General features: G+C 39.4%; 1 protein-coding gene across 3 annotated transcripts; it reads right to left on the reverse strand.

The window, feature by feature from the left end:
- Nucleotides 1-6,421: 6,421 nt before the first annotated feature.
- Nucleotides 6,422-90,796, reverse strand: SLC39A8 (solute carrier family 39 member 8). Of its 3 annotated transcripts, none has more exons than XM_020901950.2 (9): nt 90,709-90,796; nt 89,465-89,938; nt 57,766-57,928; nt 50,938-51,107; nt 48,603-48,725; nt 47,955-48,122; nt 11,327-11,534; nt 10,144-10,328; nt 6,422-7,860 (listed from the first exon to the last, which is right to left on the reverse strand). In XM_020901950.2, the coding sequence occupies exons 2-9, from the start codon at nt 89,681-89,683 to the stop codon at nt 7,711-7,713; spliced, it is 1,386 nt and encodes a 461-aa protein (XP_020757609.1). In that variant the 5' UTR covers nt 89,684-89,938; nt 90,709-90,796; the 3' UTR covers nt 6,422-7,710. The 3 variants fall into 3 exon arrangements, with proteins under 3 accessions (XP_020757609.1, XP_020757608.1, XP_070308294.1); XM_020901949.2 differs by lacking the exon at nt 90,709-90,796 and adding an exon at nt 90,375-90,499; XM_070452193.1 differs by lacking the exon at nt 90,709-90,796 and adding an exon at nt 90,368-90,499.
- Nucleotides 90,797-144,179: the final 53,383 nt, after the last annotated feature.

The following is a 144,179-nucleotide window of genomic DNA, read 5'->3' on the forward strand; positions in this document are numbered from 1 at the left end:
GAGCTGTGGGGGTTTAGAAGCGAAATGCTTCAGAGAATACAACCACTACCTTGACTGATAGACAAGGGAAGAAACATCACAAGATCTCAAGCATCTCAGTAACTATGCTCTCCTGAATTTTTCTGTACTCTAAACTGTGAGCTTTTCTCCTTTTTTTCTAATCACATTTATTAGTTTTTTTTTTTTAGAATAAATGTTCACTGAAGAAAACTGAGAATGTATTAAAAAAACAAGCCTTGAATAATTCATATCCCACAAGCTGAGATTTCTTCTTCTAAAACACTAGTATATATGTGCATGTTTATCAAAGAAAATTGAGAAAATGTTAATATTTTACCAAGAACCAATTTACAACAGCTCATAATCCCACAGAGTTACCCGCTACTAATACATCGGAAAATATATTTCCCATCTGTATATACTATGTGTTCAGTCACTCGGTCGTGTCCGATTCTTTGCAGACTGTAGCCCACCAGGCTCCTCTGTCCATGGAATTTTCCAGGCAAGAATACTGGAGTGGATGCTTTGTCCCTACTCCAAGGGATTTTCTTTACCCAGGGATCAAAGTTTCATCTCTTGCATCTCCTACATTGGCAAGCAAGCTCTTTACCACCAGTGCCAACTGGGAAGCCTGTATATATATATAGTACATGTGTATATATACTATATGTGTGTATGCTGTTCACACATTCATAAAGAAAAATTGGGACTACAGAGGGAATACTGCTGAGTAGCCTGATTTTTCAGTTGGTATTAATTTACTTGTTTGCAGGTCTTTCTCTATATTAGTGACTATCGTGTAATCTAAAATCCTTCCACCTCCAATATACTCATACTATACAGGGGTGTACTGCATGCCTTCTCAGTTGCTAAGTCGTGTCTGACACTTTGCAACCCCATGGGCCCTGCCAGGGTCCCCTCTCCAAGGGATTTCCCAGGCAAGAACACTGGAGTGAGTGGCCATTTCCTTCTCCAGGGGATTGTCTGACCCAGGGATCGAACCGGCATCTCTCACATTTGTGCTCAATTTCTATTTGCCTGCATGTTTGTCTATCTGTGTGTGTCCTCTATGATAACACCTACAAGTGTGGTATCATTGGTTTTTATGTGACTATTCTCTTATGATCCTTCTGACAGCAGACATGAGTTGATTCATCTTTGTAACCTCTGGGCTTCGCATGTATGTTGTACTAAACAAATAAATGAATTCATTCATTCACAGAAGAACAAGCTCAGAATTTTTCTCATTCCCTGCAGTGGTCTGCCTTATTTTTTTTAAAAGAGTTATAGTTTGAACGCTTAATTTTTAAAGTTTTATTTGGAAAAAAAAGTGAAATATAATTATTCCAGCACTAACCTGGATATTATGCTTAAGTATTAGTGATGCATGTGCCTAAAAAAGCTAGGTGTCTATAAAAATCAAGTAATAACTTGACAACCAGGTAATGGTTGCTAAGAAACTGTATTGTTCTGTGAACACATGGTGTATGAAGTATGGCCTAGATTCATATCCTACATAAAACATCTTCCTTGGAGTTATCTAAAAAGTCTGATTTTGCATGGCTTGTCAAGGCATATAAGTTACTCTTTCTACTCTCTGCTCCTGCTATTAAAAATCATGGTTCTATACATAGAATATTATTTCAGCACCAAGATCTGTTCTGGACCCCAGGTTGTTAAGTTACAGACTGAGGCCCTCTTCAGCTCCAAAGCATTTCAGTGGCATCAGATGTGACCTTCAAGTCACCGTTGAGGACCAACCATCATTTCTGATGTACTATAAATGCTAAACACAAAAATTTTAATATCTACAATGTTTCTGTATTCCAAAGTGAAACAATGAATTGGAGTTTATCTGCAAGTTTTACTTTTGTTCACCACTAGTGGAGCATAGGGAGATTTTGCTATACTCTACCCCAAATAGGAGTGCTTTCCAGGCGATGCAGTGGTACAGAATCCACCTGCCAATGCAGAAGATGCAAGAGTCGCGGGTTTGACCTGAGACTTAACAGGAAATGACACCCCATTCCATTATTCTTGCCTGGAAAATTCCATAGATAGAGGAGCCTGGTGGGCTACAGTCCATGGGATCGCAGAATTGGACACGACTGAGCACATCCCAAATAGGAAGTTGTCTCCAAATCTTGACAAGGGAAGTGGCAGAGGTGGGAGGGTTGTCCAAAAAGTACTTATCAACTATGCTAAATTTTAAGAGGTAGAAATCATGCTTAAAATAAATATATCAATGTTTAACTTCTGTATTAGAACGTTTGTATAGCACAAGGATCTACATTCAATATCCTATAATAAACCACAATGGAAAAGACTATGAAAAAAGAATACATAGGTTTGGTCAGGTGGCCTAGTATAATTAAGGAATTAATCTGAAAGAAGTCTACCCAATATTCATTCTTTGCTTCTTCTTAGAAACAGAACCTGTGTTGGTATACCCAGCTAAAAGCACCCTTTCCCAGCTGCCCTGGCAAGTTGGCGCAGCCTGTAACTAAATCTGGTACATGAATATAAGTGGAATGATTGTATATTACTTCTGAAAAAGCACCTTTAAGGAAGATAAAGAGCTGGGTGTGAATAGTTTGCCTTCTACCCTTTCCTCCTTTCTGCTATGTGGAATTTAGACTTTAAAGTGGGATCTCTCTTGCAAACACTTTAAAACATGACGTAATCTTAAAGTCAGAAGCCAAAGATTACAAATCAAAGGAGCCCAGGTTCCCAAAGGCCATGGACCAGCCATACCAGCCCTGCACCACCTCTTCCACACTTTTTATAGGAAAAAAAGAAGTCAAGCTAACATGTGAACACACCCTTTATTCTACACCATCAAATCTTAAACACAACAGTGGTGGCATTTTCTTGGCCTTACCCCAGAGTCCAGCTGATGATTTTCCTCTTTTTTTCCCTTGTTTTATTATTATTTTTTTAATCCATTGGGGTGGTTGCTTTACACTGTTGTTAGTCTCTGCTGTACTAGGAAGTGATTCAGCCATATGCGTACATATATCCCCCCCCTTAGGTCTCCCTCCCCCCACCCATCCCACCCACCTAGATCACCACAGGGCACTGAGCTGAGTTCCCAGTGTTATAGCAGATTCCCATGTTTCCTTTTCACACAACTGTAAGTTCCTCAACAATGCACCTGGTGGCTAGTGATTTCAGCACATCCTTCAGAAATGCTCAGAGGAGGTGGGGGCGGGGGGGGGGTGAGGGGAGGAAGCCATGCCTGTCTTAGAATTAATGAAATAGGTATTAGGAATTTTCACTTTATCCAACTGCCTTACGTGCTTCGTTGCTTCTGTCGTGTCTGACTCTTTGCAACCCCATGGATGGTAGCCTGCCAGGCTTCTCTGTCCATGGGATTCTCCAGGCAAGAATGCTGGAGTGGGTTACCACTTCCTCCTCCAGGGGATCTTCCTGACGCAGGGATCAAACCCGTGTCTTATGTCTCCTGTGTTGACAGGTGGGTTCTTCACCTCTAACACCACCTGGGAAGCCTGAGATTTTACTAGTAAGGATGCTGATTATGAGCCATACGGAATTTGGGAGCCTTTGGTACACAGAGTGACCATGAGAGAAGGCTTTGTGCACACTCGGCACAGAAAGCACGCTAAGGGCGCCGCACTCGTACATGAGTGTGGCAGCCCACAGCTGGGGGAAGGCAGAGGGTCAGTGAGACAGCAGCTGTAGCAACACCGATATTAAGGGATTTATCACAGTCAGAACCTCTTGTACTGGGCACGGTGGTGGTGGTTCAGTCTGACTCTTGTGACCCCATGGGCTGTAGTCCACCAGGCCTCCTCTGGGTGATGGACCTTAAATAAATACAAAGGCATCTAGAAATCATGGTAAAAACCAACCTATTGCTAAAAACCAACATGAGCCCCAAAGGAAGATGATGCCAATCAGAGCCTGGAGGACAGATTTGCAGTTAACGTTCCCCTGGCACAGATCATCAATAATTAGTTCTGCTAATACACCTACACTAATTTTCTGGTAAACTCATAGAGCTGTTTTGATTCTTCCCAATTTATTCATTTTTTAAAACTTTAAGCTCTTCGGTAAAGAAACCCCTTTAGATGTTGGGTTTGTAGGCCGGAAACGCTAACCATCTATAGGGCTTTATGAAATGCTGCCGAGAGACTGGAGTCTCCTGTTGGCTCTGCTGAGCAATGCTGTAGCTATGAGCCTGGCAGGGTTAGGTTCATTTCTACCTTCTATGAGAATGTTATTTTCCTTCCCTTACCAGGGTAAGTAACCAAGGTCTCTTATGATCTGAATGTTTATGTTCCCCCAAAACTCATATGTTGCAATTCTAATCCCCAATGATGATGATATGGAAAGTAAGGGTTTGGGAAAATACTTAGATCATAAGGTCTGGGGAGCCCTCATGGATGGGAATAGCACACTCATAAAGGAGCCTCCAGAAAGATACTTTGGCCCTCCACCATCTGTGGACACAGCAAGCAGGTGCCATCTATAAGGCAGACACCAAATGTGCCTGTGCATTGATCTTGGACTTCCAGCCTCCAGAACTGTAAGAAATAGATTTTGGTTGGTTATAACCTATTCAGTCTGTGGTATTTGCTATAGCAGTCTAAACAGACTAAGACAGGGGCTGATGCAGGACTCAAAAAATGCCAAATTAGTAATCAATTTTTATAAAGTTCAATAATATAAAAATAAAAGTATACACCCCCATACAATGTGTTGAAACCATTTTTGGTTTGTCATAGTAGCATCTTTAAAGCCCCAAATTATAGAATATTCAACTTGCATAAATGAATGTCTCTAAGGTATGTTGACTGACAGGTTTACATTTTGTTATCTAGGATAATTTAAATTTAATCACGGCTTCACCTATCCTACCTTCTGCCTGGAACCATAGCCTCTAATAAGTAGTAATTTTCTATTTTGGGGATCATCATACCCTATCATCTCTGCTCTCCTCGTATTTGAGAAAAATGGCCAAAAGACCAATACATAGAGAGAGTAACACAGAGCACCCAGACAGTCCACATGCATTTTGATCAACACCAGATGAGTTTGTTAAACTATCCTGTTTTAATATCATGTGGCAGCTTTTTAAAAATTTTTTAAAATTGGAGTATAATTGCTTTACATTGTTGTTAGTTTCTGCTCTACAACAACGTGAATCAGCCATAAGTACATATAAGACCCCTCCCTGCAAAGCCTCCCTCCCCCACCACCATCCCACCCATCCACATTATCACAGAGCGCTGAGATGAGCTCCCTGTGCTGCATATATATATATAGTACCTTCCCACTAGCTAGCTATTTTGCACACGGTAGTGTATATATGGGCTTCCCAGGTAGTGCTGGTCATAAAGAACCCACCTGCCAGAGATGCAAGAACAGAGGTTCCATTCCTGGGTCAGGAAGATCCCCTGGAACAGGATATGGCAACCCACTCTCTTGCCTGGAGAGTCCCATGGACAGAAGAGCCTGACGGGCTACAGTCCATGCGGTCACAAAGGGCTGGACACAACTAAAGCAGCTGAGCGTGCAGGCATGCAGTGTATGTATACCATTTTGTTATTGTCATTGTTTAGTTGCTAAGTCATGTCCAATTCTTTGCGACCCCATGGACTGCAGCCTACCAGGCTCCTCTGTCCATAGAATTTCCAAAGGAAGAATACGGGGGCGGGTTGCCATTTCCTTCTCCAGATCTTCCTGACCCATGTCCCCTGCTTGGCAGGTGGATCCTTTACCACTGAGACACCTGGGGAGCCAATGACCCAGCAATCCCACTCGGGGGCATATACCCTGAGAAAACCATGATTCAAAAAGACACATGTACCCCCAGGTTCATTGCAGCATTATTTACAATAGCCAAGACATGGAAGTGACCTAGATGTCCACTGACAGATGAATGGATAAAGATGTGGTACCTACATACAATGGAATATTACTCAGCCATAAAAAGGAATGAAATTGGGTCATTTTGGTGATGTGGATGAACTTAGAGTCTGTCATACAGAGTGAAGTAAGTCAGAAAGAGAAAAAAAAATATTGCATATTAATAGATATATATGGAAATCTAGAAAAACTGTACTGATAAACCTATTTTCAGGGCAGGAATAGAGACAAAGACATAGAGGATACATATATACCACCATGTTGTAGCTTCTTAAATAGCTTCTCAACCCAGACATACAATCTGTGCTTTGAAGAGGTAAAGATTATTTCCTAAGATTGAATGTAAACAGGTGAAATGATAAAAATAGATTCTATGTATACTGATTTCAATGAACAATGATTAATCTTTACAGTATTTATTTGCTGAATAGCTTTGAAATAAATATACCTATTTCTCTTCCTCGTAATACCAGGTACATGAAAGTCACTCAAAAACTATCCATTAAAATGAATAATGAATGACACAATACAAGGTTTCAAAGGTGTTTACTATTTGGTCAAACAATATTTTTAAATTGTCAGAGGGAAATGTACATCAACATATATGCTAAACATTCATCACTTCTGCATTATTGCTATGTGACACAATTTTACAGCCTGTGGGACAGTATGATTCCTGAGGTCATTGTTGGCTTCTGTGAAATATTTTTCTCAGTTAAATCGTCTTCCCTTAAGTGATTTGGGAGTGAGATTGGGGCTAGGATGTTCAATTATAGACCAACTTTCTGTATCTACTAAATGAATAAACAGGCTTTATCTTTTATAAAAGGTAGAAAAATAATCATGCTGTGTGGGATTTTTTTTTGCAAAATATACCATATAGGAAAAACATAGGCTGAATACAAAAAAAAATTTTCTGTCTCTTGGGCACCCATAGAAAACATATATCTTAGTATTTGACATACAGCCATTCAGCTTTCATTTTGCATTTACTTAAAATATCCTCTGCTAAATAGTTGTATTCATCTTTAAAAGTAAATTGCTTAAAATTGCATTCAATTTCTTTCTATAAACCAACATTTTCTTCACCTTGACAAAGGAAACACACTGGATACTGCCGATGAGCTGTCATCAGCTTTACATTACACTTAGGGGGTAAAAAAAATCTGAGTCTGAAATTAGTAGAGCTAACAAAATTTCACTGATTTCATATTATTTCAAGATGGTTTTTCAAAGCCATCCGACAAGTCCCTATCTGTAATATAAAAACAAAACCAAAGCTATAAGCAATCTTTCTCTCCTGGATTCATTAAGGCCTTAGAATCATTTATATCTGTGTTTTGTACATTTTGATTCTCTTCCACATTTTTATGTACTTGCTTGTGAAAGCACTAGAACAAATTAATTGAAAGAAACCACTCTGAAACCACTTGAACATTTGATCCAACCATAGAGATTTAAAGGCTTATATGGCCTAGTTTATATTTTCCTCTGGGTTTTGGTGTCAAAATGATTATAGACTGCATGTTTCTTGCTTTGTGATGGTTTTTTAATATGCATGAAACATTTAAAAAAAGTCAGCATTTACCAAAGATCTCATGTATCAGGCTTTTCAGACTGGAACCAAAAGCTTTTTAAAGCATTTTTAACAACAAATGATTGTCTATTTCACAGATCCTGAAACCAATAATCAGTTTTCTTGACATACAGCTAAAAACAAAATTATCTTTTAACTAAATAGGATCAGCTTAAAAATCCCTTTGGAGCTGTTTTTATTTATTAAATGCCTTTATTAACACCACCATCTTTCACTTCTTATTACTCCAATTCGATTTCTCCTGCATACAAAGTAATGAGCAGGATGGCTGTGAATCCAGTTAACATCCCAGCATTCTGAATCATGAAGAAGGTGAAATCGGTTTTTCTTCCAGTTACCTTTTCTCTCAGCATATCGTTCATCTCTGGAAACTAGAGGAAAGATACATTGTTAGATAACTGTTGCCATCTTGTGGTCAAACATAAAACAGTTATTACAGATTCCTGTCTGGGTGGGAAGGGGTGAGTGTTTCTGTCCCTGGTTTAAATGTTTTAGTACAGACAGCATAACGGCAAAAGCCAGCGTAATCAGACATCAACAAGAAGAGTAGGAAAACTGTGTTCCCCAGGTCAGTCAATCAGTGACTTGACATTAACCTCATTTTATGCCTCCTCTCCCTCTCTTCCTTGCTCTCTCTGCTCCATCCGCATCATTCGGACCTCAAATGTATCCAGCCTCTTTCCATCCTCAAAATCTTCACACCCACCAAAACCTCTTTTTCCTCAAGTCTTTCAATGAGCTAAATCTTTGAGGTTTCTACTTTCTTACTTTCATAGGAAGGTTTCTCTTAGGCCTTCCTAACTTAGACACTCCTATGATCCTCTTTCATCACATATACTGTTTTTCCATTCATTTCAGTTTTTATTTGTATTTACGTAATCACGTGTGTGGTTTTGTTTGTTGAATTTAGGTTCCTCTCTCTGTGGACCAAAAACCGTGCCTTCCTGCTCCCTCCACCGTCTGCAATGCCTTACCAATTTTCAAGTCTGATACAAAAATATCAATCGATAATAGCTGATTAAATATGCTTTTAGAAATCACTATACAGTTAGTTCTTGTTCTCTTCAATTTGTTTCCTTTTGCTTGTTCTATCCCTCACAAAATCATAAGGTTTTTTAAAATAAACGGTGCTGTTTTTGAATTGAAGACTATAACAATCTCATGGTGGTGAAAGCAATTAAAACCCCAAGTTCTGTACTTAAAATCCACCCTTTCTCAGCACAAAACTTCTACTGAAAAGGCTTATGAAGAGATCTGTAAATGTCATCTTTTCAAAACAGATTTCCAAGTGATTTGCTATGTACACAGTGGTGCAATGCGCCAAAGCATCCAGGAGACCTCCAGAGTCTGTAGTCCCTCCATTTGCCTGATTTGAGAAAACTTTTACAAGGATACAGTGGATGAAATTTGTGAAGCCTTTCTGAAAAAAGCAAAGCTGCTGTAAGTATATATAGCATCATTTATTTGTGTTATTTCTTTAAACTGAATAACTCTAATAGATTCTGTTCTTATATTTTAAAAAAAAAGAAGTGATGACCTAACATAAATACATTATGAGGCACTAAATTCTGTGAAGGAAAACATAAATGCAGTGATGGTTCTAAGAGATGAAATCCTTGTGCTTACAAAGGTCTGCACAAAAAAATGAACAGAGTTAAGAATGCAGGTGGAGGAAATTAAATTAGTAATTATATATGTAAAAACACATTCAGTTCCAAATACAAAGGAAACATTCCTTGATTTATATCCACTTAGCACATTTTCAGAGAAGGCAATGGCAACCCACTCCAGTACTTTTGCCTGGAAAATCCCATGGACGGAGGAGCCTAGTAGTTGGCAGTCCACGGGGTAGCAAAGAGTCGGACAAGACAGCGACTTCACTTTCACTTTTCACTTTCATGCATTGGAGAAGGAAATGGCAACCCACTCCAGTGTTCTTGCCTGGAGAATCCCAGGGATGGGGGAGCCTGGTGGGCTGCCGTCTATGGAGTCGCACAGAGTCGGACACGACTGAAGCGACTTAGCAGCAGCAGCAGCAGTACATTTTCATTTTCTAGAAAGCTATCCATGATTTATTTGAAAATGCAAGGAACCACTGGTATTCTCTCCCTTACACACACACACACAGACATAGACAAAAACAGCATAAACATAAACATAGATATAAATATATACTGACCCAAGTAAATATCATTCAACTTTAATTTATCAAATTTACTTTAACTCAAAAGGCTCTCACTGTTTAGAACTTTGAAGTAACAAAATGCTATTTAGTTTATTCAACAAGTCATTTCCTTCCAAATATGAAATCTTGAAACAAGGGTGAAAAGTCCTATGGAGCCATACCATAGCAGGATACAAGCTTTACTCACAAGGAAAAAACACCCGGGAAAATATCTCTACTTCAGCAAAAATAAGTCATTTCGTCCTCTAGCAATGAGATCCTACCTAGATCAAAGAATTGATGAGAATCACTTTCAAATCACTATTAGAACAAACCACTCAAAAGGAGTTATCTGTTGGACCTGGAATATTTTAAATGACAACAGAAAGGCCATCCACACTGAGAAAAACAAAAGGTCACCCTTAGTCAATTCATAACCCAGATGTTTATTTCCAAATTTAAAACACAACAAAATCTTAAAATGTCTTACCATGTCCGCCAGAGAAATATAAAGGAACATGCCTCCAGCAAGGGCAAAGATAATATTTGGAGCAAAATTATTGCCCACCAGGATGCCAAAAGCTAGCCCAACATAGCAGGAACACGCAGAAAGGAAATTGAATAACAAGGCTTGTCGAGTGCTCATTCCTGCATTGAGTAGGATCACAAAGTCCCCTAGAAGAAGAACACATTAAGTCAACAGTTTGTTTTTTTTTTAATTCCTTTTTACTGGCGTATAGTTGCTTTACAACATTGTGTGAGTTTCTACTGCACAGTAAAGTGAATCAGCTTTATGTATACAGGTATTCTCTCTTAGATTTCCTTCCCAGCTTGGTCGCCACAGAGCACCAAGAAGAGTTCCCTGAGCTATACGGCAGGTTCTCACTAGTTACCGACTTTATACATAGTATCAATAGTCGTGAAAGCAAAAGGTGAAGAGGGTGGCAGAAGATGACATGCTTGGATGGCACCACCAGAGCTGACTCATTGGAAAAGACCCTGATGCTGGGAAAGATTGAGGGCAGGAGAAGAAGGGGATGCCAGGGGATGAGATGGTTGGATGGCATCACCGACTCAATGGAGGTGAGTTTGGGTAAACTCCGAGAGTTGGTGATGGATAGGGAGGCCTAGTGGGCTGCAGTCCATGGGGTTGCAAAGAGTCAGACATGACTGAGCAACTGAACTGAACTCAACAGACATGAACTTGGGCAAACTTTAGGAGACAGTTTGCCCAAGGGAAGGACAGGGAAGCCTGGCGTGCTGCAGTCTGTGGGGTTGCAAAGAGTCAGTCATGACTTAGCAACTGAACAACAACAATCAATAGAATATATATATACATATATATATATGTCAATATACATATATATATATATGTCAATATACATATATATATATTTGTCGATCCCAATCTCCCAATTCATTCCACCCCACCTCTTTCCCCGTCACTCGTGTTCATACATTTGTTCTCTACTTAAATAGTTTGAGTAGATTTGTTCTCTACTTAAATATTTTTTTCTCTTTTTGGATGAAATAAAAGATAATAACCAATGTCTAAAAAGGCTCCTTCTTTTCGAGACATCAGCAGGAGTTTTCAGAGCATGTCATCTGAAACGTCTGCATCCCCTTAAACCAAGAAGTTGACAGACTTGGACGACATGGGCAGAACTCCTCACCTAACTCATGAGGGAACTCCTCGCACAGGATGGCGATGGAGGTGCTGAGTCCCTGCAGAAGAGACAGGGTGCAGGAGGCCCCGATGGCCAGGCCATCGATGAAGTTGTGGAGGGCATCACTGAGCGTGATCATCCAGGCGATCGTCCCTATTTCTGAGAGCTTCGGCCCCTTCAAACAAGTACACGAGCTTGACTCTTTTCTTCCATCCTGTAAAATAACAGAAAATCAATCCACAGGATAACCGACATTCTTGAAAGTCCAAGCGATACAGAGTTGTAGATGTATTATGTGTTGAGAGAGACAAATGTTTCCAACAGAAAGTCTTTCATAGTGGATAGGAACCACTAATCATAAAAAATGGAGGGAAAAAAAACTTGGAGAAAGGAAAGGAAGAGACTGACAGGCCTTGAACAAACCACTTAAAAGACATTTTACCCTGGTTTCCCTTCAAACAATCCTTTTGACTTGTATGAACAAATTCTTACTACTCCCTTTCTAAAATATAATATTAATAGATATTAACCTAAGAATTTGATTTATTCATACACTTTAAAGTAAAAGAAGTTTTTCAAAGACTGAATTTAAGCTCTTTTCCATGTTATAATTTGAATGTGAAATCTACATTTAAAGCATGATAACATCAAGGAGTATGTATTCTAACCTATCCTGTGCCAATCCTGTAACTGTGGACAAGTAATCTGAGCCTTAGTGTCTTTGATCGTGAAGTGAAGAGAATGTACTAAATGATTCATTTATTTTTCAATGACTTAGTAAGTTTCCACTGTGTTCCAGGTAGAGTTCTGGGTGTTTAGGCTATAATAACGTGGTCCCTACAAGCTCTAAATTTCAATGATTCTCTTAACAAATTACATGAAGTATGATTGAAACAGGCTTGCCTTTACACAGCACTTCTTTCCACCTTGAAACAACAGAAAATCCTAAAGCAGACTCTTTGTAAGAATTTTAATTTTCATAAGAAATTTTTTCAAAAAGAATTTAAATTTCCATAAAATTTACAAAATTGTATAAAATCAAATGACAGATGCCAACTGAAGCGTATTCCAGGAACTGTAGGAAAAGATAATAAAATGCAAATTCATTTTTAAGTAGGGAAGCAATTTGCAATTAACTGGAGAACATTTTATTCCTAATTCTCCTCCCCTGAACTCTACCCTCAGCAGCTAATCAACATACTTATTGAACATCTGCAATGTATACAACAGTCTGTTGAATGCTATGGGAAGTGCACAGAAGTGGAAAACACAGGTTCTATCTTCAAGAAGCCTATCTATCCTGGAGAAACAAGATGTAAAGTATACAACTGACTCTAAAAATTGTGCAACATATATCAGCTGAAAAGGGCTTCCTTCAGAGCAATCATCGGAGAGGTGGTGCTTTTTCTCCAATGTCACTTAACTGCTCGAAACACTCTGGGGACCATTCTTTCCAAGCTGACTTCCCATCTTGCCACACATCCTTTCTCTGTTTCATTAGTGGCAAATCTGCATCTTTGAGGGATGTTTTGTTTGTGCATGCGTGCATGCACAGTCACTTCAGTCATGTCTGACTCTATGTGACCTCATGGACTGTAGCCCGCCAGGTTCCTCTGTCCACAGGATTCTCCAGGCAAGAATACTGGAATGGGTTGCCATGCCCTCCTCCAGGGGATCCTCCAAGCCCCGGGGTCTAACCCATATCTCCTGCAGCTCCTGCATTCCAGATAGATTCTTTACCACTGAGCTACCAGCAATTCGCAAGGGGAACATCCCCTTCTCTCAAAAACACATGAAGCAACATTAACCTACTTTTACTTTAAAAGGCAATTCTTATCAGCATAAAAAGAATTCCTTCTGGTTTAAAAATGTGGTCTTTTCACTGTACAGTGTTAAAACATAAACTGAGGCAAATTAAAAGAGTTTATTCAAGCAAGAATGGATTCCAAGCTGGCAGTGTCAAACCAGGAGTAGTTAGGAGCATTCCAGGGATGGGAAGCTCAGGGAGACACATTTACAAAGAAAAGATGGAAGCAAAGCAAGGAAATCATTGACTGACTACAGCTCAGTGCCTATTGGATGTTAGGAACTGACTGTCCTTAGGTTTTGATTTTGTAAACTTGAGGCATTTATAGGCTTATATTTTGGATTGCTTACATATGACATTTGAGTCACCTCAGCCTCTTGCCTTATTTAATTAATTCAATAGTTGATATATCCTAAATGCACAATATAATAAACAACAATGACTTCAGTTCAGTTCAGTCCAGCCGCTCAGTCATGTCTGACTCTTTGCAGCCCCCACAGATTGCAGCACGCCAGGCCTCCCTGTCCATCACTAACTCCAGGAGTTTATTCAAACTCATGTCCATTGAGTCGGTGATGCCATCCAGCCATCTCATCCTCTGTCGTCCCCTTCTCCTCCCACCTTCAATCTTTCCCAGCATCAGAGTCTTCTCAAATGAGTCAGTTCTTCACATCAGGTGGCCCAAGTACTGGAGTTTCAGCTTCAACATCAGTCCTTCCAATGAATATTCAGGACTGATCTCCTTTAGGATGGACTGGTTGGATCTCCTTGCAGTCCAAGGGACTCTCAAGAGTCTTCTCCAACACCACAGTTCAAAAGCATCAATTCTTTGGTGCTCAGCTTCCTTTAGAGTCCAACTCTCACATCCATACATAACTACTGGAAAAACCATAGTCTTGAAGAGATGGACCTTTGTTGACAAAGTAATGTCTCTGCTTTTTAATATGCTGTCTAGATTTGTCATAACTTTTCTTCCAAGGAGTAAACGTCTTTTAATTTCACGGCTGTAGTCACCATCTGCAGTGATTTTGGAACCCCCCAAAATAAAGTCTGTCATTGTTTCCACTGTTTCCCCATCTATTTGCCATGAAATGATGGGACTGGATGCCATGATCTTAGTTTTCTGAATGTTGAGCTGTAAGCCAACTTTTTCACTCTCCTCTTTCACTTTCATCAAGAGGCTCTTTAGTTCTTCTTTGCTTTCTTCCATAAGGGTGGTGTTATCTGCATATCTGAGGTTATTGATATTTCTCCCAGCAATCTTGATTCCAGCTTGTGCTTCATCCAGTCCAGAGTTTCTCATGACATAAGTTAAATAAGCAGGGTGACAATATACAGCCTTGACGTACTCCTTTCCCGATTTGGAACCAGTCTGTTGTTCCATGTCCAGTTCTAACTGTTGCTTCCTGACCTGCATACAGATTTCTCAAGAGGCAGGTCAGGTGGTCTGGTATTCCCATCTCTTTCAGAATTTCCCACAGTTTGTTGTGATCCACACAGTCAAAGGCTTTGGCATAGTCAACAAAGCAGAAATAGATGTTTTTCTGGAACTCTCTTGCTTTTTTGATGATCCAACAGATGTTACCAATTTGATCTTTGGTTCCTCTGCCTTTTCTAAAAACAGCTGGAACATCTGGAAGTTCTTGGTTCACATACTGTTGAAGCCTGGCTTGGAGAATTTTGAGCATCACTTTGCTGGTGTGTGAGATGAGCATTCTTTGGGACTGGCAGCTGCATGGCACTGGAGCACCCAAGGAGATACCCCACATCCACAAGCAAAGGAGAAGCTCCAGTAGGATGGTAGCAGGGGTGAATTTATGTTGAGAATCAAACCCCATTCCAACTAGAGATGCTCAGAGGGCTCAAACAAACCTTGTGCGCACCAGGGCCCAGGGACCCCACAGAGACTGAGACAGAATCGTGTGTGAGTGTCTCCTGCAGAGGTACGGGTCAGCAGTGGACTGCTGCAGGGGCAGGGGCTCTGGGTGCAGCAGACCTGGCTATGGCATAAGCCCTCTTGAGGAGGTCGCCATTAACCACAGAGCTGCCAGAACTTTCACAGACTGGGAAATAGAATCTTGGAGGGCACAAACAGAATCTTGTGCACACCAGGACCCAGGAGAAAGGAGCAATGACCCCAGAAGAGACTGACCCAGACTTGCCCGGGAGTGGCCAGGAGTCTCCAGTGGAGGCGTGGGATGGTGGTGGCCTGCTGCGAGGTTGGGGCACTGAGTATAGCAGTACAGGCATGGGATCTTTTGAAGGAGGTCGCCATCATCTTCATCACCTTCAACATAGTTTGGCCCAGGTAAATAGCAGGGAGGGAACACAGCTCTACCCATCAACAGAAAATTGGATTAAAGATTTACTGAGCATGGCCCCATTCTATTGTATTGTACTGAATACAATAGAGAAAGGAAAGTGTCCAGGCTGTATATTGTCACCCTGCTTATTTAACTTATAGCATGAGAAACGCTGGGCTGGATGAAACACAAGCTGTAATCAAGATAGCTGGGAGAAATATCAATAACCTCAGATATGCAGATATCTGGAAGAACTAAAGAGCCTCTTGATGAAAGTGAAAGAGGAGAGTGAAAAAGTAGGCTTAAAACTCAACATTCAGAAAACTAAGATCACGGCATCCAGTCCCATCATTTCATGGCAAATAGATGGGGAAACAGTGGAAACAATGACAGACTTTATTTTGGGGGGTTCCAAAATCACTGCAGATGGTGACTACAGCTGTGAAATTAAAAGACGTTTACTCCTTGGAAGAAAAGTTATGACCATTCTGAAGTGAAGTCACTCAGTCGTGTCCAACTCTTTGTGACCCCATGGACTGTAGCCCAACAGGCTCCTCCGTCCATGGGATTTTCCAGGCAAGAATACTGGAGTGGGTTGCCATTTCCTTTTCCAGAGGATCTTCCCAACTCAGGGATCAAACCTGGGTCTCCAGCATTGTAGGCAGACGCTTTACCATCTGAGCCACAGGGAAGTCCTTGTGACCATTCTAGACAGCATATTAAAAAGCAGAGACATTACTTTGTCAACAAAGGTCCATCTCTTCAAGACTATGGTTTTTCCAGTAGTCATGTGTGGATGTGAGAGTTGGACTCTAAAGGAAGCTGAGCGCCAAAGAATTGATGCTTTTGAACTGTGGTGTTGGAGAAGACTCTTGAGAGTCCCTTGGACTGCAAGGAGATCCAACCAGTCCATCCTAAAGGAATCCTGAATATTCATTGGAAGGACTGATGTTGAAGCTGAAATTCCAGTACTTTGGACACCTGATGTGAAGAACTGACTCATTTGAAAAGACCCTGATGCTGGCAAAGATTGAAGGCAGGAGGAGAAGGGGACGACAGAGGATGAGACGGTTGGATGGCATCACCGACTCAATGGACATGAGTTTGAGTAAACTCTGGGTGTTGATGATGTACAGGGAGGCCTGGTGTACTGCAATCCATGTGGTCGCAAAGAGTCGGACATGACTGAGTGACTGGACTGAACTGAACTGAGCATAGCCCCGCCCATCAGAACAAGACCCAGTTTCCCCCTCAGTCTCTCCCATCAGGAAGCTTCCCATAAGCCTCTTATCCTTATCCATCAGAGGGCAGACAGAATGAAAACCACAATCAGAGAAAACTATCCAATCTGATCACGTGGACCACACCCTTGTCTAACTCAATGAAGCTATGAGCCATGCCATGTAGGGCCAGCTAAGATGGACAGGTCATGGTGTAGAATTCTGACAATGACTTAAATTGAAGTGAAGTCACTCAGTCATGTCTGACTCTTTGCAACCCCATGGACTGTAGCATACCAGGCCCTCTGTCCATGGGATTTTCCAGGCAATAATACTGGAGTGGATTGCCATTTCCTCCTCTATGACTTAGCACATGTTAAATGGGTGGTTTGAGTAAAAAGTCTCAGATTAGGAAACAATTACTGTCAAAGAGAAACAAAGGCAGTCATGAGAAAAGCTATAGAGAAAGTGATCTTGGCTTTCTAAAAACTTACTGCCAAGATACATTCAAAAGACCAGTGTTTTCCTTTCCCAGCCTGGTTTACCTAATCACATATTTATAATTTCCTTACTTACTTGTGATGATTTAGGGAAAAGATTGCTAGACCAAGTCTTGACTACCTGATTTTTTGTACAGAGCCTGTATACAAACTCCTTTAATTTTGAAAAACAAATTAATATATCAGGCATGGTTCTTTTACCTCTGAGTACAGATATCACTATGTTTATTATACTTCCTTTTAATCTTATAATCTTAGGTCTCAAATAACACTGTTGGTTAGATTAACTGTTATAGATTTTAAAAGTCTTAGACAAATGAAAGTAGGTAAACATTCACGAACAGTTCTTTTTTAATTCACCTGGAACAACGTCACTAAGCATAGAGAACACAAGAGTCAAGTCTTTGTTAAGTTAGGGAGTTTTCTCTTTTCCATTATTTATTTTTTATCTTTCTTTGGTCTTGTTGCTTGTTTGCTTTCTTCCTTGTTTGACTTGTACACTAAATATGAGAATATTTCCAACTTCAGTCATGATAAGGTAATGCAATCTAGTGAAAAGACCATTGGTCTGAAATCCAGTAGAACCAAGGTCTTGCTTGGCTCTGACACCAATTACAGTGTAATCATCAGCAAGGTACATAAAACTGCTCACCTAAATTATTAATGAAAATGAAGTCAAAGCAAAGTGAAGACTAATCAGAATAGGGGGAGAAATAATAGCACGAACAAAGTTATGAGAGGGGAAGGGAGACTGAGTAGAATCCCAACTTGAGTATGGAGGGGAAGAAGAAAAAGTAAAATAAAAAAGCACTAAGAAATCATAATGAAGAAAGCAAGTGGGCTTATTGCAGAACAGCTTAAGGTTAAATAAGGCAGTTAAAGAAAGTTAAAGAAGAGCAAAAAAAGAGACAAAGAGGAGGGTGTGAGGGAGGAGGAAGAGGAAGACAGGAAGGAGGAGGAGTGGCCTGTGCTGGGAGGGGCAGGAAGAGCTATCAAAAGAGGAAGGTGGGTAGGAGAGGAAAAGGAGAAGAAAAAGGAGAGGGTGGCGAGGAACAAGCAGGGCCAAGAGGAGGAGGAAGATTAGGGGAAAAAAGAAAGCACTTGGCTATCCTGCATAGGACATGGATCATATAAATATGGCTTGTACCTGCAATGAAATACTCTGCAGAGTAGCAGAGATGGTGACTATCTGTATTTTTCCAAAACATAGCATTGAGGTAAAATATATTTATATTTATACGTAACAACATGCCTAGTGGGCACCTTTTGTGAAAATTATTATTATAATCCCACAATGGTCTGAGTGCAACTTGAAAAGATACATATAAAAATGCTAAACCTGGTTCTCCCTTGGAGACAGTACTATGGGTAATCCTTGGGTTTTTTCTTTTATCTTTTATGGGTGTTCTGGATTTTTTGCATTATGTTATTACAATACTCAGAAAACAAATCATTAAAGCCATGGGATGAGAACCAGCAAGAGGCAAAAGTGAACCTGTAATGACTCAGGAGTCACCAGCAGCAAACAAGGTAAAGCTGGGGAAGCAGGCTACCTGCCAGGTTCAGTCTGCATTTAAGAGGGTGTGTGGTCCCACTCCAGTGTTCCTGCCTGGAGAATCCCAGGGACGGGGGAGCCTCGTGGGCTGCCGTCCATGGGGTCGCACAGAGTCAGACACGACTGAAGCGACTTAGCAGCAGCAGCAGCATGGTCCCACTAAGTGAAATCCTTTTTTGTTAAATTAATGGCTGCAAAGATCAGCATGAACACTATGAGAATTCACTCTGCAATGGGGGAGGCAATGTGAGCCATGATTAATAAAAATGTTTTTTATGGTTTATTATCTTCTATTTTACTGATAAGAAGGTAAAAGCAAGCAACCACTGCACTTAAAAGTTAAATTTCAAATTCCATATACCATGCTGAAAGAATTTTGTAGAGCAAGAATTCTGGTTATAAAAAAAAAAAAAAGCACCAAGTCAAAAAGGAAAGCAGAAACCCTCCAAAAAACATAATTAAGATGGCAAAAGGAAGTACAAATAAACAAAAGCTGAAAATCATATGCAAAGCTAAACATAAAATCTGTGCCTATAGAAACTAACGTAACATAAAAACTATAAAATATTACTTTAAGAGGCCACAAATAAAGAGAGATGAGAGTTAAAGAAAGAGACATTGAATGCAAGCTAGCTTAATGCTTCAAGGGTATGGGCTTTGGCACCAAATGGGTGTGAGTTTAAGTAATAGCTCTGCTACTTAATATTAATAGCTCTATGTCCTTTGGAAAGTTACTTGGGTCTTAGCTAATGCAGTAAGACAAGAAAAGGAAATAAAAGGTATATACATAATGGGAATAAATAAATAAAACTGTCTTTGTTCACAAATGGACATGACTGTCTATATAGAAAATGCTAAAGGATCAACAAAAAAGCTTCTAAAATATAATAAGTAAGTCTGGCAAGGTTACAAGATGCAGGTTAACATATAGAAGTCAGTTGCTTTCCAATATGCCAGCAGTGAACAAGTAGAATTTGAAATTAAAATCATAATAGCATATATATTAGTATCCCCTAAAATTAACTACTCAGGTATAAATCTAACACAATATGTGGAAGACCTGTATGAGGAAAAGCACAAAACTATGATGAAAGAAATCAAAGAAGAACTATTCCATTCAAGCATTAGAAGACAATGAATAGTTGTCAAAATGTTAGTCCTTCCCAAGTTGATCAACAGACTCAGTGCAATCCCAATCAAAATCCCAGAATGTTATATTGTCGATATTTTTTTATTCTAAATCTATATGAAAACAAAAAATTCCTAGAATAGCTAACACAACATTGAAGGAAAGAAAGAAGTTGGATAACTGACACTATCTGACTTCAAGACTTACTATGAAGCTACAGTAATCAAGATGGTGCAGTACTGATGAAAGAATAGATAAATAGATCAATGGAACAGAATAGAGAACCTAGAAATAGACACATATAAACATGGTCTACTTATCTTTGACAAAGAAGCAAAAGCAACACAATGGAGAAACTCTTGCATTCTGTGGCTTGTCTTCTCATTCTGTTGGCATTGTCTTTTGCAAGAAGGTTTAAATGGTGCTGAAATAAGTGGACATCCATATAAAAACAAAAACAAGAGTCTAGACACAGACTTGACACCCTTCACAAAAAAATGAACTCAAAATGGATCACAGACCTAACTATAAATGCAACACTCTAAAATTCCTAGATGATAAGATAGGAGAAAACCTAGATGACCCTGAGTACAGCCATGGTTTTTTTAGATACAACACCAAAGCATAATGAAAGAACTGATAGCCCAGACTTGATTAACATTTAAACCTTCTCCTTGCAAAAGACAATGCCAATAGAATGAAAAGACAAGCCACAGAATGTGAGAAAATATTTGCAAAAGACAAATATCTGATATCTGATAAAGACTTAAGCAAAATATACAATAAGAAAACAATCAATTAAAAAATGAGCCACTTAACAGACACTTCATCAAAGAAGACTTACAGATGGCAAATAAGGATATGAAAAGATGTTCCATATCATACGTCATCAGGGAAAAGCAACTTGAAACAAGATAACACTACACACCTATTAGAATGGCCAAACTCAGTAACACTGACACCACCAAATACAGGCAAGGATTTGGAACAGCAGGAACACTCATTCATTGCCAGTGGGAATGTAAAATGGTACAGACACTTTGGAAGACAGTTTGGCAATTTCTTACAAAACTAAACATATTCTTCCCATACAATTCAGCACTGGTGCTCCTTGATATTTACCCAGAGAAGCTGGAAACTTATGTCCACATAAAGACCTGTACACAGATGTTTACAGTATTTTTTTCCTAACTGCCAAAACTTGGAAGCAACTAAGATATCCTTCATTAGGTGAATGGATAAATAAACTATGAGACATCCAGACAACAGAATCTCGTTACAGCCCCCCAGCACCCAAATGAGCTATCAAGCCATGAAAAGACATGGATGACTCTTAAATGCACAGTACTAAATACAAGAAGCCAAATTTGAAAAGGTACATAGTGTATGATTGAACTATACGACATTCTGAAAAAGGCAAAATCATATATGGAAACAATAAAAAGATTAGTGGTTGTCAGGAGTTGGGGGAAAAGAGAGATGGATATGTGAAACACGGAGAATTTTAGGACAGTGAACATACTCTATCTGATACTACAATGATGGATACATTACACATTGTGTTAGAACCCATGGAATGTACAATACCAAGAGTGAAATGGAAACGATGGATTTTTGGTGATTGTGATGTGTCAATAAATGTTCACCGGTTGTAACAAATGTACTGATCTGGTGGGGGATATTGATAATGGGGGAGGCTACACAAGTGTGGAGACAGGGAATATATGGGAAATCTCTGTACTTTCCTCTCAATTTTGCTATGAACCTAAAACTGCTCTTTAAAAAAAAAAATTACTTGGAATCTGATTTTAGATTCCTTATCTGTAGAATAGAGAAAATAATACTACCCACTCCACAGGATTATTGTGATGATTAAATGACATGTCTGTAAACTAAGTATGCCACAAATGGTTATTATTGTCACAGAGATCATTTTATGTAACAAAGTACAGAGGAATAAAGCATTACTAAAAGGAAGAAAAACAAAAACTGCCTAAGAGAAAAGTGTGCATGACAAAAAACCGCTCACATATGATCCTTAAATAAATTCTCCTGCATACTGATCAAGATGATTGGAGAAAATGGGAGAAAAACCAAATCTATGCCAAAAAAAAGGAACTTTGGAAGAGTGAGAGGGGCAGTGACATATTAAAAAGAAACAAGGAGGGACTCCCCTAGTGGTCCTAGTGGTTAAGAGTCTACCTTGCAATGCAGGGGACTCAGGTTCAATCTCTGGCCTCACACGCCTCTGAGCTACTGAGCCTGTGCACAAAGGATCCTGCTTATGGCAACTAAGACCCAACACAGACAAACAAATAAATACTAAAAGAAAAAAGAAAAACTGTTAACAAGGAAGTCTGAGGTTGGACATAAGTATATTGAACTTTCAACGACTAGAGTTCAAGGTGTATTAAAGAGTCAGGAGGTTAATTAGCTAGAAGGTAAAATCCACTGTGAAAAGTATGCAGTCTGAGTTAATAAGTTTGTCTGAATCAGACAAGTGACTGCCAATAGGAAGAAAGTGCCGGGAGCCAACACGAGACCCTACCCCTAAAAAGGCCACAGGGGAGAAAACCTGACGGGCAAGGCGAATCAGGTTTTCAGGGGTTTTGAAAAGGCCAGCTCACGAGATCCCACCCATGACAAGGTCACGAGGAGAAAGCCTGACAGGCAAGGCAGATCAGGTTTTCAGGGATTTCGAAAAGCTGCCCCCGGCTCTCACCTTAAAGATGATATCTGTCTTTCTGATGCCTGCCTCAATGGACTACTCCCTAATTTCTCTGACACAGGCAGGAAGGCCTTCTCCTATCTCTTCCCAAATAAGAATCAATTTAGAACTTTAATCAATAAGTTTCCCAGGTGGTGGTATTTTATGAGATTATTCAGGGTGAAAGGAGTGTTTTAATTTAAACTCCTTTGCTGGCAGTTTGTTGGCCAAATGCATTTATGCCCTTGGTACTAACATGCATGATTGCTTATAATATCCTAATCATAAAATAGCATAAAGAACCTGATTATATAAAAGCCCTAATAGATACAGAACCCTTTCAAGGGGTAAAGGAGTCCTATTAGAAAACATAAGAAAAATTATTCTATAGGTGGTTATTGGGTTGTGATTTGCTTGCTGTGTTTATGCTTGCTGTATTTTTGCCTTTAATGTGCTAAGGTTGTGTTATAGAAACCACTGTTAATATAGTTAAAGATCTAGAGAAATAAGAACTTAGCCCTAGTGTGGTAACAATGAGATGGTTGTTAATTGTCAGCCAGGAGTGCTAGGCAAAAGCTGCCTCACCAAAGTCACAGAGTCTGTACGGGGTAAACTTCTTAGATAAACGCAACTGACAACTTTTGCAGAAAGATTAATTTTTGTATTAACAAGAATATAATTCTACTCTGTACTATTTCCCCATGACCCTATTACCTTTCAGTTAAGGTCACCATAGAAACAGAAAATAGGTTTACATTCACCTGACCTGCAAAAATGTTAATAGGCCCTAAGGCCAGAAGATAACGTACAAGACCCTCATAAACAAAGAAGTATGCAGAAAACATCCTGGTTTTGTGAAGGACAAGCTGATGTAATGTTAAACTATCTTCCCCTTAGAAATGTACTAACTTAGGGTATAAAAGCTATGGTAAAAAATAAAGCATTGCCAGACTCTGCCAGACTCTGCACCCCCGTCTGGTCACTCTCTCTCTCTCTCTCTCTCTCTCTCTCTCCCTCGCAGACTTGGCCCTATCAAGGCTGGTCTCACGTGTCTTCTCTCTCTCTCTCTCTCTCTCTCTCTCTCTCTCTCTCTCGCCGACGCAGTTCATCCTGAGGATACCCCCTGGATCCTGCCGAGGCTGGACCCCGGCAAGAAAGGAATCTCTAAGATGTAAAGTAGTATCTTGCATATTCAGCATTTCAGTTTATAAAGCGCTTTCATATATTAGTGTCTTTGTTTTCTTTTGACCTTTACAACATCCTCATGAGTAAAACAGAATGAATATAGTATCCTAATTTTAGAGACAAGGAGAATGACAATCCAAGAATATAAATTACTTGCTCAACATCACACAGAAGGTGTTGGGACTAAGCTCCTTAATTATTTACCGAACACCTATTTTACAGCAGGCAGGAACTCTGCAAAGAACCGAGGACTGAAACATAAATAAAAGAATCTGCATGTTGTTGGAATTCATAGTCCCCAAAGGAACATCCAAGATTCAAACTTCAGGGCCGTGATAAATAATTCCCATCAGCCTTTTCGGAATGACGTCCCACCCTCTCACCCTGCTCTCTGTCCTGAAGCTGCTTTTCCTGAATGGCCATTGCTGCAGGCTTCCTGTCCTCTGGTTTCCATTTAAGATGGACAACTAGGAAGCACTAGAGGGAATTCAGGGGGAGAAAGAAAGGAGAAATCAAGATCTTTATTCCTCTGATACCCCCTTGTACAGTTGACTCAAGCCGTCAATGACCCTCAGATGGAGAACACAGCTCTTCTCAAGACAACTCTATTTCCAGATTCTCAGAACTGCACCTTCCTCTCCATCCTTTGGGTCCAAGGGCGGTAATAATTTTGCCATTACTGGTCTCTGGCTCAGGCACTACTCTTCTACCCAATTCTCACCTTATAAATCAATCTTCCTGAAATTATTCTACTTTGAGTGGTCTGTTTCCTATTGGATCCTGAAAGAATCACTGGTGCTGGAAATGGCCATAAAAAACAGACCTCAAAATGGAATATAATTGGGTTTTTCATATATTCAAAGTATGGGGAAATGGAACAGTGGTTACCCATAGGGTGGGCTGCATTTTTTCAGCAAAACCCAGAACATGAAAGGGTTCTGCAAGATCTAGGCTGTGCTATAAGTTTTCCTGCCATTTGGTTCTTACAACCCAGCAGACTAAGTGTTATTAGAAAAGTCTGTGACAGATAAGGATGCTGAAAGGAGCCTTCTGGCAAGCCCTGGTCAGAGAATTCACAGCACAGACCCCTAAGATGTTAGGGTAAACCATGCCCTCTTTTGCCATTAACTATTCTTTATCTCAGGGCTTCCCAAGTGGCGCTAGAGGTAAAGAACCCACCCGTCAGTGCAGGAGACATAAGAGACGCAGGTTCTATTCTTGGGTTGGGAAGATCCCCTGGAGGAGGGCATGGCAGCCCACTCCAGTATTCTTGCCTGGAGAATCCTCATGGACAGAGGAGCCTGGTGGGCTACAGTTCACAGGGTCACAAAGACTAGACAAAACAAGCAACTGGGCATGCACGCACACCATTTTTATCTCTAAAGCTGTGACTTCCTTGCTCCTAAGTCCTTGGAGAGACTTATCTTGTGCTCATGGGACATCAAGTGGGTGAGAGATCATGCCCAACATGAACTGGAAGTTATCTGATCCAACAAGCCGTAAATTCAGTTGCCCACACCAGCATTCCATTATCAAATTTCTAAACAAAAACAAGCCTATACCAGCCTTGAAGATACAAGCAAATTACAATGGCAGTTGATTCAGACCCTCAGAACCTAAGCCTAATACTGCACCTCTTTTTCCTCAACAACAGTAAGGCTACATGGAGTGTTTCCTATGGCCAGTTAACTGTGAATAGTGTTCCAGCACCAACCAGCTATACAATCTTACTCACAATGAACTTAAAATATAGTGATAAGGATAAACCCTCCAAGTGGGCAGAACTTTTAAGTGTGATGCTGAACTTTATGTAGAAGTAATGGCCTGAGATATAGGTCTACACTAACTCATGAGTGAGAGCTCAAAGAGCCGGCCAGGTGAGCAGAGACTTTTAAAAAACAAAGTTGGAAACTGGTGGCAGAGATCTGGGGGAAAATATATAGATGGACCACTTGTAAAAAGCACAGAATATGAAGACCATTCTATTCTGTTGAATCTCATAAGAGGCTATCCCCTAGGATGGTCTCAATAATAAGTGCACAAGAAGACTGTAAATATCATTTGGCATCTTTCATTAGCCATCCCAGTGTTTGCTTAATGGCCTGTACACAAAGAAGTCAGATTAGTGGGGATGAAGACCATTCATGGGGGATTCCAAAGTGCTCTAACATAAACTTGGAGAGAAAGAGGAGAGGGGGACCGGGGTATTTATTCCCTGGGCTCCCTCTTTGGTGGGGAGGGGGTGGGTAACTTAGGCTGGCTATGACCCTAATTAAAGATCACTGCTCCACTGAACACTGGCTTTCTGTACAAAACTAATTCCCTCCAAGTTCTAGTAAACTTCTTCCTCCCCCTTCCCTTTGGACATAAGATTGCTAACAGTTTCACCATTTCAAGTTCCAGGTTTACTGCACTTTCTTCTGTGGCTAACCCATACCTTGCCCCAAGTTTTGTAAATTGCCCATTTTCTATTTTGCATCTTTACTTGAAACTGCCATCTCTTCTGGAAAGGATGATTGATTCAAACTCATCTGCTCGTTCCCCATACAGCAATCTCAGACTCGGCACATACTTTTTGTTTTTTTAAGTCGCTCAGTCGTGTCCAACTCTTTGTGACCCCATAGACTGTAGCCCTACCAGGCTCCTCCATCCATGGGATTTTCCAGGCAAGAATACTGGAGTGGGTTGCCATTTCCTTCTCCAGTGTACATACTATTAAATATATTTCAACAGAAAAACTTGCAAAAAGGATAAAATAGACACAAAGATATAAAGAGTTAAAGGCACTATTCTGCTGCTGCTTAGTCACCTCAGTCATGTCAGACTCCCTGCGACCCCATGAACTGTAGCCCACCAGGCTCCTCTGTTCATGGGATTCTCCAGGCAAGAATACTGGAGAGGGTTGCCATGCCCTCCTCCAGGGTGTCTTCCCAACCCAGGGATTGAACCTGGGTCCCCTGCATTGCAGGCAGATTCCTTACCACTGAGCCACCAGGGAAGCCCTAAAACCAATATACAATATAAAATTTCAATGGATTTGTTTTTATAACTATATTTTCAAGGGATTTCAATGGACTTTATAGCTGATGATTCCTTTGTCCTTCCTCTAGCCCTAAAAAGTCAGTCTCAGCTCACTAAAACCAAAATCAAACTTCACATGAGAAAGGAGAAATTATTTTTATTCTTTAATGCCTATAACCAAATATAATTCAAATGTACTTAGTCTCTAGTCATTTGGTTTCAGGAAAAAACTTCATAACCATTTTCAAAACTCTCCTTGCCAATGAAAATAACCATTAACAAGAAAATAACAATTTCCAGAAACCTTGAAAATGGTTTCCTTTCCCTCGGCCTCTTCTGTGAAATGAGACTGAAGTTGTTTAGCTCCTTAGGAGTTGAAATAATAGTCTCTCATTTTCAGTTGGGGACCATATCACTTTACTCTCCTAAAAAAATAATTTAAGAGAAATCTGAGGGGTTTTCAAGAAATTATGCTCCTATTTTGCCAATGAAACTTAAAGTATATAGTAATTAAGTATTTACAGTTGTCTTAATGGACCACTTACACCACTCTGAAAGGAAACCTACTGTTTCTACAGACCAGGAGGGCATTAATGCTCTGATACATTCGGGAAGCAGAATACCATTTCTTATAAAAAGCCTGCATAATGTACTCCCCAACCCACGCAACCCTCATTATTACTGAGAAGTCTTAAAGGGACTCAGAAGGCACTAGGAAATTGGTTAAGTTTTCATGTAAGTTGGAGAAATTTGTTGCTGCACTCCTGAAAAATGAGGTTCCCCAAAGGCAGGGATACCTACATTGCTCATTATTAAGTCCTACAGAATAGTTCAGATGAGGAGACATGAGGAGGGTGGGATGTGGTAGAGGAACCGCCCCATGCAGCAGCTGCCTGTGGTGTAATTACCATCTGACATGAATTATGTGAAATGAACTGAAATACAGAGATCCCACCCAGTGTACTACAAGTGATTGACTACCCAGGCCTGCAAAAGATGAAGGTGGGCTGTCTCATTTGCAGAGAACTAGAAGCACAAGTTTCTCAGGGCAAGAAGCTCAGGAAAGTGATAAGAGACCAGGGATGACAGATGACAAGAAGGACAAGAGCAAGTGCCAGCTGTAGTCACTGCAACAGAAGAAGCGATGATGGCCATAGTGGCGGTGTTAGGAAACAGGCAGTCTGCCAGGAGTGAACAAAGTGAGCAACAAAGGGTTAACCCTGCTCTCTGAGATGGCAGCCAGTCCCTGGTCTCTATATATCTCAATAATTCAATAAAACAGAGCATCTTTGCTTAGTATGTGGAGTGAGGGGTGAGAATTACACAGGTCATAGGGTAAAAGGACCTCCTTTCCTCTTAAAGAGATAAACATGATTCTCTGCAGATTTGCTCACCAGTTAAAGAAAAGAAGAATTTTATTGAGGTTCAGCTGATTTACAATGTTGTGTTAATTTCCGCTGTATGGGAAAGTGACTCTGTCACACATACATATATATTCTTTTTTTAAAATAAAGATGTAATTTTATTGGCTTTGTTTCCACGTTTGCTTTTTGTTGTTGGGTTTCATTGTTTTTATTTTTTATTTTTTGGCTGTGCCACTTGGCATGTGGGATCAAACCCACACCCACTCCATTAAAAGCTCAGAATCTTAACCACTGGACCACATATACAGTATTTCTTTATATTCAAGAAAAGAAATTTTATACTGAGGAATTGAGCATGAAAGACATAGGACATACCCAGGGAGCACAGAAGAGTAAGAATGAAAATAGTAGTAGAGAAAGTGAAAGTCACTTAGTCATGTCCAACTCTTTGCGACCCCATTGACTACACAGTCTATGGATACTGGAGTGGGTAGCCTTTTCTTTCTCCAGGGGAATCTTCTCAACCCAGGGATTGAACCCAGGCCTCCTGCACTGTAGGTGGATTCTTTACCAGCTGAGCCACCAGGAAAGCCCAAGAATACTGGAGTGGGTAGCCTATCCCTCTCCTGCGGATCTTCCTGACCGGGTATCAAACCGGGGTCTCCTGCATTGCAGGCAGATTCTTTACCAACTGAACTATCAGGGAAGCCCAGTAGCAGGTGTACAAGTCATTTAATCATCACAATAACCTTAAGAGGTTATTAGTCCCATTTTATAGATGAGGAAACTGAAGTATAAAGAGATTAAGTAATGCCCAGAGTCATACCTCTAAAAAAGAGTAGAGACATTATTTAAACTTCTATGCCAAACAAGCTATGCCTATGATCTCCAGGAAAGGTGGGGTTTTATTTCCTCTTATTCATTCCTGTTCATCCAGTATGTAGCACTACAAGCATCCTGAACATTTGGTGTCTGAATAGATGAAGGTGAAGTATTAGTAAAAGTACATTTTTTTCTCATGACAAATTCACAAACCATTGTCATATGCAGCATCTATTCCAATCTCTCCAAAGAGCAAACATAATGGGCATTTATACAATGTGGGAAGGTTTTGCATAGAAAAATGTCCCTTAATCAATTCCAAACTGGTTCATCTACATTAAAAAAAAAAAAAAAACCTCTGAAAGTGCAGAAGTATTTTTGTTGTTCTTTGTTTTCTTACCAATTCTTTAATGCCGTGGAGCCAGATCAAAAGCTCCTAGCAGACAAAGATTTTGTCTTCATTTCAGCCCCAAATTTATCACAGCTGAGACTTCCCTGGTGGTCCAATGGTTAGAACTCTGCACTTCCACTGCAGGGGGCTCAGATTCCAACCCTGGTCAAGGAACTAAGATAAGATCCCACATGCCTGTTGCACTGTGCATCCAAAAATTAATTGAATATATATACGGAGGAGTTCAATAAATTTTTAAAAATAAATCAGGGGGAGAGGAGACTTGCTTTGCTCAACTGAATGGACTGATGGAATGCCAAAATCACATTTTAGTTAGCAGATGCCAGCACCTTTACAGCCATCCCAGTGACCACCAAAGGCTTTAATCAGCAGCCATTTGGCATCTAATTCAAGGATAGTTACACGGTTTTAAGAAAATTGTTGGAGGAAAGGATGAAAATCATAGTAGCAACAAGGCAACTAACACCACTGAGTGCTTACCATTTGAAAGGAGCTCTTCTAAAGGCCTTGAGCTGAGTCCCTCTAACATCCAATCACAGATGAAGTGATGTGAGAGGTAGAGGTGAGGCCAGGACCAAAATCCACCTCGCTGGAGATGGAAAAGCCACTGGACCACGATGATTTGACTCTTAAGCCCACGCAATAGAAGGCAAAAAAGGCTGCTCAGGACCGAGTTTTTCCAGATAAGAAATTTTGAGTTCAGTAATTTATTGCTACAATAATGGGTTATTTTATTACTATTGCCAGTTTCCATCCCGAAAGGTGCCAGATTCGAGTACCTCTGGTTCTGAGTAGAATACACTAAGCTGATGCGCTGAGGTTTACTAACACTTCAGACACACTTAAAATAATACCTCCAATCATTGAGGGGATAAAACACCATCCTCCAGCTTTCAAATCTACTTCATAGAATCTGTTGCTTACAGACCAAAGTACAGACAGGTAAAAAGATACAGTTTTCTGACTGTCCCTTCCTGAATTTGTTACATTTAGTAAAATGTAATTTTAGAACCAGGTGCTTATTTGGGATGATCAATACTTATTTAAGTAGAACACAGTAACACTTACTTTGAAGAAAAAGTTCGATCTAAAATTTTCCTCAATGTCATTTCATACCAGCATCTATTGTGCCTTAGCTACTCTGACCTTCTTTCAATTCCTAAAAACCAGTCAAACTCTTTCCCACCCTGGAGATATTGCACTTTCTGTTTCCACAGCCCTGACCTTCTTCTCCCTGATCTTTGCATGCATAGCTGTTTCCTATAGCCTGTATTTTAGCTTAAATATGTCCCTGACCACCCAAACTGGATATGCAGACATCATCACATCACCACATTTCAACCTGCTGCACAGCATCTGTAACCCTATCATGTTAGGCCGTGTGCCTACAGAGTGCCAGAGATCAGACACATTTTCTGTTTAATTTGCCACAACATCTCCAGGGTACAGAACGAAGACTGGTGCTGGGCATGTGATCACAGGATACATGAGTGAATGACAGAATGGAAAACTGAATACCATCCTCCTGCCCATTAACACAGCCTCACTGATGTGGCCGATAGACCAGGATATCATTCAGGACATGAACCATTACCCCAAAAGAAGGCTAATTTTAAAACTGCCTTTGTTATTTTAATATATAAGTTAAGTGACCGAAATTTTGGTCAAAATCACAAAAACTACAAAGAATCCAGAGAAATTTTCTGCAAAAATGATACCCTCCCAGTAAAGAATTTTTGCAATTTTACTTTCCAAATGTAAAACTATCTCTAGATTTGCTCGTTTTACAACCTAGAAAACTGTTGATGATCCCTCACTTCAGTTTTTCTGATATGTATTTTATAACCTAATAATAAAAGCAGATGAACTAGAAAGCATCAAGCCAGATGCATGGTTTACTAACACTTCAAAAGTAATCTTTACTGGCGTCTTCTGAGCTATTGAATTTTTTTTTCTTTAATCTGCCTTCACTGAGTTGGCTATAAAAGTTTAATAAAGTCATGCTTGTTAAGCAATTTGATAATCTTAAGTAGAAGAAGATTCAATAAAGTTTGTTCTTTTTTTTTTTTTTACTTTTAATGCTCTGATACTTGATGTCAGAAATAAAAAGCAAACAGAATAATTTTAAAAAGAAATGGGGTCATGTACACTCTGCTATAGTAAAATGGAGAACCAAGGACCTACTGTATAGCACGTGAAAATCTAGTCAGTGTTGTGTGGCAGGCTGGATGGGAGTGAGGTTTGGGGAAGAAGGGATACATGTATATGTATGGCTGAGTCTCTTCACTGTTCACCTGACCACAACATTGTTAATCAGCGATACCCCAATACAAAATAGAAAGTTTAAGGTTTGAAAAAAATACCAACTGAATAATCAAGTTTTAATATTAAAAAAGAAAGAAATGGAGGCTTACACATTAAGGTCTCTCCTTTTGATTGATAAAAACTCAAACTTAAAACAGATCTGGATATATTGGGCCACTGATCAACATAGTGAGCAAAATTAAAGACAGAAGAAAGTCACAACTTAACTAATGAGTTATTAACCTAATTGCACTGAAATCCTCAAAAAGGGACTAAAATTACCTACCTAAAAAGCAAGTACACAGCAAAATCAAATTTCACCTCCCATCAATGATCTGACTGTAACCTGATGGTACATTTATTAACAGCAAATACTTAATTTGGTCTTAAACACCTTCAATTATTTTTATTCACTAAGATAATCAGTGAAGTATTGATAGTTATAAAAGTGCTATGTGTGATCAGGACATTTGCCTCAGACATAAAACTGAATAGGAAAAGATAAGCAGATAAATACCTAAAGGGATGTGTGTGTGTGTGTGTGCGTGTGTGTGCATGCACGTGCACGCGTGCTAACAATCTGCTGATGTTCTGCTACAGACTGCAGCAGTGTCAAACTCAAAAAACATCTTGGCAAGACCACAGTTCATTTGCAAGATACTTCAGCCCTGTGATCTTTCTAATTTAGGATTCTTATTTTTGAAATATACAGAATAAATATAACACGGAATAATAGAATATAGAATAAATTTCACCTCCCCAAGAGCTTCTACTCAGGACATGACTTTTACTTATTACACTAAAACATCTCATGCTTTGGCAAATTTTCCATCATGCAATCCACTGAGTAAAACTTACTCACCAGGTCTTGATCCAGTATTCCCAAACTGCAAGATGTAGCATGTAAAGAATATAACACCACATAAATATTTTTAAATGAGCAAACAGCAGATATAAAGAGGCCTATTTTGGCAAGTTCAGTGTTTATGATATGGACATCTTTTATAACTCAACCTTAAAATATTTGAAAAAGCTGATGTTAAAGACACACCAGCAATAGAATATATATTTACATTTTTTCCATTGCATATGCTGCCTTGCATAATAAAATTAAGCAAGGACACAGTAAAACTAAGCAACTCTTTCTGATGCCCAGAATAATTTACTTGAACCTCTTCTTTTTTTCTCATTTTTCAAAAGAAAAATATATTGGCATTCATTCTCAATTTTTTTATCAATCAGTGTGCACAACAAAGCAACAGAGCAATTCTTCATTATGCTAATGGAGGAAAAATTAACTTGACATCAAGCCTAATTGAGTAAAACCTCACTAATTCTCCTAAATAAGGATAAGTCCTGCTTGATTAGTGAAAGCAATTTGGTATAGAACATGTTTAGATAAGTACACTTCTGTTGCTTCCAAGAATTCACACAAACAAACAAAATCCACAGCCAGCATGAGGTGAGACCGAAGGCCTTCATAAAACCCACCATGTTGTATGCATAAGACTAATGTGGCTTCTCAATTCCATAGTAACAACTTGGTGTTTCTTTAGAGAACTTGAAAACTTTAGGTGCATCTTCCTAACATATTATTTCAAAAGCAATTTTTATAGAAGATACCCAAAGTACTCTATGGAGAAGGGAATGGCTACCCACTCCAGTATTCTGGCCTGGAGAATTCCATGGACTGTATAGTCAGTCCATGGGGTCGCAAAGAGTCGGACACAATTGAGCAACTTTCACTTTCACCTTCAAGTACTCTACAACCCAGTCTAAAAGGAAAATACAACAAATCATAAGTTATTAGTTAGGATAAGTAGAATCAAAATTAATGAGGTTTCACTCTATCAGCAATCCTCAAGTTGTACTGCAGAAATTCACTTGTAAGTTCGTTGTTAGAAATCAGAACTGATTACAGCAATGTTCCCATTGGGAAGGTCATGTCATGTATGTATACAGAAGGATCAGGAGGTTACAAATCAAGACCCCAAGAGGGGATCTCATCATAACTTTGCCATTTATTATCTGTGTGAGTTATTTAACTAACTCTTAATTAAATCTGTAAACAGATTTAATACCTATTTCACAGGACTGTTGTAGGGATTAAACACAATACCTGTAAGGTTCCTACTACAGCACTGTCTACTCTCAGCCCTGGGCATGTATTTTCTTTACCAAGTATTCTCAATCATTCCTCTGTGCTAGGGCAATGTAAAAAGACATTATCAAGGAGAGTACGATATACTGAAGACCTATGAGATGTCTTCTATTTATACCTGGAAACCTAGCACGGCTCCATCTCACCCCAGCCCCTGGCTGTTTCCTTCTATATTCCTCTCCAGTGTCCCTGAGGACAGAATTGCCTACTACGTGGGACTTTGTGCACCAAAGTCTCTCCTAATGTACCTGGACACTGAGAAGTTTGGTCTAAAGGGAAAACAAATAACCTTGGAGTTCAACTGCCTTCATATCCTTCATCCAAACTTGCTATTTAGTTTTGTTTTCTGCAAACATCCGTGAAAACCTTGTTCTCAACTATTCTGGAAACCTTCATAAACATAACTCTTGACTGTAAATTGTTCCTATACTAAAGCAATCCATCAATTCTGAACCTTCAAAATGTACCCCACCATAACTTCACAGAAAATCCACTGCATAAAATGCTTTCCTCCTTCCAGTTGATTTGTGCTTATAAACCTGACACCAGAGCCCACAACTTTATACCAACTCTCCTACTCAATCAAGAGTTACCCGATCATTATTCTGCAATTGAAATAGAGAACATTGTGGCTTTGAGGCCACACACAAAGCTGGCTGCTGTCGCTCTCACTTCATCCCCACACCTTCTCAGCAAGATGGTGATATTTGGTAGTATGGTAGTGGTACTAATAAAATTTAATAGTTACTTCACAGCTACGCTTATTCATTAGTTTTTAAATAATTTGATTTAATTCTCCTAATAATCCTTATTGGGAGAGACTCTGACCAATTCAAAGATGAAAAGAAAATTAGTTTTAGGAAAAGTATAGTAACCCGACTAGTTGTGAGTCAAAATTTCAACTCAGATCTATCTGGCTCAAGTTTTCTTTTTTTTAAAAAAGTTTTATGGAAATACAGTTGATTTACAGTGATGTGTTCATTTTAGGTATATAACAAAGTGATTCAGATATATATATTTTATATATATATATATATATATATATATATATATTCTTTTTCAGAATCTCTTCCACTATAGGTTATTATAAGATATTGAATACGGTCCTCCATGCTATACAGTAGGTCCTTGCTGTTTATCTATTTTATATATAGTAGTGTATACCTGTCAACCCCAAACTCCCAATTTATCCCTCCCCTTTGGCAATCATAAATTTGTTTTCTACGTCTCTGAGTCTATTTCTGTTTTGTAAATAAGTTCATTGACATCATTTTTTTAGATTTCACATATAAGTGATATCGAACACTATTTGTCTTTCTCTCTCTCTGACTTACTTCACTTAGTATGATAATTTCTAGGTTCATCCATGCTACTGCAAATGGCATTATTTTGGCTCAAGTTCTTTTGACAAAGCAAAGTTGCTCTAATTTTCATGTTACTAATCAATAATACCTAGTGAATAATACTGTAGAGTTCAGAAATGACACAATTTTTGCCAGAAAATATTATCTATTCATTTAGCCTTTCATGCCACTTTAAGACTCCTCAATTTTAGAAGAAAAAAATTAACTAAGTATAGATTATCCATACTTGTTTATAGAACAGAGAAAGAAAAAAAATCCAATAAAATTCAACATTGAGAAAAATACTTAGTAAATTTTGAATATGAGAGAACTTTCTCGATCTAATTAATGGTATCTATTAAAAGAAAAAAAACAGAGCCAGCCACCTTCCAAATGTAAAAGTGTGCCCATCAAAGTCAGAAACAAGACAAAACACCAGCTATCACTACTTCTACTCAATAGTATCCTGTGAGTCCTTGCCAATGTAACCAGAAAAAGAGTTATAACAATTATAAAGAAAAAAACTTGCTTATTTACTCATTGACATCTACATAGGAAATCCAAAAGAGCAAACAAATAAAACACAAAGAATTATAGAAGACTTCAGCAATAGTGCAGGATTAAAATCAATATACTGAATTCAATTTACTTCTACACAATAAATAATTAGAAAATAGAGTAGGAAACAATACCATTTATAATGCTTACAGAGCTACAAAGTAATTAGGAATAAATCTAACAGAACACTTTAAAGACATTTCTACATAAAATTACAAAACAAAGAAAATCTGAAATCTCACAGAAATGTTAGCTCTCCCTCAACTGATCTCTAAGTCCAATGCAATGCCAATAAAAATCCCCAAAATGATATTGACATGAAAGAACAAAATTAATTTTCAATGAAAACAACAAGTTAAAGAGCCTTGTCTTAGGACATTCAATGTTCACTATAAATTATAATAATTAATGCATTGAGATAATAAGGTTGAAATTTGTTAACAAATTAAAGACAATTCAAAGTCTAGATATAAGCACAGTGATATACAGAAACGTGACATACAGCAGCAATAAGATGAGCTATTCAATAACAGAAGCTAGATTAACTGCTTATCTATACAGAGAGAAAAAAACTGGGTCCTTTACTTATACATAAAAATAAATTCCACATGGAATATTAAACTTTAACCTTTTTGAAAAAAAAAACAGAAAAATATCTTCTTTACTTTGGCAAAGGGAAGCTATTTTAAACAAAATACAGAAAGTGAAAATCTTGAATGAAAGTATTGATATATTTTACTACATTAAAATTAAAACTTGAAAAAATTCAATTTAAATGACATGAAAAGAGAAGTCACAGACTTTGAGAATATATTTGTAATTCATTTAATCAATGAAGATTAGCATCCAGAATATATACAAAAGTCCAAATGACAAAGACTATCCTTGACTAAACTTTAGCCAGGATCCTCCGAGCCCAGTTCTCAACTAGACCTCACTCTCGGGCTTCTTTGCGCCTGTGTACGGAGTCCAGTTGTAGCAGGGATCATGCTAAGTCAGTTTAGTAAGAATCCCTGTATTCCTGATATCTGATCATCTTGGTCTGCCTTTAGCAAGATTCTGTCAAGTTGGTTTAACAAGGATCCTTCCTGGAACTCTCCAGTGGTCCAGTGGTTAAAAACCCTGTGCTTCCACTATAGGGCACATGGGTTCCATCCCTGGTCGGGGAAGTTCTTCCTGCAGCTCAGTGCAGCCAAAAAAAAAGGGCGGGGGGGAATCCCTCCTACTCTTAATGTCTCCACTTAGTAATTCTCTATCCACGGACTGCCTCACTCTGCTCGTTAGACATAAATCCTCAGCTGTCTCTGTTATATTCCAAGTTGAGCCCCACGTCTCTACTCTATAGCAATAGAGTTGACCCCTACTTCTATAATTAAGTATTCCTTGCCATTTTAACAAGCCTGAGAATAATCTTTCTATAATACAAATCAGTAAGAAAAGATGATAAGCAACTCAACTAAAAATGTGTGAGACAGATGAACAAGAAACACAAAAGGAAACTTATGACCAATAAGCATATAAGGAGATGCTCAACTTAGCTAGTAATCAGAAATAAACAAAGGCTAATCACAGAAAGACACCACCACAAATTCATTAAATAAGCAATAGGTATTTTTTTTAAGTCTGAAATTTCCAACAATCACTAAAGAAAGCAATTCTCCAGGTGTGGAGAAAATGTGAATTCTCCTCTGCTGCTGCTGAGAGTGTAAATAAGTATAACAATTTGGACAGTGATTTGTTGTTATTCAGTAAAATTACCTATGGACATACCCGATGACCCATTTCTTACAAGTCTAGCTATGTACCCCAACCTTTCTCACAGAAGTTCTATAAGACAAGCCCTAGTACCTTAAGGCATCCATAGTATATAGTAAATTATTTTATTTGCTGTACACTTTTCCATATATATATATATATATATATATATATGTTTTGCTGCAATAAAAATGTTTTCATTTAGAGAAAATTGAATCATCTTTCCTCCTCCCCTCCTTCCTCCAACGTTCTTTCTGACTGTTTCATTTCTGTTAATCACACTATAATTTTTTCCTGAAGCACAGGCTTATGCACTCACTTTTGATCTTTCAACCCCAAGAGACCAACTCTTGCCAAGATAGACCAACGCTAACCAGAACTCTTATCAAACGTCTTCCCTTCTTTCCCACCAACATCAAACAGATCTTCTGTTTTTTCTTTTGCTCTGCACTTTATAAATCGAACTGGAAACCAAGCAATTTTTGGCATCTTATTCTGATAACTCACAAAAGGTTTCTGTCCACTATGAGGAGTACTCACTCGTTTCAGTGAATTTTTAAAGATTCTTTGACAAAAAGTATATGGGATAGGAATCAGTCAGTATTTCTCTGGAAATTTCTAGGGAAGTTGAGAAGTCTTCTCTGGGAATGTCTTATTTTTTAATGTCTTTTCTTTCTTTTCTTTTTTTAGATTAAAATTTTTAAATTATTTTATAATATTAATCATTCAACAGAAATTAAATTGTGTGTGTCTATTTACAGAGGCAAAAGAAAGCCTAAAAGTCTATAAGCTATACCCAGAAATCAGAATATTTTAATTATGTTTGCATGGACCTGAAAGTACATAAAATGGATTAAAATTTAAAACTCTACAAAAATATTAATCATTAATATTTAAATGTTTATCAGATGGTTAACTGAAACATTCCATTTTCATTTGGCTATAACAGCAGTTCCTGACTGAGACCCTTAAGCAACTGCTTGTCCTTCAAATAGATTAAACTATGGATTTGGGTACATTGGGGCTTCCATGGTGGCTCAGATAGTAAAGAATCTGCCTGCAACATGGGAGACCCAGGTTCTATCCCTGGGTCAGGAAGATATTCTATGGAGAAGGAAATAGCACCCACTCCAGTATTCCTGCCTGGAGAATCCCATGGACAGAGCAGCCTGGCAGGCTATAAATTCATGGGGTCGCAAAGAGTCAGATACAACTGAGCGACTAATACTTTCACTCTGGGTACATTTCAAGACACTTTCACATACATTATTATTTGATTCTCCCAGCTGGTAGTACCAACTCCTTCTTTATGAATTTTCTGTGTCAATGGTGATGCTATCAGTCACCCTGTGTAAGAACAGGGATGTCTTAGCTGGCCAAATGACTGGCTAATTTAAGGAACAACAGATAACCCTAAGGCCCTCCCCACACTTGATATCAACTAAAATGCTTCTGCCAAATTTGTGTATCCGACACATTATTTTATCAGAAGAGCAAGAATGATCCTTCATGGATAGTTTGCCTTTCTGGAAAGTCGCTTCAGTTGACATTTCAAACCTCTCTATTTCAGTTCTGATTTAGCTTAGATTCTATGTACTACCTCTAGTCTTGTGACTTTATTCACTGGCACTCTATCTCACCTTTTGAATGACTATTTTTACCTTTTATATCACTAAATTTTTCATCTTTAGAATTTATCTGTATAAAATGTCTATATCAATTTTAAAAAGTTAACAGCACTTAACTTCAACTCAATTCAATCTTTAAATATTTTATGCACCCCAATTATTTCAATAACATGACAACCAAGTGTCTTTCCTACATAATTAAGGTGTCATTTTAATGTCCTTTCAAATGAACTGAATGTGTCAGAGTATGACAGATGCAACTGGACAAATGAGTGGGTAGCTGAACAACTCTGAAAGAATATGCAGTGCAAAAACTGATAATATGATTCAAGTGGCATGTTATGTTGGACTTTAAAGTTTTATTCCAGTGAAAGTAAATGTTTCAAGTTCTCTTAAGTCTATCAGACAGAAGTCAACAGCATATATTCAAAAAGCTGTCTTTCTTACCAAAAAGCCTTCAAGTTTTAAAAGTCAAACTTTAATTTCCAGGAAAGTCACTCAAATTTTTAAAACAGTAAATAATCAAGATGAGAAAGCATGGAGTTCTATGTTTTTACCTTCTCTATCTCGCTAAAAAAAACTACACACAGATTCAAAAGCCTTCATAGCTTAGTATAAGAAGCCCTCTTCTAAGTGATGATCTGTAAATATTAATAATTATGCACACAGATTCAAAAGTTAATCCCAGAGGAATGCAAGTTGAAGTGAAAAGATTTAATAAGATCATTATGATTAAAAAGTAAGGAAAGAGAAGAAAAAAACTCGGTGAATGAAAGAGAGAGGGAAATATATACTGATGTGTGTGTGTAACATCAGACACATTGTTACAGAATTGGCCCATAATAAATAACTTTCACAAAAACTTATGAAGAATCTTGTTCCTCATTTCACATACGGGTTAACACAGAATCAGAGATGCTGACTAACTTTCCCCAAATCACACAAGACTGGCTTTGTCCAACTCCAGAGCCCTTGCTTCCTCTCCCAGTTGTCCTGCAGAGAAAAGGAGATTCTGAGAAAACATCAAGAAAGTAGTAGCTAAAATGGGACAAGAAAAAGTGTTATGTCACAGAAACCATTTAATGAGTAATTCCAAGAGGAAGGAAATATTAATAAGTTCCTATGAAAAATCTGCCTTTATAGTCCTAACATTTAGCCAATAAAGGGTACTCAAATGCATGCTGGATTATAGGAATGCTTCAGAAAGGATATGAATGAATGTGAAGAATATAGTCTGCTGCCTAGAAAAATCACTTATATCATTCCAGAGAGAAATTTCAGAGATTATGGAGTAAATTTCTTTTTTTTTTTTTTTTTTCGGAGTAAAATTTTAAATTATACACAAATACTTGAGGGGGCTTCCCAGGTGGCTCAGCGGTAAAGAATCCACCGGCCAAGCAGGAGATGCAGGTTCGATCCCTGGATAGGGAAGATTCCCTGGAGAAGGGAATGGCTACCCACTGTGGTATTCTTCCCTGGAGAATTCACAGACAGAGGAGCCTGGTGGGCTACAGTCCATAGGGCTGCAAAGAGTTGGACACAACTGACTGAGCACACGCAAATATCTGAGGAGATGATGAATAAGAGGAGGGAGCAGGTTAAGGCTGGTCAACATATGGAAACAGACAAAGTATTTAGGATAATGGTTAACCCTACCAGGAACCAGGAAGTCTGGGCTTTAGTCCTAATTTGGTATCCATGTGACCTTGTCTAAGTTACTCAACGTCTCTGAACATCAGTTTCACATCTTTAAGATGGAGACAATTACTGTATTCACTTCACACAGTTGTTACTCTGAGGAATAAATGAGTTAATACATGTGAAGCACTTGAGATAGTGTCTGACACATGCTTATTTCAGTACCAGCTGATGTTTCAAGAAGTTGCACAGTGTAGAGAAGGAGAAGATTTGAGAAATCATGGGAAGCAAAACGGTCTGGAGAAAAAAAATTGTCTAAGGAAGAGAACGGGCTTCCCAGGTGGCGCTATTGGGAAAGAACCCTCCTGCCATTGCAGGTAGACATAAGAGATGCAGGTGGGTTCAATCCCTGGATCGGGAAGATCCCCTGGCGGAGGGCGTGGCAACCCACTCCAGTATTCTTGCCTGGAGAATCCCATGGACAGAGGAGCCTGGTGGGCTACAGTCCATGGGGTCGCAGAGTCAGACATGACTGAGCAACTTAGCACGCAGACAGCCTTAACAAAGAGAAAGGATACAAGTTCTGACACAAAAAGGAAGGTGGAGAGGGTATGAGGATATGGATGAGGACCACAGAGCCAGGAAGTAACAGATGAAGTGAGACAGCAAAGTTCACGGAGTTTCCAAATAATCTTCACAGTCTGATCATTAAAGAAAGAAAAGGTTATGCTGAGAATTCTGTGAAGTAATGGAAACTTTTTTGCAACAGTTACTCCTGAAAATGTGAGAAAGCGTTCCCTAAAGATGAACGAAAGCAAGTTAGTATTAGTCAAGCATGGGCTACACTGAGAGTGGATTCAGGTACAAATTTTCATGACTTTGAAAAGACACTGTCTAGCGCCTGATAAAAGTCTGTAAGGAGCAAGGAAGCATGGAGATGGATCCAATGAGGAAACTAACGCCATGAACAACCAAGGTGCGCTCAGAATTCCTCCTCACGGTTGTGTAACGACATCCTTTGCCTCTAATTCAGCCAACTCTTTTGTAAGAATCTGTCAATCAAGACCAACGAGAACCACTTCTTGTATGATTTAATACATGTATCATTTTCAATTTTAACTAATTGCTAGTATAACCCCATAAAATAAAATAACTGATTTCTGTTTTTAAATCTTATGATGCTCAAAAATTACATGATTTAATAGAGTAAACAGGTCTTTGGTGCAGTATGGCAAACTAGACATACATATTTTTCTCTCGTCCCTCTCAAAACTTCCTAGAATTAAAGACTAAAAAAAGACATAAAGTCACAAGGACTGAAAGGATGGAAGATGAGAGCACAGAGATATTTATTTTGGAGGATGAAAAGAGGAGGACGAGTTCTGACTGTACAGAGGAAAAGAGTCAAAAGAAACAAAATGAGGCGGGGCCTAAAACCTCAGAAGTATTGGGGAGCGGGGGCATCAGGCAAGCACCTCTGAAGGTGGCAGAGGAAGAATGGAGCTAAAAATAAGGGGGAAAGGTGGGATGGATTGGGAGATTGGGACTGACATATATATATACTATTGCTACTATGATGACTAATAAGAACCGACTTTATAGCACAAGGAACTCTACTCAAGGCTCTGTGATGACCTAAACAGGAAGGAAATCCCAAAAAAGGAGGGTATATAAGTAAACGTACAGATTCACTTTGCTGCAGGGCTGAAACACAACATTGTAAAGCAACTATACGCCAATAAAAATTAATTTTAAAAAAAGGAATTCATTGTTAGTTTATTTAGGGAGCAATTAAAACACGAGATGACTGCTCCCAAGTCAATTCAGCAAGGAAACCACGTCACATGAAGACTAGAGATTTACCCTCTGGGAAAACTGAACCTAAAAAAGCCCTCAACTCTAGGACATGAAGCAAACTGGAGTGAAGTATGAGACTGAATCAAGGGCATCAGGTCAGATATTCACAGTGTCCCAGTCCCCTTTCCTGGTCAGCCAGGGATAGATACCACCCTTCCACCTCCAGGTAAGAACAGAGAAACACCCACCACACTAGAGGAAAAAGAGCAGTAAGCAAGCCCCACACATACATACAGAGCTTCTGATTTTTGTACTTAAAAAAGGATGCTTTCCACTTTTGTGTAAAATATTTCTGTATACTACAGAATACTTCAGTTATGTTATGTTCTGTCCCACTGATGTATCTCAGTACTCAGAATAAGGCCAAGTATATATTAATAAATACTTGAATGAATGAACTATATTTAAAATCTGTTGGATTTTCATGGAGACCCAAGCACCTCAAAAATGTTGCATTTGTAGAGTATCATGTCCTACCCATCACTGACAAAGTCCCTAACGTCACCACACTTTGCAGCTAAATTCTACTTCACTACACTTCAATTTTCAACATAAAATTCACAATAGTCAACTTTTTTAAATGGCTGATATTAATTTTTCTTCTGTGGGAAGAATAAATGGCTTCTAGCATTTACTGTTTAATAGTTTAATAGCATCTCTTCTTAAAGGAAAGCACAGGAGGTTTCCTTTAGAAAAGACAGTGATTACAGACCACTGTAGGAATGAACTAGGTGGGCCCCCTAGTGGCTTGAAGAGCTAACACTCCCCAAAGTACCTGACACGCTTGAGGAATCTGGTGAACACAGTCCTTCCAAAGCTGTAGATTCAGGGGGAAGAGACCCACCTGGCTGCAAAGATAAAGAGTAAGGAAAGAGAAGAAAAAAACGAGAGGGAAATATATACTGATGTGTGTGTGTAACATCAGACATTGCTGCAAAGATACAGCAGTGAACTTCTCCCCACGTGTGTGCAGTGGTCAGAGAGGAATAGGGCAAGTGTCAGAGTGAGACGGGAAATGGCACTTAGGGGCAGTAACTGAGCAGCGAGAAATGCATCCTCTGCTCCTCTTCCCTCCTAACTGCCTCCTTATTACCTCTCTATAGTTCCCCCAGAACACAAAAGCTCCTACATACCCACAGCAGCACACACACAGCCCACACAGGCTCCAGTGCTAACATTTACTGAGACTGAAGCAAGGGTACTAAGGAAGTTTCACACCATGTGTCCAAATATTTAAAAGTTATTATCAAGCTAACAAACTGTTAAATATCTTCTTCTCTCCAACTGTGATAAATAGTCTCCATGGCAACAAAATTTTTAAAAATACGTGTAAAGCTATAGTTTTCATATGAGTGAAGATAGAAAAAATACCAAAGGCAACCAACCTTAAACATGACAGTGTTTCTGAGTATTCTGTGATGAATCAAAATTGTCCAGATGAGTATTGATAAAGATATCCCTAAGTCATGCATTTTAATTATTCTATAACATTTCATTTGCTCTTCCTATATTCCATAAAAAACATGAATCATATCATTATAATCCAGATTGTTATGTAATTTGTGTTCTTTGGATAGTAATGTCAAATTAAACTACTTTTCTTAACTCATGCTTATTATCTTCAATTTGGAAAAACTTCACTCCATCAAAACAGTAAAAACAGGAATCATCAACAAAATTCTTGGGGCAATACTTGGACATCGAAATGAAAAATGAATTTTACACGCCATGTTCAATCATTGAGGTCACCTACGTTTAATATATTCTTATCATACAAAATATTAGAAAATAGCCTAACTTTATTATTAAAACAAGTATGACTCATATTTCTTTACCTGTCTCTTAAAGCAATATCTGGACCCTGATAGTATTTTTAAATTTCACTTCTTTCCATTTTTTTAATGCAATGTGAAGAGAAAACTGAAAATAACAGTATGCAGCTCAATTTGTCTTCACTAGAGTTTATACCTACAACCAAAATGGCCAGAAAATAGTCCCCAGAGGAAATGAGCATCTGGACTTTTTATGTGGCTCACGTCAAGGCCTGGTTCACGGCAGTCATCCTGGCATGTACTTTCTCTGCTTGACGTTCACTTTTCATTTCTAGAAGTAGATTCCCAGGCACCCAGATTTATTCTGCTCTCTCACGAGACTGGTAGCTTATCCAGGTTAACAAGTCCACAGTTGTTTCTGTTCAGAATATTAAAAGAACTGTGCCACTGGTCTCCAGAATTGATGTTGGGAAACTCAGTGCCATTCAGCTTCCAGCTCCCTTGTATGGGACCAACTGGGTTCCTATCAAAGCTTTTGGAACATTCTTTTCCCAGATATTTGCATGGCTGTTTCTTCTTTCTCATTATCCACTTCTCTGCTGACCTCTTAAGGGACTGTTCCTGATCAGAGAAGCCTCCACGTGCCACTCCCACATCACCCACGATTTTCATCAAATCTATGAAAATTTGATGAAAGCTATTTTATTTTCATCAAAATAGTTAATGCTACCTGATGTTTTCTTTTATTTACTCATGGCGGTGCTGGATCTTTGTTGCTGTGCGTGGGCTTTCTCTAGTTGCAGCAAGCGGGGGCTACTCTCAGTCGCTGCGCTGGGGCTTTTCATTGAGGCGGCGTCTCTTGTTGCAGAGCACTGGCTCTTGGTGTGCGAGCTTCAGGAGTTGAGGCTCATGGGCTTTCAGAGCTTGGGCTCAGTAGCTGTGGCTCCGGGGCTTAGCTGCTCCCCGGCAAGTGGGATCTTCTCTACCAGGGATCGAACGCATGTCTCCTGCACTGGCAGGCGGATTCTTAACCACTGCACCACCAGGGAAGTCCCCCTGATATTTTCTTGTTTATTCTTTTCTATATTATCTATTTCTGCTGAATATAAGTTTCACAAGAATTTGTCTGCTTCTAAATCCCCAGTGCCTAGGATAGTGAGCAGGTACTCAATCAGTATTTATTGAATAAATGAATGCAAGCCTATATATTAGCACTAGCACCAGAAGTAGAGAAAGTGTGGACTTTTGATTGGCATTTCTAAGTTATGTAAAACAGGATCATGTCTAGGCCCACAACTGTCACAATGCTTGTACTGACTGCAAACATGTCTTCTGATCATTCTGAATTATAATTAGGAGCCCTAGGACTTTAAAGTAAAACTTTCTTGAGCGGTTCAATTTTATTTGCCCTCAGAAAGCAGTGATCTTGGACCAAATTACCTTCTTCCCCCTACAAAAATTAATATTTGTTAAGAGTTGATGTTATCATCTTGATCCTAGTAAAGCAGTGAAGATGAAGGTAATCCAGCAAGGCATATAAGAGTGCAAGCTTCAGCATCAGATGGCCTCAGTTCTGATAGAAGCTTCATCATGAGGAGCTGTGTGTCCTTGGGTTTATTTAACCTCTCTAAGCCACAGTCTCCTAATTATAAGAGTGCTTGTCTCCTGGGCTGTTATGAGGACCAAATAAGATCATTTATCTAAAGTTCTAGGCATAGTCCTTGAACATTTAATAAATGTTAGCTGAAATTATTATAGGAAATTATCTATTTGAACATTTACATATTCTTCGCAAAGTCTTGCCTGAAAGCATCATTCATTAAGTTGCAAGAAATAATTTCCTCTCTTAGCTTAGTGTTCACACAAAACTGCCTCTTGAAACACACTTGAGATTTTCCTTAATCAGGTGGGAAGAAGTATAAGACCAATCATGCTTTCTTTCCAGAAGGAAATTCAGGTCATCTGCACTAATAAAACCTCTTCCAAATCTCTTTTTTCTGGCTTATTTTTCTTAGCTGGCTTCCTTTTGATTTTATTTTTAATTTTTTTTTTAATATTGTATTTAACTTTGTAGCTTGTGGATCTGTCAGTTAGGAACTGAGAGACCCTAGAGAGGTTATTTAGCATCTAATGCTCTACTTTCTTAATTTGTCAAATGAAAACTGTACGGACACCGATGACTCTAACATCCCACTCTCCTTTTAAAATAACCTCTCGTCTGCTGCATCCATATTCCCTTGGGGTCCTACAAAGGGCCCAATCCTCTAGGCACTGAGATGACTCTAAAAGTGAACATTAATTCAGGATGGACCAAGGAGACACCTGCCAGAAATTTCACATTTAGGACTGAAAGAGGCAGGTCAATTCCATCTAGTAGCTGAAATTATAAAATATAAATCTCAGGAGTTGCTAGTGGCTATGTTTCCCATTTATGAAGGAGCTGGTCCGCCATGAAAGAGAAGAATGGCTCTCAGATGAGACAGAAGGAGAGGAAGTCCTAATGATTCTAATGGTTCCAGGGCTGTAGCTTGGTTGTCCCTTTAGACAGCCACGATCTTCCCAATAAATTCTCCTCTTTGCACACATCATTTGGGTATAAGGTCCAAATAGTTCTAACACAAAGAAAATAAACTCTCCTTTTAGTTCTAATTCTAACAGTTCTAACGTGTAGTCCTAATACATAGAAAATAATTCTACTTTTAATAGTTATTCAGGAAAATGAATGAGATAAATAAGTGCCTGGTCTATTGTGTATGTGTTTGTCCTCAGTAGAGCGCAACTCTTTGAGACCCTATGAACTGTAGCCTACCAAGATCCTCTATCCATGTGATTTTCCAGGCAAGAATACTGGAAAGGGTTGCCATTTCCTACTCCAGGGGATCTTCCCAACCCAGGGATCAAACCTACAACTCTTGTGTCTCCTGCATTGGCAGGACAAATCTTTACTACTAGCTCCATCTGGCCTATTACCCAGCATATAATTCTTGCTCAAGAAATGAAACTTATTAACATTATTTATAAAATTGAAATATAAATTCTAAATCAATTAATTAATAAACACAATCAAAAAAAAATTTTTTTTTTTTTTTGGCCGCACCTTGTGGCATATGGGATCTGAGATCTCTAACCAGGGATTGAACCTGTGCCCCCTGCATTGGAAGGGCAGAGTCTTAACCACTGGACCACAAAAGAAGTCCCTAAACACAATTTTCTTAGCTTACAAGTCTTCTTTCAGTTTCAAAATCACTCAAAAGGATTCTTTGGTTTGGGATCCTGAAAGAATTGCAAAATAACAGAAATGCTCTGAATCAATTTTGTCACACATTATTGTGTAAATCTAAGTAGTTCTTACATAGTTAAACAGTCTTAGAGAATAGTAAAGTCTCTGACCCAGAAACTCACAATTTCATGCTTAATTCATGTTTGTAGTAAATACATGGAGGGAAAGTGGGAAAAGTAAGAGACTTACATTCTGCTTTTCCCACACATACAGGAATAAGCCTGACACATTTAAATGGGCAAAATACTAATGTAGCTGCATGCACAGCGGGCTTCACAGAGTGTAAATGATGCAGCAGAGAGAATGACAATACCTGTAGAGATACCACACTGACGTTATCGAAATGGATGTGTCCATTAGGCTCTGTGACAGCTGGATTTGCATAACATGTCACACCATTGATGGCAGGTAATGTTTTAGGTTGATGAGTTTTTTCTTGAGGAGGGCCAAAGTCATTATTTCCAAAGTGGGTATGATCATTCTACATGGAAAACCAAGAGAGGAAAATGTTATAAGAAGAAACAAAGATTGCTCATGCAGGCAAGAGAATTTAATGGTCTTTATCTATAAGAGAAAAATGTAGTATAATCTTTTTAGATTAAAAAAATTTCTCCCTTTAAACATATCCTCATTTATTAGATTCTGTTGAGGGTTGTGTTGTTTTTTTTTTCATGTTTTAGAGTACACATACCTTCTCATGTCAATGAATATGAGAGTAAACAAATTATGTGCATCTGTTATTGCACATTAAATTGTTAGTATTTACTCCAAATTCTACAATAAGAATCAAGACTTCCTCTTATATTTGTCAATATATTGATTCTTTTCTTTCTACTCATATTCACAAGTCTATACCTGAACTGTTCACATAATTGTAAGAATAAAATTCCTGCCTTTACATGCCTATATAAAGTAACTTGAGTGGGTAAAATATCAAACATTTTAAATAAAGTCCATTTACCTGACCATACGTCTTCAATAACATCTTTAGTGTTCTTTCAAAAAAGAAAAGTATGTAAAATCCACCAAACACAGCAACTGCCTTCTCAATATAGTTGTTAACTTTAGGATTGAATCCAAATGCCTAAGGGAGAAAAAAAGGCTTATGGTTAAGATCAAATAATTTAATTCAGTATACAATTTTCACCACAGTTCTAAGTCTATCCTTTACATCCAAGTAATACTGGAAAATTTACCTGCCAAAAATCTGAAATTTGAATAATCAAACTATAAGAGATGGCATCAAAGTCTTATAACCAGAGGAATCTCTATTAAATAAAGCCCCCAGAGTACCTTACAGTTTCCTAGCTATAAAATCTTCAGCAATATTTGCCTAAAAAAGTAAATTTTTAATAGTAAAAAAGCAGTACTGACTCCTGTATTTATAAGATAGCATTAGATATAGGTCATAAAGACAAATGAGATATTGATTACCCACTTTTCCTAAAAGTAATATATTCTTCCCTCATATCCAGAGTCAAATTTTTAAAACAAATATGGCAGCTCACTTGGATTACTGTTTTCACAAGAGATCTTCTTGAATGTAGAGGATTCTAGTAAGTCCTTCAGAGATAAATTAAGAACTGAACTCCAGAATAAAGAAGAAAAAATTTAAGATACCAGGCACACAGACACACAGACATACACACACACACACACACACACACGATGATAATGAAATGATGCATCATTTAGAGAGCACAGGGCAAGAGCTAGAGTTTGAAATTATAGAGTCAAGAAGTCCTAAGAGATAACAATTACAAACTTAGAATAGAAGACACTTGGGTTCTTGTTCTACATTTGTCTCTGTGGGGGAGACCTCATGCCACATCTTCATTTCAGTGGCTTCTCTGGACCTATTTATACAGTGCAAAAAGGACATAAAATACCTGCTCCATATACCTAACACAGAGGGTATGAAACTAAAACAACAAAGGGGAAGCAATTTTGCCACAAAAGGAATAATTATGTAAATTGGGGTTATTATTAAAAAGATAGATTCTTTAGTGTTTACATAATTCTCTGAGCACATCCATCCATAATTCCCTAATTACCACAGAAAGGCAAAAAAATACCTTTAAGTGCTACTGAAGAAGTGTCTTATTTTCCTAGCAAACATTTTTATGTTTTATTACATTTTCAATAAAATAGAAAACTTCAAAATCATAAAGGTACAATCCTCAGTTCACATACAATATCAGTTTAATTTAATTTGACCCACAAATCAGATGAGTTAATATATATGTTATGTTAAATGTGGTCCATGTATAATATTACATGTAATGTTTATATTCAGAAAGCCTGTACTATAATCCTGGCTATGTTACTGATTATAAGTGATTTAATCTCCTTGGATTTTAATTTTTGCAATTTTGAATTTTAATTTTTGCAATTGAGGGTTTGAAGTACATGTTCTCCTAGGTCCCTTCTAGATATAATAATAATACTATGACTTTTAAGAAGTTACATCCCCACTTTCATATGGTTATAATTTTCTAAGACTTCTGTGCCGAAGGTGGTACTATTTTCTCTCTGTTTGGAGCTCCACCTTTGTGGGTACATGGGCTGGAGTGATACCATCCACATGTGTATGGATTTCTCTGGTCCCCCTTTGTGGCTCCTTCCTAGTTATGTCTTTTGCTCCTTCCCATCTCTTTTCCTCTATTCATTCTCCTCCCTCTGCCTCTCTTCCCTATATGACCACATTATAGATTTGAAGTAAAACGTATATATCACATGCTGATCAACTCTGGGCAATGGCATCTGTAACACACTTCATTAAAGGAAAAAATAAGTTGCTATTTATTTATCAGCCCTCAATTGATTTTTTTTCCACAGTCAAAAAAAAAAACAGAAATGAAAAGGTTTGTCAACCTTTTTCTAATATGTCCTCTGATCTCCTACGGCTGTTGTAAATATACAAAGGAATTTTATTGTATATGTTTAGTAAATTAGATGCTGTGTGCTCTTCAGAAGTAAATAAATAATAAGTACAGAAAATCAAATTTGCTGAATGTGTGACAGAATAGACTTGTTAAGGCGCTCCAAGGTCCCAGGGCTGTCTGAGCACGGCCTGGTGGCTAGCCACCCAGAAGATCAATTTTCTTCCTGACACTGACTTCCCCAGAGCTTGGAACAAGCTTTTTCATTTGCTGTGATTCAGCTTTTTCTTATCCAAAACACTATAAACCAGACCATAAACTGCTGCGAGAATTATGGAGGCTTAAAATGTACAAAGTGCCGAAACATTTAAAAACAACAATTATTCACAGAAACAAACAGCCCAACCTCCTTACCTCCGGTATAAGTTGGAAAATTGCATTTGAAAATAGAGTCCCGATGGCCAGCCCCACAAAATAGGTCAGAATCTTAGGGAAATAAGATTTCTTTATCAACGGAGTCAAAACCAATCCGAGAAGAGATGCCAGATTAATAATTGTCACTGACAGGAATCCATATCCCCAAACTGTGGGTGAGAGGGAAAAGAGTAGAAATTAATTAGAGCAAAGGAGCAAACGACATCTTACTGTACATTAAGCCTGAAACATGTTTCTCCTCTAAAGGCTTGAAAAGGTATCTTCTTAAAACAACAAAATCTTTTCAAGGAAAATTATATAGAAAACTGAGAATATAAATACTAACTAACACTGGAGACGCTTTCCTCTGTCCTCAGTCATCATTAGGGGATTGCAGACTTTCACAGCTTATGTGGAATTTGGGGAATATCTAGCACAGTGATCATCCAAGACCCACAGGTTCCAAACTACCTGGTTTTATCTGTGGTTCAAAGCCCAGTTTACAACTCAGCCTTTCAGAGAAATGATGCAGGCAGTGTGTTTCAAGGAGAAGATATGGGGGGATGCATGCGAGGTAGGGGTGGAGCTGGGTGGGAGTGGTTAGCTTCAAGATGACCATAATTGCTGACACTGAGCTGGTCATAATCACTCGTCTGCAGGCGCCTGCGGACAGCACCTCCTCGGGGGAGGGGGCACCTCAGCCCCCCGCCTGGGCCTCCAGGGAGCCCCAGTGTAGTGAGCACTCAGGAAAGGAGCATATGGCAAGTGGCAGTGGGGGAGAGTGGATACCTTGTACAACTCACCCTACTGGGCTCAGACAAAGGCGAAAATACGCTCTACATGTAGATGGGGGTGCATTCTTCGTATCTCTATCCCCAGGGCAAGGCACCCTAGTGATGCTTAATAAATATTAGAATGAAATGATTGGATGGCGTCCTAAGGTCTTTAGCCAATGGTATGCATGATCTTTGGGCCTCAATATCTCCTCGGTTATCCTAGAGGAGATGGAAGACAAAATGGGAAAGTGAGGAACAGCCTGTGTGAACTGCGCAAGTGCCAGGGTAGTACGAGCTGAGATACAAGTTAGCCCCTGGAACTGTGTGACACTGGCTTTGCCCGTGGCCCCACTCACGGCGTGCAAAGGACAGTGTGAAAGGTTAGAAAGCTGCCTCTGAATTGTCACTTCTTTAAAATGCCCAGAAAATATTTTTAAATGTTGGGGTGCTTTCTTTGTTGACACTATCATTGGGGTATGTGTTGGCGAGTGCTTGTCATGTGCCATGTACTGTGCGGACTAACCTGTATTAAATCATTTTATCCTCGCAAATCCCTATGAGGTTAGTACTATTATCACCTCCTTCATGCAGTTGAAAAAACCAAGGCACGTGGAGTTCATTTGAATTTATTTAAGTTGCCCGAGTCATGTGAATAGAATGAGAGATTTCAAAGCCAATCCAGTTCTAGGACCCACTTTCCTTAGCAATATGCTTTATTACTCCTTAGAGGTGATCTAATTTTTAAAAAGCCCAAGAGACTCAACAAAACAGTGAACATTTTATACTGTGCTTCTTGAATACAGGATTGCTCACCATTATTCTAATGACTCTAACTACAAATAAACAGTCCTAGCAAATGGAGCCTAGAATGTAGACCAAACCGTGGTTTCTGCCAACAAGGGGCTTGAACCACTGGCTTCGGGAGGCTAGCAGGAACAGGTATACACAAAGCAGAACAAGGTAGCTTGGACTGAGCACCACATGAAAAGGACAGATAATAAATGTTACAATGTGACAACAAGGATCATCACAGCACCCACCATGCCTTTATCTTCTGCAGATACTTTCCTATCAGTCCTAGACTCCTGACCATCCCTACAAAGTTATCTCACCAGACTCTGAAGATCCACCTTGTTCCTATTTGTTACCTTATCGCCTAATGCAGTACTACCCACACCCCTCAGCACTTCCACTTAGAGAAAGTTCTCAACCCCACCTCTTCCTCCAGAGTATAATCTGTGTGTGTAGCCCTTAACACAAACATCCTATCCCATCACTCACCTACATGTGTTCATTCTTTCAATAAATATTTACAATCTAACCAGGTAGACAAGATATATACACATTGAAACTAAAATCAAAAAATCAAAATGCAAAGAATTTTTTGAATATCAAATAGAGGCAAAGCCACTACACGTATTAACCTAATCAGCTTCCCCCTGAGATATCCTATTCCACCCTTGTCCACTGTTTCTATAAACAGCAGAAGCATCAGGATCAATTTCAATTTCTCACTCCCCACAGTCAATTCCAAACACAATTAGCAACCAAACTCGATCAATTCTGCTTGAGATATTTCACTCATTTCTCCATCCCATCGTCTGTGCCTTGAGTTCAGGCTCAGTCATCTCCCGGTCTTCATCGGCTGCATGATGACAGCCTTCTGTCTGGTCTTCCTCTCTCTACTTGACACAGCCACCGAACTCATTATCTGAAAACACGCTTCTGATCACCTTGTGTTCCTGTTTGCAACTGCCCTTCACATAAACTGCCACACAACCTCGCCAGTATTGTTTATTCACCCCCTTATCAACATGACTTACATGCAGACACAAGGTTTTCCTTATACAGAATATCTCTGCACTGCGGTTCTTTACCTAGAAACACCTTTCTGTCTTCGTCGCCTGACAAACTCACACACAGCTCTCCAAAACCAATGACAAGACCTCCTCCAGGAGCCTTTCTGGCTCCTCCAGGCAGCAGTCTCTTGTGCATCAAGTTTCCCATAGTTCTTTGAAGGTATCTGGGTCATTTGCCACTTCTTATGTGCCACTATCCTTTTATCACTTATGTATTTGTCTGCTTCCCAGGTGGCGCTAGTGGTAAAGAACCCACCTGCCAATGCAGGAGACCTAAGAGACACAGGATTGATCCCTGGGTCAGGAAGATCCCCTGGAGGAGAGCATGGCAACCCACTCCAGTATCCTTGCCTGGAGAATCCCATGGACAGAGGAGCGTGGCAGGCTACAGTCCATGGGGTCACAAAGCGTCGGACATGACTGAAGCAACTCAGCACGCGTGTATGCATATTTGTCTACCAATTATAAGATTTTCAAGGACAGGGGCTATGTTTCATTCATTCTCAGAGCCTAGAATATTGCCCAGCAAATAGCACATATACCTTGATGAATTAATGAATGCCATACCTTCAAGGCGCTTTCAAGGCACAGTCAAAAAATACCAGTTCATTTGCTGGTCCATTGTTTCTAACCTTCTTTACTATCAATGTGCACATTTATTGGAACCACCTGGGGAATGGTGGGAGTGTGAACCATCACACTCCAGGTACACAGACTTTACTTGGGGGAAAAAAAGATCCATTCATCCACTCAACTTGAGCACCAAAGAACAAATTAATATAAAAATATTCCTTGAACCTCTCCATCTACACATGGGACTCCCTTTAATGATCTGTTTCAGAGAAAATCTTTTCTCTCTGCTTCTCAGTGACCTCTGAAGGATTATTAATAAGTTTTCAAGGAATATTAGTAACAACAGCTAACACTTACTGAATGCCCACAATGTGTTAAGACTATTCTAAGAACCTCACCTTTTCAAACTCATTTAATTCTCTTATTTCATAGAGTTTTTAAAAGGATAAAATTAAACCAGTTAACCCAGTCCCCAATGTCTTAAATAAATGTAGTTGTTTTTTAAAAATTTGGTAAGTAGACATGATATAAATTTTAGTTCATCTGGCTCACTTTATACAACAAAACAGGAGTCAGGAGACCTGGGCTCTCATCCCACCTTAGGTATTGTACCTGAAGGAAGCCACTGAACCCCATTGAAGCACAGACTCATGTCATCAGTTGCATTACAGAATTGGACAATGTGATTTTCAGGGATACTATTATGGGTAAGATACTATTATTCTTATCTGTTATTTGAATTGAATGGCATTCTGTAACTAAAACAAAAAAAAAATGAGGCAACTTTGGACCATTAATTTACTGCTAAAATATAATTAATCCCCTAGAGAATTTAATTTACCATCAGTTTATTGCACCGATCAATATGAGTTTATAAAGCACATGAAAGGCAATTTCAAAATCACAAAATGTGAGGTCTCAGATTATGTGAAACTCTTTTTATCTGCTCACTGAACTATCAGAGTAAATGTGCTCATAAAATCCTGGTATCATGACACTTTCAGTTCAGTTCAGTTCAGTCACTCAGCAGTATCCAACTCTTTGAGAACCCATGGACTGAAGCACATCGGGCTTCCCTGTCCATCACCAACTCCCAGAGTTTACTCAAACTCATGTCCATAGAGTCAGTGATGCCATCCAACCATCTCATCCTCTGTCGTCCCCTTCTCCTCCCACCTTCAATCTTTCCCAGCATCAGGATCTTTACAAGTAAGTCATGACTCTTTGGCTCACTTTTATTTTGGTTTTTCATCCCTTGAATGAGCTCAAAATTGTCCCTGTATTAAGTAAACTGCTATATAAAGAATCCAGGGCATTTCATTATTTAAAAAATCATTTCTTTCTTAGAAAAGAATAGTCTTACATGGGGGCCAAGGAATGAAGTCAACCTCTGAGCACACGTATAAGAAAAGCGAAGGCACATTCTTCCTACTTTCTGCCAGGCACTGTTCTAGGCACTTGCATATGTGAACTCATTTCCAACAATTCTATAAGGAAAGTACTATTACTATCTCCATTTTACAGCAGAGTCAGGCTGTGTAATCTTGAGCAAATGATTTTGAACTGTCTGTGTCTCAATTTCCTAGGCTGTAGAATGGGAATAGCTGTTCCTTCATCATTTAGTTGTCCAAAGATGAACTGAGTTAACATATAAAAGAATTTGGAAAAGTAGCTGTTACAGTAAGCACTACCTAAAAGTTGACTATGATCATTATTTTTGCCTGCATTGTTATCCCTGTTACTCATATATACACAAAGGAATCCAAAAGTTAGTAAAAATAGGCACGTCCTTTGTTGAGGCTTCCCTTTTCTTCTCCATTTTTACTCTATGTTCTCTATCTCTTTATGTTCTCTGTCTATATCCACATTAGATGCGCTCGCTCAGACCAGTGGCTCCAAAGAACACTAGGATGACAAATCTCCAGCTTCAACCTAGCCTCTGGATGTGTGTATCCACTGTCTACTGGACATCACCCCTTGTGGGTCTACATCAACAGCTCACACTAATCACATCAAAAATCCACTCTTGGTCCTCACCACTCGCTTCCTCCACAACAAAGTGCTCCTCCCCAGTCTTGTCCACCCCAGGATACAGGTGCAACCATTTATACAGTTTCTCTGGCTCAAATTTCATTCATCTTTCCCTCTCACACATCCAGTGCAGAGGGCAAACCACATTAGCACCATCTCCAAAGTCTATCCTGAGTGCCCATATGCTTTGACGATCAGTCATTCGACTCTTTGTGACCTCATGGACTGGGATGTCTTCCTGGTGACAATACTGGAGTGGGCTGCCATTTCCTCCTCCAGGGGAGCTTGCCAACCTAGGGATTGAACCCACATCTCCTGCATCCCTGCACTGCAGGCCAATCTTTACTGCCAAGCCATCAAGCCACTGGGGAAGCCTCACTGAAATCCATCCTGAATCTGACCACATCTCCACACTTCTCCTCTCCCACTTTAGACCAAGTCCCCATTTCCCTGATCCATTTCCTTGCTTCTACTCTTGCCCCCGTAACAACTTATTCCTCAAACTGCAAGTAGAATAATCTTTTACAAATCCAAATAAAATCATATCACTCTCTTGTTTAGAACCCAACAGTGTCTTCATACCACATTCAGAACTAACTTCAATCAGTTTATCACACCCTACAAGCCCTCCGGCTCTGCCCCTGGCTCCCATCTCCTTCTACTCTGCTTACTGTGCTCCAGACATGCATGCTTCCTCACTGATGTATGAGCACATGCCAAGATCATCCCCAAGCTTATGTTGGTATCCCCTGGACCAAGAATTTGTCCCCCAGAGAAGACCTGGCCATGGCCCTCTCCCTCCCCTCAGTAATCCTTCATAAACAGAAAATGAAGGAAGAAAACAAAAGAAAATTAAAATACTCATGTGGGGCAGGTAACAATCCAAGAATACCATGAAATTGTAGAGTTAGTGAACAGCCCCGCAACAGTTGGTTTATCTCACTGATGAAAGAATTCTTCCACACATTTAATTAAGTATGTGAACTATATAATAGTAAGAATACACTTGCTTAAATTTTAAAATTTCTTTACAAGTGTTTTTTAATGCAATAATCTATGGCAACACTACCATAGACACATAAAATAGTCAGTGGCACTTTCTTTCATTTTTGAAAATCAAAGCAGTAATAACTCACTACCTTAAGATTTAATTTAGAATCATACTAGTTCCCTTTTCCCTTTACTGACAGTGACAGATAAATGGACAGGTTTTAAAATAATATGATAAGCACAAGGTAATGGAAAAGGATCCGTTATGACCCAAATAGTGAATGCAAATAGCATAATGTGCCATCCAATGTACACAGCATAAAAAGTATATTGTTTAAAACTAGACCAAATTTTATAAAATTTTCAATTGGTACCAAGTAAAACTTTGACTCCATAAACAGAAGAGCATAACCTTTGAGGCATAAATGAGTTCTAGTTATGCTTACTCTGAAAGATTTCCAGAATATAAGTTGTTTTTTGTTTTTTTAACCAAGGGATTCTGTGCAGATTGATTCAGAGCAATAAAGTAAAAGTATTTTGATTTCATTTCAGACTAGCCCACAGATTTTTCCAAGTGAGAAAAAAACCCTCCAACATACCCTCTGAAAGACTTGGTTTTGTTTTGTATTTGAGCCTCTCCTTGCAAGGGTGAAAGTTCAGTTGCTGTAACACTGCTGGACAGATGACAGAGAAGTTTGAGCTGGTGATCTGTGTAATATTTGAAAAGCCATGAAGGGAAAAGATCTCTTCAGCTGATAAACACTGAAACAGAAGAAACAAAGTAAACATATATGTGTCAACATAGTAAAAGTCTGCAGGCAAAGATGCCATAAAGAGAAGCAAAGGGTTTTCTCTAGACACTCAACATTACTTTTTATACTCAAGCCTAAGGGAAAAATGTATCAGTTCAGTTCAGTCGCTCAGTTGTGCCCACCTCTTTGCAACCCCATGAATCCCAGCACGCCAGGCCTCCCTGTCCATCACCAACTCACAGAGTTTACTCAAACTCATGTCCATGGAGTCAGTGATGCCATCCAACCATCTCATCCTCTGTCGTCACCTTCTCCTGCCCCCAATCCCTCCCAGCATCAGGGTCTTTTCCAATGAGTCAACTCTTCACATCAGGTGGCCAAAGTATTGGAGTTTCAGCTTCAGCATCAGTCCTTCCAATGAACACCCAGGACTGATCTCCTTTAGGATGGACTGGCTGGATCTCCTTGCAGTCCAAGGGACTCTCAAGAGTCTTCTCCAACACCACAGTTCAAAAGCATCAATTCTTCAGTGCTCAGCTTTCTTCACAGTCCATAAAAATGTATAGACCTCTATAATTTTGAATCAGATCACACCTCTTTAATGCTAGAAACTAGAAAAATGGCCAAATAAAAATTTTCTTGATCAACAGTCTATCTATAGCAGCCAAAATATAAGTTTAGGGATTTCCAGGATTTTAAAAATATTAACAGTGAACCAATTCACACAAAGAGCTCTAAAACAACTCTATATCCTCAGTCTTCCATCTCTGTTTTTCTTTGGTTCAAATAGGTATTTCATGGAGGCTACTGAAGTGGCCCTGTATAGCATTTCTTATAGACAAACACATGTTTCCCTTATAATTTCATGATTAAGAAATTCATCCATCCTAGACTAAAATAATAAGACTCTTAATATGTAAAAGTTGTTTTAAAACATGTCTTTACAACAAATCATTGTTTGCTAAAATATTTATTATTCTTGGTGATGGTGGGTAGCTTTTCTACATCATAGAAAGTTTTGAAAATGGTGCAAGGCTGTTTAGAAATTCATTTAACTATTAATAAGGAATAGAACCTGCCTGAGAAAAATTCTCTTCAGAAATAACTTTTTTAAAGTATCAGTACACTCAGGTATATTTTAACTGTAAACTTTCTTCTATATACTTGCATTACTAAGATGAATATAAAAGATTTTAAGTGTCTTACTACTGCTAATAAATATTGTAAGAGTTACAGAGCATCAAAAATACCGATTCACTCAAATAAAAAAATTCTGTCTCTAATAAGTGCAAAGAACATTTGTTCACATACTTCAGCCAATATGTAAGCCCCGCTAAGACTTGAGCTTTTTCTCTGGACTGGACTGTGTCCTCCCCAAATATGTATATTGAAGCCCTTTGTTGTTGGTTAGTCGCTCAGTGGTGTCTGACTCTCTGCAACCCTACAGACTGCAACCCACCAGGCTCCTCTGTCCATGGGATTTTCCAGGCAAAATTACTGGAGTGGGTCACCATTTCCCACTCCAGGGGATCTTCCTGACCCAAGGATCGAACCAGTCTCTCAGGGTCTCCTGCATTGCAGGTGAATTCATTACCGCTGAGCCGCTGGGGAAGTCCTTCTGAAGTCCTAACCCTCTACAAAATGTATGAAGTTGCCAAATGCTAAGACTTCAATTGCCTTCAAGAAAATGCACATTCAGACAACTTTTAATGTTGAAGTATGTGCCTAAAGTTGTTCTTTATTTAACCTGGTTCATGAAGGTGAGAACTGTGTGCCATCCCTGGAAGAGGTGACAATACACTCAACGCTCTGTTAACAGTCTCTCCTAAGGTCAAGAATAGGGGATAGTAAATGAATGGAGGGAGAAAAATTGCTTGATGGCCAGCCCGGGGAGAGAAAGTGGGTATGGTTTATTCATTACCATGAAGACACCGAGCAGTATAATTGCAAGGCCCAAACATTACAGAGTCCAGGGAACTGCCTGGCAGTCCTGTGGTTAGGATTCCACACTTTCAATTGCCTAGGGCCTGGTTTCAATCCCTCTTCAGGGAACTAGGTTTTGGCAAGCTACAAGGCATAGCCAAAAAAAAAAAAAAAAACAGAGTCCGTGTGTCTCAGTTGCCCCACTGCATGATTCCAGAAATAAATAGGTGTGGAAGTAGAAACACAAAGCTGCACTGTTTCCCTGCAAGGAAATGCCTCCAAAATAGGAGGAAAGGGGGAAGCTGGGCATAGATAATGTGCAAAGTCTTCTCAGAAGTCACAATCTAAGACTTCCTAAAACTTGATGACTGCTAAACAGTTCCTTTTAGACTCTAATATGACGCATTCATGGATCAGGAAATCCACTTATAACATCAGGGTCAGCATTTTGTAAATAAGTAAAAAACAATATCATAGAAACTTTAGAGTGTATCACATAAAACAAGAGTAAGGATTGTTTAGTCAAACTTTTGCTTCAGTTATGCTTTAGACATACCAGACACATGGATGACGGGCCACAATATAAGGTTCATTTCTTACTATAAGTGGCAGTTAAGAGTTTTAAAGTCACTCTTCTATGGATGCCAGACTGTCCACTGTACATCATTAAAGACACTCTCCTACATACAGTTTAAAAAAAAAATGCAGTCAAGAATATAAATCAATAAGATAGCTGAGAGTAAGATGAGTCTTGATGATCTGTGCTGAAAGAACAAAAAGGTAGTGAGACAACAAAACTCAAGCTTTGCTTTATGATTTCAGAATGAGGACTACTAACAGTGTGACAAAACTGAATTAATGGCAGGCCTGCTTCATTTAAATTGGCTATTTCAGAAAACAAACAGTGACTGCCAGAAAAGGGGAGGGGGGAATGAAGTAGGTGTAGGGGATTAAGAGATACAAACTCCCAATTATAAAATAAATAAGCCATAGAGTTGTAATATACAGCATAAGGAACATGGTCAATAATATTGTCATAATTTTGTATGGGGATAGATGGTTACTACTGATCACTTCATAATGCCTGCAAATTTCAAATCACCAAAACTAACATAGTCTAATATAATCTAACATAATGTAATCACCTAAAACTAACATAATATTGTATGCCAACTATATTTTAATTTTAAAAAATAAAAATAAAGGAGTGAAGTTATGAGTGAAAATTAATTGATGAGTTTAATTAAATATTAGGTTGGTGCAAAAGTAATTGCAGTTTTTGCACTGTTGAAATTTGACATTTGATACGGGAATACATTCTTAAATAAATGTGGTCATGTTACATGACATTTTAATGCACATTGCTCACTTTATGTTTTTTTGCCAATGACTTATGGCTTGCTGTTTATTTTGTATTTATTTTAGACTACAGAAATGATAGACAAAAAGCAAATTCAAGTCATTTTCTTTTTCAAGTTCAAAAATGGGTAATAAAGCAGCAGAGACAATTCGCAACATCACCAAAGCGTTTGGCCCAAGAACTGCTAATGAACATACAGTGCAGTGGTGGTTCAAGAAGTTTTGCAAACGAGATGAGAGCCTGGAAGATGAGGAGCACAGCGGCTGGCCGGCAGAAGTTGACAGCCACCCACTGAAAGCAATCATCAAAGCTGATCCTCTCACAACTATACAAGAAGCTGCCAAAGAACTCGATGTTGACCACTCTATAGTCGTTGGACATTTGAAGCAAACTGGAAAGGTGAAAAAGCTTGATAAGTGGATGCCTCACAAGCTGTCTGAAAATCAAAAAAATCATCATTTTGAAGTGTCATCTTCTTATATTCTTTGCAACAACAGTGAATCATTTCTTGATCGGGTCGTGACATGCAATGAAAAGTGGACTGTATGTGATAATCAGTGACAACCAGCTCAGTGGTTGGATCAAGAAGAAGCTCCAAAGCACGTCCCAAAGCCAAACATGTACCAAAATAAGGTCATGGTCACTGTTTGGTGGTCTGCTACCGGTCTGATCCACTACAGCTTTCTGAATCCTGGTGAAACCATTACATCTGAGAAGTATGCTCAGCAAATAAATGAGATGCACCAAAAACTGCAACGCATGCAGCCAGCATTGACCAACAGGAAGGGCCCAATTCTTCTCCATAACAACACCTAACCACACATTGTACAACCAATGCTTCAAAAGTTGAACAAACTGGGCTACAAAGTTTTGCCTCATCTGCCATATCACCTGACCACTGGCCAAACGACTACCACTTCTTCCAGCATCTCTACAACTTTTTGCAGAGAAAACACTTTCATAAACAGCAGGGGGCAGAAAATGTTTTCCAAGAGTTGGTCAAATCCCAGAGCATGGATTTTTATGCTACAGGAATAAACAAACTTATTTCTCGTTGGTAAAACTGTGTTGATTGAATGATTCCTATTTTGATTAATAAAGATGTGTTTGAGCCTAGTTATAGTTATTTAAAATTGACAGTCCAAAACCACAATTACATTTGCACCAGCCTAATAGCTACCAGCAAGTGGAATGCAAACAGTTTTATACTGTACCTTATTTGGTTTTAAACAATCCTGATTTTTATTGTGCTTTGAAATAACAAAGTTGAACCTGACACAAAGAAAGCAGTTGTCTAAGAAAGGGCAGTGCTTTCCAGAGCAGAGATAAACAGGATGAGCTCCCAGGGCCTGGACAGAACAGAGTGGAGTGACAACAGAACCGGCAGAACCATTGAGGAAGTTCAAACATCCTCTCAAACACACCCCTTCTCCTCCAAATAAACAATGAATGAACTATAAAACTGGTGTGACCAACAGGGGCTTCTCAGAAAACAGCTCAGGGTGATTAACCTGAAGAGTATCTGCTTCCGTGTGCTTTCACGGGCTCCTTCACATTTCCGTACTGGCTGTTCTTTCCACTTATTTGCTCTTACAACACTGCTATTCTCAAGACGGCCACTCTGAGGTCTGCTGTGGCCCTGTGAGCTTTGTGCAAAAAAAGGCTACAGACTGCACCCAGCAGCCGCGCTAAGGCACAGTGGGCTGACTTTTTCCTAAGACGTTTTCTACATGTTGAGTTAAACTCCTGCCTGCTAGTCTCTTAACCACATTAAGACGATCTCAAAGGGGCCTTATGCACAAAGTACCAAATAAGTGGTAGAGGTCAGGGGATTTAGATGCATCTCCTTAATGAGACCCCAAATTATATTCAAAATCATTTTAGCTGATAGTTCCATACATCTCTTCTTCTGCTTCCCGCACTCCACCTTCCACCAGTGCTGACTAGTGAGAAGTTGTTTTGGTTCTCTTCCAGACATATCTTTGTAGGGATTCTGGGGACCGGTCCAAAGAGAGGACAGGGGAAGGTTGAATGATTAGGGCAAGTTCCTCCCTCAACATTTCATACAGTGGAAATCTGCTTATACTAAGTGCCAAGGAGTTAGGCAAGACTTGAGATCACACAGCTCGGATAAATATACAGACTCCTCCTTGACTAAACTTCAGTCAGGTTCTTCTAAGTCCTCTAGACTTCCCTGTAGCTCAAACAGTAAAGAATCTGCCTGCAAGGCAGGAGACCAGGGTTGGGAAGTTCCCCTGGAGAAAGGAACGGCAATCCACACCAGTATTCTTGCCTAGAGAATTCCATGGACAGAGAAGCCTGGCGGGCTACAGTCCCTGGGGTTGCAAAGAGTCGGACACGACTGAGGAACTAACACAGTCCACACAGCCTAAGTTCTTTAGGCTTCAGCTTTGCATCCATCCTTGTATGGCTAGCGCTGCCCAGTTTTAGCAAGAATGCTGCTAAGTATGGTTACAAAGAATCCCGTCCTTAACATGTGACATTATCTGAACATCCTCAATATCTGGTGAAATTCCTCATTCCTCATGCTGATATCTGATTAAGCCTGGCTTCAGCAGAAATCCTGTTGGGTCTGTTTAGTCAAAATCCCTCTCTACCTCTGATGTTTCCTCTCAGTAGTTTCCCATCCACTGATCCCTACACTGATCCTTGGCTGTAAATCCCCACTTGTCTATGATGTATTCAGAACTGAGAAGAATACTGTTCTATACTGAGGTACTTTCCCCTATTGCAATAGTTCTTGAATACAACCTGTTTTTATTACCTTACTATCAGACTTTTTTTTTAACAATACCAAACTATGTATAATAATTGTACTACACATCACAGAAATTATTTCCTCCACTCAACAAGCATTTATTGCTTCATAAATTCTGGGTATGACATTGACGGGAGAAGCTGATGGTGGGGGGACCCTGGAGGGTGACAAGAAAGAAATGGTATGAAGAAAAATAAGTCATCATACTTTCCATCGGGAAACTTAAATAATTTTGGCAGCAATAAATCAGATACACCAGTATCTCTAAAACTAGAGAGAAAATGATAAAGTAATGATAAAGAACTAGGAGAGTTCACTCAAAGCAGAAATAATGTGCAGAAGAAATAGTCAAAAACAACTCTGAGGTCAGAACTCCAGGAAAGTAGAAATAGAATGTTGCTACTTGTGGGATTAGAGAACCTAGGAAAAGAAAGGTATCAGAAGGGTGGTGTCAAGTTTCATTTTAGACTTTTAAAGTTGCAATGCCTGCTTGTGGGACACCAGGTGGAAATGATGAATGAGGTTTCTCTGGGAAAGGTAGAGGCCAGAGATCAAGATGTGACTGTCTTCTGTAAAGAGGTAACAACTAAGTGGGACTAGAGAAGATCATCACAGAGAGTACAGAAAAGAGAGAAAAGCTTTGAGAATACATATATGATTTGTGACAAAGCAGGAAAGGCAGTCAGTGAATAAGACAGAGCAGTTCAGTTTAGTTCAGTCACTCAGTCGTGTCCGACTCTGCGACCCCATGGACTGCAGCACATCAGGCCTCCCTGTCCATCACCAACTCTAGGAGCTTACTCAAACTCATGTTGATTGATTGGGTGATGCCATCCAACCATCTCTTCTCTGTCTTCCCCTTCTCCTCCTGCCCCCAATCCCTCTCGGCATCAGGGTCTTTTCAAATGAGTCAGTTCTTCGCATCAGGTAGCCAAAGTACTGGAGTTTCAGCTTCAACATCAGTCTTTCCAATGAATATTCAGGACTGATTTCCTTTGGATGGATTGGTTGGATCTCCGTGTAGTCCAAGGGACTCTCAAGAGTCTTCTCCAATACCACAGTTCAAAAGCATCAATTCTTCGGTGCTCAGCTTTCTTCTTTATAGTCCAATTCTCATACACCCATACATGACTACTGGAAAAACCATAGATTTGACTAGCTGGACTTTTGTTGGCAAAGTAATGTCTCTGGTTTTTAATATGCTGTCTAGGTTGGTCGTAACTTTTCTTCCAAGGAGTAAGCATCTTTTAATTTCATGACGGAAGTCACCATCTGCAGTGATTTTAGAGCCCTCGAAAATAAAGCCTGTTACTGTTTCCACTGTGGGAAACAGTGGAAGTGGAAGATAGAGCAAGATAAGCCCAAAACACAAGAAATAATTAAGGCCTGTGAATCGCTTTTGCTTGTCTGAGATCCCCTCTCCATTATCCAGGAACTGTTCACCTGCCTGGGATGGGAGCCTCCCTCTATGTGATGTAGCTGTGACTGACCAGGGAACATAGGACCCAGACTTGTCCACTCTCTGATGGAGCCACTGAAGAAATTTTCTTCCACTAGGATAACTATGGTGGCAAAGTGGCCAAAGGGACCCACAGACTGCCTCTGGGTCCCTTTGGCCACTTTCCCATCACAGGAACGAAGGTGAACAGAGCAGAGAAAGGCAGGTATCCAATATGATCACTAGTCTCCTGGATACCTCTGTGCCTAAAGCTGTGTCTGCCCCCCTCGACTCAGCTACCTAAGTCAATGAGTTCCTTTTTTGACTTAAGCTAATTTCACTTAAGCTTCTTTTACTTACAAATGAAAGACTCCTAACTGATACTCAAAGTAATTATTTAAAAGATACTTTGGGGACTTCCCTGGCAGTCCAGCTGTTAAGACTCTGAACTTCCACTGCAGGGGACACGGGTTTGATCCCTGGTTGGGGAACTAAGATCCCATGTACTTTAGGATATGGCCCCAAAAAAATAGATAAAAATCAATGCAAAAAAAAATACATGATGAACAAAAAAGTCAAAAACAAAAGATATTTTAAAGCTAGCAAAGGAAAGCTCCTGGTACATCAGAATCTGACTGAAAGCAAAAAAAAAAAAAAAGCTTCTCCATCCTTCTTCCTTTTCCCAACACATGGGTTCTCTTCTCTACTTGGCTATTTAGTCAAACAGCATCCACTAAATAATACAAAGCAATAGGACCATCTGATCCTGCACACATTAAGCCTAGGCTTGCACATTACACCACAAATGAAACATCATCCCAGTCAGGAGTCACCCCAGAGGTGGTTTCAGATTCTATTTTGCACAGACTGTGAATCTGTGGAAGCTGAGCAACTCACATTCTGAACAAGGACCCTGCTATAGGCGCAGCTGAGCTCTCAAATCAAGGAGAAGTAAGGGCCTCCTAACACATTTAGACTCAGTGATGATCAAAACTAGAATGCAACATCAAGTTTAGTCAGTTTTTCCAGGTTGTCAACTAACTGAGCCACACAAACTTTCAGTTTCATTACAAAGTCCCAAAGGGAGTCAGAGGTAGAACTGGGGTTAGAATTCAAATCTGAAAGAGCCCTATCCACCTTCTTTTCTCTTAGCAACTTTTCCACCCTTCCCTGCTCTGTGACAGCTGTTGTTTTTCAGTAAGAACTACAGCTAGCCTTCTGGAATTTGCCACCTATACAGCTGAGAGGAAAGACGTGTAATCTATCTCCCCATTCCCCAGATGAATGACAGGTCTCTTGTTATTTGAAGAGATGCCACAGGTAAGAGGGTGAATAAGAATCCATGCAAACTCTGAATCTATTCTGCTCTCATAGAAGCCACTTCCACTTCTCCCTCACTTTCATTTATTCATTCATCAATCACAGGTTGATCAAACTCCTCTGAGCCAAGCATTCTGGTAGGTGCTGAGAATAAGACATGGTTCCATCTTCAATAAGCTCACCATTCAGTAAACAAATCATAGATATGCATAACTATGGGCTTCCCTGCTGGCTCAGACAGTGAAGAATATGCCTGCAGTGTAGGAGAGCTATGTTCGATCCCTAGGTCGGGAAGATCCCCTGGAGAAGGGAATGGCAACCCACTCCAGTATTCTTGCCTGGAGAATCCCATGGACAGAGAAGACTGACAGGCTATAGTCCAAGGGATCACAAAGAGTCAGAGACGACTGAGTGACTAACACTTTCACTTTCACAGATAACTATAACAATTAATTGTTCTAAATTGATATAATATTAAAGACACATGCAACGTCTTGTGAGGGAAGAAGAGGTCAGGGAAGGCTTCTTGGAGGAGGAGATACATGTGCTGTATCTGAAATGTTAGTTCAATGCTTCTGATGGCTGGAAGATAAAACCTGGGTCAAAAAAACTCAAGTAAAGCAGAACTCAATGTTGTAGCCACACATCCTGGGAAACAAACTCACTCAGAAGGACAATGCAGATAGCAGAGTGCAGATTATTACACCGGCGGGCCCAAGACAGAGTCTCCTCTTAGCCAAGGACCCCGACCAGTTTTTCTGAAAACCTTATATACCCTAAGTGTACATGCCCAAACCCACCTCAGAACTGCACTGCCTGCTCACAGGCCAGTGCTGTCTCTTGGCACAAACAGAAACCTCCAGGGATTCAGCCAAAAAGCACGCTGCCCTTTGAACACCTGGAAGTGGACTTCACTGAAATGAAACCTCACCAACACTACCATTACCTGCTGGTCATAGTATGTATGTTCTTAGGATGGGTAGAAGCTTTTCCTACCTGGACTGAAAGAGCATCAGAAGCAGCCTGGTGCCTGCTTAGGGAGATAGTTCCCAGATTTGGATTTCCTACCAGCATTGGATCGGACCATGGCCTGGCTTCCGTAGCTGATTTAGGATAACAAGTAAGCAAAACTTTAAACACCAAGTGGAAATTAGATACAGCATATAGGCCCCAGAGTTCTGGGATGGTGGAAGGAACCAACTGGACACGTGAAGAGACTCTCCAGGTGGATCTTAGAAACTGACTGCTCCTGGGTGGATTCGTTTCCGACAGCTCTGCTCAGACTCAGGATGACCCACGGTCCCATGGCTCTTCTCCGGACAAAACTGTGTATGGGGGGCCCCCTCCCATAATAAAACAGGTGTCAACAACTTTGCCTCAGGTAAGGGGAGATGAGATTTCACAGCAGATGGAACAACCAGGAAAGGTAATAAATCAGGTAACTAAGTTTGTACAAGAAAGGGTGCCATTCCCCCTTGGGGAACAGATTCATGAATTTGTGCCCGGGGATCAGGTGTGGTCAAGGGCTGGAAACACGACTCCTTGGCCCCACATTGGAAGGGTCCATATACTATTGTTCTAACCATCCCTACTGCAGTTAAAGTTGCAGGTGTCACCCCTGGATCCACCACACGAGGGTGAAGAGGGCATTCCACGCAGACCTGGAGGACGCCGAGTGGACTGTGCAGAGGGACCCCACTGATCCCCGTAAAACCAAGATCATCTTAAAGAAGAAAAAGGGATGAAGCTCTACAATCAGCTGCTGCTACAAGGACTTGCTGGTATAATCTTGAGACTAACCATAGTTTCAGTACAAAGAGGGACCTGTGCTATTATTAAAGTGGAATGTTGTGTGTATATTCCTGACTTATCTGGCTATATCAACCACCCTAGATGACATGAAAGGTCAGGTAAAAGTTATGTCTGATGATGATCTTCCTTTTTGAACTTCAGTCCTATCCTGGGTGAAGGGTGTTTGATGGAAAACTATATTGACCACTGTTATAGTCGCCATGATCTGCTTTGTGGACCCTTTATTTTATAATGTGTTATGAACTTTGTAACCCAAAGGTTGATGTCGTTCTCCCAAATTGGAGGTCGGAGAGTCAGGGTGCAATATATCCCTATGAATGATGCTCATACTATGAGTTAAGAGCATCAAGAGTGGGGAATGAAGGATGAAACAGACAGAACAGGCTCCATCTTGAAAGCAGTACTCCAAAAAAAAAAAAAAGGAAGCAGGACTCCATCTTGGGCTGGACTGTGGACTTTGAGCTATATGCCCAGTATCTATGGAAACGACATACCAACTGGAAAACCAGACCCCCCGGATGGAAGAGCCCCAGGCTCATACCTAGACTCTGTTGCCTAAAAGAATACCCTAATTATCTATGTAACCAAACAGAATCATAAATTCTATTATGCTTATTGGGGTATGACCACATGCCTATTGATAATTGTCCACTGTTAACTATCTAGGCTTAAGGCATATGAATCACGGGTTAACTTTGATTGCATCTTTCTTTCCCTTTGTTCAGACTAGTTTCAGGGAATTTGAGGAGGTGGGTTTGGGCACATACACTTAGGGTATATAGGTTTTCAGAAAAACTGGTCGGGGTCCTTGGCTAAGAGGAGACTCTGCCTTGGGCCCGCCGGTGTAATAATCTGCACTTTGCTATCTGCATTGTCCTTCTGAGTGAGTTTGTTTCCCGGAACGTGTAGATACAGCATCAGTAATGCAAGAAACTATGTGATTACTTGACAAATGAATTTTATAAATAATAGTTACTATAAGAATTCTGGCCAGTATATAAAAGCTATATGCTTAAGATAAATGTATAATCTATTTTAATCCCCACATCAATGACCATGCTAGTGTAGATTTTAAGAGAAATCTGGGATACAGAAATCATGTCTTAGAAAGGTAAACTGTCCAAGATGAAACAACTTAAAATTCAAGCCAACGCCTTCCTGTGTCTCCTGTGTTTAGGTGGGCTGAACACTGAGAAGAAGGACACAAACAATGAAAGAAAGAACTATTTAGACCCATCAAGGAATGTATTTATACACTTATAAATAGTGTCTAAATGTGACTTACAGTCACTTGAATCATCAAGCTAAATTACTCTTAGCCCATATTCAGCATCCTATTCAAAGAGAGACCTCAAAAATAAACATCAGCCAAATTCAAACATCAGTCAAGTTTTCTTACCATGATGAGAATTAAGAGGGAAATGGAAGAGGGTCATGACTTTTGCCCTTCCAATAAGCCTTCCTTATTGTCCATCAGCCTCCAAGAAGCTCATCACCCAAACCCCCAGTGTGGCTGGGCAGGTGCAACAGCCACACTGAAGAGGCAGACAGCCCTGACCTGGCACAGCACCCTCCACCCTAGGCCCACAGCTGCTAACGCAGCCACGGCATACCCCCGCAACAGGATCATCAAACCTAGGACATCCAGAAGTGGGTATTCTTTGCTTTGCTTCCCTATCACTGCTCTAAACCCAGTATTCTTACAGTTCAAGCAGAGAAGCCAGCTTATTGATTCAGCCACCTAAGCTACCACCGTATAAACCTAAGACGGCAAGACCAGGAACACTGGTCTCAGACTGTTAGGAATGTATCAGGAAGAGGAAAAGATGAAGATCTAAAATAAATATTTAATGGGAAAGAAACCTCTGGAATCCTTGAGCACATATCTATCTTAGTATTGGATTAAGTATTGCTATTACTAACAATATTAACACCGTGTAGCTGATACACAGCAAAGATCAGCAAATACTTGTTGAATGAATGTAGTAAATGAATGAATTAACCCCTCACCTGTCTGCACAGCAGTTTTCAAAACCAACTGCCAAACTGGTTTTTCATAGTAGTTACTTAAACAAAATTATAAAAAAAGGAAAAGAAGTATAGAAGATGAAGTACACATAAGAATGTATCGAATATTATGGCAACTGGCCAAAGATGCCAAGAGGACAATTTAAATATTTAAAGTTTAAAAAGGTGATTTGAGTTTAACTATTGGGAGGCCATTTCTGACCTTGAAAACAGTGAGCTCTTCAATTAACTTTCCCCTTCAAGGGTGACCGCACAACAGCCAGGAACTGGTGATTCAAATGCTCCACGCTGGTAGTGGAAGCCACAAAGTGGGAGTAACTGTAGGCATCACTTCCAGGTTTGTTTATGACGCAGCAACAGAACTGCAGTTACAAGGAACTCCACACCACTTCCAAGCTGCCTTGATATTGCACAACGCGTGTATATGCTCAGTCACCCTCTGCCAATCTTCTCTTGAACTTTTTCCCTCTTAATTTCCTCTTTAAAGTTTAGTCATGATTTTTTCACCATGATAAAAGAGTTTTCTAAAGTGTGAGGAGAGAACATTCTAGAAGAATGATCTTCTAAGGTGTAAGAAGTGGCTACTCCAGTGATCCCGACTCTGTTTCCCCAAGATTTGGTCTTCTATTTTCCCTGTAGGTTTTCTTACTGAAGCCACTATGGTACTGCAGCACTCCCCTCCCATGATGTAAAACATATGTACACACACACACGTGTGTGTGCATGCTCACCAGCACACTCAAAGCTCTTCCTTACGAGAAGACAAAAAGACCCTTTCCTGGATATATTATTTAAAGGAGAAAGAGACAGTAAAGAATCTGCCTTCAATGCAGGAGACCCTGGGGAAGGTTCAATGCAGGTTCAGTCCCTGGGGAAGATCCCCTGGAGAAGGAAGTGACAATCCACTCCAGGATTCTTGCCTGGAGAACCGCATGGACAGAGGGGCCTAGGAGGCTACAGTCCACGGGGTCACAGAGAGTCGGACACGATTGAGCAACTAACACTTCCACTTTTCACTTTAAGGGGAAAAAACAGATTACTACAAAACAATGTGTATAAAATGATACCACTGCAAAAAAATAATAATAATAGTAATACCACTGCTATAAACCAAGTTAAATAAAATCCAGAGATACATGCCTCAAAATGCTGAAATCATGGGTGATTCTTTTTGTTTTTTCCTTCTGCTTCTCTTGGGCTTCCCTGGTGGCTCAGATGGTAAAGCATCTGCCTGGTGTGCGGGAGTCCCGGGTTCGATCCCTGGGTTGGGAAGATTCCCTGGAGAAGGAAATGGCAACCCACTCCAGTACTCTTGCCTGGAAAATTCCATGGACTGAGGAGCCTGGTAGGCTACAGTACATGGGGTCGCTAAGAGTCAGCCACGACTGAGCAATGTCACAGGTCACATGTTTGCCAACATTTTAGACAACATGCACATATTCCAATTTCAATGAGGAAAATAAAGTCAAATCATTGGGGTTTTTTAATCTTTTTCCAGGTTCCTCCAAATACAATTAAGACATGCTGATTTTTCTTTTTTTAATTTTTACTAAAAAAAAGAAATTTTTAAAGCTTTGATACACTCTTTAAAAGAGGTTTACAAAATTTTCTGACTTGACCACAGCTACCAACAAGTTTCTCAGCCATGCCCCACTCTCCATGCAGTTTCTCAAGGTTCTCTCACCTAGAAGCCCAGGGTAGTGTCAGAGCACAAATAACCTGGATTCTTGACTTCCTGATCCTGACCTGCCTCCATGGGCAAGGAGTTAGTTCCCTAGGCCTCCTGCTTGTTGTTAAGAACAAAACATCTTTTCAGTTCAGTTCAGTTCAGTCACTCAGTCGTGTCCGACTCTTTGTGACCCCATGCCAGGCCTCCCTGTCCATCACCAACTCCTGGAAGTCACTCAAACTCATGTCCACTGAGTCAGTGATGCCATCCAATAGTCTCATCCTCTGTCCTCCCCTTCTCTTCCCACCTTCAATCTTTCCCAGCATCGGGGTCTTTTCTAGTGAGACAATTCTTTGCATCAGGTGGACAAAGTATTGGAGTTTCAGCTTCAGCATCAGTTCTACAAACGAATATTCGGGACTGATTTCCTTTAGGAGGGAATGGTTTGATCTTCTTGCAGCCCAAGGGACTCTCAAGAGTCTTCTCCAACACCACAGTTCAAAAGCATCAATTCTTTGGCGCTCAGCTTTCTTTATAGTCCAACTCTCACGTTCATACATATGGAAAAACCATAGCCTTGACTAGACGGACCTTTGTTGGCAAAGTAATATCTCTGCTTTTTAATAATATGCTGTCTAGGTTGGTCATAACTTTCCTTCCAAGGAGTAAGGGTCTTTTAATTTCATGGCTGCAATCACCATCTGCAGTGATTTTGGAGCCCCAAAAAATGAAGTCAGCCACTGTTTCCCCATCTATTTGCCATGAAGTGATGAGACCGGATGCCATGATCTTCGTTTTCTGAATGTTGAGCTTTAAGCCAACTTTTTCACTCTCCTCTTTCACTTTCATCAAGAGGCTCTTTAGTTCTCCTTCACTTTCTGCCATAAGGATGGTATCATTGGCATATCTGAGGTTATTGATATTTCTCCCAGCAATCTTGATATATTAAATAAATATTTAATTTTTCTTAACATTAATTTCTATGGTGGTAAATATCAATAGCTATAAACCACACATACTTTAGTATATTGGTGTCTTCATGAATTTTAAGAGCACAAAGGATCCTGAGATCAAAAGTTTTGGTCTTGGGCATAAGAACAACAGACAGGCACTTACATGCCACTTAACTGACAAGTTGGGAATTTCTAACCAATATTATTCCATCAGTCTCTTATCCTGTTTATCTTTATCCCTCTCTCACACACAAGACTATCTCTACTGAAATGTTGGCATCATCACTCTTCTGCTCAAACTAAGCTCCTTCATATACACCAAAAACAAACAAACACTTTTCCTTCTGCCAAGAGTCTAAACACCTAACACTGAAGAATTATCTGTCTCCAACCTTCCTTCCTCGCTTTGCCCTCCCCTAAAAGCATACTTAAACTCTCTATTTTAACCAAGCAGTTCTAATATATGTTTTACTTTCACTGTGACTTTGCCTGCCCTAAGATCCCTCCTTAGAATTCTGAGATACTTCCTCTCAAAGTATCCAGCTTCTATCTGTCCTACATTTGGCCCCCATTGCCTCTGCTTAATATTTCTATGCTCTCCAGACTCTGCCACTCATAGAATTTACATATTTAGTACTTATTGTGTGCTTCCTCATATTACCATCTGTTCATGAAAATGAGTATCTCTTTAATAAGATCATGAACATCTAGAGAGGAAGGATGTGTTATTTCTTATCTTCCTCAACTTCTAGCAAAGCTTCAGACACAGAAGACACTCAACTTATAACAATCACTGACATGATAGATTAAGGAAAGGGATGTGAATGAAAGATCAGAGATTAATATATAGTGTCTGAATATTAATTCTGAGAAATACAAAGTGATAACCTGAGACATTTACCAGGAATTCTGAAGACTCAGATTTTTCTAGTCATAAGTTGCTTTGCTCATTCTTTCAAACTTTCCCAGCATCATCTCAGTAGGGACTTGATAACCATAAATAAACTAATATTGACACCAGTGTCTGCAAGTTGTCCTAAAAATTACAACTACAGGCTATGGAGAAAATCTGAGTCTAAATTATGACCAAAAAACTCTAGAAATTTCAAAACTTGGAAGGAATAAAGCCTTTATTATTTCCTTCTATTGATATGATACATGGGTGAATTCTAACATAATTTCTTTTCTATTTTTTATTAACTTGCCTGCATCAAATAAATGGATTGCTGGTTTAACTAGATGAGACATCCAGGTTGACTGAAATAATTTTAAAAGCTATATTGGCAGAAAATTTATTGTAAAAAGCTGAAGTTATTCATTCATTTAATAAATATTACCTGAATACCAACTATATGCTAGACACTATGCTAGTTACTAGGCTATGCTAGTAACTAGGTTAGATATCAATAACTTCATATACGCAGATGACACCACCCATATAGCAGAAAGTGAAGAGGAACTGAAGAGCCTCTTGATGAAAGTGAAAGAGAGTGAAAAAGCTGGCCTAAAACTCAACATTCAAAAACTAAAATCATGGCATCCGGTCCCATCACTTCATGGCAAATAGATGAGAAAACAATGGAAACAATGATGGACTGCATTTTCTTGGGCTCCAAAATCACGGCAGATGGTGACTGCAGCCATGAAATTATAAGACGCTTGCTCCTTGGAAGGAAAGTTATGACCAACCTAGACAGCATATTAAAAAGCAGAGACATTACTTTGTCAACAAAGGTCCATCTAGTCAAGGCTATGGTTTTTCCAGTAGTCATGTATGGATGTGAGAGTTGGACTATGAAGAAAGCTGAGTGCCGAAGAATTGATGGTTTTGAACTGTGGTGTTGGAGAAGACTCTTGAGAGTCCCTTGGGCTGCAAGAAGATCAAACCAGTCCATCCTAAAGGAAATCAGTCCTGAATATTCATTGGAAGGACTGATGCTGAAGCTGAAGCTCCAGTACTTTGGCCACCTGATGCAAAGAATTGACTCACTAGAAAAGACCCCGATGCTGGGAAAGACCAAAGGCAGGAGGAGAAGGGGATGACAGAGGATGAGATGGTTGGATGGCATCACTGACTAGATGGACATGAGTTTGAGCAAGCTCTGTGAGTTGGTGATGGACAGGGAAGCCTGGCATGCTGCAGTCCATGGGGTTGCAAAGAGTTGGACACGACTGAGTGACTGAACTGAACTGATGCTAATTACAGGAAAACAGAAAGTGACTGAAGGACTTCCCTGGCAGGTGAACGATTAAGATCTCACCTTCCAATGCAGGGAGTGCAGGGTCAGTCGCTTGGAGGAGCTAAGACCCCACATGCCTTGCAGCCAAAAAAAAAAAAAAAAAAGACATAAAAAAGAAGCAGTATTGCAATGAATTCAATAAAGACTTTAAAATTGGTCCACATCAAAAAAAAAAATCTTTAAAAAAAAGAAATGACTGAGATAAATTCCAGTCCCTAGCCTCACAATAGATCTCAGAGACTAGTACAGGTTCAGATTTTTAAAAATAAGTAATTACAGTATGGCCTGCTAAGTGTTAGGGTAGATTCATTTATGAGGAGACAGAATAACTAACCTCCCCAAAAGTAACAAGACAGTCCGAGTCTTCCTGAAGCAAACAACATTTAAGATGAGATGTGAAGAAAAAAGAGGAAATAAGGTTGGAGACATACAGGAGGTAAGTGTAGGTACTATAGGGCCTTACATACCAGGCAAGGAGTTTAGATTTATTCTTACAGTAATCATAAGCCATCTGAGGATGGTGAAACGATCTGATTTGCATATTTGAGATATAAATCTGGCAGCAATGTGAAAGATAGGACATGGGGCAGCACGGAATGCAGTGGGCAGCAGCCTGCCAGGCACAAACACAATGCAAGATACAATATCTAATTTAATCTCACAACAATCCCATAAAGCAGGTAAAACTCTTCTCCTTACACAAAAGAGAACACTGGAATTTAGAGATATTAAATAAGCAATGTTTAAGTTACTGTGACAGGATTTATGTGCATTTGACATGGGAAGTAAGGAGAGACAGGAGTCAAGAATAACATCCAGTTTTTCATTGTAGTCAAGAGAGTGGATGGTTATGCTGATCACTGAGACTGACAAATAGGATTACCAGAAGGTGTGGGTGGAGAAAGGATGGAGTTGATGAGTTCCATTTGGGACAGGTTTAGACCTGCTGAGTTGGGGAGGGGAGTTAGACATCGATTGGCAAGAGGTTGTGCAAGCTGAACATCAAGAGAGAAATGTGGACCAAGCCAACCTATGCATAAAGCATCCACAGAGAGGTGATAACTGCAGCCAGAGGAGTGACTGAGGTTGCACAGAGAGAGTGTGCAAAATCAAAAGGAAGATGGCATGAGACAGAGCCCTGAGGAACATCAATATTTAAAGGATGAGCAAAAGACACAAACTGAAAAGAAACAGCCAAAGAGGTAAGAAATCCAAACCAAGGCAGGCACAGCTGCGGGCAAGGAGAGTGTGGGTTTCAAGGAGGAAGTGTTCAATATCATCAAAATTAATAGAGGTAAAGCCTGAGACTCTCCCATTGTATTTAGCAATAAGACATTCTGGGTGACATCCTTTAGAGCAATTTTAAGCAAGTGTTGGGGAAACAGCCAGACTACAATGTGCTGAGGAGTGTCTGGAAGGTAAGAAAATAGAATAGGCTTAATATATTACCACTGCCCAAGTTATATATAGCAACTAAAGCATGAAGAGCATGGGATATTCAGGGGATTTATAGCATAAGAGCCACACTAAAGAAACACCTGCCTAAAACCAGAACAATGCAGAAGAACTGAGGATTCAAAATTGGTACCTCTGTTTTCCCAGACAAATCTGGGCACGTGGTGATTTCTGCCAGATGACTTATTTGTGCCTCAGTTTCTGGGGAAACTGCTATGTTCTAATTCTCTGACAATACTGCTTGGAATATCAAATGTCAATGATCACGAAATAATATTGTCAGGTTGAAAAATAGCTTGTGAAGGAATTACCAATCATGTTTTAACACTAGACCTGATTCCTGCAAGCAGTTCAGCAGGGAAAAACAATATTAATAATTTTTTTCTTGCTTTACTGAAAAAAAAATTGTACTGTTTCCAGGGGCTTCAAAAAACTGGCATCAGTTCTACCTTGACACCTAGGCACTTGGATAATATATGAGGCACTAAGATTTTTGGAAAACAAACCAGGATTATATTCTTCCATATGAGAAGCAACAGTGGAGAGAGCATAGGTTTTGAAGTCAAGTCACTCCGGAGTGGAATCCTCACTCTGCCATTTCTGAGCTATGAGGCTGAGGGAGGTCTCAGCAAGACTGGGTTTCTTTATGGAATACCTAGAGTACTTACCCGGTGAGATTAAGAGGCTTATTGGGATAGTACATAAGAAGATATAATGCCTGGCACATGGTAAGTGCTCCATAAGTGTTAACTAACACTACTACCAGGACTTGCTTCCTCTGCGAGAGTGAAGGTCTTAACTGAACATTTACTTAAATGGCATTCATCCCAAGATTAGAGACTTTCTAATCCAGTGTCTAGACTTTCTCATTAATATGTGGAAGAAAAGTAACCAAAGGATATACCCGAATTCTGAGATCTCTGTTCCTAAAGAAAACTGTAGAGCATCATGATTTGATACTAAAACTCAAGTACCTGATATCATCAATAGGGTGCCTTCCTTAATAGAAGGGTCCATGTGTTTTCTATCATATATGTTCAATAGTCATTTACAGCAGGGTGTGTGACTCAACTCAGAATCGACCTCCTAATTTTACCTCTCCTTTGAAGTTCGGGCTAACTTCTCTTTCCCTATCCCTGAAGAGAAATGTCCCTCACGTATCACTGTGAGACCACAGTGGTTCCTGTTCTCTTACCTACTTTCCAACTGAAAAAGTCAACTGAATCTGGAGAACCCTGGATTCTTCTGGCTTGAAAAACCCATACGGAAGTCTTGAACTTAAAACCACAATTACATCCATTTCTACAAGTATAATGTGGACTTCCAATCATTCACATTTCAGTATTGATGCAAACTTTGGACAAAAATTATAAAACAAAAATTACAAACATAAAAAATTATAAAACCCCTAAATAAAGCCTCTGAAGCCCTCCAGAAAAGAGGGAATGTTTACAATTTCAATGTCTATTGAAATACTCAAATTATTTCATTAGTCTCTAATGTTTACATTTTCAGGAGTTTATTACTACTGTTTGATGAAAAGGAAGAAGAGGCAAATAGTAAAGTCTTTCTCAAGAGGAGAATCACCATGGAAACTAACACCAAATTCACTGGACTGATGTAGTTCTCACTGAACTTTTTATTTCATTAATCCCTGCCCTCTTTTTATAGCAGTGCTTTCTTCTAAGTTGACTGACCCTAAGGTGCCCCGGCCTCCAGTTAAAGACAATTTTGTTAAGGATAGTTAAGCTCTTGCAAAGCCGTATCAACTAACATAGTATTACAATGAAAATAACTATACACTGAGCACATAATTTGAGCCAGGCTAAGTATTTTACATGCACTGTCTTTTTATTTGCTATTTGAAGTAATACAGGAAAAAACAGCTTCTTTGTTTGATTTACTACACGTAATACACTAAATATAGAAATGCCTAAAATATAATGAATGCTCAGTAATTATTATTACTATTGTTCATATATCTTAGTTCACAACTACCCTATGATAAGTTTCATTCTTTCAGTTCACAGTTGTGAAAACTAAGGATTAAGGAGGTTAAGTCACTTGGCTGTGATTCCCCAGCTAATAAGTGACAGAATTAGAATTTCAGCCCAGGCCTGGTTTAACTACCAAGAATAAATTGTTAACCATTTTGTTGTACTCTCTTCTATAGTTAGAGAGCTAAGAAACCCACTGAATGTATCGATGACAAGTGTATTATTTTTGAACTAGGTTCACAGAAATAAAGCCTTAGAGGCCTTATCAAGACTCGCCTGAGTTTTTTACTCTATTCAGTTAAGTATAAATAAAGTAAGGTACTAAATATTTGGACTTGGAAGGCATAATACTACTTTTCAGGTTAACACCTTTGATCTAGAATTCACAGATTTTTGTTTTTGTTCTCCTTAAACTTCAGTCCAAGAAAAACAACAGAGGATCTTTGGAAGGATATGGAAACCAAATTAAACAAGGCTCCATTCTGAAGATTTTCTATGTTCCAAAATTCCATCATCACAAAGGTAATTCAGTGATAGTTTCATTTCTTTAAAAATAAATCTCAAGACTCAGCAAACCCATTTGGCTCCTGAGAGAGACACTGGGAACAGTTGGAGAATAAATTAGTTTCAATATTCAATTACGAACAAGAATCTACCATCACCTGGAACTGGAAATGGGAACACTCTCTGAAACCTACAAGTTTCTTAGGTTGTCTAGAGTTTAGTAACAATCTTTTTTTTTTTCCCACAAATTGCATTGCAAATGATCCTAACATTAACTGTGTGCACTTAGTAATGTGTACAGTCCCTTGTGGAAATGACACTCTGAATCCAAGTAACTGGCAAACTGTTTATTACCAACCGCATTAGACTAACCCTCACTGCAGGTTGCTTTGCTTCTCCCTGAGAAATGTGAATCCCTCTCAACTTCAGGCCTATTTCCCATGCCTATTTATATTCCTATTTTCTCCCCCAAGCTCATTGGTGGTTGTTATTCAGTTGCTTACTCGTGTCTGACTCTTTACGACCCCATGGATTGCAGCATGCCAGCCTTTCCTGTTCTTCACAACCTCCTGGAGTTTGCTCAAATTCATATCCATTGAGTCGGTGATGCCATCCAATCATCTCATCCACTGTCACTCCCTTCTCCTGCCCTCAATCTTTTCCAGCAGCAGGGTCTTTTCCAGTGAGTCTGCTCTTCACATCAGGTGGCCAAAGTACTGGAGTTTCAGCTTCAGCATCAGTCCTTCCAATGAATATTCAGGGTTGATTTCCTTTAGTATTGACTGGTTTGATCTCCTTGCTGTCCAAGGGACTCTTTCAAGAGTCTTCTTCCCCAAGCCCCTACTACCAGCAAAAGAAATAAAACCTCGAGGATTCAAATGTCTACTGAGTGTAAAGAAAAAATTCTTAAGCTGCAGTCATAGTTGAAAAGCAATGGGTTTTTATGATGGGAAGATGAAGACTTTGCCCCTCAACATCTCCCAAGGTGGACATCCTCAAGAAACAGAAATACGGTGTGAACCATGGAAAGCACGAAAACTCAAAATCTCCCACCCAGCTACTCCACTTTGAACATCTCTAAAGAGAAATGAAGATCTACCTCAATTAAGGGGAAAGTTTACTACACCCTCTCTTCATAACTGTGTTAGAGTTCAAACTCTCATCTCAGCGGTAACGAGAGTCCAAGAGTTAGGAATTCTGTTAAAACACTCTGTTCTTTCCTCATTGCTTCAACTCATTCCCTAGCACCGATGCACAATCCTCTTTCTCCAGTATTGTGCAGTCAGCAATGCAGCTGCTTCACAGGCATGAAAAAGGAGGACTTGCAGGATTAAGAGGAGCAAACTACAATGTATAAGTTACAAGGATATATTGTACAATGTATGGAACATAACCAATATTTTATAACTATAAATGAAGTACAATTTTTAAAAGCTGTGAATCACTATATTGTACACCAGTAGCATATAGTATTGTACATCAATTAAAAAAATTAAAAAGATGATTAATTAATATGTATAAAAAAGAACTATCTGCCAGAGAGAATATAGCACAATTTTTTTTAAAAAAAGAAAGACGTATACTCTAAACTGCCAGAAGAGAGAGTAAATTCATTGGTAGAATTTTAGAGTAAAAGTGACAACAAGACTGAAAAATTTAACACTAGACATGGGTATTTCTCTCATACCCACAATCTATCCACAGAAGAAAGAAGTTGATTAATATGCCGTTCTCCAGGAAAACTCTGAAACTCAGAATTAGGAGAACTGTTGTTGCCAAAATATTTTCTCCAAGAAAAATTCAACATATAAGAGAGAAATAAAATAAATTTTCCTTCTATTCGAGAATTCATGGAACCCACTGGCAAATCCATCTTGTGATTAATAGCACAGACATTTGGTACTAGCAGATGTTCATCAAATAAGTATTTTAAAAGCCAAACCAAACAAGCCAAATTCTCAAAAAAAAAGAGAACTGGCTGACTAGTAACTCCTTCACGAGGTGTTTCCCAAAAGGCTCCCTCACTCTTTTCAACTAATACAGCATGCTACCAAAAGTGTTCATTTGGCAATTAATCACACACAGTCTTGTGATATGTCTGGTAATGTTTCTTTCAGTGGTTATTTAACTACTGCAGTTTTGCCTTACATATTTCCCACAAGTTGCCACCTATTTCTTAGATTAAAAGCTCTCTGAGGACAAGGATCTATCATCATCATTATAATTTCTTTGCCCTTAAGGTGACCAAGCAATGTAGGTAGATAAGTAATTGATGGTTAGATCAAAATCTGAAGTAACAGTTGCCCTGGCTAGAGACAGTATGATTTTCTAAAGTAAAATTCAAAAAATCCACTGTAAGTATTGTCAACTACAAACTGGCACTTGCCAAGAGCATTGCCAGCGGCTGAACACCAAGGGCATCTGCCACCTGCACCTGCAGAGATTGAACCCTGTGCTGCTGACCTTCAACACCCCCGGAGGGAGTTCGAGGTGGAGTGAGGCTCTCTGTGCTCCAGGTCTTTTGATAGTCAGATATTCTCAGGAACTGATTTCATAAGCCAATCTTTGCATCTCCTCATATCTAGAAAAGTACTAAATCCCTTCATGATGACATCAGCTCCTAATAACTAGCAGAAAACCTTTTGTCAAACAAGTGCTCAATTGCATTGAACTCCCCCTTCACCAAAATATTATATATTGACCTTCCCACACTGCTTTTTTTTTTCTTTTTCTTTCTTTTTTTTTCTTTTTTCTTTTTTATTAGTTGGAGGCTAACTACTTTACAATATTATAGTAGTCTTTGTCATACATTGACATGAATCAGCCATGGATATACAGGCATTCCCCATCCCGATCCCCCCTCCCACCTCCCTCTCCGCCCGATCCCTCTGGGTCTTCCCAGTGCACCAGGTCCGAGCACTTGTCTCATGCATCCAACCTGGGCTGGTGATCTGTTTCACCCTAGATAATATACATGTTTCGATGCTGTTCTCTTGAAACATCCCACCCTCGCCATCTCCCACAGAGTCCACAAGTCTGTTCTATACATCTGTGTCTCTTTTTCTGTTTTGCATATAGGGTTATGGTTACCATCTTTCTAAATTCCATATATATATGTGTTAGTATACTGTATTGGTCTTTATCTTTCTGGCTTACTTCACTCTGTATAATGGGCTCCAGTTCCATCCATCTCATTAGAACTGATTCAAATGAATTCTTTTTAATAGCTGAGTAATATTCCATGGTGTATGTGTACCACAGCTTCCTTATCCATTCGTCTGCTGATGGGCATCTAGGTTGCTTCCATGTCCTGGCTATGATAAACAGTGCTTTGATGAACATTGGGGTGCACATGTCTCTTTCAGATCTGGTTTCCTCGGCCCACACTGCCTCTTGGAAGCAGTCTCTCAGAACTAACTGAGATGCTGTCTCCTCAGTTGCAGTCCTCACTTTGCCCCCAAATAAAACTTAACTCGCAGCTCTCAAGTTGTGCATCTTTCTTAGTCGACAGGATTTAGGACTGTCTGAGGTTCTACCACTTACTGTTTGATTTTTGTTGAGTTACATAATCTCTCGGAACCACATATTTCTCCTGTGTAAAGTTAATAATGGTATTGTTATCATAGGATTGTTGTGTTTTTGAAATGTGTTAATACAAATAAATTGGTTAAGAGTATGTCATACAGAATAAGAAAAAAAAGACGATAAATCCTTAGATATAATTATTTATGTTATGCACACAAGGGTCTATGTGACTCCTAGAGTAGTGGGTGAAGATGCAAATTTGGGAGTTAGATATAGAAAGAATGAAGGATATTTTCTCATATGGACTACCGTCATCCCTGGCAAAGGAGCAAACTAAGCGCTTGACATCATGGTCAAGTGAGCTATGAGTGTCTCTCATTTTTTCAAAACCTTTTGGAAACAATGATCACACTGTACACAGTCAAGTTAAACAGAATGATATAATAAATCAGAATAAGTCCATTGTCTTGAAGGAAAAGGCCCCAAAGACATAAGTACAACCGCACCCTTCCATCCTGTCATTCCAGACAAGTTTTTCACCTGAACAGGCAGGCTGGAAGGCATTCCCAGGACACTGATCCCACCATTTTTCAGAACATAAAAAAGGGGGGGGTAAAAGGAGGGCAACAACAGATACTTTCTCTCATCCATCTATAATCAGTGATTCCCAGCACATCCTTCATCTAATGCACTGTTACCCGCTCCCATACCACAAGCTATGCATATAATATGCATGTAATAACCACACACACACACTCCTGTGTTTGCTACAGACCACTAGCCTGACCCCACTGAAATAAGCCAACAGTTACCTCAGTGCCTCTTCCTCTGGCATCCTCAGGCCATAAATTAATGAAAGGAAAGGTCTAATAATAGTTACATGACCACTACAGACGAAAGGCTGCAGTAAAAAATACCTGTCTTTGGGACTTTTTTTCCCACTCCTCAGTCGTGGCTGCTCTCCCAGGAGAAGGCAGAGCCTTTATGCTACCTCCTGATGGCCTCTCCAGGTTCAAGCAATCATTACAACGCCTACAAACCACTGCAGTTTCCTCCCTAGTTCCTGTCTCGACCCACTCTGACACATTCCACACTCTCATGCAGAGAAATTTTCTAAAAACACAAGTCCGATCGCATTCCACTTTTGTTTAAAATTCTTTAATCAAATATACCATTCTATTATACACTGTAGTCATACATGCATTATGTCATACATCTACCTAGAAACTGTAAAGTCATGTGAGGGCTCAAATTGCCTTACCCGTATTAAGCAATCTTCACTCATTCATTCAAAAATATATACAATGGGAAATTCCATGGTGGTCCAGTGTTTAGGACATGGAGCTTTCACTGCTGAGGGCCCAGGTTCAATCCCTAGTCAGGGAACTAAGACACCACAAGCCACCTGGCTCGGCTTAAAAAAAAAAAGTGTATGTATATATATATATATATATATGTATATATATATATATACACATATAATGAATATGTGTTGTGTACCAGGCATTACACTAGCCCCTGAAGAGATGAGTCAGATCATTCCCTTCAATTTGTTCAAAATCATATTGGAGGAGGGGAGGACATTCAACCATGTGAGCAGAAAATTTAAATATATATACATTATTTACATATTAAACTACAATTTCAATATATGTTATGATTGCAGAGGCACCAATTATTAACAGGGGCTTTTACTAAAACCCCTGAACAGGCTAAGAAAGGCTTCTTGGAAGAAGTAATGTCTAAACTGATACCTAAAGCATAAGCAGATGTGTATGCAGAACCAGGAACTACAAGCAGTCTATGAAGAATGGAGTAGTAGCAAAGGATAAGACTTGGGAAATACACAGGAAACAGACCATAAAAAGATTTAAGCCACTTTAAAGTGTTTGAAGTTTGTCTTGAAGATATTTAACTGTTCTTAAAAAATGAGCAGTATGGTTAGGTTCGTACTTTTAAAAGACCACTCTAATTAGAGTATAGTAGTTATTCAAAATATTTCTAAAACACATGAATAGCTAAGTCTCATCAGCATAATGAAAAAATTTCAAGAATTCAAAAAAAGAGAAATCGGCAAATCAGCAGTGGCTGTGAAGTCCTAGAAATATTTTACGGAACAGTGTAGCTGGGTTTTTAAAAGTGTAAGAGTTTGAGAGGGTAATTCAAGTAAATGAAGGACAACCCATCTGGGAACAGGAAAGGGTGCAAGGAAGATAATGAATATTCCTTGAATAAATATAATAATAAATATAATGATAAATAAATATAATGAAGATAATGAATCACCTTGAATAAAAATATAAGGTGAAGTCATAGAAGAATGACTAGTTTAATGTAGTGAGTGCTAGCTCTGGGCAGGTTAGGTTGATATCTTAGGGTTAACCTTGCTGTGCAGAGCCTCAAATGCCAAACTCCAGATTTAGACTTCACCAGCCAAGAGAATTCATGGAGAACTGAAAGAAGAGAGGCATACTCCAAGTATTGCTTTATGAAGACTGAATATGAATTGAAAGATATTTTAAAACAACCTGTGAATGAAAAAAATAAGATGCAGGAGCTATGCTGCAAGATTTTTATCAAATGAAAAAAATGAAGTTAGGAGAGAGACGCAAAAATCAAAGGTTGATGCATGAGACAAGTGCTCGGGCCTGGTGCACTGGGAAGACCCAGAGGGATTGGGTGGAGAGGGAGGTGAGAGGGACCAGGATGGGGAATACATGTAAATCCATGGCTAATTCATTTCAATGTATGACAAAAACCACAAAAAAATAAAATAAAATAATAAAATAAAAAAAATAATAAAAATTTAAAAAAAAATCAAAGGTTGAGTGATGGTGGGAAACAAAGGCTGCCTCACAGGACAACCTGCCACACCCACACCCACATCACCATCTCCCCCACCAACCCTCCCCAGGAGACTGATTTAAATAGAAACATTTCCTGCAGCTGAGTGTGATAATTTAGAAATGAGGGGTTTTGAAGGAGAAATGAAGAGAAAAGACCACTTGGAGAATGAGAAAGAAGGACTATCAAAACAAATAAAAGGTGGCACTGAGCCCATTCTTGAAGTGAAGTGAAGAAGTGAATGTCACTCAGTCATGTCCGACTCTTTGCGACCCCATGGACTGTAGCCTACCAGGATCCTCCGTCCATGGGATTTTCCAGGCAAGAATATTGGAGTGGGTTGCCATTTCCTTCTCCATGAGCCCATTCTTAAATCCCCTAAATTAATCACCCAGGGTATTTACTCAGTTGGGGCTTCCCTTTGTATTCTACACTTGATCTTAGCCAAAAGGCCAAGAAGCGATCCCTTTGTATTCCAGAAACTCCCTCAGATAGAGCAGACCTACACTTTGTCTTGGGCCCCAGAGACCCATTTAGATAAAAGAGCTCTTTCCTCTCACTTGTTTGGCCTGCTTCTTCTACCTGCTCTTTGTACCCTCAGAAACCTTAAGAAGCAAAACAGTAAACTCAACTATTCCATTGTCTCCAGTTTGAACTCAGGTCACTTTGATGTCCCAAAGCAACAAACTAATTTAATAGTACTTGCTGCTGCTGCTAAGTCGCTTCAGTCGTGTCCAAATCTGTGCGACCCCTTAGACCACAGCCCACCAGGCTCCTCTGTCCCTGGGATTCTCCAGGCAAAAATACTAGAGTGGGGTTACCATATCCTTCTCTAATTCATGAAAGTGAAAAGGGAAAGTTAAGTCGCTCAGTCGTGTCCGACTCTTCAGGACCCCATGGACTGTAACCTACCAGGCTCCTCCGTCCATGGGATTTTCCAGGCAGAATACTGGAGTGGGTTGCCATTTCCTTCTCCTAATAGTATTTAGGGATACTGAAAAAATATTAGAAAACCTTCTGAGACTGTCTAAATTTTTAGCACAGTAGTCTGCGGAAAAACTGGCCTAAGCCCTCATCCAAAAAAATAATGTCATTTGTAAATAGATCTCATATAAGATTCAATAAATCCCTGGCCCAAAGAAATAAATTCTATCTTTTCAACTGTCTTCAAAGTCAGAGAATCATGTTTTTCACATTTATTCTTATTCTACTTTGTGCAGGTGAGGAAACTGAAGTTACCTTCTTTAAGGTATGGAGATATTAACAGCCCTGAATTTTGCTCCAATTTGGATAGCCTCCTGCTGGAGCAGCTGTAAATGCCAGCAAATTAACAGATTCTTCTGGAATGGTATTTCATTCGACATCATTTAACTGATGATGGTTGTTATCAGTAGAACTTTTTTAAAACATCAAACAGATGTTTGCTAGGTCTGATCAAGTGATAAATTTTCCTTGGCTTCCCTTTGTTTCCAAAGTAATTATGGGCTTTTCCCCATCTCTTTTTGATGTCCACAGAGGCCATAATGAGGGTAGTTAAATATGCAAACAGAAAAATGAAAAACAAGGTGTCAACATAGATATAATTTACCTATTGAGGTACCTACTTACTCATAAACTGGGAATCATATTGCTAACAAACTTAAGCAACTTTCTTAAATTATTTAGGTATATTTTCCACTGTCTGCCAAGGTGTGGTTCAGGAGTCTTTCGTCCCTTTATAATTCACCAGCACCTCCAAACATTGCAAGATTAAGGAGATAATTTAAGTCAAAACAATGTGTAGGCTAAAGATATGCAGCTGCAAGTCAAGTCCCCAAGCTTCTTTCCAAGCATATGACCGACCACTCCTGCTCCTATCTAGAAATGCTTTAGTCAGCTCAGCTGTTTCCCTTGATTGAAGAGTCTGCAACTAGATGGAAAATACTTATGAAGTTAGTTGTTTGTCTTATTTTCTAAAACATCAATATAATATGAAGTCATTTCAGTTTTTCCAATGTATCATTTCTTAGCCATTACATTCTGGCATGTAATGCCTTGCAAGAATCTGATAGTTTACTAAAGAACTTGCATAAGAGGACCATAAAACCCTTCTAAATCAAAGGACGCGCACTCTGACACCTCATGGCATCAGAATCTTATACTTCTTATGTACTGCATGTTTTAAATGAGGTAAGATATTTCTAACAAAATGAATGCCAAACTATAAGGTTATCAGCAAAGAATTTGTCGGATTAAAGGGGCTTCCCTGGTGGCTCAGCTGGTAAAGAATCTGCCTGCAATGTGGGAGACCTGGATTCAATCACTGGGTTGGGTAGATCCCCTGGAGAAGGGAAGGGCTACCCAGTCCAGTATTTATTCTTGCCTGGAGAATCCCATGGACAGAAAAGCCTGGCGGGCTACATACAGTCCATAGCGTTGCAAGAGTCGGACACGGCTTAGCAACTAAACCACCACCACCACCCACTCCAGTATTCTGGCCTGGAGAATTCCATGAACTGTATGATCCATGGGGTCACAAAGACACAACTGAGCGACATTCACTTCACTATCTGATTAAAATTTCCCTAATTGTAATCAAAGGCCAGATACATTGGGAAACTAGATTTCCAGGAGTAGAGTAACAGTATAACATTCCCAAACATTTTTTAACATTCTCAAACATTTTGGACCACAAAACCTTTTGTAACACAAACTAACATCACCCAGAAGTGACAAACAATACGGAAAGTACTGAATACTGCCATTCATCATCAGTTGTCACTGGAACCACAGCAGAAGGGGGAAAAAAAACAATCAAAGCACTGAGTTAACAGAGTTTTAAAAAGGAGTGGGGATTTCTGGGGAGGATGCTAAAAACACACTTTGCTTATTTCACAATTTTAAGAAATAATCATAGGTTATTTATTATGGAAATAACGAAGAATCCCTAATACCCTTTTTGAGGTTTACTGACAGGTATGGTCCTAATTGCGCCTAGGTAACTTAGGGTGATCCTTAAATCTTAAGAATTACCAAACGCCTAACTAATGCTGTGTATCTGTACTAAGATAGGTTTTTGGTTTTTTTCTTTTTGTTTGAATGAATGAATGCATGAATATTAGAATCAAACCTTTGACCTGATAGATGAACAAAAACTATGGCTCTAAACCCAGTTCCATCACCAGTTGGATGTGTGATCTTGGTCTCAGAGCCCTCTCGGCCTCCTGGTCTCTATACAGTAAGCCCTTCAGCCCTAAGTGCCTCCTGTAACTTACATGGGGAAGACAGAACTATATTATACCTCGCTAGCAGTCGTTACCCATCAAGCGGCTGTTAACGGGAGAGCCTGTGAGCCACTACCTCCGCCAGGAAGACTTAGGTGCGCCATTCCTATCTCAAACGCATCTCTCAAGGTGCTTCCCACACTCAACTACTTCATCAACTTTTGCATAAAATCTTATAACCACAAGCGTCTGACGGCTCAACTCATCGGGCATAAAACTGCAATTTCTGGCTCCCTCGTCACCGCCAGCCCTTTAACCCCGGCTAGAAAGTCAGATCCAGTTAAAAAAAAAAAAAAAAAGCAGGACCCGCCTCACACATGAGAGACAAAACTAAGTTCTTTCTCCTGCGCTTGTCCCCTTTAATCAACGTTCAAGTACAAATGGACGTCTCCGGACACCCCGGCGTTTGGGGAAGGGCGGCCCGACCCGGCCGTACCTGGTTGAAGTGCAGCTGTCCCGGCTCGGGGGCGCCCTCCTCGGGGGCGGCTCCCAGACGCTCCAACAGGCGCCCGAGCTGCGCCGCCGACAGGCTCCGGTTGGCGCCGAACACGCTCAGCACATCCTCGCTGAAGGCGAGCCCAGGCCCGTCCGCCTCCCCTCCGAGGCCAGCGGCCGCCAGCAGCAGGAGCCCAGCCACAGCTCGACCCGGGGCCATCCTGGCCGGGGTTGCCCCTCACGGGCCCAAAACGGACTGGAGCGCACAGGGGCGTGCCGGGCGCAGCCGCGTCGGTGCCCAAGGGCGCCGGTCAGGCGTCGGCCCCGGTCCGGGTCAGCAGTGGCGCGGGGCGCACCTGGTCCTCCGGCGCCTTCGAAATAGCAGCAGCCCGCGACCTGCCGGTCATTGAAGTGGCGGTGCAGCCGGGGGGGTGGGAGCGATAGACAGAGCGGGCCCCCGGGCCTCCTGGAGAGCCTGAGATAAAAAGGACAAAGGGGGACAGAGATAAAGGCCACCCGGCTACCCGCCGGCCAGCCTCGGGAGCACTGCGAGGCCGGAGCCCTCGAACGCCCCACCGGGCTTGGGGCCAACTGCCCCGGAGCGCAGTTTGCAGACGTTCCAGGATTAGCTTACAGTGTGATGAGACATGCTCCTTCCGGATCTAAAGCCCCAAACCAAGTCACTTTTTAGGACGAAAACTACACTGGCTACAGAACCCCACCTCCCCTTCCTTTCTTTCTGATTAATTCCATCAGCAAACTTAGAAGGGGTGAGGCGTGCAGTCCCCAGGCAGCTGCAGGAAATGGCCCCTTCGGGGTCCTGGGGTTTGACCGTCTAAACGGGACCCTCCCTCTCCCAGATCTTCCTTGGCAAGCAGAGAAGTAGGTGAGCTGATCTGCTAACCTCTCACCTCGCCTGTGTATTTCTGCGTCTGTTTTTGTCCACGTAAGTCAGTCCCTCTCTCTCTCCTTCTTTCTTTCCTCCCCTCCCTCCCCCTCTCTCAACACTATCCCTGGCGAGTCCGCAGTGAAAACTCTGAGCTCCGGCCCCGCGCTCTTTACAAATAACCGGAGGAGGAGGGCCCTGTCCCCGCCTCCCCGCAGCACGTGGTGCCACACTCGCCGGCCTGGACTCCCGAGCGCGTCCACGCCGGGGCGCACAGCCGCAGCCCTCGCCTCTTGGCGGGCCGGGCGCACCCCTACCCCCAGCGGCGCCGGCTCCCACCCTCACCCACGGGGAGTTACCTGAAGGCCACTTTCCGGTCGATCTCTCTCGCCTCCTTTCTGACCTCGGCGGTCTCTTTGTTACCTTGTTGAAACCAGCTTCCTGCAATGGAGCCTGGAACCGTCAGCATTGTCTAAGAGATTTAGCAGGAATTGCTTTTTTGTCTTTCTTAAAGCCAAGAGAAAAAGGAAACCCAATCTGGAGCGGTGGTGGCCAGCTCAGAGCCGGCACTGCTCTACCCGGCCCTTCCTGACGCCGCAGGGGATATCCGCAGATCAGAGTGAATTGTTTGTTTGTTCAGATGAGAGTTCAAGAAAAGACGACTTAGGTGTAAGGTCAACAAGTTTGTGCAAAGTGAACGCGGTGTTTGAGGGCAAAGGTTGTGTCTGATAGCTACCACTGTCCAAAAATAAAGTGAAACCACAATTCACTGGGACAGAAGGACGGTAAGAGGAATTCAGAACGCTGTTCTTGTATTTCACGGGGGAGGGCACGGCTTCCTAAAACAGCACGTTTTAAAAGAGGCACTAAATCCAGACAAGGGGCAAGCAATCTCATTTCCCACGAGGAACTTGGATGGTGGAAGAAAGAGACACGGAGAGAAAATTCCAGAAGGATGAGGATCTAGGGGGACATATCTGCAGGACTGTCCCTATGGAGAAAGTTTTGTTGTTGTTTAGTCGCTAAAGTTCTGTCCAACTCTTTTGTGACCCCATGAACTGTAGCCCACCAGGCTCCTCTATCCCTGGGCTTCCCAGGCAAGAGTACTGCAGTGGGTTGCCATTTCCTGTTCCAGGGGATCTTCCCCAGGGATCAGAACCGCATCTCCTGCTTTGCAAGCCTATTCTTTACCACTGAGCCGCCAGGGAAGCCACGAAGGTTTGCCTGTGTTCTAACCACAGAGCACGGAAGGAAGCAGTAAGAAGACAGAGTTACCAAGAGGAAGATTTCTGCAGAAAATAAGGCACAACTGCTTTGGGAGGTAGTGATTTCCCCATGATTGAAGGTAATTCAAACTCATGGGTATGTAGTAGGATTCCTGCCTTGGAGGAAGATCAACAAAGTGATCTTTATGGTGTGTCCCTTCCAATTATGAAATCTGTGTGTTTGTTGTTACTAATTTACAGAGCACTGGTGCCAAAGGGCAAATATTTCACCAAGGGCCTGAAGTACGTTCATATCACACTTAAGTTCTTAAATTACACAACTGATGAGGACACTTCAAGATTTTCCTTGGATCCTTACATATAGTTTGCTGCCTATTTTTCCTTTTGACCCCAATAACTCCTGGTGATTCTTGGAAATCAATGAATGTTCTAAATGGTTCACCTAAACCCAACAAGTTCTTCATTCCCAGTTGAACTGCAATGTTGATAAGATGTTGAACTTTCCATAAATGTGAATGGGTTTCAAGTAATATAAATTTTATATTGTGGATTTTTAAAATAAAATTTTATTCATCAGTTATTTGACTCTCTCTGTCTCTCTCTCTCTCTCTCTCTAGATATATAGATAGATAGATAGATAGATACATTTTGCCTGGATGGACTGGATGAAGCATAAACTGGAATCAAGATTGCCAGGAGAAATATCAATAACCCCAGATATGCAGATAACACCACCTTATGGCAGAAAGCAAAGAAGAACTAAAGAGCCTCTTGATGGAAGTGAAAGAGGAGAGTGAAAATTTTGGCTTAAAGCTCAACATTCAGAAAACTAAGATCATGGCATGCAGTCCCATCATTTCATGGCAAATAGATGGGGAAACAATGGAAACAGTGGTTGACTATTTTGGGGGGCTCCAAAATCACTGCAGATGGTGACTGCAGCCATGAAATTAAAAGATGCTTGTTCCTTGGAAGAAAAGTTATGACCAACCTAGAGAGCATATTAAAAAGAAGAAGCATTACTTTGCCAACAAAAGTCTGTCTAGTCAAGGCTATGGTTATTCCAGTGGTCATGTATGGATGTGAGAGTTGGACCATAAAGAAAGCTGAGTGCCGAAGAACTGATTCTTTTGAACTGTGGTGTTGGAGAAGACTCTTGAGAGTCCCTTGGACTGCAAGGAGATCAAACCAGTCAATCCTAAAGGAAATCAGACCTGAATATACATTGGAAGGACTGACATTGAAGCTGAAACTCCAATACTCTGGCCACCTGATGTGAAGAACTGACTCATTGGTAAAGCCCCTGGTGCTGGGAAAGATTGAAGGCGGGAGGAGAAGGGGACAACAGAGGATGAGATGGTGGATGGCATCATCGACTCAATGGACATGAGTTTGAGTAGACTCTGGAAGTTGGTGATGGACAGGGAGGCCTGGTGTGCTGTGGTCCATGGGGTCGCAGAGTCGGACACGACTGAGTGACTGAACTGAACTGAACTGATACACAGTCTGCCAAACCATCAATCTCACATGATGATAAATAGCAAAGTAAATAATAATCAACCTGCTTGGCATCTTCATCAAAAACAGTTAACATAATGTAAGCATGCTATAAAAGAGAGTATTCAAAAAATGTTACTAACAACCAAATTGGTGAGGCTGATTTCTAGATCTAATGAAATACAGTCACCAAAATACTACTTACTTAATGTTTTAGGGCCTAAAATAGAGCAGTATACCAACAATATCATTATTGAAGAAAAGGACTTTCAATTTAAAATATAAGATATAATATAAAAACTAATTTTTCTCAGAAATGTGCCTTAGAGGTCAAATAATTTTAAATGATAATAATGAAGAAAGAGTGCCAAGAACACTGGCCAGGATGTAGAAAATTGTTCTTTCTCTTTCTTTGTCACCTGGGAAACCTGGGAGAGTCATTTGACGCTCCTCTGTCCATGGGATTCTCCAGGCAAAAATACTGGAGTGGGTTGCCATTTCCTCCTCCAGAGGATCTTCCTGACCCAGGGATCAAACCCAAGTCTCTGGCATTATAAGTAGATTCTTTACCATCTGAGCCACCAAGGAAGCCCCATTTGACCTCACAAGGACTCAGTTCCCTCATCTATGAAACAATAAAATTGGGCTAGAAGCACAAATATTCATTCCAGCTTTTTCATGTCTAAATGTCTAATTTAGAAGTCATCTATTGGGGCGGGTGGGGGTGGGGTGAGGCATGAAACACCTAGAAGAGAAATAAAAGTTCAATTCTCCAATGAAAAGGGCATTTAACTTCAAATCTTATTTTTCTAATCACTTCCAATTTTTCTTACTCCAAATCTTTTGTTACTATTGCAGAAGAAGCATATTGACCACTTTTGAACTTTTCCATGCATTAATTTCCCTCTAGAAGGACTAATGAGCAAACCTGGGAAATGGTATGTCCTTTTCCTTTTTTTCGCCTCCTTTCTCTTCTTTTGGAGAAGGAAATGGCAACCCAGTTCAGTACTTTTGCCTGGGAAATCCCATGGACGGAGGGGCGTAGTAGGCTACAGTCCACAAAGGGTCGCCAAGAGTCAGACACGACTGAGCAACTTCATCTTCACTTTCTCTTCTTCTCCCTCCCAGTCCTAAAGAAGTCATCCTCAGGAGCATAGCATAATAAATAATATCTGTATGGAGGGCAGTCACAGTGGCCCAAAGAAGAGTGTTGGAACTCAAACAAGGGAAGAAGGGTATCCAAGTGGGAGGGAAATTCAGCGCGTGCAGTTAGAGCCCAAGTAGGGTGACAAGGTGTCAAGATTGGGGGAGGAAGCTAGAGATCAGAGGATGCCTCCCTAAGGTGGTAAGGGCATATTCAAGCACCCCCACACAGTATGTCAGCACCCAAGTATGATGAGTAAAGTCTCCTTTCCAGTGTGATTCATCAGAGCCCAAGTTGGAAAGGAGGGCTTCGACAAAAAGCGGAGGCGTGGTGTGAGGTACCAAGATCAGAGCCAGGGTCACAGGGCACCCTTGGTCGGAGCCTGAGAGAGAGAAGCCGTCGAGTGTGGAGTCCGAGGCTGGGCGGGTGAGGAGGGCACTCCTGCACAGAATGTCTGAGGTGGACGAGGGTGGGGAGGGAGACCCTGCCAAGCACCAGCACAAGGTACCAGGGTCTGTTCAGCGAGGAGGGCAGCCTGACGTGGGAGATGTCATAGTGTGATGTATAATCAGGCCAGTCACTCAGCCGTGTGTGACTCTTTAAGACCCCATGGACTGCAGCACACCAGGCCTCCCTGTCCATCACCAGCTCCCGGAGCCTGCCCAAACTCATGTCCATCAAGTTGGTGATGCCATCCAACCATCTCATCCTCTGTCATCCCCTTCTCCTCCTGCCTCCATCTTTCCCAGCATCAGGGTCTTTTCCAATGAGTCAGTTCTTTGCATCAGGTGGCCAAAGTGTTGGAGCTTCAGCTTCAGCATCAGTCCTTCCATTGAATATTCAGGACTGATTTCCTTTAGGATGGACTGGTTGGATCTCCTTGCCGTCCAAGGGACTCACAAGAGTCTTCTCCAGCACCACAGTTCAAAAGCATCAATTCTTCAGTGCTCAGCTTTCTTTATGGTCCAACTCTCATATCCATACATGACTACTGGAAAAGCCATAGCTTTGACTAGACAGACGTTTGTTGGTAAAGTAATGTCTATGTTTTTTAATATGCTGTCTGAGTTGGTTATAGCTTTTCTTCCAAGGAGCAAGTGTCTTTTAATTTCCTGGCTGCAGTCACCATCAGCAGTGATTTTGGAGCCCAAGATAAGAAAGTCCATCACTGTTTCCATCGTTTCCCCACCTATTTGCCATGAAGTGATGGGACCGGATACCATGATCTTAGATTTTTGTATGTTGAGTTTTAAGCCAGCTTCTTCACTCTTCTCTTTCACTTTCATCAAGAGGCTCTTTAGTTCCTCTTTGCTTTCTGCCATAAGGGTGGTGTCATCTGCATATCTATCTGAGGTTATTAATATTTCTCCCTGCAATCTAGATTCCAGCTTGTGCTTCTTCCAGCCTGGCATTTCACATGATGTACTCTGCATATAAGTTAAATAAGCAAGGTGACAATATACAGCCTTGACATGATGTATAATAAGAAAAACATATTTGTCTTCATTTGTTTCCGACACGAAGCTCTTAAAAACCTTGGAATTTCCTAAGTGATGCAAGTGTTAAAAAGGTGACTTTTGGACCCCACCTAAGGATGAGGAAGACCAGCAATGTGATGAGAGGGTTTGAACTTTCAATTTCACCCACTTAACTTCTTGGGAGAGGAGAGCAGCTAGAAGTTGAATCTGTCACTAATAGTAAATGGTTAAATCAATCATGCCTATGTAATGGTGCCTTGTAAAAACCCAAAGGATTGGATTGGGAGAGACTGCAGCTTGTTAGACACGAGGAGATTCACGGAGACTGGTGCATTCAGAGAGGGAAGAAGCTCCACCCACTTTCCACAGACCTTATCCCATGCACCTCTTCCATCAGGCTGTTCCTGAGTTACTTTTTGTAATAAATGGGGGATGTGTTAAGTGTCAGTTGTTGGCCGACCCTTTGCAACCCCATGGGCTGTAGCCCGCCAGCCTCCTCTGTCCATGGAATTTTCCAGGCAAGAATACTGGAGTGCGTTACCATTTCCTTCTCCAGAAACTGGGGATGGAGTAGGTAAAATGTTCTCTTGAGTTTTGTGAATCATTGGAACCTCTGATCTATAACCAGTTTATCAGAAGTACAGGTGGCAACCTGAACTTTGTGACTGACATGGGTGGGGTGACTGTCTTGTAAGACTGAGTCTTAAGCTGTGGGCTCTGACCCTCTCTCTCGGTAGATAGTGTTAGCATGGAGCTGAACTGGAGGACACAGTGGTCTCCGAGATTGAACTGGGTACATGTTGAAACCCACCTCCCATATTGAAATTTGGAATTTCAGAATTGTAGAAGGAGAATCCAAGAAGGAGGGAATCAGGAGGGAAAGAGATGGCATCAGAAATAGATTAGTTCTGTATAAAGAAATCCATTAAATAAATATATTAAAGATAATAACAACCAGTTTTCTCACTCTCAGAGAAGGGACTTGCAAACATCAAGATGGAGAAAACTAGGATGAGCCCAATGAGGTGTTGGAGATGTCAGTGTTAATTTGTGGTTTTCAGTATGTAAACAAATCAAAACAGATATTGTTGTAAATAATCCCTGGCTCTGTCCATCAGGAGGGGCTGGAAGTGGTGATGCCCTAATAATGATAAGCAGACCCAAGGCCCTCAACTTGGCTTCTGAAAACTATGCCCACCAGTACAAATCAGAGCTCCTTAGAAAAAGGAGTTGGTTCCAGGACTGAGCAGGCCAAAACCAAGATAAACCTAGAATCTTTTGCTATGCCTGAAAACAAGAAAATGGTCCCAAAATGTGGGAAATACATGCAAAGTATTCCAAAAGAATGGAACATGGGGGCAGCGACACACACTCAGATGGATGGGTAGAGGAGAGGAATCTCTGTACTGTGCTTGCAACTTTTCTTTAAGCTTGTAATTGTATCAAATTGTTAAAAATAATAATAATAAAACAGTAAGTATGAATAAGGAAAGGAGAACATTCCTGCAACAAATTACACAGAAATTAATAGTAAAATTTGATAAAATCCCAACTTGATAAATTCCATAAAATTAACAAATTCATTCAATACATGTTTTTAGCCTCTGCGTCACAGCCCTGAATATCTGGGAAAAGAAAAGTGAAAACATGCATTTTGTTTTTACCTTTAAAAAACCTGTAGTTAAGGTTAGACAGAAGGGAGATGGTTAGTGTTATGGAGATGTTAAAGTTAGCAGAGGAGAGAGATTGGAGGACTTATGTCTGTAGAAGATACTGAGCAAGTAATTCACAGACAGGGAACACTTGAGCTTGAAAGATCAGTAGAGGTTTGACAGAAAGACAGGGAGTGGAAGCACATTCCAGGACGAAGGAATGCAAAGTAAAAGGTTCCAAGAAACCTGAAGAGCAAGGGGAACTTAAAAAGAGGGCCTTTGGACCTGAGGAGTCTAGAGTAGGAACTCAAAGTTCCCAGGGGTCAAAGATGTCTTTAGTTATCCTCCAAAAGATTCCTCATGGTCATCTGTGGTAAGAGTTCTCCTCGGTGAATTTAAACCTTCTGTTTCCTGTACTATGACTATCAAATGTTACTCATTCCTTATTATTACAAACGTGCCACACATAAAATTCTCAAACGGGAGCAAGATAATGACTCTGTCCAGATTGTACGTGACTATTCAACCATCAATGCCACAGGAAATGTAGGTAGTAGTCAGATTTCTGCAAGTTTTCTCTGAACTTAACTCTTAGTCTATAAAGTGGGAATTAATATCTGCTCAATCTACGTCACTGAAGGTGAAAATCAGATATGATAAGGTGTTGAAAACTCTTTATATACTGTAAAACAGAATGTTGGTATTATTATAAGCTTTTTAAAATAAGGTAAGGTACTTTACTTTTTAAAGTAAGGTAATCTGACCTGTGTAATCAGCCTAGTGAACTGCTGTTGGGAAATGGACAGAAACAACTGTGAACCTTGGAACAAAGGCTACATTATACCTAACTAACTTCTTAAGGTTTTTTTTTTCCCCCAAGGGAAGTAAAGTGCTAACCAGAAATGGAAAGAATCATAGATATCGTTGACTCTAATCTAGTCATTTTTGAGTGGAGAAAAAAACCTCAGGGAAGTTGAGGGACATGGTTAAGTATTATAACAATCAGGCCTAAGCCTGCCTCTTTTCATTTTACCACCAAAAGTAAACACCAGTCAATGTTTGGAGAGCGTTACACACGTGACTTTAATTTGAATGAGCAAATGAAACTGGAAATTATATTAGCCTATGTTCTTCCTCGCTCTGCTTCCTTCTAATGGACCAATATCCCTGGGCCTTTTGCTCCCAATTCAGCTCAGTGTATTTACCATGGCCTTATTGTGGTTTGTGTGCTTTATAATTCTGTACAATTTTTTTAAGCTATTCCTAAAATTTTTGGAAAATGTATATGTACACTCACAGAAAGATGCTGAGTAAATTAATGAAAAAAATTAAGAGCAGAAGGCGCTGTAAAACAATATGAACAACAGTGCATATGTTTATGTGTGTGGGTGTGTGTGTTTGCACTTAAAACATCAAACATCTGCAGGTTTATGCACCAAGCTGTTTACAACGTCTTCCTCTTAAAGAGTAGATTTGAGAAGCAGGGGATTCTGAAGGAAGAATAACACCTTCCTCTGGGGGGAAGAATGAAAGAAATGTATCTTTTTTTTTTCTTTTCTTTTTTGCAGTGTTATTGGGTTTGTCTTAGTTTTTCTTTCTTTTTTATTGAATTTAAATTGCCTTTCAATGTTGTGTTGGTTTCTGCTGTATAACAAAGTGAATCTGCTCTATGTATACATATATACCTTCCTTTTGGGAACTCCCTCCCCTTTATCCCCCCCGCCCCCCGCCAATTCAGGTGACCACAGAGCACCAAGCTGAACTCTTTGCACCATACAAGAGTTTACTACCAGCTATCTGTTTTACTCACGGCAGTGTACATATGTCAAGCCCAGTATCCCAATTCATTCCTTCCCCTGTCCCTGCCCACGTCCACCCATCCATTTTTCTATGTCTGTGTCTCTATTCTTGCCCCGTAGATAGATTAATCTGTACCACTTTTCTAGATTCCATATGCATGTGTTAATATACAGTTTATCTTTTTCTCTATACACTTCTATAGAGTTTGAATTTTTCAAAAGTTGTGTTTCACTCTTATAATTAAAAGAATAAAAATCGTCAACATGTAGATGGTGGTAGAACTTAAGGCAGCCTCCAATGTAGGGACTCGGGGAGTTAAAACCAAGATGCCTCTGTGAGCCCAGGGAGGAGAGTCCTGAGCGGCAGATGCGGAGATGCCCTGCTGTGGGATTGGCATGCTTCGTTATCACAGAAAGCTAACAAAAATAGCATGGGTTTATTACAACAGCCCTGAAAGGCATCCAACTGGGTCTTTGATGGGTAATAAAGTCAGCTGAACATCAGGCACGAATAATTCTCCTTGGAACCAGGGCTTCCCATATCTCAATTCTCCCAACACTTGAGGGTCAGGGGCCCAATGCTGGAGTGAAATGGAGCTTTAGAAAGTAGGATCATGTGAAAACAGTTATGAATTTTGTTTTCAAAATAAGATCTTAGTACAAAGTCTAGCCTCGGGCAAATTTTTGGAATGAAATTTTGCAAGGAATTCTTTTCTCTTCTGAGTTCCCAATCTCTTAATACCTGGACTCCCGTCCTCTTCCCTTGCCCTCCCTTCCTTCATATATTCTGTTTTCCACTCACATTAAATATCTCTGTTCAGATCTGGTTTCCTCAGTGTGTATGCCCAGAAGTGGGATTACTGGGTCATATGGCAGTTCTATTTCCGGCTTTTTAAGGGATCTCCACAATGTTCTCCATAGCGGCTGTACTAGTTTGCATTCCCACCAACAGTGTAAGAGGGTTCCCTTTTCTCCACACCCTCTCCAGCATTTATTGCTTGTAGACTTTTGGATAGCAGCCATCCTGACTGGCGTGTAATGGTACCTCATTGAGGTTTTGATTTGCATTTCTCTGATAATGAGTGATGTTGAGCATCTTTTCATGTGTTTTTTTGCCATCTGTATGTCTTCTTTGGAGAAATGTCTGTTTAGTTCTTTGACCCATATTTTGATTGGGTCATTTATTTTTCTGGAACTGAGCTGCATGAGCTGCTTGTATATTTTTGAGATTAATCCTTTGTCTGTTTCTTCATTTGGTATTATTTTCTCCCATTCTGAAGGCTGTCTTTTCACCTTGCTTATAGTTTCCTTTGTTGTGCAAAAGCTTTTAAGTTCCATTAGGTCCTATTTGTTTATTTTTGCTTTTATTTCCAATATTCTGGGAGGTGGGTCATAGAGGATCTTGCTGTGATTTATGTCAGAGAGTGTTTTGCCTATGTTCTCCTCTAGGAGTTTTAAAGATTTGAAAGAGACACATGTACCCCAATGTTCATCGCAGCATTGTTTATAATAGCCAATATATGGAAGCAACCTAGATGCCCATCAGCAGACGAATGGATAAGGAAGCTGTGGTACATATACACCATGGAATATTTCTCAGCCATTAAAAAGAATTCATTTGAATCAGTTCTAATGAGATGGATGAAACTGGAGCCCATTATACAGAGTGAAGTAAGCCAGAAAGATAAAGACCAATACAGTATACTAACGCATATATATGGAATTTTAAAAGATGGTAACGATAACCCTATATGCAAAACAGAAAAAGAGACACAGATGTACAGAACAGACTTTTAGACTCTGTGGGAGAAGGCGAGGGTGGGATGTTTCAAGAGAACAGCATTAAAACAGGTATACTAGCAAGGGTGAAACAGATCACCAGACCAGGTTGGATGCAGGAGACAAGTGCACAGGGCTGGTGCACTGAGAAGACCCAGTGGGATGGGATGCAGAGGGAGGCAGGAGGGGGGATCAGGATGGGGAATACATGTAAATCCATGGCTGATTCATATCAATGTATGGCAGAAACCACAACAATATTGTAAAGTAATTAGCCTCCAACTAATTTTAAAAAATGGGAAAAAAAAATATCTCTGTTCAAATTAAAATATCAAAGATTAAGAATTAAAACATGATAGCTGGCCCAGGCATTATTTGCAAAATTTTGTATGCCCATGGTATCACTGGCTTACCTGGTTCACAAAGCATGTTTAACTTAAGAAGAGTTCAGATGAGACTATTGGAAGTAAAAAAGGAAACACAGCTCGTGTTCTCTCTCCAGTGTGTGTGGGCCCTGTGCTAAGATGCTTCAATCATGCCCAACTCGTTGCAATCCTGCGGACTGTAGCCCACCAGGCTCCTCTGTCCATGGGATTCTCCAGGCAAGAATACTGGAGTGGGCTGCCATTCCCTTCTCCAGAGGATCTTTCCGACCCAGGGACCGAACCCATGTCTTTTTGTCTCCTACATTGGCAGGCAGGTTCATTCCCACCAGAACCACCTGGAAGCCCAGTGTGTGCACTATGAGGAGCTTAAATCTACCTAAGAATCCTGTTGACCAGTTTCACTTCTAGCCTTTTCCCCAAGGCTCACTCAGACCACATTCTTGCTGCAGAAGGACTGTCACTATAGGAAACATTCATCTATGATTCTTGTTCAAAAGAGGTGAAACCATCTGGTGTCATTTAGGGGGCTCTGAAGAGTGAAGAAAGCTGAGCGCCAAAAAACTGATGCTTTTGAACTGTGGTGTTGGAGAAGACTCTTGAGAGTCCCTTGGACTGCAAGGAGATCCAACCAGTCCATCCTGAAGGAGATAAGTCCTGGGTGTTCATTGGAAGGACTGATGTTGAAGCTGAAACTCCAATACTTTGGCCACCGTCATGCGAAGAGTTGAGTCACTGGAAAAGACCCTGATGCTGGGAGGGATTGGGGGCAGGAGGAGAAGGGGGCGACAGAGGATGAGGTGGTTGGATGGCATCACTGACTCGATGGACATGAGTTTGAGTAAACTCCGGGAGTTGGTGATGGACAGGGAGGCCTGGCGTGCTGTGATTCATGGGGTCACAAAGAGTCGGACACGACTGAGCGACTGAACTGAACTGAACTGAACTGAACTGAAGAGCTCCAGTACTATAGTCCTTTATGTCTCAGCGCAGAAAAGAATTCAATGAGAGGCAAAGTGATAGATAAGAAGTGACGTATTAGAATAGGACACTTGTGAGGTTTGCCGTGCCCCAGGAACTTACTGGGCTACAGTTTTATTTGCTGTGCTTAGTCGCTCAGTCATGTCTGACTCTTTGAGACCCTGTGGATTGTAGCCCACCAGGCTCCTCTGTCCATGGGGATTCTCCAGGCAAGAACACTGGAGTGGTTTGCCAATAATCAAAGGAAAAGTGGGAAGGGGGAGAAGACCTTCTTTGTCTTTCTTGAATAGATATCATGTCTCCATTATCAGTTCCTCCTCCAAGTTGAGAAGGGAGGTTTTCTTGTCCTTATAAGGTCAAGCTAGATCTACAAAGCATTGTTTTTTGTTTTTTATGTGTGCAGAAACATGACCTGGGATCATGAACTTACTGAGCTCACTGGGCAGTATGTGGGTCTCAAGCCACCATTGTTTTATGCTTTAGGGGCATGTCTCATGCTTCTGTTGCAAGTTTTTGTTGCTAAGCCAGCCTGCTTGGTTTTGTGGTTAAGCAAACCTATTCTCTTAAGTAATCCTTAACTTACAGGGGTCTCATGTGTTTTTCCTACTTACGATCCCCTAGTTGGCATGCTAAGTCACTTCAGTTGTATCTGACTATTTGAGACCCTAGGAACCATAGCCCACCAGGCTTCTCTGTCCATGGGATTTTCCAGGCAAGAATGCTGGAATGGGTTGCCATGCTCTCCTCCAGGGGATCTTCCGGACCCAGGGATCAAAACTGCCTCTCTTATACCTCCTTCGGTGGCAGGCAGATTCTTCACCACTAGCACCATCTGGGAAGCCCCTCTCCCCCACCTGTGGAATTAACCATTTAGTCACCTAATTTGTTTCTTTACTCTGTCCCTGTTAGAGTTGTATCATGTCTTAGGGGTGCGCCATGAGCTAACTCTCCCAAGGTCTCTTGGCAGCTCAGTACTGAGGAATGAACAATGAAATAAGAATCAGAAAACTTGAGTTCTCATTTTAATTGAAACCACATGAACAACTTTGTCATCTGGGTAGCTTAAGTCCCTTAGTTCTTCTGGTACTTCACTGAAGTGTTTTGATAGTTCACCGAGATAAACATTAAAGCTCTTTATAATCAACACAGCCAAAGAAAACTAAAATTTCAAACCGGCCAAACCAGACTGAGACATCATTTTGACCACAGTGTACAGCGCTGTGACAACTACTTGTTTGTCTGACACTCGTAGCAATATCAAACAGGCCAAGTAGCTCATCCTCTGTAGACTGGAAAATTACTTGTCTGGACATGGTCCAGAGAACCCATTTTGAAAAACACTTTTTTAAAAAAAAACTTGGATGGAATATGTCATTTAATCATAGAAACTTTAATTTTTTCAGTTTGATATCTTATTCAGATGCCTTCATTTGGTAAGTTTCAGAAGGAGGAAAATTACTCTTGGCACCCAGTGAAAAATCAAGCTTTGGTATCTGTGGCTTTATACTTAATATGATCCATTCTTATGGGAAAGTCTTAAAGTACATAAAAGTACTTGGAATAAAAATGTACACAAATATGAAGTTAAAGCAGGATAGATGTTACAAGTAAAGATACTGATTTGAAAACAACATGTTCTAATACCCTAAAAATTGTAGATAATTGTTCAACTTGAATTGGGTTAGCCAAAATGTTCGAGTTTTTCTGTAACATCTGCCATAACATCAATATTTGTGAAAGAAGAAATACTCCTCAGGCATAAAGTCTGATGCCACTGAGAGAATGATGGATTTACTAATGTCCATGTTTTTTTATGTTTCATGCACAAGCTCTATAAATGCCTTGTCTGGTACATGTGTATTTCTTAAAGTTTATGGACAACTAATAGACCTTGGGTATCTTCTAGGAACCCAGCCTACTTCTCAATCCAAGTTACCCAAAACATGTTTGTACTTTCTTACAAGTGAAAAATGTACTTTATACTGCAGTTTGGGAACTAAATTAGATATGAAAAGAAAATCACATTAAAAGAAGCTTAACTATTTACCCAGACAAAAACATTACGAGTCTTTCTACAGTTGATACAAGCAAGAATAAGTAGGTGCTTTATTCCAAAGTCCCAGGATGATTGCTTAGGTTTCTCTCATCTAAAAAAAAAAAAAAGAAAGAATTGCTATAATGGAGTTAATTCCAGGAAAATACAGCATTCAGATGAATTTTCTTTAATTTTTTTAAAATTATCTGTCATTTCCAAACTTGAGAGAAGAAAAAGAAAGAAGGGTAGAAGGAATTGTTCTATAATGGTATGAATTTGATGTGTCACATGCTGAATTAGGCTTCCTAGTGGCTCAGTGGTAAAGAATCTGCCCTCAACACAGGAGACACAGGTTCAATCCCTGGGTCAGGAAGATCCCCTGTAGGAGGAAATGGCAACCCACTCCAGGATTCTTGCCTGGAAAATTCCATGGACACAGGAGTTGGCAGGCTGCTGCTGCTGCTGCTAAGTCGCTTCAGTCATGTCCAACTCTGTGCGACGCCGTAGATGGCAGCCTACAAGGCTCCTCCATCCCTGGGATTCTCCAGGAAAGAGGGAACACCATGGGGTCACAAAGAGTCAGGCTTGACTGAACAGCAGCAACATACTGGATTAAGTTCATATCTCCTTTGCCATTTCCCATTAGTTTTATTTTTAAAAGTGAAATTGCAACTCCAAACTGTAATTTCCAAACTAACTTGAGGGTTTTTTAATATTTCTGAGCTCTCATTCTCTTACTGTAGTTATTCTTTAAAAACAATTTTCATTGTTTTAAATGTCATGAAAAAATGTTGCTGATAAAGTCATAATTTTTTTAAAAGAGATTAATTCATTTTTGTAAGAAACTAAATAATAATAATAATGCATAAAGAAAAGAGTTAATGCACAAAATCAACTTGAGCATCTCTAGATGACTGAAATGGGAAATTTTTATAATGTTTTATATTTTCTAAAACTTCTGAAAAATGATTTCACAATAAACTTTTTACTATTAATTTTAAAACAACAATGACAACAAAATTAAGTTAGAATGCTAAGTAGAATGAGGATACAAACAGCTTTTCATTGAAAACGAATGGTGAAGTATGGTGAAACTTTCTTGCTCTCAATATCATGCTTGTGGGATTGCCTTTAATCTGAGGACAGAACGCTGCTTTTTCCTAGTCTCTATAGTTAATTATAGACTCACAGTAAGAACAAGAATTAAGTCAACAAGCTCAATATCTAGTAGGGGGAAGAAAAAAGTCCCCCAAGGCCAGAATTTTATGTTCCATGAAACTTTCCAAGTGCAATTATACCCTCCTACATAAAAGGTAGCCTAAAACCTTAAAATACAAATGATTAAAATACAGTAAATGGTGTAATACATGCTGGGTAGCTACCACTTTGCAAGTCTTTATCTAAAATATTTCCTAGGACTAATAATTATTTTAGAAAATTTTCAATCTAAAATATTACTAAATAAATACTAAAGCACCTAAATAAAACTAAAAATTTAAGCTAAAAGAAAATTATCTAAGATACCCAAAATAGGAACAAGTAACTTCTCTCAGTTGTTTCTCCTTAGTTAATCCATTGAAAGTTAATACAAAGCAAGTTTTGGTCAATATTATGTGTAAGTTTTCAGTCTTTCAATTCAGAATTATTTCTATTAGGCTCCTGCCTATTTTATTCATCAACATTTTTTGATTCTAGGAAATGAATTTTTAAAGAAGGCTTGGAAAACTCTTAGGACAAACTTGGAGCAAAGGTAAATTTATCACTCAGAGAATTCAGACAGAAAGTTGCAGCTCATATAAACCCTGGTGTCCTTTCTACTCATTTATCTTGAGAGAGGTTCTTAATCCTCTGTACTGGCCACCACTGGAGAGTAGGATTAGCAAAATGACTGGGATTAGAAAAGAAGGTATGTGTGTAGCATTACTATCTTCATGCCCTGCACCTGACTATGCCATAGATTTAAGAACTAAAGAATGGGGTAGGGGGTCATCAAAGATCAGATCAAATCAAAACTGCTTCTAGAGTGTGTTCAAAGATGCCTGGCTTTCAAGTTTATTAGAGAACATTTATATCACTGTCATTTTTTTTTTTTTTTGTCTAAGACTCTGCTGACACTATAGGATTCAATATTTATAACTGAAGGTCCAGTGCCATCAACAAAAATAATATCTGCAATTACTCTCTCTATTCCACACTGACTATAAAACATGATCTCACTGGGGAAAATTTGGTCTGTGGGGTAGGTCTGGGAAAAGCCCACAACAAAGATAACAGCATTCTTGGTTTATCATCTAGATTAATATGTAGTTGTCTAAATGCTATCATTTTCTTACAGATGTTATTTTCTTCATATAACCTTTACTACCTGACATTTTAATTCTAACGGGTGAACATTTGGAACATTAACTCATTGCCTTATCTGACAAAAACGCTTTACATACAGTTTATATTCTTAAATATTAGGAGTGAAGATAAATCAAAGGTAGGTTAAATACAGAAAAGTAAGACAGTTTTTAAAATATTGACTCATTTGTAACAAAAGGTAACATTTAAAAAAATTATACATTTTAAATTTGTAATCTTCTTTTGATATAAATGTTTATAAGGATGGTAAAGACTACTATCTCCTAACAAATTGATTTATATTTGAGAAACTAAAACAAAGACAATGCCTCCTGGACTGGACTTCTGGTCAAGAAGCTGCAGTGTTTGATCAGCACATAAAGTCAGTTATGAGTAACCCAAGTGTGCTTGTTCACAGCATTTCTACTTACAACTCTTATAGCTGTTAACATGGGTTTGGTTTATTTGTTTTATTTGTTACCTATTTGGGAGGGTTGGCGCTCCTTTTATCATCCTATATTCTTCTTAATAGCTAATTATTATTTTTAAAAAAAAAAAATATATATATATATATGACAAAGAAACAGTATGGAGTGCCCTAAAATTTTTAAATGACATTAAAGAGATTTTGTTTGGTTTGGTCTTAGGTCTCTTTGTCCTGTTATTGCTACACAAAACTGATTATGAATAAACAGTGGTATTAATTAGATCACTTAGTTTAGGTAAATAGTCACTAATTGATCTTTAATCTATACTTCATATTTTAATCTATTCAAAAATCTATATTTTAATCTATTAAAACTTTTCAAACTATTCTTCTCAGTTTTGTACTGATTGCATTGCAGCATTCAAAGGACCTATTGACAATGTGCTATTAGCTAACCTCTAGACTGTTATGGTGTTCTTGCCTAGAGAATCCCAGGGACAGAGGAGCCTGGTGGGCTGCCATCTGTGGGGTGCACAGAGTCGGACACAACTGAAGCGCCTTAGCAGCAGCAGCAGAAGACTACTATAAGAGCATATTTAATACTTCAAACCTTTATGGTATGTAGAAAAATTAATTCTTTTGCCAGAAAATTTCTTTGTCAAATGTTATGATGATTAAAGTAAATGATATATGTAAAGTACCCAGCATAACGACATAGGAATATATTTGGGAACATGTGTGTGTTTCAAGCACCACACTACTTTCACCTGGACTACAATTCCCTAAAACAATACTAATTGTGATTATTATATTGATTTGAAGTTCAAGTCAGAAACATTTGTTTCTTTTTCACTGAGAAAATATAAATACTCAAAAGAAATTTCTTTTCCTGCCATCAAATCTGTAGTGCACCCTTACCTGAGTTCCTAAACTCTTCTCTCGTGTTAGAGCAAATGAACTTTTCATCCTTTTTTCCAAGACCAGCCTCCACTGTTACAATCATTCCCATCCCCTCTTGCTAACTCAAGGTCTTTCTTCCCACAATTATACCTTCTCTCTCCTACAACGCCATCAGTTTTTCTCTCTGTGCTACAGCATTCCCAAGAACAGGAAACATTATTTCCAATGTCTGAAACGATCCTTTCCTACTAAGTATTTCTCAGGAAATCAGTATATTTTGTATAGGTTGTATCATGTTCCTCAAAAAAAGGTATGTTGAAGTCCTCCTAATTCTCAGTAACTCAGAATGTGACCATGTTTGAAAATAAGGTCATTGCAGATGGAATTAGCTGGAGATGGATGTGTTCCAATCTGATATGATTGGCATCCTTCCTTGAAGATGGACATATGAAGACACAGAGAAGAACATCATAGGACAATGAAGGCTGATAGTGGAGATATGCAGCAGTAAGCCGAGGAATGTCAAAGATTATCAGCATACCACCAAAAGCTGGGAAGATGAAAGGAAAGTTTCCCCTCAAGGTTTCAGAAGGGAGTATAGCCCCACCAACTTGTTTTCAGACTTCTAGCTTCCAGAACTGCATGTGGGACAATAAATGTTTGCTGTCCTCAGCCACCCAGTTTGTGGTACTTCATTATGGCAGCCCTAGAAATTAATACATCATTTCCACCTTGCACTAAATTATTCCTAATGAGCAGAAAATATTATCTCTTATCACTTAACAAGTCCCTTGATCCTAAAGCCAGCACTCTATTCCTTTGCTTCCTTTTTATAGCAAATATCTTTTAAGAGTTACTTTTGATTGCTGTCATCACTTACCTCGACTCCCATTTTCTAATGGTTATATTCTGGTCAGGACCCTCACCCCTTCTGCTAGCCCCCAAAACCACTTTTTGTCAAAGCAACTTATTGCACCTTATTTTTCTTCGAAACAAATAATGTTTATTTCTTAATTTTGCTACTGTCCCTCTTCCGCACTGAAATCTAAGATCCAAAAAGAAAAGGAATTGATGTATTTTTTCACTATAGTGCTGCAGGTCCTGGCTCTTGGTAGGTTCTTAATGAAATTTTGTGGAACCATGCAACTCATTTGCTTTTAGATTATTAATTACATGTGACACATAAAATTTCCATTTGGATATAAGCACTCTATTTATGGATGCTATAAATTTTGCAAGTATTCTGTTATAACTTTTCAAGTATTTAAAGGTTACCAATAAAAAAGGATTTATGTTTTGCAAGCATACAAAACATAATTTTTAATGTTTTATCCTAATATTTATCCCAAGGTAAACTGTTATGTCTTTATTTTATTTTACACTTTCCAAAGCTATCAGAAGATATTAATCTTCATATTCAGCCTATGTATTAAGGAAAGGGTTTTTTTTTTAACTTTTATCTTGCATATTTAGAAACTCAATAACTTGAAAACCAAAAGTCCTTCCTGCAATATCTGAGTGGGTAAATGATAAAATGCAAACTTGGATAAAAGCTTTTCACTATCAAATAAGTTTAATTCTCCTATCACCAACTCTATTTTATAATTTTATTGACATTTAAGACTATTATCGATATATTAAATGAAAAAAAAAAAACTTCCTGCTGTATATAAAGGCAATTTACAGATGAGGAATATTAAATCAGAGATATTATGCAAATAATACAATGAATGAAGATTCCTTGCTTAGTTCAAGGCTTTGAGGAGCAGCAGAAGTTTTATAGAATGAATTGAGTTAAAAGAGAAAATTAGGCAGCACTATTAAATGTGCTTATAGAACACATTATCTAAATGTGAACAAGACTATGATCACATTGGTCCATGATGTGACAGTACACAGTAATAGACCATCTATATCCACATAAACTTGTCTTTCCATTTTTCCATTGCTCTCCTTATCAGTAGTAAGCAGCAGCTCAACAGCCAGATCAGGCAACATATTAAACACATTGAAACTTTGCTAATTGCTGATATTGGGCTACATTGTTTCACTTCTTGTCAAGTCCTCTATAGAAGAAGAGCACTATGTATTTTATTCAAACTATTTTTAGGAATAGAGTAACATAACAATATCATTTAATCATCCATGTATAGACACAATAACAAAAATTGTATAAAAACTGTGTTTCATCTTTGAACTAAACTCTTTGACAAAATATGTCAGTGTTCTGATTTCAAGAAAATGAATTCCAGAAATTTCAAGACCAAAAGTGATACTAGATTGAATGTAAAAATATTTATAAAAATACATCTGCCTGCTGTTTTATGGAATCTTACTTCAACCCTTTGTTTATCTCAAACTATCTTCTCTCCCCCAAAACTCTGCCTTCCCAACACTCCTCCTTACTTTCCAATCATTTTTCCCATCACTTCTGCCTTGCACCCTAGACAAATGGAAGCACTGTCTCTATACTTATCTAAGGCCCATCCCGTACATGAACTATGAATCCTTTCCTCTTCCTCCACCTCAGTCATTGCTCACCTATCGCTTCCTCTCTCTCCTCTACCCCCCAGCTCTTCCTCTTTGTTGGTTTCGGAGCACCGAAACCCATCCTCTTACGCCATGCTCCACTGGAGCCACTGCACTATTTCACTCTTCTCTCAGCCATAGTCTTGCAACTTCTTTTCAATGATCAACTCACGGGCTCAGAAACCTCATAGCTTCTCTCTTCTGCTGCATCTCTGAGCAGCCTTTGGCATTGGCTGCTTACTCTTTTCTGGAAACAATCCGACCCCATCTTGCATGAAGCCACCCTCTCCTGGTCTCCTCCTACTTTTCTAAACTCCTTATCAATCTGTTTTGTTAGTATTAAAGGTTAGTCCTGTTTGTGCTTGTGTTAATCCTGTTAAATGCTGTTATCCCTTCAAATCCTGTTCAAGGTCCTTTCCTTATTCCTGCTTCTTAAACAAGCTTATCTATTCCCCTCCTGTCTGTTACTACCTGTTGTATGGGCTGAATTGTGTCCTGTCAAAATTCATATGCTGAAGTCCTAACCCCAATACCTCAGATAAGACTACATGTGGTGAATACATAGGGTCTTTAAAAAAGTAATTCAGGAAACAGAAAAAGAAATTAAGGAAGCATTTCCATTCACCATTGCAACAAAAAGAATAAAATACTTAGGAATAAATCTACCTAAAGAAACAAAAGACCTATACATAGAAAACTATAAAACACTGATGAAAGAAATCAAAGATGACACATATAGATGGAGAAATATACCGTGTTCATGGGTCAGATGAATCAATATAGTGAAAATGAGTATACCACCCAAAGCAATCTGTAGATTCAATGCAATCCCTATCAAGCTACCAACGGTATTTTTCACAGAACTAGAACAAATAATTTCACAATTTGTATGGAAATACAAAAAACCTTGAATAGCCAAAGCAATCTTGAGAAAGAAGAATGGAACTGGAGGAATCAACCTGCCTGACCTCAGACTATATTACAAAGCTACAGTCATCAAGACAGTATGGTACTGGCACAAAGACAGAAATATAGATCAATAGAACAAAATAGAAAGCCCAGAGATAAATCCACAAACCTATGGACACCTTATCTTTGACAAAGGAGCAAGAATATACAATGGAGAAAAGAAATCTCTTTAGCAAGTGGTGCTGGGAAAACTGGTCAACCACTTGTAAAAGAATGAAACTAGAACACTTTCTAACACCATACACAAAAATAAATTCATAATGCATTAAAGATCTAAACATAAGACCAGAAACTATAAAACTCCCAGAGTAAAACATAGGCAAAACACTCTCTGACGTAAATCATAGCAGGATCCTCTATGACCCACCTCCCACAGTAATGGAAATAAAAGCAGAAATAAACAAATGGGACCTAATGAAACTTAAAAGCTTTTGCACAACGAAGGAAACCATAAGCAAGGTGAAAAGACAGCCTCCAGAATGGGAGAAAATAATAGCAAATGAAGCAACTGACAAAGGATTAATCTCAAAAATATACAAGCAGCTCATGCAGCTCAATTTCAGAAAAATAAATGACCCAATCAAAAAATGGGTCAAAGAACTAAACAGACATTTCTCCAAAGAAGACATACAGATGGCCAACAATCACATGAAAAGATGCTCAACATCACTCATTATCAGAGAAATGTGAATCAAAATCACAGTGAGGTACCCTTTCATGCCAGTCAGCATGGCTGCTATCAAAAAATCTACAAACAATATATGCTGGAGAGGATGCAGAGAAAAGGGAACCCTCTTACACTGTTGGTGGGAATGCAAACCAGTACAGCCACTATGAAGAACAGTGTGGAGATTCCTTAAAAAACTGGTAATAGAACTACCATATGACCCAGCAATCCCACTGCTGGGCATCCACATCGAGGAAACCAGAATTGAAAGAGACATATGTACCCCAATGTTCATCGCAGCACTGTTTACAATAGCCAGGACATGGAAGCAACCTAGATGTCCTTCAGCAGATGAATGGATAAGACAGCTGTGATACATATACACAATGGAATATTACTCAGCTATTTAAAAGAATGCATTTGAATCAGTTCTAATGAGGTGGATGAAACTGGAACCTATTATATAGAGTGAAGTAACTCAGAAAGAAAAACACCAATAACAGTATATTAACACATATATATGGAATGTAGAAAGATGGTAATGATGTGCCTATATGCAAGACAGCAAAAGAGACACAGATGTAAAGAACAGACTTTTGGACTCTGTGGGAGAAGGCGAGGGTGGGATGATTTGAGATAATAGCACTGAAACATGTATATTATCATATGTGAAACAGATCGCTAGTCCAGGTTCGATGCTTGAGACAGGGCGCTCAGGGCTGGTGCACTGGGATGACCCTGAGGGATGGGATGGGGAGGGAGGTGGGAGGGGGGTTCAGGATGGGGAACACATGTACACCCATGGCTGATTCATGTCGATGTATGGCAAAAACCACTATAATATTGTAAAGTAATTAGCCTCCAATTAAAATAAATAAATTTACAAAAAGAAAAAAAAGTCACTCAAATGAGATCACAGGGGTGGACTGAATCCAACATAATTGATGTTCCTATAAGAAGAGGAGACTCAGGCACAGATAGACACAAAGGAAAGACCATGTGAAGATACAGGGAGAGGATGATCAAAGAGAGAAGCCTCACAAGAAATCATCTCTGTTGACACTGTGGTCTTGGACTTCTAACTTCCAGAGCTATGAGAGTTCTATTGTTTCAGCCCCTCAGTCTGTGCAACCTGGCTTTGGCAGCTTAACAAATGAATACAAGACCTGTGGATTGGCCTACGGCTCCTAAATTCACTGGGCTTTCCTGGTGACTCAGACAGTAAAGAATCTGCCTGCAATGCAGGAGACCTGACTTTGATCCCTGGTACAAGAAGATTCCTATTACTGTGGTATATCAGGTCTAACCACCAAATTATATCCTACTACCTACTGGGTCTCACCACACAGATGTCTCAAAAATATTTCAAGAACTATATACCAATGCATCTAGTTGCCTGAACATGAAACACATTCACTATATAGTAGACTACTTGAGCTTCAAGTCAAATCTGCTTATCCCACCTCTAACTCCAGTTTTACCTCAAGCAATTCTCTCAGATTTTCTGCCTCAGGGTTTTATCCAAAGTTCTAAGAACTTGGTCAGCAGCTATGAGCTAATGTCCCTGGAGTCAACAAACTAAAGAGATAGGAGAATTGGGGACTAAAGGCCCAGTCTCCAGTTTTCCAGAGAGACCCTGCTGCGAGATTTCAGTATGATTCCTCAGAAAATCCCTCCACGAGACTGTGTTCCAGTTTTTGCAGCAATGAAGAGCTCGATGGTGCACACTTCATTGATTTTCCTCCTTCCTAGAATCAGCTTTTCTCCTTTCCTGACTCAGTCTCCCCATTTCCTCACTCTTACTTTCTAGGATCTCCTCTAAATTAAACTTCCTGAACCCCAGTCCTTGTCTCAGACTTGTGTCTAGGGGAACTCACACTAAGACTGTCAATGTCATTCTCTTAGATCTCTCCTTTATCCATTTTATCTGGCCACCAATTATTAAATTCTGGTGATTCTACCATAGCTTTCAAGTCAACCTAGTCTCTCAGAATAAAAGCCCATTGCTTTTATTCTGGGTTCGGGCCATCATCAGTTATGACCCGGACAATGCTACAGTCTTCTAACTAACCTCCTTGCCTTGTTACTCACCCCTCACTAAATGATTCTCCAGGGGAAAGTCAGTGTGTGATTTCTAAATGGATTATCTGATCCTACTTAATCATAAAAACCTTCAAACATTTCCCATGATCTCTAACATAATGTACTTAACATGATTTGCAAGATCTTTTAGACTTAGTTTTCATCCCTAGTCTCATCTCTCATTTCTCACTTAAGCTAGTCTGATTTAGCTATTTTTAGATCTCTAACTAGCCATGTGATCTGTCACCTCAGGGCCTTTGCATACACTGCTCCTGCCTCTTGAAATGTCCAGTCCTCATCACCACTATCAGTCATCTTTACCCTTCCTAGCTTAGTCAATATTTACTCTTGAAAACATCTGATGTTTATTTTTTGGTGAGTTGCCTCTCCTATGTGTTTTTAAAATATGTTATGCTATATTTTCATTGCCTGTTTATTTATTCAGGTCATACACTCAATTACACTTTTTGAGGGCTTTTTCTCCCCTGGGTATGAAGTACATCACATATTTTAGATGTTCAATAAATACTGGTAAAATAAATTCATTAATAAATACAAGTAACATTGTTAAATAATGTTATAAAACATTTTTAATAACAAAAAACTGGCAAACAAGTTTTCAGATCATATAGAAAGGGTTGAAGCAAACCAGAAGAAAGATTAATAAATAGAAACTCTATAAAAATCTAGGACAAAAGTTCTATCTTCAGAAAGCTTTGACATCATTATTGCTGTAACCGTGGATACATGCCTACTCAGATTCTTTTAATCTATTACGTAGAAAGCAATTTTAAAAGTTGGTAGTACAAAGTAGGCATTTTCAAATGGGAATTTAAATCAATCCCCAAAACTAGTGAATTTTTAAATAACTTTAAATGACATGGCTTTAATTTATGACCTCACCCAATGAAACAATAAGGTACTGAACAGGACTAGCCTTTCATTAAAGCTGAGAAGGAAGTAAAATCTGTTCCAGGCTTTGGACTCCATGCTTTCTTCTCTCTAAAATCAGCAGCCTGCTGTGTCTGTTCACTGCTCTGCCCCTTCGTGAATGTAAGAATCTTGGCAGGATGTCCTGGTGAACTGATCTTTCTGGTTATCAACCTTATAAACATCATACAATCTCTGCCACTCCCGTCTCTTGGCCTTGTTGGACAAAAAAAATGCCAGTACTTGAAAACATGAGTAGGAATTTTCAGTCAGCTAAAATGAAGAGGCAGTTTTCTTGGCAACTACCAGTCACTCTGGGTAAGTGGTTCCTATCCAGAAGTGTCAAGAAGCCCTTCCTAGCAGGTACCCTATCATCAGGGCATCATTGCAGCCACATAATCCTGGTAGAGTTCTCTGCTCGAGACGAAGCTCTATTTCTCATCAGCCTCTTAACAATAATGCTTAGTTTCTCTCAAACAGGGCACCACTGAAAATCCCTCAGTTGTACATATATTGCCATCACTAACTATCTGAAAAAACTGCTATAGTAATCCATTTCTTAAAAACACTATATTTGAGACTGCCCAATTATCTTGATCCTCAATTTAGCAGGCAATAACTTAGTCACCAAAACTAAGTTCAGGGTTGATTCTAAGGGGTAGTTAATGAAATCATACAAATTTCAAAAATACAATTCTTTCATTTATTCAACAAAAGTTTTTTAAGAGTGCCTTTTAAGAACCCCAGGGTTAGTAGAAGGAAAGAAATCTTAAAATTTAGGGCAGAAATAAATGCAAAAGAAACTAAAGAGACCATAGCAAAAATCAACAAAGCTAATAAACAAAATTGACAAACCATTAGCAAGACTCATTAAGAAACAAAGGGAGAAGAACCAAATTAACAAAATTAGAAACGAAAATGGAGAGATCACAACAGACAACACTGAAATACAAAGGATCCTAAGAGACCACTACCAGCAGCTCTGTGCCAATAAAATGGACAACTTGGAAGAAATGGACAAGTTCTTAGAGAAGTATAACTTTCCAAAACTGAACCAGGAAGAAATAGAAGATCTTAACAGACCCATCACAAGCAAGGAAATTGAAACTATAATCAGAAATCTTCCAGCAAACAAAAGCCCAGGACCAGATGGCTTCACAGCTGAATTCTACCAAAAATTTAGAGAAGAGCTAACACCTATCTTACTCAAACTCTTCCAGAAAATTGCAGAAGAAGGTAAACTTCCAAACTCATTCTATGAAGCCACCATCACCCTAATTCCAAAACCAGACAAAGATGCCACAAAAAAAGAAAACTACAGGCCAATATCACTGATGAACATAGATGCAAAAATCCTTAACAAAATTCTAGCAAACAGAATCCAACAACATATTAAGAAGATCATACATCATGACCAAGTGGACTTTATCCCAGGAATGCAAGGATTCTTTAATATCTGCAAATCAATCAATGTAATACACCACATTAACAAATTGAAAGATAGAAACCATATGATTATCTCAATAGATGCAGAAAAAGCCTTTGACAAAATTCAACATCCATTTATGATTAAAACTCTCCAGAAAGCAGGAATAGAAGGAACATACCTCAACATAATAAAAGCTATATATGACAAACCCACAGCAAGCATTATCCTCAATGGTGAAAAATTGAAAGCATTTCCCCTAAAATCAGGAACAAGACAAGGGTGCCCACTCTCACCACTACTATTCAACATAGTTTTGGAAGTGTTGGCCACAGCAATCAGAGCAGAAAAAGAAGTAAAAGGAATCCAGATAGGAAAAGAAGAAGTGAAACTCTCACTGTTTGCAGATGACATGATCCTCTACATAGAAAACCCTAAAGACTCTACCAGAAAATTACTAGAGCTAATCAACAAATATAGTAAAGTTGCAGGATATAAAATTAACACACAGAAATCCCTTGCATTCCTATACACTAACAATGAGAAAACAGAAAGAGAAATTAAGGAAACAATACCATTCACCATTGCAACAAAAAGAATAAAATACTTGGGAGTATATCTACCTAAAGAAACAAAAGACCTATACATAGAAAACTATAAAACACTGGTGAAAGAAATCAAAGAGGACACAAACAGATGGAGAAATATACCATGTTCATAGATTAGAAGAATTAATATTGTCAAAACGGCTATACTACCCAAAGCAATCTATAGATTCAATGCAATCCCTATCAGGCTACCAACGGTATTTTTCACAGAACTAGAACACATAATTTCACAATTTGTATGGAAATACAAAAAACCTCAAATAGCCAAAGTAATCTTGAGAAAGAAGAATGGAACTGGAGGAATTAACCTGCCTGACTTCAGACTATACTACAAAGCCACAGTCATCAAGACAGTATGGTACTGGCACAAAGACAGAAATATAGATCAATGGAACAGAATAGAAAGCCCAGAGATAAATCCATGAACCTATGGACACCTTATCTTCGACAAAGGAGGCAAGGAGATACAATGGAAAAAAGACAACCTCTTTAACAAGTGGTGCTGGGGAAACTGGTCAACCACTTGTAAAAGAATGAAACTAGAACACTTTCTAATACCATACACAAAAATAAACTCAAAATGGATTAAAGATCTAAACGTAAGACCAGGAACTATAAAACTCCTAGAGGAGAACATAGGCAAAACACTCTCCGACATAAATCACAGCAGGATCCTCTATGACCCACATCCCAGAATATTGGAAATAAAAGCAAAAATAAACAAATGGGACCTAATGAAACTTAAAAGCTTTTGCACAACAAAGGAAACTATAAGCAAGGTGAAAAGACAGCCCTCAGATTGGGAGAAAATAATAGCAAACGAAGCAACAGACAAAGGATTAATCTCAAAAATATACAAGCAACTCCTCCAGCTCAACTCCAGAAAAATAAATGACCCAATCAAAAAATGGGCCAAAGAACTAAACAGACATTTCTCCAAAGAAGACATACAGATGGCTAAAAAACACATGAAAAGATGCTCAACATCACTCATCAGAGAAATGCAAATCAAAACCTCAATGAGGTACCATTACACACCAGTCAGGATGGCTGCTATCCAAAAGTCTACAAGCAATAAATGCTGGAGAGGGTGTGGAGAAAAGGGAACCCTCTTACACTGTCGGTGGGAATGCAAACTAGTACAGCCGCTATGGAAAACAGTGTGGAGATTTCTTTAAAAACTGGAAATAGAACTGCCATATGACCCAGCAATCCCACTTCTGGGCATACACTCCAAGGAATCCAGATCTGAAAGAAACACGTGCACCCCAATGTTCATCGCAGCACTGTTTATAATAGCCAGGACATGGAAGCAACCTAGATGCCCATCAGCAGACGAATGGATGAAGAAGCTGTGGTACATATACACCATGGAATATTACTCAGCCATTAAAAAGAATTCATTTGAATCAGTTCTAATGAGATGGATGAAACTGGAGCCCATTATACAGAGTGAAGTAAGCCAGAAAGATAAAGGCCATTACAGTATACTAACACATGTATATGGAATTTAGAAAGATGGTAATGATAACCTTATATGCAAAACAGAAAAAGAGACACAGATGTATAGAACAGACTTTTGGACTCTGTGGGAGAAGGCGAGGGTGGGATGTTTCGAGAGAACAGCATTGAAACATGTATATTATCTAGGGTGAAACAGATCACCAGCCCAGGTTGGATGCATGAGACAAGTGCTCGGGCCTGGTGCACTGGGAAGACCCAGAGGGATCGGGTGGAGAGGGAGGTGGGAGGGGGGATCGAGATGGGGAATACATGTAAATCCATGGCTGATTCGTGTCAATGTATGGCAAAAACCACTACAATATTGTAAAGTAATTAGCTTCCAACTAATATAAATAAATGAAAAAAAAAAAAAAAGAGTGCCTTTTTTGTGCCTGCAAGGCACTTTTCTATGTACTGAAGGACTGCCTGTAAAAAAAAAAAAGACCAAAATCCTTACCTTCTCAGAGTTCATATTTTACTAGAAGAATGAAATAACACATAGAATTCATTTTTAAAAACACTCATATAATGAGTCACTGTGTAGTTATTAAATATCATCTTCCCCAAAAATAAAATTTGAAAATTTGAAAATATATACACATAATGGTAAGTGGGGAAAAAACTAAGATACAAAATGATAATGTGTGTATATATATATATGAAATACAAAAGTTTTTAAATAATTAATACAGGCATATGTAGAGATAGATATAGCTTCTAGATGTAGCTAGATACAGATTAGGTTTTGAAATTACCAATAATATTTATTTTTTACATTTCTGATATTTTCTAAAATATCAAAATGAATGCTCTTTTAATAGTAGCAAATGAACATTTTAATAGTAGCAAATGAATATAATAAGTATTTTGAAATGCAAAAACATAGACCAAGATGAAACTTTATTTATAATTGTTAAAAGTTGGAGGCAACCAAGATGTCCTTCAGTATGTGAGTGGATAAACAAACTGTGGTCCATCTATACAAGGGAATACTATTCAATAATAAAAAGAAATGATCTATCAAGCAATAGAAGCCATAGGTGAAACTTAAATACATACTGATATGTGAAAGAGGCCCTAATCTGAAAAGGCTACGTATTTTATGATTCCAAATATATAATATTCTGGAAAGGGTAAAACAGTCTGGAGACAGTAAAAAGATCAGTGGTTACCAGTGACTCAGGTAGAAGGAAAGATGAATAGGTAGAGCACAGAGGATTTTTAGGGCAATGAAATTGTATTGTATGATACCTCTAACCGGGGATACATATTGTTGAAAAGTGAAAGTGAAGTCACTCAGTCATGGCCCACTCTTTGTGACCCCATGGACTGTATCCTACCAGTCTCCTCCATTCATGGAGTTTTCGAGGCAAGAGTACGGGAGTGGGTCCCCTCCTTCTCCAGGGGATCTTCCCAACCCAGGGATCGAACCCAGGTCTCCCACATTGCAGACAGATGCTTTACTGCTTTACCATCTGAGCCACCAGGGAAGCCCAAACATGTCATTACATGTTGTCAAAACCCATAGAATTTGCAATACAAGTAGTGAACCCTTATGCAAACTATGGACTTTAATTAATAATAATGAACCAATATTGACTTGTCATTGTAACAAATGCACCCCACTAATGTAAGACATTAAGGATAGAGGAAACTGGGGGAATGGGAGGGGAATTATGGAAATCTCTGTAATTTCCATTCATTTTTCTGTAAGCTATTTTTTTAAGATATAGTCTATAATGAACTTCATTTTGATCTTCCAGTGTAAATAAAACCCTATATAAAATAATGGTTCTCAGATCTTGGAACTTCAGAGACCAGTAAAATTTCCCAAAAAGAGTCAGGAAGAAACAAAGAATTTTCCACTTTCCTTCACCAAATAAACACATGAAATCTACATGTGTGTATGAAATACACACACACTCCCTCTCTCCATAATATCCCTTATAAGGGAAGGGTGTTTTATCACTCAGAATGCAATTTTTCTTAAACGCAATAAATTTGGCCTTATGAAAAACCCACTCCATTTTGTGGCTTCTCTAATTTCACCATGCCCTTGTGAACACGTGATCCACATGGGTTGGGAATCCCTGGTATATGACCCAACGTTTTATCCAGTTACAATCCAGGAATGGAGAGGAATATGGTACAAAAATCAAGACTCTTCAGTCTGGACTTCCTAAGGATGGAGAATTCATCTCCTGAAGTCAGTTATTATCGAGCAGTTGGCTGGTTGCATGTTCTCCACTGTTCTTTGTCATTTATCATGATTGTGAAATCATGTAAAATGTTCAAATGCTAATGTCTTGCAGACAGTAAATTAGTGGTCATTTGATTTGTTCATGTCCTGAAAGTTCTCACATCTATGCCTGTGAAACAGAACAAAAAGTGTATCTTCACAGAAGAAATCTTCTGATAAAACCTTTAGACTATGGTTCACTGCAGAATCAATGAAGTGATGATCACACAGTGCAAGAGGAGGCAGGTGTTTTGACTCACCAGTGAGCTTAAGTAGGTACTCACTGCTCCTCGACAAGAAGAGGCTCAGAACTTTCAGATCCAGTCCCACGGTCCACTACTTCTTCCACAAGCTCTCATCTCTGGCCCAGGCCAGCGCATCAGAAGATGTGGTTTGGCTAAAAGTTACCTCTATCTTGGAAAGGGAGTAGCGAGTGAGGAGCATCTGCATTGAGGGGCAGGGTCACATCCACCTGTTAGTTATGAGTCATTTTACACAATTATAGGAAATGGCAAAGTTTTCTTCGGAGCACAACGTGCAGGGATATTTCTGACCTCACCATCCAGCTAAATTCTTTCACTACTAGTGTCAGGCAAGTGACAAGCAAGCACACGTGCTCAGTTGTGTCTGACTCTTTGGTGACCCCACGGACCATAGCCCACCGGGCTCCTCTGTCCATGGAATTTCCCAAGCAAGAATACTGGAGTGGGTTGCCATTTCCTACTCCAGAGGATCAGCCCAACCTAGGGATTGAACCTGTGTCTCTTGTGTTTCCTGCATTGGCATGCAGATTCTTAACCACTGGTGCCACCAGGAAGCCCAGGGCAAGTGTGGACTTCTGGAACTATGCAAGGCTTTCATAGCAAACTCAAACACAGCCTTCCCCTCTTCTTCAATCTCAAGGCAGTGAGGACAAATCCACTTTCTTCCTCTCACACACGTAACAGTGATGGAGTTGGGCTTCTCCTCAGCACTTGATTGTTATTCTGGGAAGAAAGCAATGTGGCCATATCCATTCATCTGACTCCTTCTCTGTAGATTGACAAAGAGAAAATGGATGACCTCATCTGGTCATTCCAGTTCCACAGAATTTACTCCAAATTAAAAAGAACATTCAGTTACAAATTTTGAGGATCAAGTTGCAGGTAATACTTAATGCCTCTATGAAGCAAGAGAAAATTGATCTTTGCTTTAGGCATCCTTTCAAAGACAGGGAGCCTCATGCAACTGATAAAAGAGATCAGATGGGCTACAGTATAGTCTAATGCACCCATTGTGCTCTATTTAAATTATTTGACTTCACTCATTGACTACTGTTTGTGCTTAGTTAACATCTCAGATTTGAGGGTAAAATTGCCATATTCTACATACTGACAAAGTGACCTGGTACATAATAACCCTGAAGTGTTAATAAATGAGCCTCAGCCCAGACAACTCATGGAAGTGCAGAACATACCAGCACAGCAAAATTCCAGCTGGCAATCTGGAACTCACAGCAAACTAGAACAAGTCTTTCTCTACACCCACATGTGGGCTTGTGCCCTAAGTCATTTTCCTGATATGATTATTTTTTTTCAGTCTTTAAACCACCAGGAAAACACCAGCTGCTTGACTCCTCTGTGCTCCTAACAAAATCACTGATGATCTTTGAGCCAGCTTTCTTAATTCCCTCTGCATTTATTTGTTCCAATAGACAATTCTAGTGGGACTGAATTTTGGCAACAAAAGAAGACCCAGACTAGGCATCTTGCCTAAACCCGAGGACCAGAGTCACTTTTATTATAGCATTGACACATCTTGCTTTAAAAAAAAGGTAAACCCCATACTCTCCCACCTTTCCTATTCTGGTAATTCCAAACCTCCCCCTTTCTGGTCCTCTGTCTTCCAGATATACTGGTTAATATCTTATCTACATTGCTAAGAATGATGTATTACTGTTCTGTTTGCCAGTCCCAGTTTAACATCCATTCCAAATTCTTTCTTCTTCTTTCAGAGAATGAACTGCTCATGTCTTATCATAGCAGTAAACATTAATTTTACTTGGTACTTATTGTAGTAACCTCTAGGTAAAATGGTAAAGGTAAGTTTTCTTTCTCAGAACCTCTCTCAACTTTGGTCCTAGGTACACACTTCAGGCTTCCATGTTTTCTCTATTCTTCTCTCTAATATAATTAACTTTCCAGAAAAATTAATAAATCATTCACTCTATGATATAGGATTGGCAAAACTTATCCCCTCTCCAAAGATGTTTGCTTTAACAGAGAACCAAAATCTCAATTTCCAGCTCTAGAAATACAACATCTGTAAGAGGTCTTGGGGAAAGATACCTTTAAATCATACCCTTTAGGACATAGTATTCATATTGTGCATAACATTCTACTTCATGGGTTAATATCAATTTTTTTATCAGAAAAAAAGAGAAGTAAATAAAAATATCAAGGTCAGAATCACTTACAGTAAAGGTAAATAATGTTTCTTAGAATTTTCATTCCTGTTATACATATATATGTATAACATGTATGTGTGTATAATTATATATGAAAAGTATAAAGGCAGTTTTATGGTGTTCATCACCAAAAAGTGGAACTAACATGTTTGACTTACACCTTTAACAAGTGCTTCTGAAACTATCAGTTGCATAAAACCAATATTTTTCAATTTCCAACACTTTAAAAAATATAATAAAAAGAGATAATTAGCAGAAAGATATTAACACACATAAAATTATGCTGTTACATTCCTATCTTCTTATCTTAACCATCTTTTCTCAATTGCTGTATTTATTTCATAATAGGCTGGGTAAGAAACAGTTTGAGGGCTGACACTCGCCTACAGCCTACGCTTTGGAGAACACTGCTTTAGGATATACATTCCTCAGGTGGGGAGCATGTTTTGGTCACCTGCGCACCTCCTTGGGTAGCACAGATTGATCACAGTTAGCACAGATTGATTGCTGGTTAAGTTGAGTCAATTAACCTATTTACAGATGGCAGCTTCAGCAGTAAATAACTCATTCAACCAGTAAAAAAAACTATTTTTTTGGATTCAGAACTCAGGCAATAGAAACTGGCTAAGATCAGCTCATCCTAATCAGTAGTCTATGGCGGCCATGGTTCATAATGGCGATGTTAATTATTCTTCCACATTAAATGGCAATTGCGCTTTTTTTATCTCAGCAGTTTACAACTTAACTTCATTAACTATAATGACGTCACTTACAAAGTAAATAACATATGATCAAAACAAAGCCAGAATTAGAGACAGAACCATTTTAGCTCTAAAAAGACCAAGAATTTCAGTGTTGAACTTTGATACATGATACATAGATTATTTACAGAAAGTACTTAGTGGTGTTGCTAAGACTAGTCCTATTTTTTAAGGTGGAGGGGAATTTGAAAAATATTTTTTAAGGTTCCCTTCCTTGAAATGCAGATAAGTATGCAAGTTACTACCAGAAGTCTTTATAAGGGAGAGATTGAGAGATGTCTGAGACATGAAGTCTAAAACTGGGCCAGGGAGCCACTGGAGATTCCATGGAATCTTTTAATTCTTGCATATCACATATAGAATAATGATTCTAAATCTCAACAAAGCTATCAGCTAGCCTAAAGAGAGAACATCAGTTGAAAAGGTCCTGGGGAAAGGATTTTCCAGACTTACGTGTGTTCCCAATTGTAGCTGAGGCTTGAAAAAAAATACATGCTGAATTTACTTAACTCCCTTTTTGCCAATGGAGTGTAAACAAAGATGCCTTATGGTTGTCCCTCTTTAAAGACACGGAACAGAGATGTGCTGGCTGTAAAGGAGTCACCCAGTCTGGATGGGAGCTACAGCCACGGTGCCCAGATAACGGCCATGACCCCATGTCCTAGAATGTCTGGCCACCAAAGGACAGCCTTTGCATGGAAGCATGGTACGTTTTTTCATTTTTGAAGGTGAAATTATTCTACTTCTTACATAAAAGAAATAAAGTAAGATGATGTGAGTCAGATCAACGTTAGAGCCTCACATATTAACTCTTAATCAGGTAGCGCTATGATTTCAACTTTCTTTTATCCTACAATATAATACTCTGTAAGAAAGAATGTGTGAAGTAAGTAAAATGGCTACTCAAAATTTTTTATATAAATGCAGAAATTTCCAACGGGTAGTGACTTAATGTGTATCATGTCATAGTACAGACATACCGTGGTAATTTTTTTTGTTTTACAGAAAATGTACTGTGTAGAACATGAGAAGTGCTAGGTGTATTAGCCAAAATACAGTTATTCACCAACATGTTTATTGTGCCAGTTTATTTCTCCCATCACACATGCATACACATACACACAAACACACAATTAAATCACACAATATAAAATTTGACAAAGCAGCCATTCCTTTTGAATACTAGCACAATTGCTAGCATTCCAGGTAAGAGAATTTTTCAAAATCTTTTGCAAATTCCCTCCCACTACACATTTGTAAAACTAATCACTCAACTTCAGAGGATGTTATGGAACCAATTCCAATATTTTACTTAAAAACAGGTGAGTAAAGAGCACAAATCAAAAAATTTATCGTCGTTCCTCTCTGAATCATGGTACTGGGTAACTCAATAGGTGAAAGAAGCATCTCAATAAGAATACTTGAGCTAATAATTGAAAACCAAATGATAGAGCATCAGCCTTTTTGTGACCCACAACAAATGATTTGAGGTAATTAGTGTCAAGGTCTGCTAAAAATTAGAAATACAGTCAGATATAATGGGTCCATTGAACTAAATCTGAGTCTGACCAAGCTCCTGGATCCAGCTGCCAATGTTCAGGAAATATGGAGGATAAACATGTTGAACTTCACCATGAGGATGCAATCAAAAAAGTCCAGGCTGCAAGACACTTTAGTGAAATAGCCTAGGTTCTTCAACAAACTGTAAGGCAGAAACAAGAATGGAGGATAAACCTGTAGATTAAAAGAGACAAAAGACATCAGTTTTTAATAGGCAAAATCAACTACAGTATGATAATGCATACTTAAGTGACAAAATAAAAGAGAGGCAAGTGATTACCTTTGGAGAGAGGGGCAGGTGTGTGGGACAGGTCACCTGGAGAAGCTTCCGGAGTGGTTGCCATAACTTTATATTTTGGCGCAGGCAGTAGTTAAAACAGTATCTGGCTTATAATAATTCAGAGCTATACAATTCTTTTGTGTGGTTTTTCTGGATCTGTATTTTATTTTACAATAAAAACGAAAAAATATATAAACCTTGTGATGGGAAAAAAGAACAGATCTATTTGACACCTTAGCACTCACCTGGAAAATAGCACAGAAGCTCACAGGAATATCTTAACTGCATGATTTACAAGTATTACCTTCTCTAAAATGAAGGACTTTCCCGTAAGTAGTGCTTGAGTTTTAAATTCCTCACATATTTCCAAAGTACACAGCTAAAACTAGCCCTGTAGTTAGCTATCACATCTGAGTCAGATATCAGCCTTACGAGCAATTAAAAATCACACAAATATTTTACAGAAATTCTAGGTAAAACCTGCACCTAGTTTCTGGCTATCGGCTATGATAATATAATGGTTTCCCAGCTTGTGTTCCTGACCTCTTACAATCCTCTCCACATTGCAATAAGCATGCTTATTTTTAAAAGCTAAATGAGAATGGTATGAGCACTTAAGGAAAAAGCCATGTGTTTCTTGTAAAGCAAAACATACCTCGTCTATGACCCATCAATTTCATTTCCAGGGATTTGCTCAAGAGAAATGAAAGTACAGTCAGCCCTCTGTGCCCATGGGTGCGGGACCTACAGGTGGAGAGGGCTGACTGTTGTACACCATCGTGCCTAAGGGTCTTGAGAATCCATGGATTTTGGAATCCACAGGGCTCCTAGACCCAATGTCCAGAGATACAAGAAGACAGCTATATATGATTACAAAAACATCTGTACATAAATTCTCCTCGCAACTTTATTCATAATTGTCAAATATTGCAGACAACCCATCATAAATTGTGGGATGTTTACATAATAGAATACAACTCCAAAATAAAAAGGAATAAGTTACTGATAAATGAAACAACATGGGTGAATTTCAAAGAATATCTTCAGTGAAAGACATTTTACACAAAAGAGCACATACTGTATGAATACATATATAATATATGAAAACTTCTACAACAGGCTACACTACTCTATAGTGGAAAAATTGAATACAGTAGTTTTCTCTGGGACAATGGGTATGAATATTAACTGGAAAAAACCACAAGGTCCTAGTGTGATGGTAGAAACCTATATTTCAATAGCGATTTGAGGTACACAGATGAAATAATTTGTTGATGTCAGCAATTTATGCTTTTCATTTTATGTAAAATTTTCATCAAAATAAAAGGAACCAAATTCTGTGATCTGGGTCTATTTCCTTTGTCTTCGACTGCTAACTGATTTAACTATGCCTAATGTCCTTTTGCAGTAAAAGGTTGAGAAGTTCTTCAACAATGTTTTCAATAATATATGAAAACTTCTACAACAGTCTACACTACTCTATAGTGGAAAAATTGAATATAGTAGTATGTACGTAATTCTACCTTTTTGCAAGATTTGGAATTTCACTTTGCAATTGACTTGCCTTTTATCCTGGCATCCAAAAATCAGTCAGAGGGTAATAGAGAAGGCAATCTGCAGGCTTCAAAATCTGTTAAAGGAAGGAACGTGTAAGTGGAGATTAATCTAAGTAGAAATTCATTAGTAAACATTTTCATGTTATGAGGACTTTTGCTCCTCTATGCAAATTTGTAACTATACTTGGGGGACCCCCTTAATGAAAACTTGGAAAGCAAGCAAGGACTCCCTACATGATTATCCCAAGTTCCTTCAGTGAGTGTTATTAAGACTAATTGATCCACTTGGCAGAATGTTGAATCATTCTACTAGACCAAGCAAAAGTATTAATCTCCTTTAATACATGTATCTTTTATTATCGAATAATTGCAACTCTTTATTCAAAGTCTACTGATTTATGTGTTAGTATCATCTAAAAAACACCTTCCCAGAAACATTTAGAAAAGTGTTTGACCAAATATCTGGGTATAGTGCCCTAACAAAGTTGACACATATAATTAATCATCACTGTTATCACATGAAATGTAATGAAATTTAATACTGTTTGGACGATCAAAGGAACTTACCTTGAGTGTTAGTTAAACTTCAAAAGAAATCCACCTCCTAAAACTGTGTGATCTTAGATAACAGGTTTCTGATTTCTAAACCTCTAACTATAGTAATAAAATTTGCTCTCCTCAGTGAGATTATCGAGAGCATTAAATGAGTTAATTAATAGTGTTTAACATATCATTGAGTGCTGAATATGTATTATCATTATGACTTTACTTAAAGTATATCAAAATTTCTTCATCTATATTTGATAATTGAGTTACTAAGCAATAATTATAGTAAATTTTTTGTCTGTTTTCCCCTCAAATCATGTTAACAAATGAGCATGCATTCTTTAAGCTCTTTTACTAGAAGAAATACTATAGTCTATAAAACTATCTCATAAGTTGGCTGCCTGTTTTCTTTTAGGCCCCAAGCTTCAAAGAATAGGGCTTCCTCGGTGGCTCAGTCAGTAAAGAATCTGCATACAATGCAGGAGACCTGGGCTCGATCCCCTGGAGAAGGGAATGGCAACCCACTCCAGTATTCTTGCCTGGAGAATTCCACGGACAGAGGAACCTGGCAGGCTATAGTCCATGGAGTCACAAAGAGTCAGACATGACTGAGCAACTAGCACTTTCTATTAATAAGCAACCTTATTAAGTATAACTGGTTTTATATGTGTCACTCCACCATTCATATCCTACCCATGTTTGCATCTACCTAGTTTGGAACAACTTTAAGGAGGATGAACATTCTGAAAATTGAGCAATCCATCAACCATTCCTCTTAAGAATGTTTCTATTTTTGAACTGAGGTCAAAGAACCACCATTGTTTCACAATAGGATCATCTGTCTAGAGAGGTTAGCTATTAAAAGCAAAGATATAACTCTGTTGAAAAATGATGTGATTTACACCAGTGATCTATGCTGTTAAGTAAGCATCTTCACCATTTTGGAACTTCACATAGATGAAATTAGGGTTATTTAATTAAGTAAAGGAGTTTGGTTTTTCTCCCTGAGAGAGCACTCAACAAATATTTCTCATTCTTTTCCCCTATATCAAAGTAGTAAGGAAGAAACACCTGACATCAATTTAACAGGCAATAAATTTAGCTATGCTTTTACTGTTTCAAAGACTTAAAGGTTAAGATTTTAAGGGGAACATATTACTCTTTGGTTTCAAGTAAGAGAAGCCCAATTCAAATTGCCTTAGGCAAACAGAAGAATTTACTAGACCACACAACAGTGAAGTAGAAGGATGCAACATGATTTTAAGCATAAAAATCCAGGGCTTAAGAATGTCATCAGGCAACTCTTCATGTCTTGGCCACATTAATAGGCAGGCTTTTCCTAAACTGCAACCAGGCCCATCTTTTGGCTGTCTTTACACACAGCAGTGCCAGCTTACCTCTTATTTACAGTCCCAGCAGAGAGAATTTCCTTCCTGATGGCTCCACAAATGCCCCATGATTCTCAATAGCCAGGCCTAAGTCCATGACCACTCCTGGAGCTAGACAGCAGAGCTAACCCCACACTTGATGATGGCTGAGAGTGAACTAATAGTGACAATGGGGTTTCTCCCAAAAGGAAGAAACAGTACACTGCAGAAGCAAAAATAACAAATCCCCATTTTAATATGGATATTAAATTTGATCCTTTAAAAAATAAACCATTTTCTAATGCACGAGAATGATCCAGTGAAGACAGAACCTTCCAGGGTCTCAGATATCTTGACTCTTGTTCAGACTACAACTTCTGATCAGTTACAGGGCCTTTGCAACCAACTTATGTTCTCTGGATATCTATTGCATATATGTTAAATAAATGAGAGAATGTGATTAGAAACTCTTTAAATTTTCCTTCAGGCCTCCATGCAATGATTCTATAGTAGTGGCTATAAAACAATGTGATTTATAGCTTGAGTTTTCAAAAAGACATTGACTATGTAAATGGCCTTTTTAAAAATATCATTAGCACTGAAAGTATTTCTTCAGATTGATTCCTTTCTTCCTTCTTTCTTTTCTCATGTCTTTATTTGCTTCCTTAATGACAGTCCAGTGGTGGCAATGACTCAACATAAGGTCCCAGAGGACAAGAAAGCACTCCAGTATATGTCAGAATCCAAGTAAGGAGGGTGCCTGAATGAGTCAGGACCCATGCAAGGAGGGTGCCCAAATGGTGTAGAAACTTAGAAAGGTCAAGAGATTACTGATATTCGGATTGACTAAATAAACATAATGAGGGTAGTGACAGCAATATTTCTCAATGCCAGAACAAAAAAAAGGTACAACGCAGCCAGGAGAGAAGCTAGAGTGTATCTTGTGGTGCCAAAATGGAATAGGAGACTTGACTGTGAACTCATGTTTTCCATATATGTAGATAGACATAGAAATAAATATGGATACAAATGAGTGATACATATATATTTTTTATAATTCTGTTCACTGAAAGGGTGTGGGGCATCACTATCTCAGCAGCAATAGGCATACTTATCACCCAGATCTTTGGCTTCTAAATATCACTCTACACTAAATGGAACCAAGGTACTTGGGAAAAATACCTAATTCCAGGACTTAAATAGAGAAATAACAAGATGAGCCTAGAACTTGTCTGAAAAAGTGATAGGGACATGTCAAACAATCTCAGTAATCAGCTTGAAGGGGCTCTTATCAACCAAATCCAGAACAACTTGAGTATCAAAATAAGTAATCAAAGTGACAAATTATAACCCATTTGATAAAATAAGGATTCAAGAGACCATGGATATAAGTAAATATATGAATAAATAAATGGAAGAAAAGAAAGTTCTTCCTTACAAAGAATGCTGACTAGTAAGTGTAGAATGAATGATGAAATGAGAAAAATCACAATTTGGCGGTCATCATGGTAATAATATATCTTATCGATAGATGCTAAAATTGATAGGGAAAGGTGGGATAAGGAGTAAGGTTTTACCTGATCTCAAAGTGTCACCCCAGAAATATTAATTAATTAAAATGAAAAAAGCAATACTATAATAGGAAAACCAGGCAGATCCATCCTGAAAAAGTGATCAGTGTTAACTCCACCAGAAACAGGACGATTGGTCACACTGTGTCACCTAATAGGGTACGAGGACAGTTACTTGCCATAGAATTTCTGTTTTGCCTTGTTTATGCACACAATATTTCTGTACATGAGTAGTGTCAATTACACATTTGTCCAAGTATCATTGAGCATTTTAGAGGTAAAAAGACAGGCAAATTAAGTGACACTTTCATATGAATGTTCCTCATTTTAAAAATGTGGGCCGTGTGCACTTAGTCTCTCAGTCATGTCCAACTCTTGCAAACCCATGGACTGTAGCCCACCAGCCTCCTCTGTCCATGGGATTCTTCAGACAAGTACACAGGAGTGGGTTGCCATGCCCTCCCCCAGGAGATCTTCCCAACCCAGGAATCGAACCCATGTCTCCTGTGTTGCAGGCAGACTCTTGACCATCTGAGCCACCAGGGAAGCCATTTTAAAAATAACATGTGGTTATTATGGAAAACTAAGAAGATACAGATAAGCATGAAGAAGAAAAGAAGAATCCCCAAATCTCTCTCAATTCCCACACAGCAGAACCTTAAATTAGAAGTTGCAAATAAAACACCCAAGGTACAAAATATATCAGATATAAAATTGAGTTATGAGAGAAACCACCAAATGAAATTTCAAAGGAAACATTCAAGAATTGCATACACATTTGGCCTTCTTCCTGGTTCAAAAAGAGTTGAAGTGGAGAGAATCATGTGAGGAAGTTTCCTTTGGGAAGAACTTCTCAGACAAAGGTCACAGTGAGTCCAGTAGCAAAGGTTGTTGCTCACAGCCCTGACTTGAATTGCTTCCTATATCCTCAGGTATATTGAAGGCCCTCAGGTAATCATGACCCATAATTATGTCCTCAAAACCATATCCCTGAGCTTAGTAAACTTCTCCAGTTGAACAACCTGTCTGAGTCAGACTTAAAAATGAGAACCACCTCACAGTGACAGCTACTCAGACGCTCATTATTTCATGAGTTTGCTTCTGTAAAGTTCAGTCTTCATGGAGGTAAACTGTGTGTTGTCTGCTGTAGGATTTTGCTTATGTTTGTTGTGTTTTATTTGGTTTTGGTTTTGCACTGTGCAACATGGAGAACAGAGAATAAGAGTAAGCAAAGCCTCTTTCCTTGGTTTAGCAAGACTGACAGACTTCTGACAGAACTCTGAGCTGGAGTGTACATTAGTGTGCTGGCAAACACTAGGGAAATGTATGTGATATTTTGTGTTTTATAAACCTCAGCTGTCATTCTGTCAGCTCATGCACTATTTTTTCCACTCAGTAAACAGGGGAACTGACATAGTTGCCTACAAGAAACAAAGACAGAAGCAAGAGTCTTTATTGAAAGTTTCTCTGGAAAGGTTCAACTTCTAATTCTCTCTCCAGTATAAATTTCTGGCCTATATGTACCGTACATTTAACTACTCAACACCTAAACCAGGGTTCATTATCTGCCCTTCTTTTCTTCAACTATTAATTAATTTTCTTTCTAGTTTGACTATAGTTCAAAGTTCTCCTCAAAGAGAATATCAGTCAACACATCACCTCAGAATGATCAGGTCTAGACTATTGGGCAGATACGGTTAAAGGTCTTTCAGAGATTAAATATACATCATCATTATTGGTTGCTAGGTCACCCCACTGACCCAGAGGAAGCTTGCCTTATTACCATTTCCCTAGAAAGTTTGTCCTTCAAATCAAACACCTTGTCACATCAGTAAGACTCTGGCCTCCAAGTTTAGGGTCTTTATGATGAAACTTTCATCTCCCAGCAGCCTGTTGAGGTTCTTGTCCTGCAACACTCAGCTTATTCTGAATTCTCCAATGAAGAGGCTTTTCACATCAGCCACTTTCTACTTCTCTTTGAACCCCATGAAAAGGCCCTCAGCCTACCCCTTTATATATTGAACATGGTACCACAGATTCCATTTTATGTATATTTCTTTCCCTAATCCTCAATTTTTAGGTTTCCTGTTATATCTATGCCCAAAGTACTATAAAAAATAGAAACTGATTGTCCCATAAATAAATGAAAACTAAATGATCCAGAGCTGAACATCTTGCTCAAGACTGATTGATTGATCAATGCACCAACACGTGCATTTTATTACAAACACTCCTATCTCACAAATGTGTGTATACACACACACAGACACATGCATATATCTTAAAGATGGAAATAATCTTGACAAAGGCGAGGTGTTGGCACTTGAAGTTAAGGACAAGGGGACTGATATTTGAAAAATACCTGCAGTGTACCAATGTTACAAATGGCATGCAATTCTTGAATCCTCATGACAGCACTAGCAGGCAGAGCAGCATTATCAAGGCTGGGCTGAGGGACAAGAATAGGCTGTCAAATCCAATAAGTCTGCTTTGAATCTTTACACCCTTTCCAGATGCAATTTGCGACCCAGTCATGACTGCAGCACTTTGCCCTTAGCTTCCTGTCAATTCATGGCCCTGGAGTCTCTCAAACCACTTCTACATTACCCACATTTTAAATCTATCACTGGATATGGATATGGATAAAAAATTGTCCATTGAACAAAATACCACTCTAACAAAAAGAATGAATCTATATTCCACAGCAGGGTAAGGTAGGGATAATAAGCCTCTAAGTTGGTGATGGACATGGAAGCCTGGTATGCAGCAGTCCATGGGGTTGCAAAGAGTCAGACACGACTGAGTGACTGAACTGAACTGAAGTCACTACTGAGCATTACAGATTATCCTTGAGTAAAAGAACATTTATTAAAAGTCTTAGAATAGAAACCTTTTCTATCCTTTCATCACGGACACAATGGACACGGGTTTGAGGAAACTCTGGGATCTGGTGATGGACAGGGAGGCCTGGCATGCTGCGGTCCATGGGGTTGCAAGGAGTTAGACACAACTGAGTGACTGAACTGAACTGAACTGAACTGATCCTTTCATAAACTAGTTCATTCTCATTACGTGTTTCCTTTTTTTTTTTTCTTTCCTTAAACCATTTCAGTTTTGAGAAATGTAATAGATGTTTACTAAAAAAGTCTGGACCATATTCAGAACTTGTGCAAGCCTCAAAATTCTTAGTTTATTCAGTATGTGGAGTTCCACTATTGCTTAATTGCCACACCCTTTTCAAATTCCTCAGAGATCTGCAAACTGAAGCCAATCAGAGACAGTTAATTTATTTTATTCAGAACAAGTGCTCCAAATAAAATTTTTTCCTTCTTGGAAAATTCACCTTAGACCAGGTCAACACAATAATCAACATCCAACACACACATGCTTGACGGGCACCCACAACCTAACAATCTGCTTTACCAGACAGGCCTCCTGCTTCCCCTTCTAGTTCCCAGAAGTCTCTGCATCAACTGTGAGGTCTGTCTCCTCAAAACAGAAAGAGCAGCACTTGTAGGACTTCCCCAGTGGCCCAGTGGCTAAGGCTCTGCATTCCCAATGAAAGGGACTTCTGCATGCCGCAACTATGATCCAACACAGACAAATAAATTAATTAATTTAAAAAAAAACACCACTTGTAAAAGATAACACAAGCCTGACTTTACCTAGTGGAAAATTAACATAAAAAACATTGATTTTAGAGCTAAATTCCAATTTGGAAACATATGTGGCAATTAAAACACAAAGATTGACACAAATGTCACTTGTCCTCACAATTCTCAATACTCTTCCTTCTCCCTCTCCACCACCCCTCTCTCCCCTCCCATGCACCCACAGCTCCTTCACTTCACGCCCACACAGATGTAGCAACCAGATCTGAAGTATCAAATCAACTCTTAGAACACTGAGGCTCATAGACATGAAATGAGCTGTCCAAGGTCAACTATGTAGGTAGTTAGAGAATCAAGGTTTAAACCCTGATCAAATCTTTTGCTGTTTCCATAGCACATTGATAAAAAGGGGAGAAAGAAGGAAGGAAGGAAGGGACAGGAAGCCTGTTCTGTGTCTGAACACACATAGGACCATGTTGTTCCAAGTTAGAGAAGCAAGTGCTGGTTACATACAAATCACCAGCAAATTTCCCATGCTTTTTTTTATATTCTCTGCATTGGTCTTGGACCCTGGGGTGTAAAAACCTCACTCATCCATCATCCACAAGTCAATAGTTATGATAAAGAAAAATATTAGCCCACAGTGGAGGTGATATTTAGTCTGAGTCTTAAAAAAAAAATGAGTCAATATTTATGAGGCAATTGGGAAAAAGACATTACAGACATAGCAGTTTCAGTTGGTAAAACACTTTCTGAATGTTGTTGCATTTAATACTAAGAAAAGGAAGAGAAAAAAAATCTCATTGTGAGATAAGTGAGATTGTTATTATTATCCCCATTTTAAAGATTAGGGACCTGAGGATTAGGCTGGATGAGTTAGCACACTTCACATCCTCATGACATACTCAGTGTATGTGGAAAACATTGGAGCAGAAAAACTCTTTTTGTAGTGTTAAAAATGATCAAAGATCATTTAGGTAATAAAACAAACTTCAACATTTCATGAAGCAGGCAGTCTCCATTCCCAAGGGTCCAGAGAACTGCAAAATGGAGCAGAAGACAAGAAAGTTTTATAGGATAAAAAACAAGGAACAGGGAAGAGAAAAATAGGAAATGAATAAGAAAAGAGGAAATAAGTAATCTATAGAATCCAGAGTTGGCTTGGCATTTGGGGATTAGCTAACCGCATATACTATGCTTCTGCTCAAGCAGAGCATTTACCGGGACAAAAAGTTTTCTAAGTTGTGATGTGCTGACTTGGCACCCCAGCTGGGAGTAGTTTTATCTTGAGCCTAAAAATGTATTTCAATGATAAAGTCGTATGGGTGAATGCCTCAATTTGGTGGGACTGGTGTCCTCATAAGAAAAGAGAGACAGACACCAGAATTCCAAGGTACAGAGAAAAGGCGTATAAAGACAACAAGAATGCAGCCATTTACATGCTAGGAAGAGAGGTCTCAACAGAAACTAACCCTGACAACTCCCTAATCTTGGGCTCTCAGTCTCTATAACTCATAGTGAATTCATTTCTGTTGTTTAATCCACCCAATCTGTGGTATTTTGTTATGGTAGTCCTGCTCCTGCTGCTGCTTCTGCTGCTAAGTCGCTTCAGTCGTGTCCGACTCTGTGTGACCCCACAGACGGCAGCCCACCAGGCTCCGCCATCACTGGGATTCTCCAGGCAAGACCACTGGAGTGGGTTGCCATTGCCTTCTCCAATGCATGCCTGCATGCTAAGTCGCTTCAGTCGTGACCGACTCTGTGTGACCCCATGGACAGCAGCCCACCAGGCTCCTCTGTCCACAGGATTCTCCAGGCAAGAACACTGGAGTGGGTTGCCATTTCCTTCTCCAATGGTAGTCCTAGAAGACTAAAATCCTAACAGTAACCAAAGCTAGCCCAGGACATGGAGCATCAGATCAATTGCAGATATATGATCCAAGGAGAAACCAGAGTAGGCAACAGTGACTCTCCTTGGCCCTGACCCTCTGGTGTGGTCCTATTCCTAGAGTTTATAGCAACACTTTGGAAGACAACCAGTGAATAAAGTTGGTGGTAGCTCAGTTATTTAACTTGTGTATATTGAGCCCCCACAATGAGTTAGATATGAGGAATCCAGGGTATAATTGGATGAGATGTACAGGTAAACAAACAAATGTGATGCCATAGAAGAGGGGCTATAACGAAAGCAGAGTGGATAGAACATGGAATTGGGACCAGAATGATCTGGTTTTGAATTCCAGCTCTACTGCTTACTCTAACATTGTGAACTGGACAAATTAAATTACCTAGCCTCTCTGTCTAAGCCTAGATTTTCTCATCTATAAAATGAGTTGGAATATACACACCGCATAACACTATTGAGAGAATAAATGAGCTATTTTATGTAGAGCCCATTTAAAGTATGTGACACATAGTAGACACTCAATAAAGTATGTATATTATTATTTTAATTATGTACAAAGTCTATCAAAGGCAATCATAAAAGGATTATCACCTTTACATAAACATATCAAAGAAGATTTGCTAGAGAGAGAGCAATATTTAAAGAGAATCTTGAAAAATGAGAAGGAGTTTACTTGGCTCACAGGGAAAATGTATCTGTAAATGCAGTTCAGGTTCAGGTAAAGGTAAGAAGAAATTTTAAAACTACACTTGACACTTCAGGGAACTGTATTTAATTTAACCCAGTTGACCTAGAGGTTGAGGGGATAGTGAATTAGGATATGATACTAACTGCGTGTGATAGGAGGCTTCCCCGGTGGTGCTAGTGGTAAAGAATCCACCTGCCAATGCAGGAGATGTAAGAGACACAGTTTCCATCCCTGGGTTAGGAAGATCCCCTGGAGGCAGGCACAGCAACCACTCTAGTATTCTTGCCTGGAAAATCCCATGGAGAAAGGAGCCTGGCAGGCTACAGTCCAGAGGGTCACAGAGAGTTGGACTTGACTGAAGCAACTTAGCACACAGGGACTTTGCGTGAGAGACACAAAGTAACAGTGACTTAAAGCTGATGGTTCATTCCTCTCTCACGTGAAAGTCTGAGCAGGTATGGTAACTCAACTCTGTAGAATCATCAAGGTATCTAGTCATTCTTATATTTGTCTTCATCTGCAACACCCACATTCCAGTCAGTGGAAAGACAGAGGGAAGAGGAGGGAATCCCCATTCCTTTGAAGAACAGAAACTCAATGGACTTCCCTGATGGTCCAGTGGTTAAGACTCTGCCTTTCCATGCACAGAGTTCAGGTTCCATCCCTGGCTGGAAAATTAAGATTCCACATGCCGCGGGGTTGCAGCCAAAAAGTAAAAAAATAAAATAAAGAACAGAAACTCAAAGTTGCACACATGCCTTCTAATCATATCTTCTTAACCAGAAATTAGTCATGTAAACATACCAAGCTGCAAGGGAACCCAGAAAGTGTGATTTGTGTCGAGAAACCATTTTCCTGTGCCAAAGTCTTCCTTGAAGAATATTATACTTTTGATCTGAAATTGCTCAAAGTTCACTATAATCGTCAGTATTTCTGAGGAGATTGGTTATCTTCAATACACCACAAAGTGTCTGCCACTAACACTGCTGCTGCTGCTAAGTCATTTCAGGCATGTCTGACTCTGTGTGACCCCATAGACAGCAGCCCACCAGGCTCCCCCGTCCCTGGGATTCTCCAGGCAAGAACACTGGAGTGGGTTGCCATTTCCTTCTCCACTAACGCTAGTTCCCCCCAAACTGGCTTCTTTCAACATGACTAGAGCTGGACTCTCATCTGTACACTCAGCAGCCTGCCCCTGTGTGGTCTCCAGTCTCACGCTTATTGTAAGGAGAGGAGGATTTTATCTCATTTGAACTTGAGTGAGAAGAGTAAGTTCCAGACTGGGTGTGAACAGAAATGGACTCCTCACTGAAGAGAAACACAATGCCTTTGGGGCTAAGTGATCCTTTCAAATGTTCTTCTAAGGTCAAGAGTTTATCGTGCTATGGTTTCATATCCAATTTACGGGACTTGAAATTATAATTTTAAACAGATGAAGTACATTAAGATAGATTACTTGTACCATAATTAATTTATAAAACCTGTCTCGACTAAGAGATGCTGATTTTTAAAAATCAGGTTTTTCAAACTGAAAAAACGACTTTGCCCATAAAAAGATGTGTCAGATTTCATCAAATAAAGTCAAGAATCCAAAAGCTATAAAGTCAAGAATCTATAAAGCTAAATACAGCAACAACTACATTCATTATTTCTCAAAGAAAAATGACCCCAAAGTCTCTAAGTTGTGACAGAAAATCAATTAATAAATGAAAGAATTGTCCTAATTTAATTGCAATACAGAATATCATCTAATGATAATGAAGTAGGTAATTGAGCCTAATGGTAATAAGATCATTAATTAAAGAAATGTTTAATCTAGCATGCTCAAGACCCTGTGTCCTGTGTAGTTGCTGTTGTGTTGTGTCGTGGCTAGCCTCTTAGTCGTGTCTGACTCTGTGACCCTTTGGACTGTAGCCCGCCATGGTCCTCTGTCCATGGAATTTCTCAGGCAAAAATACTGGAGTGGGTTGTTATTTCCTCATCCTGATCCAGGGATGGAAACTGCATCTCCTATGATAGATGCTATGAAGAGTAAAAGATTTTTTTAAAGTATCTGATTATATTTTCTTCTCTGTACCAATAAAATGCTGTTTTTTTTCTTTTTCATAACAGAATGTAGGCCTATCAGCCTAACTTGATGGCTTTCAATCTGTTTGCTCCCTGGAATCACCTAATAAAATGAAATTTTCAAGTTAAAAAGTAAAAGAAAGAAAACTTTAAAATAGATATACCAACACCCAGGTCACACAATGAAAACAGACTTCCTAAAAGTGGAGCCCAGCAGCCCATATTATTCTTGTGTTCAGCCCTGGTAGGGAACCAGGGCCCTAACAGGACTGAGCTCCTTGAGGGAAAAAAGTGTGTCCTCATCACAGCTCATGACACATACTCAAACTTTCTATAAATCAACAGATGGATGGATGGACAAACACATGAAAAGCTAGTGTTTCCTGCCCTGAAGGTACTTATTATCAAGTAAGAAAAATATAACTTGTACACAGATATTTGTGTAAATACAAGCCAGTAGATGTGGCATGATTGCCACTGTATTTCACAACAGATTCTGATCTGAAAGAAAGCCCAGTTAAATGCATATAATGGAGCACTTTCATTTAAGAGCCAAACAAGAAAGGCTTCAGTTATGCTGCTGATTAACATCTAATTTTTGAAAAGAAGGAAGGAGTCATTTCACAGATTGTATCATTTAAAAGGAATAAAAAAGAAAATAACAATGAGGTCAAGCAAAGACTAAATTTTGGAAGTGAATTTCAAGTCTCCCTTAAGCCTTGTCCCCATATCAGCTTCCCTAGGCAGACTAAATGTTTGGTTGGATTTAGTTTGGTTTGGTTTTAGGATGACTTTCCTCCCCTGTTATGATTATTCCCAGGTCACCTGGTTACTATACTCTCTTTTAATCTACAAACAGTGCTTTCATCCAGCTAGATAATCTAGTATCAGGATATTAATCCTTCTAAGGCCCTCAGCCAGCATCATTCAGAACTAGCTCTACCACGCCCAATTAAGTGTCACTTAGCATCAAAACTGACTACAGATCCTTTGATGCCAAACACTACTCACAAGGGACTGTGCAAATTAAATGACTCATCTTAAACAATTGGAGCATTTATAATCTATATATTTCCCAATGGAAATTAAATGAACAAATAAACTATGGAAGCAAATGATATTTGGGCAAAAGTCTTTCCATCCAGTCAGCCTGTGTATTTATGTTCGACGAGGAAAGAGAAACTTCTTACCACTTTCTTGGAGAGGACGTTTTCAGAACAGTTTGAAACATTTTTCAGCATAAATTGCATAACAGTTAACTCAAAAAATCTCTAGTACAATAGCAAACAAAAGTGATATTCAACCAAATGCATCAAGCAGATAAAATTCAGGCACAGACATGGAAAGGCTGGTTTAGAGTTAGAATGCTATTATCTCCTAAGAGGCAGATTATATCTCCCATGTTTCTCAACTTTTGGAAAGTGGGGTACCAAGTTTCTAGGGTCCTCATTTTCTTGGGAGTGAGACCAGCCTGGTAAGAGTTCTAACTCCATTCTGATCCTGACATGCAAGAACCAAGAATGAAGACCTGAAACCACACAGGAGTACTTTGGATGCAAGCATTGGTGCAACAGCCTAAGCAGCAGAGCTGACAACTGCCCTTATTATACCTTCATCATCACATGTGCCAATACTTGACCCAGGCACACACAGAACTTTGGTCAATAGCAAAGTAACACTACTCATCTACTTGACCTTTCTTCCCTTCCACGAGTCTACTCTTTGCTGCTTCTCCTCCTTATTCACTGATTTCACAATCTTTGTTGATTTTTTCCTCCTTTCTCAAATATTTAACTTTCTTTCCATTTACCTCTTTTAAGGCTTCTCAAAAAAGGATCTCTACAAGTGCTCAGGCCTGGTGCACTGGGAAGACCCAGAGGAATCGGGTGGAGAGGGAGGTGGGAGGGGGGATCAGGATGGGGAATACATGTAAATCCATGGCTGATCCATGTCAATGTATGACAAAAACCACTACAATATTGTAATTAGCCTCCAACTAATAAAAATAAATGGAAAAAAAAAAAAAAAACGGGTCTCTAGCCCATCTTCTCTCCCTCTTTAGACTCAGATTGAAGCCTCCAGCTGCCTCCTGAATATCTTCACTTGAAGAGCCAAGTATCTGAAACAAAACTTGGTGTTATCTTACTCACCAAATATGCTCCTCATTCCTCTTCTTCCATCTCAGACTCATGATCTTACTGTCCATCAAGCGTTCTGTGCTAATGAGTAGCTGAGTGGTCTTGATTCCACCTTAAACCACTACAGAATTAACCTCTGTCCCCTTTTTTGATCTAAGTCACTTGGGTGCTCACACAGTCTCATCTAGGCTAATGCAACTGTCTCCTAACTGGTCTCCCTGCTGCTTATCTTTCCACCACTCTTGTGACCATCATGCTGGGTTTATCTTCTTCAAGTACAACAGATCTGATTTTGTCACGATCCTACTTCTGAATGTTTGCTGACTCTTCCTTTCCTGTGGGATTAAGTCCAAAAACCAGAAGGGGCATACAAGGCCGTTCCAATTATGACCCCAACCTACTTCTCTAGCTTGACTCTAATATGCCTCTCTACATTCTCAAATGAATCTCTCTTTATCTCCCAAATTCACCATGCTCTTCCTACTTTTTGCATGTGTTATGCCCTCTGCATGAAATGTCTGGCCCTCCCCAACTCTACCTCTATCCCAACCTGGAGAAAAACTTCTATTTTTTTCAATAGAAAATAATAATAATAGATCAAACGTCACCAGCTAGAAAGGCTCCCCTGAGTTTTTCAAAGATCCCATCACTTCATGGCAAACAGAAGGGGAAAAGTGGAAACAGTGACAGATTTTATTTTCTTGGGCTCCAAAATCACAGCAGTGACTTCTGTCATTAAATTAAAAGATGTTTGCTCTTTGGAAGGAAAGATATGACAAATCTAGACAGCATATTGAAAAGCAGAGACATCACTTTGCCAACCAAGGTCCATCTAGTCATAGCTATGGTTTTTCCGGTAGTCATGCACAGATGTGAGAGTTGGACCATAAAGAAGGCTGAGCACCAAATTGAGGTGCTGGAGAAGACTCTTGAGAGTCCTTTGGACAGCGAAGAGATCAAACCAGTTAATCCTGAAGGAAATCAGTCCTGAATATTCATTGGAAGGACTGAAGCTGAGGTTGAAACTCCAATATTTTGGCCACCTGATGTGAAGAGCTGACTCATTGGAAAAGACCCTATTGCTGGGAAAGATTGAAGACAGGAGATGAAAGGGACTACAGAGGATGAGATGGTTTAATGGCATCACCAACTCAATGGACATGAGTTTGAGCAAACGCAGGGAGATAGTGAAGGACAAGGAAGTCTGGTGTGATGCAACCCAGGGGGTCACAAAGAGTCAGACACGACTTAACAACTGAACAACAGCAACCCACCCCACATCTGACTAGGCCAGACACATAATTTCAAGAATCTAGGAGGCATTGACTGGAAGGAAAATCCCTGCAACAGACAGGAACGCTATCTAACTGGCTCACCAGCATCTAACACTTTGCCCAGTAGAGAGTCACTGTTCAACATATATTTTAAAAAGTGAATCTCATACCTTCAGGCTTTAGAAGACAGAGACAAAAAATAAATAAATAAATAAACAGTGTTGAGAGAATATTAGGAATGAGACCAAAAAAAATCATGAAAGCCAAAAATCTAGGCAGAGGGAAAAACTGGGCTTGAAGACTTTCAAGGAGACCTCCCAGAAGACGAAGTAAGAGATAAGTTTCAAAGGTTAAGGTGTGGACGGAGAGTGGTTATAGGTGCTAATCCAGTGTGAACACCCAGACAGGTTGATCTTCTCCCCCTGACAGCACATGGTTCATTTACAAGCAGTACCTTGTGTTGCAATTTATCTGTTCACATACCTGAAACACCCACCAGACAGTGTGTTCTTTGAAGGCAGCCATGCTACCTTATTCACTGTTATATCTGAGCACCTGGTACCATGGCCACCACTTAGTCATGGTTTTACTACAAATTTTTCCTGCTTTATAAAATCTTAGGTATAATAAATGATTGTGCAGGGCCTGAGTTTCACTGTTGTAAATACTAATGAAAGTAGATTCAGGGTTGGAGAATCCAGTAGTAGTATTGTGTTGGGTGAGATCATGGAAGTCATGACACCTGAAAAGGTTGCTTTTCTTAACTTTATTTTTAGGGCAATAACCATAAACTTTGTGACCCAGGCCTATTTCTACCTCAGTTCCAGGAAAGTTTTCACCTCTAGAAGAACTGATTAACAGCTTAAGCTAAATAAAGTACCTAATAAAGAATTCTTGCCATGTTTTTCAAGGTCTTCTCTGATGGGTGACTTTGACACTTATAATCTCTACTGGCACTCTACCGGTCTTGTCTGGTTAGACTCAGAATACAGTCAGCTCTATTTTTAACAGAGCAACTTTTAAAGGAACAAAACAAATTATCATTAGCTATTAGCTTTTCCATATTCTACTTTGATAGAATGCAAATATGAACTTCTCAGATAAACATTTCACAGTATAACTTTCAGGGAGTGATCACAAATTCTGTACCCATCTTCCCATAGAGAGGTGAGAGCATGTGCTCATCCCCTGATCTTACTGGGCTTCTGAGTCTGTCCACCAACAGGGTAGAAAGCACATAATACCTATGATTTCTTCTTTTTTGATCTGAAAAATGCTTTATTTTTAGAGATATCACCTTTGGCATTTAAACTAAGCAAAGTGAAAGTGAAGTCGCTCAGTCGTGTCCGACTTTGCAACGCCATGGACTGTGGCCTACCAGGCTCCTCCATCCATGGGATTTTCCAGGCAAAAGTAATGGAGTGGGTTGCCATTTCTTTCTCCAGAGGATCTTCCTGATCCA

This window comes from Odocoileus virginianus, chromosome 21 (assembly GCF_023699985.2).
Source record: "Odocoileus virginianus isolate 20LAN1187 ecotype Illinois chromosome 21, Ovbor_1.2, whole genome shotgun sequence".
In the NCBI taxonomy this organism is placed as follows: domain Eukaryota; kingdom Metazoa; phylum Chordata; class Mammalia; order Artiodactyla; family Cervidae; genus Odocoileus; species Odocoileus virginianus.

Bases quoted from the DNA above. Each gene is read 5' to 3' on its own strand.
- SLC39A8 (XM_020901950.2), bottom strand. From the start codon at position 89,683: ATGGCCCCGGGTCGAGCTGTGGCTGGGCTCCTGCTGCTGGCGGCCGCT. The intron at 51,108-57,765 runs GTATGTTGGAGG...TCTCACCCACAG, and splicing joins AAAACCAAGTCTTTCAGAGG to TTTGGGGATATGGATTCCTG. The intron at 10,329-11,326 runs GTGAGGAGTTCT...TTCTTCTTCTAG, and splicing joins GGAGTTCCCTCATGAGTTAG to GGGACTTTGTGATCCTACTC.